At 41.8% G+C, this 144,179-nt stretch overlaps 2 protein-coding genes across 2 annotated transcripts; one reads left to right on the top strand and one right to left on the bottom strand.

Annotated features, from left to right (window-relative positions):
- Positions 1–53,286: 53,286 nt before the first annotated feature.
- Positions 53,287–107,487, top strand: slc24a5 (solute carrier family 24 member 5). The gene is made up of 10 exons (XM_072278172.1): positions 53,287–53,396; positions 60,598–60,810; positions 60,976–61,155; positions 80,319–80,402; positions 81,742–81,845; positions 83,743–83,843; positions 87,757–88,040; positions 95,340–95,546; positions 103,514–103,615; positions 105,576–107,487. Exons 2-10 carry the CDS (start codon positions 60,645–60,647, stop codon positions 105,890–105,892), a joined length of 1,545 nt encoding a protein of 514 aa, XP_072134273.1. The 5' UTR covers positions 53,287–53,396; positions 60,598–60,644; the 3' UTR covers positions 105,893–107,487.
- myef2 (myelin expression factor 2) lies at positions 107,465–137,799 on the bottom strand. The gene is made up of 18 exons (XM_072278173.1): positions 137,633–137,799; positions 133,727–133,932; positions 123,167–123,219; positions 122,718–122,725; positions 120,996–121,089; positions 118,319–118,513; positions 118,081–118,234; positions 116,894–116,943; positions 116,743–116,803; positions 116,503–116,604; positions 116,362–116,412; positions 116,179–116,277; positions 115,975–116,106; positions 113,440–113,553; positions 111,070–111,153; positions 109,671–109,891; positions 109,528–109,579; positions 107,465–109,436 (listed from the first exon to the last, which is right to left on the bottom strand). The coding sequence occupies exons 1-18, from the start codon at positions 137,716–137,718 to the stop codon at positions 109,273–109,275; spliced, it is 1,926 nt and encodes a 641-aa protein (XP_072134274.1). The 5' UTR covers positions 137,719–137,799; the 3' UTR covers positions 107,465–109,272.
- Positions 137,800–144,179: the final 6,380 nt, after the last annotated feature.

The raw sequence follows: 144,179 nt of genomic DNA, 5'->3' as shown, positions 1-144,179 counted from the left end.
ATCCCGTACAGCACAAAAATAATATTAATGCAATAATATGAACAGATATAAGTAGTATTCTGTAGAAGCGCACATGCAAATACAGCATATAGTTAAACATACATCATTATTAAATGTTACTGGCCCTGTCATAATATGTACTGGGTGGTAGCATGGAGCTCAGAAGCCTCACAGCCTGTGGGAAGGAGCTGCTACCCAGCTTAACAGCTGGGAGGGGTCTGATAATGCTGAGTACTCTGCAAATGCAATGCTTCTGGCAAACGTCTCAGAGACCCAGATGGTTCTCTCAACAGTCCTCACAATTCGTGGCAGGGTTTTGCGGCCAGATGCCTTGCAATTCCCACGGTGGACGGTGATACAGCTGGTCAGGACTCTCTCAGCGGTGCTCTGACACAATGAGGTTAGAATGGGGGTGGCAGGGAGCCTCGCTCACTTCAATTTCCTCGGAGAGCAGAGGTGCTGCTGTGCTCTTTTGGCTAAAGAGGTGGCGTTGAGGGATGAGGTGAGATCATCAGTGATGTGCAGTCCGAGGAACATGTTGCTCCTGGCTCTCAGCAAAGGAACTGTTGATCAGCATTAGGGAGCGGTCACCCTGAAATCCACAGTCAACTCTTCAGTTTTATCCACGTTGAGACCCACGTTGTTATGTTTTCGCCAGAACTCAAGCCGCTGTATCTCCTCTCTGTATGCCGTTTCATCGTTGTTGCTGATGAGACCAGCCGTTGCTGTGTCACCAGCACAAACCTGGTGCGGCTAAGAGCTGGATCTAGCACTAGCATTGTAGAGCAGGAGTGAAAGCAGCAGCAGGCTGAGTATGCGTCCCTAGGGGGCGCTGGTGCTCAGCGTGATGGAGCTGGAGAGGGCTGTCAGAGGCCTCCCCATCAGGAAGTCCAAGAACCAGTTAGAGAGGGAAGTGTTGAGACCCGACTCAAGTTTTGAACCACCACCCAAGTGTTGTTCGTCTAAGCAGAGAAACTAACCGAGGTAACGTTCACAGTGCTGAGGAGATTCACGGGATGGGACATGTCTGGAGATGACGTTGGCAGTTCTCCAAGTTGTTATCCTGCCCAATTCAGGGTGGGATATCCAAGGAAAATGCTGACATGTGCTTGAAGCAAATCTATCACACTGTAAATAAAACTAAACAAAATAATGTTGCCAATTAAAGCAACTATTTCTCTTGCCTTCCTTTAATCTTCAAGGGACTTCACACAGCATTGACTTTCACCTCCCAAGACGCGCCTTCCCCGGTTTGGGAAATGAAATCTCACCATAAATTGTCTGAGTGGACATTCAGCCTATAAAGTTCTACTAAGTCAATCTATGACTTAGCATTCCACATCAAAGCAACCAAAGTTGCTTGGGAAAAAATAATACATACCTATTTTATGATCTGGTTAGATATTTCAATCATTGGTTTAGCAATTTATTTTAAGTATTGCCCCTGAACATTTGTGTATTAGAGACTTTATTATACTTACATTCAGAAGCATTGTGATGAGAGTGAACCTTGGTTGAAAAGCAATGTATACTCAGTGGTTACTTTATTAGGTCCATTGTCTTCTGCTACTGTAGTCCATCCACTTGAACGTTTGATGCATTGCACATTCAGTGATGCTCTTCTGCACACCACTGTTGTAATGCATATTAGGTTACTGTCCCCTTCCTGTCAGCTTGAACCAGTCCGGCCTTTCTCCTCTAACTTCACTCAATAACAAGCTATTTTTGCCCACAGAACTGCTGCTCACTGGATTTTTTTTTTTTGGTTTTGTTTTTCCCACTATTCTCTGTAAACTCCAGAGGCTGTTGTGTGTGAAAATCCCAGATCAGCAGTTTCTGAGGTACTCAAACCAGTGGTCCCCAACCTCCATGCAGGGGTGCAGCGGTAGCCGGGGCGCACCCAGCACATCTTTAAGAGAAAAGCCAAAGTAAACAAGCTAATTAATTAGGTGCTGCCCGGCACGTAAATGTCGGCCCAGATCAGAGGCGATTGCCGATTTCACGTGCTCTATGCGATGTTCACTCCTCTTTCCAGGGCACTGGAGCCTTTAGCTGTTCCATTGTTTGGTCAATTTAAATGCCAGCCCAGACAGGCTGAAAAGATGAAAAGACAGGGCGGTCAGGATCGAGGTGACATGTTGAATCTACACAAACTTCTAATAAAGTATAGGCACTGCTGTGCTTCCTTTGTAATGACAGATATGTGCTGGTCCCAGGACAGAAACTCTGACACTTTTCAGAGAGAGAAATATCGATCCTTAATGCCAAAGAATTTAAAGTTATTGACCCTCTCCACCTCAGTTCCTCTAATGAAGACTGGCTTCTGGGCGGCACCTAATTAATTAGCTTGTATATTTTGGCTTTTTTCTTAAAGATGTGCTGGGTGCGCTCCAGCTACTGCTGCACCCCTGCATGCTTCGCGGCCCGGTATCGGTCCGCGGCCCAGAGTTTCGGGACCACTGATTCAAACCATCCCGCCCGGCATCAACAATCATTCCACGGTCAAAGTCACTTAGATCACATTTCTTCCCCATTCTGATTTTCAGTCTGAACAACAACAGAACCTCTTGACTGTGCCTGCATGCTTTTGTGCAGTGAGTTCCTGCCACATGGTTGGCTGATTAGGGATCTGCATTAGCGAGGTGTGCAGGTGTACCTAATAAAGTGGCCACTGAGTATTATTCATCTTCTCATTTGAAACATGTCAGACTTTGACATGCAAGATAATTATCATTATGGCAGACACCCAAATGCCATGAATGAAGTTAAGATTCTACAAGTAAATAAAACACTAGAGATCAAAACGCAAGCATTAACACCATACATGAAAAGGTCACATACCCATTAGCAATGATTACACTTATGATATTCTGATGTGATTCAGATGTTTATCTGAAGCTCATCAGAATAGCAACACTGCTTGTTTTCAATTCTACATTCCTCACTAACCCCTCCTTACAAAGCAGAGGCCCATCATTGAAATAGTTCTGGAAGATGGCATTCATTCTTGCACTTTCATCATTAGAAGTGTTAACTAGTTGTTGGACAGCAAACCATATCATAGATCAAAGTACATTTATTATCAAAGTATGTATACATTATGCAACTTTGAGATTCATCTCATAAACAGGCAGCCACAAAATAAAGAAACCAAAAGAACCCATAAAAAAGACTGTTGAACACCCAATATGCAGAGAGAGAGAGAGAGCGAGAGAGAAAAACAAATCATGTAAACAATAAATGCAAGCAAACAGCAGTCTGAACTGAAGTCCACAGACCCTTCGTTTTGCGCGGAGATCAGTAAACCTTGCGGACCAGTGAGCTGAACTGACCTGTCCACTGCCATGGGCCCCAACACCCCAACCTCCCAACCTTTTCAATCTGGCCTGGCGCCCTAAATCGACAGCCAATCATTGGGTTCCATCACTTCGAAACACTCTGGGGCCTGGACCCAGCCACCTCGATTCAGCCTGTACCCGGCATTTACAATTCAGCCTGGCGCTTAAAGTGTCATCCAAACATCAGGTTCTATCACTTCGATACTCTCTGAAGCCTGGAGACTGCCGCCCTGATTTGGCCTGTATCCAACCTTTCCAATTTGGCCTGGCACCTAAATCATTGTCCAAACATTGGGTTCTGTGGCTTCAATATGCTCTGGGGCCTGGACCCCACCACCTCGAGTCATTCCAATCTTCATTAACACACCTGTCCTTACCAAATGGGGAGCAGTAGATAAAACCTCAGGCAATTTTAACAAACCGTATTTAACCCAAGGGAGACACAAGAGACAGCAGATCTACTGTAGTCTGGAGCAAAGCAGAAGAACATCTGTGGAGGCAAAGGAATGTTTGACGTTTTGGGTCAAGAATCTGCAGGCTGAATCTCAGCCCAAATTATCAGCTATCGTATTCAACCCAAGGTCAGATAACACAATACAGAATTTTCACTATCCAAGTTTGTAGCTGCAGTTCTCAAGTAGATGGATTTACAGCAATAGGGAGGGGGCTAACTTTGCACACAAATGGTGGCATCGCAAAGCAGTAGCAGGAGCCACAAGAAACTCCTGCAACTTCACTGTTTTAATTGTAATAGAATTAATGAGATGTTGGTAGGTATCACAAGTGATGGCATATCCATTTCAGCCGCAGCTGGAAGAATGACATGAATTCTTTTCACAGATGAGCTGCTGCCAGACTCAGATGAGGATCCCAATCTCTCCAGATGTCATGTTGAACAAAGAGTAACATGTCTGAGAAACACTGCAGCTCCGAACAATTCAAGGCTTTTCATGGTGGTATTCACTTAAAAAATATATATATCCATCAATTTTTTCCCAGTCATATCTGTACCTTAGGGAGCAGGTACATGCCAAATTTAAAACGGACTCAATTCTTGGAGGCTGTACAGAGGAGGATTTGAAAGTACATTTTGTTGCTCTGTCCACTCACTGACTCGAGCCCCAGTGCGATTAGAACAATATTCTCCTTCTGGCATGATTACCAGTCAAAGGACAAACTAGAGGATAGATTTGTTGCCCAGAGGGGAAACAACGGCATATTGAAGAATCCCCTGTTGTTAAATGCAGAATGATGTGAGGCAGCGCAGTTCTCACCGTGCATCTCCGCAACCAGAACGATGGCCACTTAGGAACTAGCTGTGACTATCCTCCTGAAAATCAGTAGTGACAGTCCGGTTTGATTCTAATAGTGTGCAGCCCACCGGGAACTGGGAAACAGTAACTGTATTGACATCCCACAGTAGGCGCTGGAAATCAATAGCCAATCTGTGTGTGTCTGCGGTGTTCCAGCCAATAGTGATTTTCCAGGCACTATTCATCAACCAAACTCATTGACAGAGATTGGAAAGGTCTCTGAAAGCCTCCCACTAAGCTTGGGACGACACTGCACCAAACTTTTGAGGGAAGTCCACCAGCGTTTCGCTGTGGAAACCAAAGTGAGTGATACAAGATCGTCAGATGTGTGTATCACTCCTGTAGGGCCTTGTCAGATTGTCCCTCAGTGTAACGCACATTGAAGGGGATTGTCTTCTGTTCAAGAGCAAATGAACATCATACCACACAAAGTGAAACTCGGCTGCAGCTTTCAAGAATCAATGAAGATTTTCTGTTTCATACACTAATCTGACCAACAAAGTATATAACATTACCTTACCAGTAACTGAAGCCCCATGAAACCGGAGTGTCTCTCATCATTTTATCATTAATTTGCTCAACAATCTGTCATCAGATCTACCTGCCAGGTCCAGTTTGGACGTGTTGTTTTCATTGGTCGTTAAACATACAGCTGTCAAGCTCTCTGAAAACTCAATAATGCAAATATTTCAAAGGAGGCTTCACAGTGAGTGACACTTTATTAAAAAAGGTGAGACTATACCATTTCGTGCATCTTCAAAGAACCTGCAGGATATCTAATTTGATAATTAAGTTTTGCACTGTCAAAGAGACAAGGCTTGCCTATTCACATAACACAGCCTGATACTATGAGTACTTGTTATTTTATCACAGCACTGACTTCAATAAATACATTCATACAGGTAAAGTGTTCAGTGCAACTGTTTAATTTTTGATCATGTGAAACATAAAGTCCATTCTTTTTAAAATTCAGGTTTCACACAAGCACCTACAGAGAACACCAGAGATGCAGGAGATTCTGCATTTGCCGGGTATCTCAAATCACACTCACAAAATGCTGGTGGAACTCAGCAGATCAGGCAGCATCTGTGGAGGGAAATGGATAGCCGATGTTTTTGGCCAAGACCTTTCATCGGCATTACGAGTCCTGATGAAGGGTCTTGTCCCCAAACAGCGACTGTTTATTTCCCTTCATTGGAGCCATGTGTCTGTTTTCTATCCACATGGTAGTCTGTCTTGTGTGTTTGTTATGACTGTTTTGGTAGTTAGTCACAGGGGTGGGAAGTGGTAAAAGCAAAGAGTTTGGTTACATATTCATGCTTTGATTAGAGTCCGTTAGAGCTATAGGCAGCTGGGTATGATAGCTTTCTGTCGATCACTTAATTCCGCAAGTTTTCATGTCATTTCTTTTATTGCTTCAAGATTTCTTGCTGGTTGCTTAATAAAGGATCGAATACTTTTCTTCGATTTCTGAGCATTATTAGATTAGATTAGATTCAACTTCATTGTCATTGTGGCGAGTACAGATACAAGGCCAATGAAGTGCAGTGACCGTCTGACCAGAAATGCGAAAAATAGTGTTATTTACAAAATAACTGTGAAAAAAAGTAAGTGCTACAGCACACAAATATAAAAGTACTGAGACAGTACAATATGGGTGCAATACTGCTTAGCGCTGTGATGTAAGGTTCGGCAGGGTCACAGCCTCAGGGAAGAAGCTCTTCCTGTGCCTGCTGGTGCGGGAGCGGAGCCTCCTGTAGCGCCAACCGGATGGGAGGAGAGTAAAAAGTCCATTGTTAGGGTGAGACGCATCCTTGATAATGCTTTTCACCGTGCCCAGGCAGCGTTTATGGTAGATGTTCTCAATGGTGGGCAATTGGATGCCGATAATCCGCTGGGCAGTTTTCACCACACACTGGAGTGCTAATGGATTGGATGAAAAGGCGTGTCATACTTGGTCTCTAGCAGCAGTGTTGGTTTGTTGGAGTGGCTGCTACACCCTCCACAGATGCTGCCTGATCTGCTGAGCTCCTCAGGCATCTCGTGCGAGCTCCTGCAAAGAAATGCCCTCCTGTTGTGCAGTATGGTGACGCGCCCGTGCCGAGCGAGTTTTATGAAAGTTAGCTTCCTTGTCGTCAAACGGTAAGAATTTCAGATCAGATTCAGATTTATTTACCACCTGTACACAGAAACACAACTGAAATGTGCCTTTTGTGTTAACCGCCAGCACAGCTAAGGATTTGCTGGGGGCAGCCTGCAAGCATCTCCACACATTGCAGCAACTACTTGGCCTGCCCACAACTTTTCACAGAACAACACAAGCAGCAACAACAACAAAAACAAAATGTCCCCTTTTTCATCTCTCACACACCCAGGCAGGCCGCCTCTGGGCCTCCAGGCCTCGGCCCTGGATTCTCAGACTTCGGGCCTCCACTTTCACACATCATCGCAGGTCAGCAATCACAGGGTTGACCTATGACCTCGAACTCTAGTCTCGGGATTCAGGAATGAGATTTGATAAATTGCCATATCACCAAATCCACAACCTGCAGCATTACTGCTGCAATCCTCATAATCTTCCGCTCTATATCTGTTGTGAAGAGTTCAGTACCTTTACATCTGGGAATACATTATGGCTCCAAATCTGCTATTATACACCCAAAATAAATTGGCATGGGTAAATTGTAGCCCATTTCTAGGTATGATGTTGTTATTCCTCTCTGCACCTTGCGGTGAATCGGGCGGCAACCTTTCCCTTTCTTTAGCATTTTGTCTGATATTATCAGCTTGATTTGCTAGCTCAATGCTCAGCCCAACACAGATGGAAAGTGTGCAAGGAGCCGGCTTGATTTGAACCCAGGACCACTCACCTTGAAGTCTGGTGCTGATCCCACTACACCACCGGCTGGCTCATTCCTTGGTATAGGGTGGTCTTATCTAAATTGCAGCTTACAATGATGCATTTGGCATTTGTTTGTAACCACCAGTTCCATCTATGAAGACTAAATATGTCCTTACTAACTTTATCAATGGGGCATCAAGGTTAGATGCTTCAACCCTGACATGGATGAACGCTTTCCAACTTTAGCCACCACCCAACCAAATAACAATTGAGCACCAACTGAACAGAATATGGCTATAACTGGCCCTAAAGCACTATAACTCTATTCATCAAGGCTGATGCAACAATATCACGCTTTGCATGCTGTAATCCATTCTCCCTACAAGAGACCTTCATGCCTTTAAGGAAAGTCACAGCCAAGCTATTAGTCGCTACCCTTTGGAATTCAATTGGAGACTCAGTGGGAGGTAATGCAAGGATGACTGTCTTTGGAAGATCATAATCACAAAGTCAAAAAATTGAGAAATAATATACGCAGTGACAATTAGTTTCTACTTTCCACTTCAAGATAAGAGCTCTCTTTATTTGAATAAACTATTGGTTCTCCTTGTTGCCCTTGCAATTTTGAACAATGATCTCCAGCACCTTTCGGCTCCACTGAGCCAGGTTCAGTCTCAATGCCTGGTGCTGTCTGGGAACTCTGGGCACCTCCTATCTGCAACCGCAGGGCTTGTTCCTCATTTTCCTCCCAAATCCCAAAGACGTGCAGGCCAAGGGGTTAATTGGCTGCTATGGATGACTCCCAGTGTGTGGTAGAATCTGGGATGGGAATTCAGAGAGATTAAGATCGGAATTGGTACAGAATTCGTGTAAATGGATGAATGATGGTCTTGGTGGGCTGAAGGGCCTGTGTTGCTACTATGACTATGAGATCAGCAAATCCATTTCCTGCCTTTACATTGGTGTAACTCTAGAGGGAAAATCAATATTATTCTTTCAGTTGTATTAATAACATCTTTAATCTTTCATTATATCAGTCAAGATTAACATTGCTGTCCTTCCTCACAATAGTCATCTGATCTTTTGAGTGTATCCCCCAATCTGACTTCATGAACTGAGCTTTTCCAAAGTTCTGGTACAGGAATAGGAAAGGTCTGGAGGAATATGGTCAAACACATACAAATGGGATCAGTTTGGTGGGCATCTTGGTCAGCTCTATGTCTCTATAACTCAACTTCTTCTTTACCAGTTTAGAAGCCATTTCACAATCTGGATGGCAAGACCTATGCATCTTGGATATTTAGTAACACGACTTTCCCTGACTATCTCCTCCGGTTTTCTTGGGTCACTTCCCCATCAGGTTGGATGGGATCATGTGTATCACGGACTGATGACGCTTTGAGCTCTTGTCACTATTTTTCCCTCAGTTTCTTCCCATCCAGCCATGCCGTACTCTCTGGAAAGGTTAAGCAAAGGAAACTCAGTGTTCCACACCATCATCCTGTCAGTATTAATCAACAAGCTTTAAAACCTGGGGCCTCCACCTCCCTCTACAACTGGATTATTATCAGGAGACCCCAACCAGTGTGGATTAGTAATAACATCTCCTCCTCACTGGCGATCAACACAGTGCACTTCAAAGGTGCATGTTTATCTCACCGCACTACGACTGTTTCGCTAGGCACAGCTCAAACACCACCTATGAACTCACCAACAACACCACTGCTACTGGCCAGATCTCAGGTGGTGATGAGGAGGCTTACAGGAGTGAAGCTGATCAGCTGGCTGAGAAGTGTTGCAAAACAACTGTGAACTCAGCACCAGCAAGAGCAAGGAATTGACAGTGGACTTCAGGAAGGGAAGTCAGGAGAACAAACACCAGTCCTCGTCAAGGGGTTAATGGTAGAAAGAGTGAGCATCGTCAAGCTCCTGTGTGTCAGCATCTTAAAGGATTTATCTTAGGCCAACACATTGATGCGATCGCAGTGAAGGCATGCCAGCAACTCAATTTCATTAGAGGTTTGAGGAGATTTGTAATGTCGTCAAAGACTCAAACAAATTTCCATGGATGAGGCGTGGGGAGCATTCTGACTGGCTGCATCACAACCTGCTAAACAGGTGCCAATGTGCAGGATCAAAAGAGAACACAGGTGTTGTGAAGAACGAGTGAACCCAAATGCAGGACACTGACCCGGAGGTAGCGTAATCTAAAAAGTGATTATTAACATTTGCAGGGAAGGCCAGGGAGGGAGCGAGGCTTGACTGGGGATTGAACCCTGGTCGCTGCGGTGAGGGCGTGGCGTTTACTCACTGAGCCAACAGAGAGTGTAGGTGGCCAGCAGAACGAGGCAGAGCAGGGATGCAGACCAGGGTGCGAGCGTGGCTTGCGGAGAACAGCAGGCAGGAGGATGAACGGAAAAGCAGGCGGCATGCAACACTCCTGCTGACGCGGAGAGACAGAGTTAACAGAGGAAAACAATGGTGTGGAAACAAAACTTAGAATACACAATTCTAAGTGGTCTTGAACATGAACAAACACACTGGCTGAAGCAACGATCTGGTGATGAGTGGATGCAAGGCCGGGGTATTTATGCTGCAGGTTTAGATGGGAATCAGGTGTTGCAATCAAGGAGCCCGGGAGAACATGGGGAGAAAGGAATTAGGAGAATATGAGGAATTAACGGTCGGGACCGTGACAACAGAGGGTTGCAGATTGGCTGAGCGCCATCACAGCATATTTCACAGCCCCTGAGGACCCTGTAATCTTAGTCGCTGACGCTAATGTGAGACCACCCTTCAGGAGGGTAAATCCATGGTAATCCCCTGGCACAAGTGGCATACCTGGCTGAGTAATGAAGACCTGTGCTTCTCAACTGGATGCAGTGTTTCAGACATCTCTAACCTCTCACTTCGGCTGGTTGAAGGACCCACCCCTTTCAAGCAGACATCAATCATACTGGTGCCCAAGAAGAACGTGATAATCGATCTCAATGACTACCATTCAGGAGCACTTACAACCACCGAGACAAAGTGCTCCCAGAGGCAGGTCATAAAGCATGTCAGCTTCTGACTGAGAAGTGGCCTGGATCTGCTCCAATTTGCCTACTGTCACAAGAGGTCAACAGCAGATGCCGTTTCATTGGCCTATCACTCAGCTCTGGACACCTGGACAACAAAGATGCATAGGTACATCAAGGCGCTCTTCATTGACTACAGCTCCGCAGTCAACACTATCATCCCCCTAAAAATAATCAATAAGCTCCAATATCTGGGCCCTGGAACCTCACTGTGCAACTGGATCCTCTACTTCCTCACTGGCAGACCCCAGTCAGTCCAGATTAGCAACAACATCTTGTCCACTCTCACCATTAACATAGGGGTAATGCTGTGAGCTTAGCCCCCTGCTCTACTCACTTTATACTTATTCATGTGTATTTAAGTACAGTGCCGGTGCCATACTGAGATTCGCTGACGCCACCACTGTTGTTCAAACTTGGCCAAGCCAAAGGTGGTGGCATATATGAGACAGACTGGAAGTCTGGTCGAATGATACCTCCACAACAACCTCTCATTCAACATCATCAAAACCAAAGAGTTGATTATCGACTACAGGAGGAAGAAGCCTAAGGTCCACGAGCCAGTCCCCATTGGGGGAACTGAGATGGAGAGGGTCAATATATTTAAATTTCTTGGGTATTAACAAATTAGAAGACCCGTTCCAGGACAAGCTCAAAGGAGGCTCTACAGGGCCTCTACTTTCGTAGAGGTTTGTGTATATTCAGCATGTTACCAAAAACTTTGTCAAGAATCTCGTTGTATCATGGCCTGGTATGGAAACACTGATGCCAATCAGCAGAAAAGCCTACAAAAGGTGATGGATATGGTCCAGCCCATCACAGATAAAGCCTTCCCCACCAAAGAGTACATTTCCAGGGACACCTCCACAAGAAAGCATCAGCCATCAATGACCAGATATTCCAGGCCTTGCTCTCTTCCTGCTGATACCATTGGGCAGGAGGTTCAGAAGCCAGAGATCCCACACCACCAGGTTCAGGAACAGTTATCACCCTACAACTATCTGGGCGTGGATAACTATTCTGAACTCATTCTATGACCTTTAGACTCACTTTACATCTCATGTTCTCAGTATTAATTTTATTTGCACTGTTTGTCATCTTTAGCACATTGGTTTAATCTTTCTCTTGTTTAAGTTTTCACAAGATTCAATTGTATTTCTTTTGTTCTGTAAATGCCTGCAAGGTACGCACTCTGACAATAAAGTTACTTTGGACCCTCCCCATCAGGGGCATCTTCAAGAAGCGGTGTCTCAGGAAAGTGGCATGCATCATTAAAGACCCTCACACTTCATATCTTATGAATGGCCTTTTCCCTTCCGCCATAAGATTTCTGAAAGGCCCACGGATCCATTAACCCTGCCTCATTATTCAGCTTTGGCACTGTACAAGAAAGTAACACACAAAATGCTGTAGGAACTCAGCAGGTCAGGCAGCATCTGTAGAAATGAATAAACTGTCAACGTTTTGGGCCAAGACCCTTCTTCAGGATTGAAAAGGAAGGGGGAAGATCCGGAATAAAAAGATGGGAGGAGGGAAAGGAGGCTAGCTGGAAAGTGATAGGTGAAGACAGGTGGTAGGGAAGGGTCAAGGGCTGGAGAAAAAGAAGTCTAGACCATGGGAGAAAGGGAAGGAGGAGGGGAACCAGGAGAAAGATATAGGCAGGTAAGGAGAGGTAAAAGGTTAGAGTGGGGAATAGAGGAAGGGGGGAGAGAAAGTTTTTTACCAAAAGGAGACATCAATATTCATGTCATCAGGTTGGAGGCTACCCAGATGGAATACAAAGTGTTGCTCCTCCACCCTGAGGGTGGCCTCATCTTGGCACAAGGCCGACATGTCAAAATGCGAATAGGGATTGGAATTAAAATGTTTGGTTACCCGGAAGTCCCACTTGTGGCAGGATGGTGCTGAGGTGCTCGACGAAGCAGTCCCCAAATTTACGACAGGTCTCACCAGTGGAGAGGAGGCTGCATCGGGAGCACTGGGCACAATAGGCGATCCCAGCAGGTTTGCAGATAAAGTGTTGCCTCACCTGGAAGGAGTGCCTGGGGCCCCGAATGGAGGTGCGGGAGGAGGCAAATCAACAAGTGTAGCACTTTGGCCTCTTGCAGGGATAAATGCGGGGACGGACCAAAGGACAAGGGAATCTCGGAGGGAGTGATCCCTGCGGAAAGCGAAGGTGGTGAAGATTCATTTAGTGGTAGAATCCTTTTGAAGATGCCAGAAGTTGTGGTGGATAATGTGTTACTTCTATTTATTTATTTGTGTAACTTACGGTCATTTGAATGTACTGCTGCTGCAGAACATATTCTTCTGCTGCTGTACCCATCCACTTCAAGGTTCAACTTGTCGTGCGCTCGGAGATGCCCTTCCTCACACCATTGATATAATGTGTGGTTATTTCAGTTACTGTCACCTTCCTGTCAGCTTGAACCAGTCTAACCACATGAATGACTGATTAGATATTTGCATTAATGAGGCATACAAGTGTATCTAATAAAGTGTCCACTGAGTATATATTAGTGATAATAAACCTAATTCTGAACCTTTTTTTTAGTTTTTTAAAACTGTCTGTTTGCTCACATTCTGCTTTCACTGTAGCCTCCTATCCATTGCTGAGGCACCTGAAAAGATCTTTTACCATTCTCTTCCAAGAGCCTGCAAGTTCCACATAATACAACAAAATTTCCCTTGAACTGAAAATCCCACAAAAAGTAATGGATATGGCCCATCCATCACGGGTAAAGCTCTCCCCACCACTGAGCACATCCACGCAGCGCATTGTCACAGGAAAGCTACATCCATCAATAGGGATCCCCACCACCCAGGTCGTGCTCCCTTCTCACTGCTGTCATCAGGAAGGTACAGGAGTCTCAGGACTCACACCACCAGGTTCTGGAGCCTCAGGACTCACACCAGCAGGTACAGGAGTCTCAGGACTCACACCACCAGGTACCGGAGCCTCACACCACCAGGTACCGGAGCCTCAGGACTCACATCACCAGGTACGGGAACAGTTATTACCCCTCAGCCATCAGGCTCTTGAACCAGTGGGGCTAAACTTCACTTGCCCCATCACTGAAATGTTCCCAAAACCTATGGACTCACTTTCAAGGACTCTTCATCTCATGTTCTCAATATTTATTGTTTATTTATTTATTTTTATTTTTCTACCTGATTGTATTTGAACAGATTGATATCCTTTGCATACTGGTTGAACAATCACGTTGATGTGGTCTTTCATAGATTCTATTACAGTTACTATTCTTTCATGGATTTATTGAGAATACCTGCAAGAAAATGAATCTCAGGGCTGTATATGGTGACTTACATGTACTTGGATAATAAATTTACTTTGAACTTATAAAATTTAGATAAGACAATTACGCTTGAGAAGTCGATGGAAGAGGAAGGCAACAAATTAGGCTTCTAGATGTTGGGAAAGGAACCACTTTAGAAGCTTTTTGTATGACGCTTGGCTCCGGGGTTGAAAACCTAATGGGGCTTTTCCCCCACTTTTTCTGCTTAGTAGGGTTTTTCTATTACCACAAAATTTTTCAATCTTTAAGATAATGTTTTCTTCCTTGAGGCATTGTAAGTGTTGTTACTTCGATGTACTCATGTTATTTTTTTTAACAATATAATAATAAAAAGATTTGAAAAGAAAGAAAGGAACCACGTTGTTGTTGTTTTTGGGTCCAGTTGATGGATGGCTCTCTCCAAAACTGATTAGAAGTTGACAGAAACAGCCTTACTGGCCAACAACAAAGGCTTAACGTGGGACATAGAGAAAAAGGTTTTAAATGATTGGAAAACAATGATTTAATTCAGATTTCAACATGCATGCTCCTTAAACAATCACTTCAGTCAGTTCATTAATCTCAGTTCCTGAAAGTTGGATAGACTGAAGTTTCAATTTTGATCAGCTCAATTACTCCAACATAGAAATCCTTTCATCTGTGAGGAATGAACAGGAAAACACAGGAGTACATTCAGCCAGAGACTCATTCCACCGAGATCAGCACAGAGCGTCATAGGAAGTCATTCTTGCCTGTGGCCATCAAACTTTACAACTCCTCCCTTGGAGGGTCAGACACCCTGAGCCAATAGGCTGGTCCTGGCATAATTTACATATTACTATTTAACTATTTATGGTTTTATTACTATTTATTATTTATGGTGCAACTGTAACGAAAACCAATTTCCCCCCGGGATCAATAACATATGACTATGACTATGAAAATGTCTAATTTTAACTGTTTGAAACTCATGAGCCCCATTATTGAGGTGCGTTGCCTCTATTATGAGCTGGGTTTTTTTCCAAATTTGGTCAGAACAGTGTGAGGTCTTTCCTAATCATGAAGGGGTTAATCTGCAATTAACTCATGCAGGAAAGTGGCACTAACCCTGGGAAGCAACCAGGAAATTTGCGTAGGGAAATTTAGAACAAAGCTCTGATTGTTGGGCAGCTACATACCGCCATCTGCAGGTTCACATTCCAACTGCAACAGATTTTAAATTGATTAAACCTGGTTTTAAAACTTAATACAACTTGCTTCTATTTCCTTATTAACGCAATTAGCCTTTCAAGATTTGTGGTCAATATTCACATCCAGTAGAAAAGGCAACGTTTACCTTTCACACATTGTAGGCTTCAGGTGTGCAGTGCAGGGAGATATCAGGTTTACCTTCGGGAGTACGGCCCACAGTGATCGCAAGGTACAAGGTGTACAAATCTCCCCATTCATGTATCATAATTCATACCCCAAGAGGTACAGAGAGGAAGAAGCAATTGGATACTAGCTTCAAAGGCAATGAGAACACAATGCAACAAAATAATTTTTAGGGGCCCAACATTCACCATTTTGGTAGAAGACAACAAATTAAGGCAGATAGATTTTATGCCAGAGGGAACGTAAGAATTTGGAAACATTTGCAAGGCTGGAGCTTTGAAATTCTTCAAAAATACATTATTATTATAAAGGCTCTACCAGACAGCCAAGTTATTCATAATAATTAAACCATAATTCTAAGCCGTAGCTACAGAAGCAATCACAAAACATTTTCAAAGTCTAACTCTGCCAGACATTTTTTTTATTGCTTGGAACTTTTATATTCTCACCCTCAGGCCTTCATCCTATCTTCTCCTATTTTTCCATCTTTAGGAAACTGCTTTATTTATTCAGGAAATTTGATCCAGGATCATCACTGACTCCTTTGGTGGCAACCAATTGTTCACTTGAATATGGTAAAGGCTGATCCCCACGTTAATCCCACTTTCCCCAATGTATCCCCGAATTCCCTTATTTACAAAAAAAAATAATTAAACGGTCTCAGAACTGAATACACCCCAGCTACTGAACCTTTGCATCCCTCTGGAGCAGAGAAACACCAAGATTCACAACCCCGTGATTTTAATCTTGTGTGGCCAGTCCTTCGTCGTGAGATTGATGCCTAGTTCGAGGCCACACTGCAAGAGAAAACCATCTCTCTGCTTCCATGCTTTCAAGCTCTCTAAGCATTTAATATACTTCAATGACCCTTTCAAACCTGGAGAATATCAGCCTATTCTATTCAATCTCTCCGCATAAGCCCCCTCTCCCTCTGGTGTATTCATATCAAACTCACTTTCTGGGTGCAGATCCTTCCTAAAATAATCAGTGTCAGAATGAGGTTTAATACCATCGCTGTGTGTCATGAAACTTGTTGTCTTTGTGGCAGCAGTACAATACAAGAGAGCAGTACAATACAAGATGTCGAGAGGGTGAGTCTGGACCTGTGCAACCCCCTACTCACCTGAAATCCATTCACGCACAAGCTGTTCCTTTCTGAGGAGTGGGGTCAACCCCACTAACTGACTGAAAGGAACCATCATCATCCTATGGGATGGATAGCCACAGAGAGCGAGAGACCGAGAGAGAGAGATATAAAATTGTTAAATTAAATAAGTGGTGCAAAGTAATGCTTTGGGGTTCCAATGTTTTCCTGTCAATCATTCTTTGGGGTTTCCTTCTATTTCATGGATAATGTCTGTGAAGAGTAAGAATTTCAAGTTGTATACTGTATACATTCTCCGATATTAAATGGAACCATTGAAAATAGAAATAAAAAAGTAGTGAGGTAGTGTTCATGGGATAAAAGAAACTATAGACAGCAGCCCATCTATGGTCTCACTAAGTCCCGTTTAATTAAGAGGCATAATTTTAAGCTGATTGGAGAGAAGTATAGGGATGTCAGAGATAAGTTTTGTTTTATGCAGGGAGTGGTGCGTACATGGAACACACTACCAAGGGTGGTGGTAAAGGTCTAGCTTTGGTCTAATTTTGTAATCTTGGCAGACATAAACAAACCTTTGCAAACCTCAGTTCTCAATAAAAGCAAAAGGCAAGGAATCTGTTCCTCTAAGAGACGAATCACATATAGTGAAGATTCCATAACATAGAGCAGAGGAGTTATCCCTGGTGCCCTTACCATTATTTATACTTCATCCGACACTAAAACAGATTTTTATCATTGTGGGGTCTTGCCACGCAAAATCCCTGCATTAAAACTGCGTCTACATTTCAGATCGGCATAAAGTGGACTGGGGCATCCCCGAAAGCAGTGCGAAGTGCACCGTAATGAAGGTCTTTGTTTCTGTCTCACGGCTGACGGAGTGATCAATTTGCAGGCTGCTTTGTTTATTGACGTGAACAGCCAACTTCCTAACATACATGATTCCTGCATCAGGTGCAGACTATTAGTCAAAACTCAATTTCAAGCCATTTCCAGAGGTTAAAGGGCTGAGTTGCAGACACTCACTTCCATTAGTCTGGATTGACCCCACTATTTAAATTTAATTATTCAAACACACGTTGTAATTTTCTCCCCTTGGTGCAGCTTCCACAAGCTTTTAGCTGAGCTGTGTTAATGCAGGACATCCACTTGTATACCGGCTTCACTCTTGGCTATATTTCTACTTGAACTGATCATTCTGGGCAAACTAACCACACTGTAAAAATTTTATATATATTAGGATTATAGAAACATTCAACAATTTATACTCAGCTTGCTTATCTACAAAATTGTATTCCTTTAAACCACAGAGTGAAGTTTCTTTTTTTCCTTTTTAATTATAAGCAGATGGTGCTTTGATTTAAGACAGCTACACTAAGATCTGCAAAGATATTTGCATTAACGATCATGGTGCATCCAGGAACAGAGGCCCAGAGCTATAGACACCGGTCAGAGCGTATCTGTAATCTGCAAAAATATTGCCACAATTGTTAAAACTCTTTTATAAGTGGTGAAATCCCTTGATAAAAAAAACCTGAAATTACCTGCTACACTCTTTAACTAATGGCCCAAGTCACAAATCATAGATACAGGCAGCTTTGAAATCGATCATTTCTGTTGGTATAATTTCAATCACAGGTCATTAAACACAGAGCAGTCTCCTGTTTACGGTTAAAAGAGGAATTTCACTCCAAGTAATCATCTTTGATCATTGGCAGATGCTTTGTTTGTTCATTTGGCTGATGACTTTATTTAATTTCCCTGCTTGCTGCTGAAGAACTTCAGAAAATAAAAATTTTAAATGGTAAATCTACAGAGGGAACAATTAAGTCTCAAAATCTGATCTAAACCTCATCAGCATTCCTTGTAAATTAGCTGTTTATACAGTACGTGGATATATTTTAAATTCATTTTAGTTTTTGAGTGTCCAAAATAATTATATCTCTTAGCGTATCAGAAAAGGAAGACAGATCAGAAAGCTGTAAATCGATATCTGTGCGGGATTATATTCTTTAATTACATTACTCCTGGATGAATCATAAAATTGTGATTAGCTTAAAAGCCCACTGTATATTGAATTAGAATATTGCCTAGAAATTTAATTCTAGGTTTATTTGTTCTGTGCTTTAAAAAAGACATCATCTTGGCAAAGTTTGAGGCATTTTGGCTTTCAAACCTGAAAATTTATGGGCTCAAACCCCATTTCAGGACCTGAACAGTTAGCCTAAGCAATCATTTCTGTGCATCAGTGGGGGAATTCTGCGCTATTCAAAACTGAGAACGTCGATGAAGTGGCCTGTATAATAACAATGAGGTATTTTACTATAAAATAACATGGAAAACAAAACAACTGCACAGAAATTGCTGCGCAATTTAGCCCTGCTCCTATCGTGAGTTTTTTCCTTGACGCCCAACCATGACCTTCAACAGCAGAACACAGAAAGGACATGAACTGCAGATCTTCCCCAATGGTTACCAACTAAGTATACTAGAAACACGGAACATTCATGCCAAAGTGAATTTTAAAAGCACTTAAGTCCAAATTCAGATAATAAGGTGTCACAAAAACACAAATAAATGGCTGCAGGAGTCGATCACTTGGCCTGTCAAGTCTGCCCCATCATTCAACATAATCACGGCTGGTGAATCTGTGGAATTCATTTCCACAGATGGTTGTGGAAGCCACATTATTGGACATATCTAATGCAGCGGCTGATGGGTTCTTGATTAATAAGGTTACAGGGAGAAAGCAAGAGAATGGGGTTGAGACGGGTAATAAATCAGCCATGATGGAATGGTGGAACATATTCGACGGGCAAATAGCCTAATTCAACTCCCGTGTCTTATAGTCTCATGGCAGATCTATGCTGGCCTCAGCTCTTCAGTGGCAGTTACCCATAATCTTCAATTTCTCAATCTTTGAAATATTTATTCATCTCTACCTTGAATATATCTATTGATCTAGCCTCCATCCCCTTTAGAATTAGAGAATTCCAGAGATTCACTCCACTCAAAGCACCAGAGTTTCAAATGTCCTTCCTCTTTATTTTGTACCATGTCCACAAGTGAGGGCATTCGGGCATCGATTCTGTCAGTCACCTTTAGCTCTTAGATGCTTGTATAAGGGTCACCTATAATTCTTCTAAAGTCCAAGGAATATAAACATAAAGTTGCGAGCCTCTTTTGGTAGGACAATCCTCTCCTTCCAAGAATTAGCCTGGTGAATCTCCTTTAGACTGCCTCATATACTTTTTTTTCAGGCAAGCAGGCCTAAACTGTGCACGGTTTTCCAGGTGTGACCTCACCAACACGCTATAAAACTGTAACAATGCCTTCCCTTTTAAAATCAAAAATTAATTGCATTGTCATGTGAACAAAGATGCCCAGGCGCAATGAAAGACATACTTGCAACATCAAGCAACACACACAAAATGCTGGTGGAACGCAGCAGGCCAGGCAGCATCTACAGGAAGAAGCACAGTCGACGTTTCAGCGGAGACCCTTCGTCGGGACTGTCCTGACGAAGGGTCTCGGACTGAAATGTCGACTGTGCTTCTTCCTATGGATGCTGCCTGGCCTGCTGCGTTCCACCAGCATTTTGCGTGTGTCGCTTGAATTTCCAGCACCTGCAGATTTCCTCGTGCTTGCAACATCACATGGACATAGCATCAACTTCACAGTCACAAGGAAAGATAAATAATACGCAATTTTTTTTACAAGAAAGAACATAATTAGAACAAAAAAAGTCCATTGTAGTCAAAGTGGTTACAGTGTTGCTATACTTAGATAGTGATTGAATTCCAGCCCTTTGGCAATAAAGACCAAATGCAGTTTGCTTTCTTTATTGGTGAACTTGGAAACCCTACATTTCACTCCCTCATTCCAATCACTAATGGAAGTAATGAACGATTATGGGCCGAGAATGAATCTCCAAGGAACTCCACAAGTTACACCCCTCCAGCCTGCAAAGCACCTATTTACTCATGCTCTGTTTTCTATGTGACAATCAGTTTTCAAGCTAGGCTAGCACACTTCCCCCTGTACCTTGGTGTCCTAGCTTAAGCAGCAGATTCCTGTGTGGCATCTTATCAAAACAATCTTTTGGAAATCTAAATACATCCACAGATTCCATTCTATCAACTCTTCATCACATCCTTAAGGAATTCAAGGAAATTTGTCGAGCAGGACTTGCTTTCAAAAAAATGTTGACTCGGTTTATGTCCAGCTTTCCAATATGACTAGTTGTTTCCTCCTTGATTATTGCTTCTAGCACGTTGCCAACATTGGATGTTAAATGGCTTATCATTTCCTGCCTTCTGTCTTCTTTCCCTTTGAGCAAGGAAGTGAGATTGGCTGATTTCCCAATCATCTGGTCCCCGGCCAGAATCTAACAAGTTTTTTAAAAAAAAATCTTCAACCAATTGATGTGATATCTCTGCAGCCACTTCCTTTTGGGAAAAAAACCTTGGGTGCGGGCCACTGGGTCCAGCGATTTGTCCAGTGTTGAAACGCTCTTGCCCCTGAGAGTCTTTCTAATACTTTGTCCCCTCGTGTTTGGAATTTCTACAATTTCCTCCCTGTTATTTGAAATTAGCCCGTCTGTTATTCCAGCGTTGTTTTGTTTTCTGTTATTAACCCACTGGCTTCAGAGGTCCAACACCTAACTCCTTTCTATGCCTACCAGTTTGGTTCGACAATCAATATGCTCTTCAGATTAAAGACTCCTGAGACAATTTCAATTCCCTTGAAACACACCTTAGATATTACCCCTTTCAAGGTCACATTTTGGGGGCATATACTCTAACCCATGTCATCTCTCCCCAGTCATGTGTGGTGTCAACCCGGACTGATTCTGCGTTCCTATCCACTGCCCCTGTAATCAGCACTCAACATTTTTCTAATACCTTCCTTGACTAATATAAGGTTACCACTCACTCATCCCATTTCCGACCTCTCTATTGGCATGTTCTCGGAATATCAAGAAACCTAGAAGACTAAGCATCCAATCCTTGTCACTCTGCAACCATATTGGTATAATTATTATTAGATCACCCTCAACAATTTGCATCTATGCTGACAGCACATCACAGTATTGCAAGTATTATGAACATTCAAATAAAGACTATCCAAGCTTAGATTTTTTTAACAACTTTGAGTAACTTTGATTTTCTCCGTAGTTTTGTTTATATTTTCTGTTAAGCAATCTTTTCATTTTTTTATCACACACTTACAATGTTATTCCCTGCTCTTTCGACTTGTGCACACAATTCTCCATTGAATCTTCAACTTGTTTCCAGGTATTTATGCTCAATGATTGCTTGAATAGGCCAACTCCTATTTTGCCTGCTCAAGCCCCAGACTGTCTAAAAGATTAAATGGATGTCTAATTACCAAAGGCATGAAAAGCATTGTTCCTTTCCTGCTGACTGCAAAGTCTGGGTCAATACTTTGAAACACCAGCTGGCTGTCCCAAAAGACATTAAAAATTCTATGTCAATACTGCACAGGTCTGAGGATTCCCATTTTAAAGTTCAAAGTAAATTTATTATCAAAGTACCATGCACTACCTTGAGATTCGTTTTCTTAACAGGCATTCACAGTTGAAGGAGAAGTACAATAGAATCGACAAAACACTACACACGAAGACTTACAAACAACCGATGTGCAAAAGAAGACAAAACAGTGCAAACAAAAATAAATAAATAATGCAGAGAAAACAAGCTGTAGAATCCTTGAAAGTGACCCCATCGCTTGTGGAGTCAGTTGAGTGTTGTGGTGAGTGAAGTTATCCATGCTGGTTCAGGAGCCGGAAGGTTGGAGGGTAATAACTGTTCCTGTATCTCCTTCCCAATGGCAGCAGTGAGAAGAGAGCGTGGCCTGGATGATGGATGCTGTTTTCTTGTGGTAATGTTCTTTGTAGATGTGCTCAGTGATGGGAAGAGCTTTTCCTGTCACAAACAAGAGGAAATCTGCAGAGACTGGAAACCTGTGATGGACTGGGCTGTGTCCACTACATTTGATAGGCTTTCCTATTCACGGGCATTGGTGCCTCCATACTAACTCAAGTCAAGTTTATTGTCATGTAACTATATACACTACATGTATACCACCAAAAGTGTTTCTCCGGACCAGGGTGCAAAGCACAGTAGTGCACATAACACACATTAACTTAGGAATGTAAGAATCAAATCTGGTGGTGGCATCCGTTATGTCTCGCGAGACCATAGATCTGCGCCTGGAAGGTCTTGCTTCAGTCTGTGTTGGAGCAGCGGCTATTGTTGCTGTAGAGGCCCACACGGGAGTGACAGTCTCGCTGCAGCAACTGCACTTGAAGGCACTGTCCTCCAGTGTTGTCTTGGTGTTGTTTTTCCAACGAGTGCGCTTTTCTTCAGCAGCAAGCTTCAGCTTCTCTTCTCCTCTTTTTAGACCTCTGCATAGTTCCAGCCTCCAAATCTACAAATGAATTATACATAAAGTGGATAAATTAAATATTGTAGGGTACAGTACAATATTGAAGGGTTGTACAGGCACCTGCATACAATGCTCCCTCAGCTGATATAGAAACATAGAAACATAGAAAACAGGTGCAGGAGTAGGCCATTCGGCCCTTCGAGCCTGCACCGCCATTCAGTATGATCATGGCTGATCATCCAACTCAGAACCCTGTACCAGCCTCCCCCCATACCCCCTATCCCTTTAGCCACAAGGGCCATATCTAACTCCCTCTTCCAATCTTCCAGATTGACCACAAAACTGATTATTTCATTTCTTTTTCCATTGCACCTTCTTTGGCAATGGAATGATGGTTGACACCTCGAAAACCAAGGGGACAATGGATTGTCCCAGAGAGATGTTGAATATATCCATCAGCAGCTCCATTAGCTGGGCAGCGTAGTCTTTCAGAACCTGAGCTGGTATATGATTGGGTCCCACAGCTTTGCATGGGTTGTCTCTGGCCAGGGTCTTCCCCACCTCAGCTTCAGCCAGATGGAGTGTCTGCTCCCCTGGGGTGGGGTGTGTACCTTCTTTGCCAGCACTTTGTTCTGCGCATCAAACTGGCGTAAAAGACACTCAGCCTGTTGGGGAGTGAAGCGTCCTGATCGCTGATGTGCAGGACAGACTTGTAGTCTGTAGGCCGTGATGCAACTGGTCAGGATACCCTCCACCATGCATCTACAGACGCATATCAAAGTTTTAAACAACATTGCCAAATTATTTGGGTTTTAAGCAATATTTTCCCCTCAATCAATTCCACCAAAAACATTTGCATTTAGGTTGCACGTTATAAGGAAGGATTGAATAGGTTAGGTCTTTATTCCTTGCAACACAGAAGATCATTAGGAGATTTTATAGAGCTATACAAAACTATGAGGCGTATAGATAGGGAAATGCAAACCGGCTTTTTCCACTGAGGTTGAGCAGGACTATAAAGTAGAGGTCATAGGTTAGAGGTAAATGGTAAAAATTTACGGAGAACATGAGGGGAATCTTCTTCACTCAGAGGGTCATGAGAGTGTGGAACGAGCGGCCAGCACAAGCTCGATTTCAATGTTTAAGAGAAGTTTGGATAGGTACATGGATGATCGGGGTATGGAGGGCTATGGTCCTGGTGTAGGTTGATGGAAGGAGGCAGTTTAAATGGTTTGGCACAGGTTAGATGGACGGAAGGGCCTTTTTCTGATCTGTGCTTTGCTATGAGTCTATGACCCTATTCCCCTTCTGAAAAAGTAATTCACTGGCTGTCCAGTGCATCCAAAAGGCACCCCACGCACGCTTGAGCAGATCGGCGTAGCCCTCTCAACCCCGACAATAGCTTGCTAAATCTGTTCTGAGCGGACTTCGCTTCCACCCACGTTCCTTGAACTTGAGGCTTGGAGGCAACAACAGTCCCTGTAGTGATGAACAGAATGGGAGGGGATGTAGGTTGTTCCAGGAACCAGGACTTTAACTGTGGAATGGCTCTGTCAATCAATAGCAGAATGTGTATTGCAGTGAATGGAGGCCCAAAAGTTTGTCATATTGAAAAGCCATCTGTAAATGATTTGAGGGGGAAGTGTTCTTATTTCTCCCCGAGGAAGACTACACAACATAAATTATATTTATACATTCCATGGAGGTAGCATTATTAATATGGAGACAGTTGAAGCATTACTGAGCACTTAGCACACACTGATTACAAATAACTTTATCATGATAAAGGATTTTTCATTTCAGAAAATGAATTATTAAATACTCCTCTGCTCAACAAAGTAGATTAATATATCTTATGATGAACAGTTTAAGAAAGAACATACAACACCTACTCAGAGCTGCTTCTTTCAATAGAATGCATCATTATTTTCCCCGAGTTATTTCCAGTCTGTCACATACACTCTGTGGCCACTTTATTAGGTACACCTTCGCACCAGCTTGGCAATGCAAATACCTAATCTGCCAGTCATGTGGCAGCCATTCAATTCATGAAAACGTGCAGGAATTGTCAAGGGGTTCAGTTACCGTTCAGGCCAAACATCAGAATGGGGAAGAAATGTGATCTAAGTGACTTTGACTGTAGAATGGTTATTGGTGCCAGACAGGGTGGTTTGAGTATCTCAGAAACTGCCGATCCCCTTAGATTTTCACACACAACAGTCTCTAGAGCTTACAGAGAATGGTGCAAAAAAACATCAAGTTCTGTGGGCAAAAACACCTTATTAATGAGGGATGTCGGAGGAGAATAGCCAGACTAGTTCAAGCTGACAGGAATTGGAATAGTAACTCAAATAACCACATTTTACAACAGTGGTGTGCAGAAGAGCATTTCTGAATGCACTACACGTCAAACCTCGAAGTAAATGAGCTACAGCAGAAGAAGACCATGAACGTACACCTAGTGGCCACCATATTAGATACAGGAGGACCCTAATAAAAAGGCCAGTGAGTGTTCAATTGACCTGTTAAGTACAATCATTCCAGTTGAATCAAATATGATAGGCAATTGGTGTCAGCAACAGTGGGTGTCTCTGGGTGGAACACTCAGAATTTTATTATTTCAAAGCAGAGCATAATGTGCATAAGTCAAAGCAGCAGAATTAAGCCATTTGGCCCATCGAGTATGTTCAAGTCATCACCTTAACCAATCGATGCCACCTCCAATATGCTGGAATTTCTCATGATATCCTACTGGCCTCCCAGCCTAGTTTATGCATTTAAGTTTAATTAAAGCTGGCATATCCCAAAGGGCTGCTGGAATAAGATATGGAAAGTCATGGTCCGAAGGTATTCAAATGTCGAACAAAATAAATCAACAGACAGAGAAAAAATTTATAGAAAGCAGATTATGAAAAGAAACTTGAAACCACCGGGTGGCACAGAAGCATAGTGGTTAGCACAACGGTGCCAGCAATCACCTATCACCTTTTTCAATTCCTATCGCTGTCCATAAGGAGTTTGTATGTTTGCACTGTGACCATGTGGGTTTCCTCTGGGTGATCCAGTTTCCTCCCACCTTTCAAAGACCTACAAGCTTGGGTGACTAAGTTGTGAGGATGCTATGTGGTGTGGTGACATCTGCCTCCAGCACAATCCTTGAACTGCATTGGGAATTGACACAAATGACCCATTTCTCTGAGATGTTTCAATGTATGTGTGACAGGTAAAGCTCACCTATAATCTATGAGTTAATTTAGAATTGTTCAGAAATAATACTTGATTTTAATATGACCCGTAAAGAAAGTTACGGTTACTACAGTACTATGTAAAAGTCTTACGCACAGATATATAGCTAGGGTGCTTAAGACTTTTGCACAGTAGTGTACTTATCAATATGGAGTGGAGAGTGAATTTATAAATCTGGTGGGAATAAAGGATGTTAGGAATGCCATGGGAGGGATGTGAGAAGGGTGGCAGAGGAGGAGTTTTAGGGTCAGGGAGACTCACCCAGACCTGAGACTCCAGACAAGGTCACTTGATTCCAAATAATTGGTTTATTGATCATTACGGAATGTCTCTCCGGTGCTTCCCACTCCCTCCCACTTTTACAAACATGATTCCCCTCTCCCTGCCCCCTTCCCACTCTCAGTCCACAACAGAGACCCATATCAGAATAAGTCATGAAATTGTTATTTTTTATGGTAGGAGTATAGAGCAGTACATAAAATTACTACAGTACTGAGCAAAAATCTAGTTACCCAAGCTAAATATAGTGCCTATAAAAAGTATTCACCCCCTAGAAAGCTTTCATGTTTTATTGTTTTACAACATTGAATCACAGTGAATTTAATTTGGCTGTTTAGACACTGATCAACAAAAAAAAGACTATTTTACACAGAAACATAGAAACATAGAAAATAGGCCATTCAGCCCTTCGAGCCTGCACCGCCATTTATTATGATCATGGCTGATCATCCAACTCAGAACCCTGCACCAGCCTTCCCTCCATACCCCCTGATCCCCGTAGCCACAAGGGCCATATCTAACTCCCTCTTAAATATAGCCAATGAACTGGCCTCAACTGTTTCCTGTGGCAGAGAATTCCACAGATCCACCACTCTCTGTGTGAAGAAGTTTTTCCTAATCTCGGTCCTAAAAGGCTTCCCCTTTATCCTCAAACTGTGACCCCTCGTTCTGGACTTCCCCAACATCGGGAACAATCTTCCTGCATCTAGCCTGTCCAATCCCTTTAGGATTTTATACATTTCAATCAGATCCCCCCTCAATCTTCTAAATTCCAACGAGTACAAGCCCAGTTCATCCAGTCTTTCTTCATATGAAAGTCCTGCCATCCCAGGAATCAATCAGGTGAACCTTCTTTGTATTCCCTCTATGGCAAGGATGTCTTTCCTCAGATTAGGGGACCAAAACTGCACACAATACTCCAGGTGTGGTCTCACCAAGGCCTTGTACAACTGCAGTAGTACCTCCCTGCTCCTGTACTCGAATCCTCTAGCTATAAATGCCAGCATACCATTCGCCTTTTTCACCACCTGCTGTACCTGCATGCCCACTTTCAATGACTGGTGTATAATGACACCCAGGTCTCGTTTCACCTCCCCTTTCACTAATTGGCCACTATTCAGATAATAATCTGTTTTCCTATTTTTGCCACCAAAGTGGATAACTTCACATTTATCCACATTAAATTGCATCTGCCATGAATTTGCCCACTCACCCAACCTATCCAAGTCACCCTGCATCCTCTTAGCATCCTCCTCACAGCTAACACTGCCGCCCAGCTTCGTGTCATCCGCGAACTTGGAGATGCTGCATTTAATTCCCTCATCCAAGTCATTAATATATATCGTAAACAACTGGGGTCCCAGCACTGAGCCTTACGGTACCCCACTAGTCACTGCCTGCCATTCTGAAAAGGTCCTGTTTACTCCCACTCTTTGCTTCCTGTCTGCTAACCAATTCTCTATCCACATCAATACCTTACCCCCAATACCGTGTGCTTTAAGTTTGCACGCTAATCTCCTGTGTGGGACCTTGTCAAAAGCCTTTTGAAAATCCAAATATACCACATCCACTGGTTCTCCCCTATCCACTCTACTAGTTATATCCTCAAAAAATTCTATGAGATTCGTCAGACATGATTTTCCTTTCACAAATCCATGCTGACTTTGTCCGATCATTTCACCGCTTTCCAAATGTGCTGTTATCACATCTTTGATAACTGACTCCAGCAGTTTCCCCACCACCGACGTTAGGCTAACCGGTCTATAATTCCCCGGTTTCTCTCTCCCTCCTTTTTTAAAAAGTGGGGTTACATTAGCCACCCTCCAATCCTCAGGAACTAGTCCAGAATCTAACGAGTTTTGAAAAATTATCCCTAATGCATCCACTATTTCTTGAGCTACTTCCTTAAGCACTCTGGGATGCAGACCATCTGGCCCTGGGGATTTATCTGCCTTTAATCCCTTCAATTTACCTAACACCACTTCCCTACTAACATGTATTTCGCTCAGTTCCTCCATCTCACTGGACCCTCTGTCCCCTACTATTTCTGGAAGATTATTTATGTCCTCCTTAGTGAAGACAGAACAAAAGTAATTATTCAATTGGTCTGCCATGTCCTTGCTCCCCATAATCAATTCACCTGTTTCTGTCTGTAGGGGACCTACATTTGTCTTTACCAGTCTTTTCCTTTTTACATATCTATAAAAGCTTTTACAGTCAGTTTTTATGTTCCCTGCCAGTTTTCTCTCATAATCTTTTTTCCCCTTCCTAATTAAGCCCTTTGTCCTCCTCTGCTGAACTCTGAATTTCTCCCAGTCCTCAGGTGAGCCACTTTTTCTGGCTAATTTGTATGCTTCTTCTTTGGAATTGATACTATCCCTCATTTCTCTTGTCAGCCATGGGTGCACTACCTTCCTTGATTTATTCCTTGATTTTGTGTCAAAGTGAAAACAGATCTCTACAAAGTGAACTAAATTTATTACAAATATAAAACAAAAAATAATTGATTGCATAAATATTCACCTCCTTTAATATGACACATCAAATTATGACTGGTGCAGCCAATTGGTTTTAGAAGTCACATAATTAGTTAAATAGAGATCTGTTTTTAGAGACCTGTGTGCAGTCAAGGTGTTTCAATTGATTGTAGTGAAAATACACCTGTATCTGGAAGGTCCAACTGCTGGTGAGTCAGTATCCTGGCAAAAACTACATCATGAAGACAAAAGAACACTCCAAGCAACTCTGCGAAAAGATTATTGAAAGGCCCGAGTCAGGAGATGGATACAAGAAAGTTTCCAAGTCACTGAATATCCCTTGGAGTACAGTTAAATCAGTCATCAAGAAATGGAAAGAATATGCTACTACTACTACTAAGTCGACTCAGGCCTAGGGGCAAGGAAAGAATACAACATAGCTGTAAATCTGCCTACAGCAGGCCGTCCTCAAAAACTGAGCGACCGTGCAAGAAGGGGACTAGTGACAGTGGCCAGCAGGAAACCTATGACAACTCTGGAGGAGTTACGCACTTCAGTGGCTGAGATGGCAGAGACTGTGCAAACAACAACTGTTGCCAGGGTGCTTCACCAGTCACAGCTTTATGGGAGAGTGGCAAAGAGAAAGCCACTGTTGAAAATAAACTCACATGAAATCTCAGCTAGCGTTTGTCAGAAAGTATGTGGGAGAATCTGAGGTCAGATGAAAGAAGGTTCTATGGTTTTATGAACACAAAATTGAGGTCTTAGGCTATGTTTGGTATAAGCCGAATACCACACAGCATCAAAAACATACTATCCTTAATATGAAGCATGGTGATGGCTGTGGGGATTCACTGCAGCAGGCCCTGGAAGGTGTGTGAAGGCAGAGGGTAAAATAAATGCAGCAAAATACAGGGAAATCCTGGAGGAATATCTGATGCAGTCTGCAAGACAACTGTGACAATGAAGTTGATGTCCTGGAGTGGCCAAGTCAGAGTCCAGGCCTCAAATCCATTGAAAATTTGTGGTTGGACTTGAAAAGAACTGTTCACTCACGATCCCTGAGCAATTTGGCAGAGTTTGAGCCGTTTTGTAAAGAAGAATGGGGAAAAAGTTGCAGTATCCAGGTGTGCAAGGCTGAGAGAGATATACCCACACAGACTCACACTGCCAAAGGTGCATCCACTAAATACTGACGAATGGGGGGGCGGGGAATGCTTAGGCAATGAATTATTTTGTGTTTTATATTTGTAATTAATCTAGGTCACTTTGTAGAGATCTGTTTTCACTTTGACACAAAGAAATCTTTTTCCATTGATCAGCATCAAAAAATCCAAATTAAATCCACTGTTATTCAATGTTGTAAAACAATAGAACATAAAAGCTTCCAAGGGGGGGTGAATACTTTTTATAGGCACTGTAGATGTGCCTAAGATTTTTGCACAGTACCGTACAAGACTTATTGGAGACATTGATACTTTTTTATGTAAATCTGTCAACCCATTGCTGCGACAGAATATCCAATTCCAAGTAAAATGGAAGTGATCCTGATCGAAGAGTGGAGATAAAGTTAGCTAGTCATCCTATACACACTGACCATCTCGTGACCCATGTTAGAAGTCACTTTGTATGACACTTTGTATACCCCTCAACAATGGTGTGGAAAGGTGAAACAACAGAGTGCCACGTGGGTGGCTAGAAGTGTGGAAATGTAAAGACCGTAATGGAAACATCTGTAAAGCATTGACAGACATTGAATAGTTTATTGTACATAATTTTATTTTTGAATAAAGTATATTTTGGTTTTTTAAAAAAAACTTGGTATGACACTATTCCAGTGAGTTGAATTTATATTTGTAGTGCTCAATTAACATTAGCAGGCAATTAAGCCAGACATGACTAATAATGTGAGAATTTCAGCCACATTATTTCATCTTGTTTCTACCTGATATTAACCCCTCCAACATGATACACTTGATAGATAAAAGAACTAACCAAAGAATGAAAACAAAATCAAAAGATAGCCAGTGGGTCAGGTACCTTCCTCCTTCCTTTCCAGTCCTGAAGAAGAGTCTCGGCCCGAAATGTTGACTGTTTGTTCATTTCCATAGATGCTGCCTGACCTGCTGAGTTCCTCCAGCATTTTGTGTGTGTTCCTTTGAATTTCCAGCATCTGCAGACTTTCTCATGTTAGTTGAAAGGTATAGAATTTAATTTTCTGTACAGTTTTCTTATTTCCCAATAGATTAATTTCTAAACAGAAAACTCATAAAACTCCCTCTTTAAAAGTAAGTTAATTAATGGGGCAAAGATATTTAACCTGTACGTCGACCCATCCAATTACCCAACAGGAAATAATATGCGTAGGCCCGTAAATCAACGAGATTATAATGCCAGTCACATCTGAAAAGGGTTGTCTAAACAGGAAAGCCCGTACACGAGCCCAATGACTCTAACGTCCCACAATAATTCAGGAAGCATGGCTCAAAGGTCCAATTTGCTCACCATTCTGAGATGGATAAGCTGATTAGCAGCAGTACCCCAGGGTTAAGAAAACCTGGCCATTACCACAGGGTTAAGAAAACTTGGCCATTACCCTAGGGTTAAGAAATCCTGGCCATTACCCCAGGGTTAAGAAAACCTAGGCATTCTGCATTATTTTCCATGCTTCTGATTAAGTGTGCATGCACGAACATCAGGTTCATTACCGACCAGTTTTTAAAGCTCCCCTCACATTTTCTCCTTGTTCAGTTCTGATGCACGTTTGGTCAGGACCAGTCATCTGAGGAAGCAAAAGCAACTGATGCGCAAGGAGTCAAAGACTAGGATGAGACAGGCAAGATAAAGCAGATGCTCAGAATCTTGGAACGACAAGCACAAAATGCTGGGGGAGCTGCAAAAGTCATGCACCGTTGACAGAGGGGAATAAACAACTGGCATTGCAGGCTGAGGCCCTTCATCAAGAGTGGTAAGGAGGGGGGTAGAAGGTGGGGGGAGGGGAAGGAGTATAAACTGGCAGGTGATTGGTGAAACCATGTGAAGGGGAAGGTGGGTGGAGAGGAGAGGTAGTGGTCATGAGGTAGAGAGAAGAGGAAACAATTAAGGTCACCATTGATTTTCTTTATTGCTTGAACAATGGAATACATATCTATCAATATGTCCAATTTTAGCTTTACATAATGAGCACCACATTTCTGACTTTCTGCTGCAGGTCTACACTGAAAATATTGGGAATGAACATCCCACACCCAGCCAACAACAGAAACATATTGAACACTTGTCAATAAGGGCGCCGCGGTAACCTGGCGGTTAGCACGATGCTATTACAGCTCAGGGTGTCGGAGTTCAGGGTTCAAACCAGCGCCATCTGTAAGGTGCCTCTGTACATCCTCCCTGTAGAATGCATGGCTTTTCACTAGGTGGTCCGGTTTCCCCCACTGTCCAAAGGCATGCCAGGTAGGTTGTAAATGATAGGTTAGCATTAAATGAGGTTGACAGAGTCTGCTGGGACCATACACGCTCTTTTGCTAAATCAGTACATGCATGCATACGCGGCCATTTTTAATCTCCAGACTGCAATGTTCGAGGGTCATCATAGAGAGACAGGCTCAGCCAGATCCATCATGAGTGCAACACTTTCCACCACTGAGGGAGTCTTCAACAGGCATTACCTCACGAAGGTGGCATCCTTCATTAAGGACCCTCACCATCCAGGACATCCCCTGTTCTCATTGCTACCACCAGCAATGCAACCTGGATTCAATCTGTAGATCAACTAACCCGTGAGCTCAAAGCCCTGGCTTTGTTGGCCTTTGTTGTGTTTGTTTGTTCATGGACTCTATTGTTTCTTTGTTTTGTGGGTGTCTGCAAGAAGATTAGTCTCAAAGTTGTATATAGTACTTTGATAATAAATTTGAACATTGATCTTTGAACTCCATACTCAATGCTTTAAAAACAGCTTTTTCTCCTCCACCATCAGATTTCTGGATGATCCTTGAACACTTTTATACCTTTATACTTCATTGTCGCCAAGCAATTGATACTAGAACGTACAATCATTACAGCAATATTTGATTCTGTGCTTCCCGCTCCCTGGATTACAAATCGATAGTAAATATTAAAGATTTAAATTATAAATCATAAATAGAAAATATAAAAATGGAAAGTAAGGTAGTGCAAAAAAACCAAGAGGCAGGTCCAGATATTTGGAGGGTACGGCCCAGATCTGGGTCAGGATCCATTCAGCAGTCTTATCACAGTTGGAAAGAAGCTGTTCCCAAATCTGGCTGTACGAGTCTTCAAGCTCCTGAGCCTTCTCCCAGAGGGAAGAGGGACAAAAAATGTGTTGGCTGGGTGGGTCATGTCCTTGATTATCCTGGCAGCACTGCTCCGACAGCATGCGGTGTAAAGTGAGTCTAAGGACGGAAGATTGGTTTGTGTGACGTGCTGCGCCGTGTTCACGATCTTCTGCAACTTCTTCCAGTCTTGGACAGGACAACTTCCATACCAGGTTGTGATGCACCCTAGAAGAATGCTTTCTACGGTGCACTAACTTGTTATTATCCTTTTACACTATTTTTGTTGTAACTTATATTTTTTTATGTCTTACACTGCGCAGCTGTCAAAAGAGAACAATATCATGACATATGCCGGTGATAATAAAGCTGATTCTGATAATCCATCCAACATCACCTCATGAATACAATGGGTTCTGGTTAATTGGGACCACGTCAGGACCAGTACATTTTGGCTCAATTAAGCAGCTGCCCCAATTAGCCAGTTTTGTGGAAACAGTTAAAAAATGACGATTGAGTGAAAAATTAGAACACACTCAATACTACTACAGTGCTATAAAACTGTACATTCATTCTGAACAGTTATGAATGGAGGAATAATGCCACCATATTCTTTTGATTGACTGTAAATGAACAAAATTGGCACAGACACCTAGTGCAGATAACGGACTGCCTTCATGCAATGCTACTGATGATTGTATCTTCTAAAACTTTGTTTTCATTGTAACATTCAAGATGATTGTCGATACCTTCAAATTCTTCGTAGTGCCTAACTTGCTGAAATAATGAAATTGTTTCATTTTCATTTCTGGCCATTTGAGGCGCCTCCGAGCCTGAATGCTTGTAAATGCTGTGAGAAAAAAAGTTCTGAATTGTCTTACTGTTTATTTCTTGCCAATTATCAGCGACAAAAATTGCTGATTTCTTTTAACGATACATCTCGAAATATATCCTTCCAGCCCTTTGGGCCATACTGCCCCAACAACCCCACAACCTCGAATAACCCGAACCTAATGACGGGACAATTTAAAATGGCCGACCTACCCAGTGCGTATTTGGACTGTGGGAGGAAACCTGGGCACCTGGGGAAAAACCACACATTCCACGGGGAGGACATACACAGAGTCCTTACAGAACAGCGCCGGAAATGAATTCTGAACTCCAGAACACCCAGGCTGTAACAGTGCCGCACTAACCACTACGCCACCATGGGATTTTTGATCACAAGCACACACAACTGATGGTATTTAAAAACTGCTCACTGTAAGCACAATGGTGGCTAACGGCCGCACAAGTACACAACAACCGCTAGGTAGGAACTGTTCGACAATAGTCTCCTATCCCAATTGAGCGACATAGTCCCAAACAAAATGAAAGGAATCCTGGCTATTTTCTTGATTAGTTTTTGTTCTCAAAGAGTTGTCCCAAATAAGTGGCTGCTCCGATTAACCAGTGGCCCAATTAACCAGAATCTGCTGTATTAGATTAGATTAGATTAGATTCAACTTTATTGTCATTATGCCGAGTACAGATACAAAGCCAATGAAATGCAGTTAGCACCTGACCAGAAATGCAAAGATAGATAGATAGATAGAAAGACATAATTTATTGATCCCAAGGGAAATTGGGTTTCGTTACATTTGCACCAACCAAGAATAGAGTATAAATATAGCAATATAAAACCATAAATAATTAAATAATAATGTGTAAGTTATGTGTATTCCTACCTTCTTGCCTGAGCTTATGCAGATCATAATCCCAGCAACGTAGACCATTCCTGGCACAGTTCTGTAAGAAAAAAAACCCTTCTCGCGGGTACAAGAGAGATTGAACAAGGCAAAGCAACATACAACTTTAGAGAAAGCCCTGACAATTATGATAATTCTCCTGCACTCCACCTACAACGGGGGGAATCAACAATAGCTGACAATCCTACCCACCGGCACGCCTTTGGGTTGTGGAAGGAAACTCGTGTCAAAGGGAGAACTTGCAAACTCCACATAGACATCAACAGAAGTCAGTGCTGAACCTAGATCGCTGGAGCGGTGAGAAAGCAACTGTCATTGTTCTACCTTTGCAATAGCTATCTATTCACTATCACCATAGACAAAGATGGATTAGAGGAGCTACAATAGTGGAACAGAAGAGGGTTCTGCTAATAGCTGTTATAAGACTATACACACAATGTGCTGGAGGAGCTCAGCAGGTCAGGCTGTACCTGTGGAGGGGAATAAACAGTCAACATTTCAAACCAAGACCATTCATCAGCCCTGGCCTGCTATACTCCTCCAGCACGTTGTGTGTACTGCTCTAGATTTCCAGCATCCACAGCACCTCTTGTGTGTATGTCATAAGACTATGCCTTTCCAATGGAACATTGCAAGCATTGTTGTCCTAAAGTATTACAAATTCCACTTTATGTTCTCTTCTTCTTTCCTCTCTCTGAATCTGTTCTTGTTTTCTGATGGAACTGTGAAAGATACACTCAGTGGCCATTTTATAAAGTACAGAAATTACCTAATAAAGTGGCCCGAGTGTATTTCTGTATGTTTGCGGTCTTCCACTGATGTAGGTCGTCCACTACAAGGTCTGACATGTTATGTGTTCAGAGATGCTCTTGTGCACACCACTTTGTAATGTGTAATTATTTGAATTTCTGTCGCCTTCCTGGCCATTCTCCTCTGACCTCTCTCATTAACAAGGCATTTTCACCCATAGAACAGCCACTCACTGGATTTTTTTTGTTGTTTTTCACACCATTCTCTATAAACTCTGGAGACTGTTGTGCATGAAAACTCCAGGAGATCAGCAGTTTCTGAGATACTCAAACCACCCCATCTGGCACCAACAATCATTCCACAGTCAAAGTCACTTAGATCACATTCCTTCCCCATTCTGATGTTTGGTCTGAACAACAACTGAACCCCTTGACCATGTCTGTATACGTTTATGCATTGAGTTGCTGCCACATGATTGGCTGATCGGATATTTTCATTATTGAGTAGGTGTACAGGTGTACCTAATAAAGCGGCCACTGAGCATATTTATCTATCCCAACAATAATTTTAACAATAATTTTTAATTATTCACAGAGGTATAGTTCTGCTTATGTACAATGTTCCCAATATCTGGTACCAAAGATAAAACATTTAACATGTAAAATGGTTATTCCAGCTGAACCAGATTTTTAACAACCTTATGGACATAAAGTGAATTTGTACTGATAAAGACCAATTCCAAGCACAGGGGTCAATTATACAGAAGACAACACGTGTTCCCTAAAAAGTGAAGTCACTCCAACAAATTGCATAGAAAGTCCTTAAACAATGCACTGAAATGCAAAAGCAAAATAACTATTCTTAAATCATGACATCATATTCACTGATTTTTTTTCTAACACTTATAACCGAATCTAATTTAAAATGATGACATTATGCAGTTTCTGATATTTAGCCACCAAGGACAAATACGCTTTAAACAGAAGGCTGATGTGTTCTAGCTTTGTACTGAAATTTACTCTACCACTCTTCTTGGCATGTAGAATGGTAACTGACAAACTTTTTCCGTGAAGCAATGACATGACACACAGCTCCCAGATGTAAACACTCACACAACATGACAAGGTAAAATGGAGAATCAAGAGAGACTGCAGATGCTGGAAATCTGGAGCAACTCACACACACACACATGCACACACACACACACACGCACACACACACACACACACACACACACACACACGCACGCGCACAACACTGGAAGAACTACTCAGCAGGTCAAACAACATCTATGGAACAAAAAAAAACAAACAATCACGATGGAGGGTCTTGGCTGAAACGTCAGCTGTAAGCTTCCCTCCAAAATCGCTGCCTGACCTGCAAAGTTCACAAAGCATCTTGCATGCATTGATGACAAGACAAAATACTTAATGAAGGAAAAGAGCAAACAATGATAGAATCATACCCAGTTCAACCTAATACAGTCTCAGTGGCACTTTCCCGTCCATAGAAGAATGGCTGTGAAGATTCTGGTGCACTTTACACCGCACACTGTCAGAGCAGTGCTGCCAGGATAATCAAGGACACGACCCACCCAGCCAACACATTTTTCATCCCTCTTCCCTCCGGAAGAAAGTTCAGGAGCTTGAAGACTCGTACGGCCAGATTTGGGAACAGCTTCTTTCCAACTGTGATAAGACTGCTGAACGGATCCTGACCCGGATCTGGGCCGTACCCTCCAAATATTTGGACCTGCCTCTTGGTTTTTTTGCACTACCTTACTTTCCCTTTTCTATTTTCTATTTATGATTTATAATTTAAAATTTTAATATTTACTAATTTTAACTATTTTTAATATTTAATATTTGTAATCCAGGGAGTATGAAGCACAGAATCAAATATCACTGTGATGATTGTACATTCTAGTACCAATTGTTTGGCGACAATAAAGTATAAAGTATAATTAACAATTTTATATTTAACCAAGGTATAAATTGCACGGATGTCTAAAAATCTACAGGTATTATTTAATATCTTCAGTGTCTCAGCACCCTGTGTCCTTTGGAATGAATCATTTTAACAAATCAATCCTCTGATGAAGAAATTTCTCCTCATTCGATTCAAATTCTCACCTTTTTCCTGTGATGATTGTTACTGAGTGTATTTAAAGCAGAGGATGACAGCCTCGGAATAGAAGGACGTTTCTTTAGAACAGAGATGAGGAGGGTGTTGAATCTGTGGAACTCACTGCCACAGATGACTGTAGAGGCCAAGTCATTGGGTGTATTTAAATCAGAGGTTGATAGCTTCTATATTATTAAGGACATCATAGGTTATGAGGGGAAGGCAGGAGAATGGGGATGAAAGGGAAAATAAACCAGCCATGATAGAATGACGGAGTAGACATGACAGGACAAATGACCTAATTCTGTTCCTACGTCTTATGGTGACCCTCAGTTATGAACGCTTCACTAGCACAAAAGCCTTCAGCACTTTCCTTAACAAGCCAAAAAAACAGAACGCGCCATTAGCTAATTCAAGTTAGCGCATCCCGTTGCTGAAATACCGTGTCCCTACATGTACAATTCAGACCAGGTACATTAGGTTGATGCCTGGGAGAAGGGGTTGAGTTAGTCATAGTCATACTTTATTAATCCTGGGGGAAATTGGTTAACGAAGAATAGTTGATCTTGTTGGGTCTACAATCATTGGAGCTTAGAAGAATGAGATCCATTCTTAGCACAGAACAAAAGGTTGAGGGGAATTGAGGAGTTGGATGTTGAGAGAGTCTTAATGGAACTGAGAAGGCTGGAACTTAGACTCAAGGAGTACTGTTTCAAAATAAGTGACTTAAGATAGAAGACAGGAGAATGTTTTCACCCTCTCAAAATCTGGTGAATATTTGAAGTTCTGTCCCCCCACCCCCACCCCCGAGAAGTTGTGGATGTTGAGTCGCTGAAAACATTGAGATTTGAGACGGATGGGTTTTGGATTGTAGGAGGTTCAAAGCTTCTGGGGATCGGGTAGAAGAATGGAAATGAGGCCCAGGACAGACCAGCCGTGATCCCATTGCATGACAGAGCAGACCTGGGGGAAACACATGGCCTACCCCTGCTCCTGTTTCTTAAGATCAATGTGAATCTACAACTTCCAAAAATAGAAGACAACTGAATGACCAGATGATAGAGTAAAAGACTGGCTGCATCAGAATTTTCCAGGTGCAAACAGAACCTTCAAAAACGTGTCACGTATTTCATCCTGAAGCCAGATTCTTACAAGTAAATCACTAACTGACTGGAGAAATTAGGAACACCTTTTATTTAATATAATCACACAAAGCTTTAAATTCAATGGGTTAGCAACTGAGCATTGAAAAACCACTCAGACTCCAGACTATCAACAGGTATCATAAGTTACCTTATATAGTGAAAATAAATACAAAATACTACAAACGAGAGTCGTCACCATCATGACGTGGGCGACTGTGGTCTTTCCATGACCGTGACTGTTCTTGCCAAATTTTTCTACAGAGATGGCTTGCCACTGCCCTCTCCTGGACAGTGTCTTTACAAGATGGATGACTGCAGCCATTATCTCTTCGGAGATTGTCTGCCTGGTGTCAGTGGTTGCATAAACAGGACCTGTGATATGCACCAGCTGCCCATACGACCGTCCACCACCTGCTCCCATGGCTTTACATGACCCTGATTTGGGGGTGGGTGGTGCTAAGCAGGTGCTTCACCTTGCCCCAGGATGACCCGCAGGCTAGTAGAGCAAAAGAGCACCTTACACCTCCTTTAGTAGAGATGTATCTCCATCTCACCTACCAAAGGCAAGAGTAGTGACACAAAATAATACAATACAATCCAGGTCCAAACTAAATACATTTACTGATAAGATATGCAACATTCTTTCCTATGGTTTCGTCCCGCATTCCAAAGTCGCATGGTTAGGATGAGTGAGTTGTGGGCATGCTCTGCTGCCCCTGGAAACTAAGCGACTCTTGCGGGCTGCCCAGTACAACATTCCCTCCGCTTTGTTTTGACGCAAAAACGACACATTTTGCTGCATGCTTCAAAGTACAAGTGACAAATATAGGTGGTGCTCACGAGCACCGTGACCAAGGACAACATCCTCCGGACGGTTCATGAAATACGTCCTTGAATCTTTGACAAATAAGGCTAATCTTTATCTTTTGCAGCCAGCTTATGTCACCATATTGGGTCTAACAGTTGAACTATAAACTGCTGAAGCACAGTGGTTGCAGCCAAGAATTCTAAAATATTTGCAGCAAATCGATTCTTCATTCATTGCTCCTTTGAACTGACTCTATGATCTAAAGACTCAATTTCAAGGACTTTTTACAACTCACGTTCTCAGTATTAATTTTATCTGCACATTTTTTTCTTCTTTTGCACGTTAGTGTTTGTAAGTCTTTGTCCAGAGTTTTTCATAAAATTCTTTTATATTTCTATTTTCCTGTAAATGCCTGCAAGATAACCAAATCTCAAGGTAGTATATGGTCACATATATGTGCTTTAATGATAAATTTACTTTGAACATTTAAACTGACACAAAGTCGATCTGTATCTAGTATTTCAGAATAACTCAGCAATTTTACATACACACTGGGATATTAAATGCTGAAGTTTCAATCGAGTGTAGTTGTGAACCACCAACATGTTTGCTACTGTGATGCAAGTGGCAGTAAGTGGGATGTGGATATCATGGCACAGTCTGAGGATTTGACATGAGAGAAGACAGAGGAATAAAAGCCTCTTTAGTTCTGGATAGCATCCACATACAGTACTGTGAAAGGCCTCAGGCACATATATATAGCCGGGGTGCCTAAGGCTTTTGCACAGTACTGCATTCATCAATGTGGAGTGGAGAACGAGTTTGTAAATCTGGCGGGAGCAAAGGTTGTTGAGAATGCGAGGGTGGAGTGCCACAGTAGGGTTGTGAGGCAGCTGGCACAGAAGGAGAGCCAGGGGCGGGGTGTGTGTGGGGGGGGGGAGGTTGCAGATGCACCCAGCCCTGAGACACCAGGCAAGGTCACGTGACTCCAGACAATTGGTTTATTGATCATTACAGAATGCCTCTCTGATGCTTCTCGCTCCCTCATCTCTTCCTTCTCCTTTCCCCAACTGTGATTCCCTCTCCCTGCCCGCTTCCCACTCTCAGTCCACAACAGAGATCCACATCAGAATCAGGTTTATCATCACTCACATATGTCAAACTTGTTTTAATTTTGCAGCAGCAGTACAGTGCAATATATAAAGTTACTACAGCATTGTGCAAACGTCTTAGGCACCATATATATATAAAACTTTTGCACAGTACTGCAATGTATTTACAGTATTTGTGTTTGTTTATTAAGATACTGTAAGGAGTGAGCCTTCTGGCCCTTCGAGTTGCGCTGCCACCAATCCTCCGATTTATTCCTAGCCTAATCTCAGGACAATTTACAATGACCAATTAACCTGCCAACCAGTACGTCTTTGAACTGTGGGAGGAAACCAGAGCACCTGGAGGAAACCCACGTGGTCACGGAGAGAACGTACAAACTCCTTACAGAAAGTGGCGGGAATTGAACCTGGGTCGCTTGTACCATGAAGCGTTGTGCTAACCACTACGCTACCGTGCCACCTGATCAGATGTGCCAGTAGAAAACTATAAAACAGTGGCAGCATAGCGATTTGGGTAACGCTATTACAGCACTCGCTGTGAGATCGGGATTCAGTTCACACCGCTGTCTGTAAGGGGTTTGCTCCCTACGGCCCTGTGGGTTTCCTCCAAGTGCTCCAGTTTCCTCTGGCAGTCCAAAGACGTATGGTTAGGGTTAGTGAGTTGTGGGCATACTACAGCAACACTTGCAGGCTGCACCCGGCAAAATCCTCACTGATTTGATGCAAATGGCATGTTTCACTCTTCATGTCATAGTATGCGTGACAAATATAACTAATCTTTATCTTTTATCTTGGTCAGGAGCCCCGAATTAGGCAAACATGAGAAAATCTGCCGATGCTGGAAATCCAAAGCAACACGCTCAAGTTCTCTTTAACTTCTGCCGTGTCCAATGGGATCCCACCACCAAGCACATCTTTCCCTCTCCCCCACTTTCTGCAGGGATCGCTCCCTATGTGGCTCTCTTGTCCACCTGTCCCTCCCCACTGAGCTCCCCCGGCACTCATCCTTGCCAGCCTGCTCCCACACCTTCTCCCTCACTACCATTAAGGTCCCCAAACAATCCTTCCACGTGAGGCAACACTTCACCTGTGAGTCCGTTGGGGGTCATCTGTTGTATCTGGTGCTCTTGGGGTGGCTTGGGATGAGACCCGACATAGATTGGGAGACCCCGTCACCAAGCAACTTCGTTCCATCCGCCTCAAAAAGTGGGGTCTCCCAGTGGCCAGCCATTTCAATTCTACTTCCCATTCCCATTTTAATATGTCAGCCCATGGCCTCTCCTACTGTCACGATGAGGCCATACTCAGGTTGGAGGAGCAACAACTTATATTCCGTCTGGGTAGCCTCCAAACTGATGGCATGAACATCAATATCTCGAACTTCCTGTAATGGCTATCCCCCCCCCTTCACCATTGTCCATTCCTGTTTCCCTCCCTCACCGTATCTCCTTACCTGCCCATCACCTCCTTCTGGTGCTCCCCCACCCCCATCCCTTTCTTCCATGGTCTTCCACGGAACGGCAGCAGAATTTGCTGATGACACTAAACTGAGTGGAAAAGCAAATTGTACAGAGGAGGTGGAGAGTCTGCAGAGGGAAATAGATAGGTTAAGTAATTGGGTCAAGGTCTGGCAGATGGAATACAATGTTGGTAAATGCAAGATCATCCACCTTGGAAGGAATAATAGAAGAGTAGATTATTATTTAAATGGTGAAAGATTGCTGCATACTGTTGTTCAGAGGGACTTGGGAGTGCTTGTGCATGAATCGCAAAAAGTTGGCTTGCAGGTACAGCAGGTTATTAAGAAAACAAATGGAATGTTGGCCTTCATTGCTAGAGGGATTGAATTCAAGAGCAGGGAGGTCATGCTGCAACTATACAGGGTACTGGTGAGGCTGCCCCTGGAGTACTGTGAGCAGTTCTGGTCTCCATACTTGAGGAAGGATATACTGGCTTTGGAGGCAAAGCAGAGGAGGTTCACCAGGTTGATTACAGAGATGAAGGGGTTAACCTATGAGGAGAAATTGAGTTGCCTGGGACTATACTGTCTGGAATTCAGAAGAATGAGAGGGGATCTTATAGAAACACACAAAATTTTGAAGGGGATAGATAAGATTGAAATAGGAAAGTTGTTTCCATTGGTAGGTGAGACTAGAACCAGGGGACATTGCCTCAAGGTTCAGGGGAGAAAATTTAGGACGGAGATGAGGAGAAACTGTTTTTCCCAGAGAGTGGTGAATCTGTGGAATTCTCTGCCCAGGGAAGCAGTTGAGGCTTCTTCACTAAATATATTTAAGATACTGTTAGATAGATTTTTACATAGTAGGGGAATTAAGGGTTATGGGGAAAAGGCAGGTAGATGGAGCCGAGTTTACAGACAAATCAGCCATGATCTTATTGAATGGCAGGGCAGGCTGGATGGGCCGGATGGCCTACTCCTGCTCCTATTTCTTATGTTCTTATGTTCTTATCAGACTCCCCTTCTCCAGCCCTTTATCTCTTTCACCAGTGAATTTCCCAGCTCTTTGCTTCAGCCCCTCCCCCTCCCTCACCTAAAACCTGCCACCTTGGAGTTCTTCCTCCCCTCCCCCACCTTCTTAATCTGATTTCTCCCTTTTCCTTCCAGTCCTGATGAAGGGACTCGGCCTGAAACGTCAACTGTTTATTCATTTCCATAGGTGCTGCCTGGCCTGCTGAGTTCTTCCAGCATTTAGTATGTGTTGCTCCAAATTAGGCAAGATTGATAAGTACATCTCACTCAATTTCATCTGCTTCTTTTTATTTGGCCCATTGAATCTGTGCCAGATCTCAAAGCAATCCCAGCAGTCCTATTCCCCATGTATTTCCTGGTCATCTCCAGCCGAGTTTATTCTATCTAATTGCACGTCTTGCATACGTGGGCACAAATCAAAATACCCAGAGGCCTGTATGGCCTCAGAGAGAAGGTACAACCCCCCACATGGAGAGTAGTGAATGTCTAATTAAAATTCAGGCCTTTGGAGACATGAAGCGATTATTGCACCACCATGTTGCAAAAGTAAGAGCAAAAGCTGCAAAAATGCTGAGATTCTGTGTAAAGGTTGCAACTGGTAGGGCAGCAATAACATCTCATAAGATACTGGTGGAACTCAACAGGTCAGGCAGCATCTTGGGAGAGAAATGTTTTGGGTCGTCTAGAGTACTGTATAAAACCTGGGCATATATAAAAAATCCTGTAAAGTGAAGATGCTTTCAAAAATACTGAAATGAAAAGTTTCTAAATATCAAAAAAAAACCGAAGAGCAATAAACAGTAAAAAACTAAATAAAAATTTGTATGACCACCCTTTGCCTTTAAATCTGTATCAATTCTCCTCGGTACACTGTTGTTCAGCTTTATAAGAAAGTCAGCTGATAGCTTGTTCCAAGCATTTTGGGGAACTTGCCACCGTTTTTCTGCAGACTTTGTCTGTCTCACTTGCTTCTGTCTTTCTAAGTAATCCCAGACAGCCTTAATGATGGTGAGATCTGTGGAGGCCAAACAATCTGAAACCATGTAAAACATCTAGCGTGCCTGAAACTTTGGCACAGTACTGCAGATCAATTGTCCAGATGAAGGATTTTGACTCAAAATGTTGACTGTCCATTTGCCTGCTGGTTTTCCCTGACATCTTGTGTGTTGCTCCAGATTCCAGAGGGATCATGTGATTCCTCAAAAACAGAAGAGATTCGGAAGAAGCTGAAAATCTGGAGAAACACACACAAAATGCTGTCTGACCTGCTGAGTTCCTCAGGCACCTATGGACAGGGATAAAGAGTTGACATTTTGGACCAAAACCTGCAGTCTCCTGTGTCAGCAATAGCATTCCAGATCTTTTACTTCTTCACTAGAACTCCAGATAACTGAACACCGGAAAAATAAGAAATGTCCAGGAGGTGTATGACATCTTGCCCAACCTGCATAGCTGGGGGAAGGTTGACGCCCCTGACTGTCTGTTGAGTTCCAGGAGAGGAACCTTGGAGTACATCCTGAACTGCTGCCCGAAAGTGCTTGGGGAGAGACGATACCAGTGGAGACATGAACAGAGGGATTCTGGCACCCGCTCACAACTGGCAGATCAGGACTGAACCTGGAGAAGCAACTGAAGTTCTCACAGCACATCGAGAAGACCACCTCAAGAACAGACATCCTCCTGGTCTCGGAGGCAGCAAAATACATCATCCTGCTGGAGCTGACAGTGCCATGGGAGTGTCTGGAGGAGGCCCATGAGAGGAGACTTGACAGATACAAGGAACTGGTCTGTGACTGTCGGAGGCAGGTATGGAAGGCAAAGTACATGCCCGCTGAAGTGGGCTGCCGGGACTTGTTGAACAATCTCCTCACGGAGCCCTCAACGCATTGGTTACCGCTGGTACAAGGAGGGAGAGCGCCATTGGTAGCCTCGCCGAGGCAGCAGAGAAAGCCAAAAAGGTGGCCGTAGAGGACGAGAGGAAGTTCAAGCACATGCTACTGGAACACAGGTCATAGCTTGATCAACCACGGCCTGAGTGAGGGTGTCTGATGTTGAAAGACCTGAAACACCCGATGACCCCAGGTTACGTCACTGATGGTGTGTTCAGAGAATTCTGAGATGTCTTCTTCAAAAAAAAGCCTTTGCAAAGACGTTAGCATTGAACCTGCCAAGAAATGACTAAACTTAACATATAAATGGGAACAAAAAAAACCTACATTTGAAAGCTTATGGGAGAGGAAAACAAATACTACGAAAGACACACTTTACAAAGCCATTAACTTTTCCATTTAACTCTGACGAGGAATGGAAGTAGCAATTATTCAAATCATAGCTCACAGCCACAACAAACCTCACCGGTTGGCTTCTAATTTACAAAAAGAAAACAATACTGAATCACTTCAGCTATTTTTATAAGCAACGGTACAAGCAATAACCCATGAGAAGAAGTTCTATCGCTATTCCGGAAAGAAATGATTACTCATCCAACTCAGCAAACTTGAATCAGTGCATTCAACAATGGATGGCCTTTCAGTAAGGTAGCAACCAAGTGACTGATTACAAATCATTAGTTCATTCAGAGATTGCACCTCTATAAATTAAATGACCCAGTTACATCATTGCAAATTCTGTATAACTGTACAGGGCTTTTTCCCCTAACGCACACGAGCTGGTCGAAAGGAGGAGGAAGTACAAGTGTTGACTCAAAACTCTTGCCCTACGTACTAAAGATGTGCTGTAGTCACGTAAAAGAAGTACCTGACTAGTGCTCCCGCTGGACACCTCATGATTAATTAGATCATCCACACGGATGCAAAGGGCAAGCTGTAGGAACGAGGGTGGTTCTTGTCAGGGACACGACTATGATGCATAATGACAGCTGTCATTCACAGATCATCAGGACAAATATAAAATTAGATCATGGTCGGTCATCACATGCCAATATTTATCCCTCAAGGCCCACATCCTTTGAAAATGCATGCTGAGCACCGATATTTAATTCTGCAAAGGCATTCTAAATAAATCAGTCGCTAACAAGTTCAAAAGCTTTTCTTCAAGCGTGACAGTCAAAGAGGCTGACTACATTCACTGCCCCAGAGCTGGTGAATTACGTTTGGCACCCAAGCAATGGTAGTTGATTTAAAATCCAGTCCATGTTATTAGAATCTCAGAAAATCACAACTCTGTGGTTAATAGCGAACTGCATAAAATTACTGCTCCAATGTTCCCTGTTGAGTTGCACAATAAACGTGAACTCACCTTTTCAGGATCCACTTTCAATTTTCTGCAGAGTCCCAGCCCGACCGTCAACGGCGATGTCCTGAACATTAAACAGAAATGATTTTTTAAGTGTTAAAAGAACCAAGAGGTAAACCATGGAAAATCTGCAGATGCTTGAAACCCAAAGCAACATGTACCAAATGCTGGAAGAACTCAGCAGGTCAGGCAGTATCTATGGAGAAGAGTAAACAGTCGACATTTCAGTGCTGATGAAGAGTCCCAGCTCGAAACGTCGACTGTTTTGTCTTCTCCATAGATGCTGCCTGGCCTGACCATTTTTCTCCAGCTTTTTGTGCATGTTGCAAGAGGTAAACCCTTTAAATATTGGTCAATATAGTAGAAGAACTACCCTGCACATTTTCAGAGATCGTCAGGGGATCACTTACATTTCATTTCAGTATCTCATCTAAAAATCAGCACAATCTGCAGAAGAATACTCCTCAATGCTACATGGATGTTTTAACCATGGCTATGTCCTCATATTCTGGAGATGGGCTCAAATCCCATAAACATTAGACTTAGAGACAGTTTTCTCTACCACTGTTACCACTGCCAGCACTTTTCCTAATGTACATCATGATGCACTCTTAATCTAATTAATTGCAGGAGTACTTCCATTAATTATGATTTGACTGGGTAAATAAATTACGGAGAATATGATTTCAAACATTATTCAAGCATAGTGGATTAGCTGCTGTCTCAAGGTTCACTAATCAATGAGGCAGCCATTTCAGCACACCCTTATCCATACCATTAAATCTTTTAACCATCAATGAGGGCTGAACCTCGAGTGAGAAATGTAAGTCAGATGTTTTCTGGATTTCATCCAAGACCCTGTCCCAGTGTTAACAGCTTAAACCTTTCACTGCAGGCACAGTAATACGTGTATATTTTAATGGACTCTTTCGTCTAGCTAATTTGTCTTTGTGCATGTTAGCACTGTTATAAACCAAACCATCAAATGATCCAAAGTACATTTATTATCAAATTACATATGCAGTATACAACCTGAGACTTGTCTTCCCCACAGACAGCCACAAAACCAAGAAAACTATGGAATGCGCTCACAAAAAAAAATCGATCCTCGCCACACAAGAAAAACAAAACGCGCACATGGCAACGAGAAAGAATGAGCAAAAGCACAAAGTCTAAACAGTCCATGTTCCGTTCAGCTCACCATTTGTTTTCTGCAGGCCGCCCCGATCCAAAGTTGCCCAAAACAACAAACTGTCAACAGAAAAAGGAGCGAACAGGAACTACAGTCCAATCCACAAACTGCAGACTCAGATTTCTGGTACCAACCTCTGACAGCATCAAGGGAGAGGGGGAGAGACCATTCGAATGCCGGGACCTTCCCTCGGGGGCAGCGAGCGAGAGGGAGAGAGAGCCCATCACACGCAGACACCCTCCTTAGCAGGTCGCAAGAAAGTAAACATCATCGGGAACCTGGCTAGGATCTGATAACGCTCAAAGTTCAAAGTACATTTATTGTCAAAGTATGTATATTACATTGAGATTCATCTCGTCACAGGCAGCAACAAAACCACGAACCCATTAAAACAAAAGAAAATCATCAGACCTCACGTTTGAGCATGTTTATGCTACTGAATGCCTTCTTCAAAACCATTTTAGCTTTGCTTCATATTTTCCCTTATCTTTCCAACTTCTGGATGCTGATTTTTCAAAAGTCTATTTATTCTTCATCTTGATCTTGCACTCATCTGTTATCCGCTTTTATTAATATGCTCAGTATTGCTACGTGGCACCACGCAGATTTTAAGGCAGATTTAAAATCTGTGGCATCGAATAGAAATATTGATGTGCAGATTTTAAGGGAAATGTAATTTTCAGCTTATATACTGATGCGGATCATTCTAATTAAACTCTGCAAGACAGAGCGAGCACTTGGATCACCCTTGTTGAAAGCAGACCTGTCATTTTTCCACACCACATATTGTTTTATGTAGTGCTAATAGCTATTTTAAAAGATAAGAACAACTTCCTAAAAAAAAGAACCTGGTTCTCGCTGCTCTATACACATGACATGAGGTAAAGGAACCTCTGAGAAGCTCTTAATACAAAAGCCCCCAGCTACATCAAATTTTGCTGCAGTATTTCTTTTAATGGAAAGATGATATTAGTAACATGTCACCATTGAATAGACAAGCATTGCTACAGGTGAGGGTTTAAAGATTAGGTTTATTCATACGTCAAAGCAAGCGGGGAAATGCGTCATTTCCATCAACAACCAACACGGTCAGAGTATGTGCTGCGGGCAGCCCGAAAGTGCTGGTGCACTTCCAGCACCCAAAAAAAACATGCCCACAGCTCACAAATCCTAACCCGTATATCTTTGGAATGTGGCTGATCATTCAAATTCTATAGCCTTTACTTTCTCCCCATGTCCCTCTAATTAAACATCCAACATCATTTTAAATATTCTTAATGATTTGGCTTCAACTGTTTGGTGTGATGGAGAAGTCCACAGATTCACCAACTAGAGAAGCTAACAGCTCAGCATGGACTATATGGACCAAAGGGCCTGTTTCTGTGCTGTGAAGCTCTCCGGCTCTACTCTGGGAGAAGGATATTTCTCCGCATTTCGGTTGTAAATAGCTCATCTCTTATTCTTAGAGTGCAACCTTTGGTCTGGGTGCCCCAAGAAATGAGAACATCCTCTCAACATTTACTCTTCTGTGACTCCCCAGGCCACTCATCTCTCCCCAATTTTTCCTCCCTGGACCCTACACCTCTTGCATCACAGTGGCCTAAACAGCCCTTTGGGTGAGGTAGAGGTTCCCGTGCACATCCTCCAACCTGGCCTACTGCCCACGCGGCGTCCTCTACATCGGCAAAGCCAAGCACAAGGTTAGCTATTTCAGAGGACCTATGCTCAGTCCGCAATGGCCATCTCAAGCTCCCAGCTTCATTCCATCTCAACTCCCCTTCCAATTCCCACACTGACCTGCCCATCTTGCTGATGAAGAGTCAACCATTTATTCCTCTCCAGAGATGCTGCCTTACCTGCTGAGTTCCTCCAGCATTCTGTGTGTGATGCTCTGGATTTCCAGCATCTACAGAATCTTTTGTGTTTACCTCATATTCCACTTGGGCAGTCTACTAGCCAATAGCATGAACATTGAGTTCTCCACTTTTAGATAACCCTCTCCTCCACTGGGTTGTTAACTCCCCCATCCTCCTCTCTCCTTCTTCCATTTTTGTCCCAAATCCCCGCAAATGGACTCTACACCCCCTCAACCCCTATTACCAATCTTCATCCACCACTTCCTTCTCAATCCATCAACCCATTGCACGAATATAGTTCACGAATCCAGTTCCAACTGCCAATCACCTCTCCTTCCCATTCTCTCCTCCTTTACTTAAGAGTCCAGTGCTTCCTGCCTGTCTCCTTCCAGTAGTACTCTCCCTCTCTCCCCCTTCCTTCCCCCTCCCCAATCTATCAGTCACCTGCCTGTCGCCCAACCCCATCACACTCCCCTCCCCTACCTGGCATGCCTGTCTGACAGCCCCCCTCAGTCTCACCTTTCTCCTCCTCCTCCTCACACAGGCCACCTCATCTCTCCACACTCAATCCTGATGCACAGTTTCAACCCGAAACATCAAACATTCCTTCTCTCTTCCCCACTCCCTCCAACCCTCACAAGTGCTGCACGACCTGCCGAGTTCTTCCTGCAGATTGTAAGCCAGCATTATTGCTCTGGTGTGCAGACATCATTAATTTAAGTGAAAATATTTTTGAAAATACTTACCTGACACTTAACTTACTGAGAGTCGAATGTTTCTGATGGCACAAGCAAACCATGGAATTAAAACTTTGTGTTTTTGTTGCAGTTCATTATCAGGCGATGACAGAAAGAATAAAGAGAACATATATTCTCTGATTAATTACCTTATTACCTGAATTCAGAGAGAGAACAGCCCTTTTAAGTGGCCCCATTGTGGTTTAAAATTTTCCAGTTGTTAAATAATCCAGGGGCCAAGCTATCTCACACAGGAAAGTTCCCATCTAAGGAAGGGGATGCCCTTTCAGCATAAGAAGTGCTTCCACACAGTCTGAATAGGCTGCAAGGAGGAAATTATACAACAGAATTATGTCACATTATCTTCACAAAGGGCAATTTCACAGAATTAAATCGCAATGCTGAAGCAGATAAAAGAGGTCTGAAGCTTGAAATGGATTACTGCAGGCTGTTCTGAAGTTTTTAAATATATTTTTATTGTACAATTTTGTATTTCGTAGCATTGCACTGTGTGAATTGCTGGAGCATTAATAAATTAACTAGTGATTTGTTACATCTTTCAATAGACAATAAATTATCAGGGTTTTTTTATATCTAGGTTGCAAAGCCATTCATTGTCCTGATAAGGTAGGGCTTCATTCTTAATTTTTGTTTTTACAGTGCCAAGGGTCAATCACTTAGCGTGGAACCGTGTCATGGATCAGTTAAGGGAAGACAGATTTCCTTCTCCAAGAAAAAGTGAGCCTGTTGGGAGTTTACAATGATCCACACTCTAAGAAAAATGCACAAGCAAATAAATCTAAAAGATTCTGATTTCAAAAGTCACAACAGCTAAATATACATATTTATTTTATTTTATTTAAAGACGTAGGACAGAACAGACTCTTCAGGCCCAATGAACAGCATCACCCACCAACTCATATATCTAATGCCAGTCTAATCACAGCACAATTGACAATGACCAATTAACCTACTAACAGGGATGCCTTTGGACTGTGGGAGGAAATCAATGTGGTTATGGAGAGAAGGTACAAACTCCTTACAGATGGTGCAGGAATTGAACTCTGAACTCTGACGCCCCAAATTATAATGGTGTCACACTTGGAATGACTTCAGTTTGCTGACCCGTTGCCTTAATCATTACACTACCACAGACCCTCATTGAAGGCACAATACTCACCAGGGTACACGAACAATAAACCCAGCCAAAGCACAGGTTATCAAAACACAACAGATTGGGTTATTTGGGAGATACCTGACATTCACTGTTGAAAGAAGAATGGTACCATGGAAGGATGAAGTCTACAATTAGTCAAACATTTTAGGTGACGCGCCTTCTAGTGTGTGAGTTAGCATGATTCTTTAGTCAAGGTAAAATTTATTATCAATTTTGCTGGCTCAAAATTCAATTTATTGCAGACATTTACAGGAAAATAAAGTAATCCAATAGAATTTATGAAAAACTATACATAAAGACTGACAATCAGCATGCAGAAGACAAATAGCACAATTTTTAAGAATAATACAGGCTGTGTATTCCTTATCCAAAGTGCTTGGGGCTGGAAGTGTCTTGGTGTCCTGTGAGGGCGTACCTTATTCTGACTGTCCAATGTCGCTTCCATTGTGATTGGTTAGTTTAGAAGCTGCAGCTGCTTTTCCTGTTGGATAGGTGCCTGGTGTCCAGCTCAATCCAGTTCAAATATCCTAGTAAAGTAAAGACATCCGTTAGTCTTGCGAGACAATGGATCTGTGTCTGGAAAGTCTTCACTCTCCAGGACACCAATGTTGTCCAAAGGAAGGGCTTTAGGACCCATACAGCTTGGCATCAGTGTCGTCGCAGAGCAATGTGCGATTAAGTGCTCAAGGACACAACATGTTGCCTTGGCTGGGGCTTGAACTCACGACCTTCAGGTTGCTAGTCCAATGCCTTAACCACTTGGCTATGTGCCCACACATTCTAGGCATATAAAAATAGCAGGTGGAAGGGGCTTGCCGTCTTCTTCACAATACAGTTGGGAAAGATGCACATGATGATTGAGAAGGTATACTCTACGTGCACTTTTAACCGAGCATGTTTGTTGAATATTCAGATTTGTAATGTCCGTGACTTGGGGAACATAAATGCTAGGTCGGAATTTTTACTGTTTGTAAATAAATTATTAATATACCTACTCAAAGTCAGTGCATTTCCTATCTAACTTGCCAGACCCCCAGACATGACAGAACATTACACCTGGATTTTTTTTCAGATTTTTGAATATACAATGAGAAATCTTGGGATTATCGTCATTTCTGACTCTGAGCTTTTGTGCTACAGGGTTTTTATCTTACACTTGTTCATCACACGTATGTACTTAACGGTAAAAATTATTGCATACCATTAATACAATGAGAATATAATGTGTGCAGGGTAACAAAAGCAGCTTCGGGAGAATACCTGAATCAGCTGTTGAACAACAACAAGCAACCGCAGGTCTTCAGTCTCCACCTACGATGACATGTTTCGATCAAAACCGTTACATTAAATGGTATTTGTATTTTACTTTCTTTTCGGTTTAGGTAAAGTAAGAACACAATCAGCATTGTAGACATGTTCTGGTGCTAGAGTTTCTTCAGTGGTGCCTTGAAAATGTAATGCCATTATGTAGGGTATATTAAAAAAAGACAATCAGCATTGTGGACTTGTTCTGGAGTTAGATTTTCGTGATCAGTAGACACTTTAAGAAATTAATGCTGTTCCTTTTCTTAAATTTCGGCAACCAGCCTGCTGAATATTCACAATTACCTTCAATTTTCAGTTTGTCATGATAGATCTTTGCTTCATGATCAGCATGCCATTAAGCGGCAAATTGACGCTACATGATCAAAATCTTTATTTTTCCCTTTATGCAGTATTTTTTTTTCTATTTTTCATTAACTTCTGCTCATTACATATGTGAGGTCACTTCTCAGAATTGTCTGTGCTGCGCAGAGACCTGCTCGTTGTCTGGGAACCTTCCCAGCGCCTTGTGGAATTTTCCATTTGCGACGTCATGTCGGTGCTCAGAAAAAAGAAAATTCGGATTTTGGAAATTCAGATAAGGGGTGTCCAACCTGTACTGCAAACAGGAGAAGCAGTATCACCGAAGGTGAGAAAGTAATCGCAGAAAAACATCTGAAATGATTAAGAAAGCTGTTTCCAGTTACAAAAGCTGTTTCCAGTGATCAAAATTCACATTCTTGTAATGATTGATTTTTCCTCTACCCAATCCCAGTACATATTTATTCAATAATGATCAATAGGACAGGACAAGACAAATTATTTCATTGCTCTGTTATTATTTTGAATTCACTCTGGGTAAAAAGAAAATTGGAAGGTACTTGGATTTGGACAAGGACTGAGATGGGATCATTGTCAGGAAGAAGAGCCAGAAACGCCTGACGCCAGCCACACCTCGAGAGTTTCCATTCACACCCAGTGCTGCAGCTGTGCATAAGCCTGGCTTGGCTTTACGTGCACATGTGTTACCTACAGGACCTGAGTGGAAGCCAGAATGGTAGAAAGCGAGAGAAGCTGAAATTGGGAAAATTACGAGATGCGGGGACTCGGCAGGGAAAGAGACGAGGAAAACAGAAGCTAGGCTGGGCAGGTAGAAAGAGGCAACCAAAGCAGGTTAGGAGGTGTGAGTTGAGTGGATTACAAGGGATAAAGAGATTTTTAAGAGATTAAATTTATTTGTCACATGTATATCAAAACATATAGTGAAATACAGAATTTTGCATCAATGTTCAACACAGTCCAAGATGTGCAAGTGTTGCTATGCACCCAACTACATAGCATGCCTACAACTTATTAAAGCCGAACCACACCGCATCCAATTTCTCATCCAGGCAGTGTACAATGTGCTTACAAACCCATCAAACCCGCACACATGGGGCAAGGCAGAGTCATCTGCGTGCCCACTGTGCTCCAAGAGAGGAACCCTGGAGCACATCCTCAGCGGCTGCGCAAGGGCACTTGGTGAGGAGCGGTACAGGTGGAGGCATGATCAGGTCCTGAAGACCATCGCTGAAGCCGTCAGCGCAGAGTTGAGTGGGCGAAGCAGCCCATTGCCTTTGTCAGAGCTGGGGAGCAGCCAATAGCCGCCAAGAGAACATCTGCAGGCATCCTGACCTCTGCAAGGGACTGGCAGCTGTTGGTGGACCTCGAACGGCAGCTGAAGTTCCCCAACCATATCGCAGCCACCACCCTGCGACCAGACATTGTCCTGGTGTCTGAGTCTACTAAGCAAGTGGTGCTGCTGGAGCTGACAGTCCCATGGGAAGATAGCTTGGAAGAGGCCTTTGAAAGGAAGCTCTCCAAGTACGCAGGACTGGTCAGCAACTGTCAGCAGGCTGGATGGAGAGCGAGGTGTCTCCCAGTGGAGGTTGGTTGTAGGGGATTCGCAGCCCGTTCCTTAGTTAGAGCCTTCAGCATTTTGGGCATCGAGGGAGAGAGGAAGAGGAGAGCCATCCACAGTACCACCGATGCGGCAGAGAGGGCCTCAAGATGGCTGTGGCTCAAAAGAGGGGAGCCATGGAGTCATAAGTAGCTAGCCATCTGGACACAAGCTGGGGTCTGATCAGCCCCGGCTGGGTCACCTGGAGGAGGTTGTATGATGTTGAAAGACCCGAAACACCCGATGATTCCAGGAACATCACTGAAGATGTGTCCAGAAGCATCAGTAGATGTATGTACACAGCATCCTAGGTCGTATGTCTTTGGAAAGTAGGAGGAAACCCACAGGTTCTCAGGAAGTACTTACAACCTCCTTACAGACAAGAGCAGGAATCGAATCTTGATCTTACCGCAGATGCTGTAAAGCAATACACCAACTGCTACACTACTGTTCAGAACTGCTGATGGCAAAACCTGGGAGCCATGAATGGGAGGGGGACTTGGAAACAGATCAGCAGAAATGTAAGATGAGATAAGGAAGAGGGAAAGGAACTCAGAATGGGTGAGGGTGTGTGAGGAAAATCAAGGAGAGATGTTCTGCAATCTTCTAGACATTGGCAGTGCTGAGGCCTGTTCTGTAGGAAGTTCACATCCCAAAGGCACATAAGAGGGGGCGGTTCACTGTCTGGTATATGGCTGAATCGCCCAACACCTTCATTGTCAATCAATGGCCATGGATAGACATGTCAGAATGGGAATGGGATGTGGAATTAAAATGTGTGGCCACTGGGAGATCCTGCTTTCTCTGGCGGACAGAGCGTAGGTGTTCAGCAAAGTGGTCTCCCAGTCTGCGTCAGGTCTCGCCAATATATAGAAGGCCACATCAGGAGCACCGGACACAGTATAGCACCCCAGCCGACTCACAGGTGAAGTGTTGCCTCACCTGGAAGGACTGTCTGGGGCCTCCTCTACTGTAAAGATGAAGCCACACTCAGGTTGGAGGAACAACACCCTATATTCCGTCTGGATAGCCTCCAACCTGATGGCATGAACATTGACTTCTCTAACTTCCGCTAATGCTCCACCTCCCCCTCGTACCCCATCCGTTATTTATTTCTATACACACATTCTTTCTCTCTCACTCTCCTTTTTCTCCCTCTGTCCCTCTGACTATACCCCTTGCCCATCCTCTGGGTTTCCCCCCCGCCTTTTCCTTCTCCCTGGGCCTCCTGTCCCATGATCCTCTCATATCCCTTTTGCCAATCACCTGTCCAGCTCTTGGCTCCATCCCTCCCCCTCCTGTCTTCTCCTATCATTTTGGATCTTCCTCTCCCCCTCCCACTTTCAAATCTCTTACTAACTCTTCCTTCATTTAGTCCTGATGAAGGATCTCGGCATGAAACATCGACTGTACCTCCTCCTAGAGATGCTGCCTGGCCTGCTGCGTTCACCAGCAACTTTGATGTGTGTTGCATAAAAAGTGACTTGACTTGACTTGATTGATAAAAGACAATGTCAAAAGCCAGGCCCACTCTTAATCCCTGCCTGTTTAATTAGCAACTGGAAGAGGTAGTGTTATATATCTCTCACATTTTAGTTTTCAAAAACACAAGAGATTCTCTAGATGCTGGAAATCCAGAGCAACACATACAAAATTCTGGAAGAACTCAGGCAGGTAAGGTAGCATCTATGGAGATGAATTCACAGTCTATGTATCGGGCTGAGACCCTTCCTAATGAATGGTCTCAACGTAAATGTTTCAAATACATTGCCAGAATTGAGAGAAAACAGCGCTTTTCTTCAGTGGGATGAATGTTACAGCAACATTCCTTGTTTTTATGAGTTCTGGAAAATACAGGTGTCCCCCGCTTTTTGAACGTTCACTTTACGAAACCTCACTGTTACGAAAGACCTACATTGGTTCCCTATTTTCGCTAACAGAAGGTGTTTTCACTGTTACGATGAAAGGCAGCGCACGGGGAAAAGCAGCACGCGAAAAAAGTCAGCGGCGATAAAAAAATCAGCGCGCGCCCCGAGCAGCTGCTCTCCCTCAGATTCGGAACAGCATTGTGGCCAGCATTGCTTAAACACGTGCCTGTGAGCAGCTGTTTGCAAGATGTTGGAAAAGCCTAAAAGAGCTCGTAAGGGTGTTACACCTAGCATAAAACTAGACATAATTAAGCGTTTTGATCGTGGTGAACGAAGTAAGGACAAAGTGAGTTTGGCTTGTGGAAGTTGACAAAGATGATGTTGAAGAGGTTTTGGCATCCCATGACCAAGAACTGATAGATGAAGAGCTGATGCAATTGGAAGAGGAAAGAATAACAATCAAAACCCAATTCAGTAGCCAAAGTGAAGTCGTCCAGGAACTGAACGTGAGGCGACTGAGTGAAATTTTCGCTGCAATGATAAAGTACGACTTTAATTTTGAAAAGGTACGTCGGTTTAGGGGATATTTGCAAGATGGTTTGAGTGCTTACAAAGAACTGTATGATGGAAAAATGCGCGAGGCTCAGCAGTCAAGCAAGCCTTCCACATCAGCCACAGCAGACGATGAACCTCGACTTTCGACATCAAGGCAGGCAGACATAGGAGAAGATGAGCTGCCTGCTCTAATGGAAACAGACGATGAGATGACACCCCAGTGTCCCACCACCCCAACCCCCAGGCCGTGGACAGATACCAATTCACAGAGAATGCAGCGGTAGCCGGGAAGCACACAGCACGTCTTTAAGAAAAAAGCCAAAATAAACGTGCTAATTAATTAGGTGCCGCCTGGCACGTAAATGTCGGCCCAGATCAGAGGTGATTGCCAATTGCGTCACCTCTGATCTGGGCTGACATTTACTCGCCGGGCGGCACCTAATTAATTAGCATGTTTATTTCAGCTTTTTTCTTAAAGATGTGTCAGGTGCCTCCGGGCTACCGCTGTACCCCTGCATGCTTCGCGGATCGGTATCAGTCGGCGTCCCGAACGGTGGGGGCCACTGCACCACCCAAACTCCGACAACTCAGCCTAACACAGCATCATCAGTGTGCTTGGCAAGCTGTCTTCCTGATTCCGGTAAGTGATACTACACTTTACATAGATTATTTCGACTTTATATAGGTTGTGTATTTTTATATGTTATTTGGTATGATTTGGCAGCTTCATAGCTTAAAGGTTCCTGGAGAGAGTATTTTTTGCCAACAGTGCTTGCATGAGATTTTCCCTATGGAGAACAGTGCCGGCGATGATTGTGGAAAAGAATTTCTACTTTATATAGGCTGTGTACTTATCATATAATTCCTGCTTTTACTATACGTTACTGTTATTTTAGGTTTTAGGTGTTATTTGGCATGATTTGGTAGGTTATTTTTGGGTCTGCGAATGCTCACAAAATTTTCCCATATAAATAAATGGTAATTGCTTCTTCGCTTTACGATATTCTGGCTTACGAACCGTTTCATAGGAACGCTCTACCTTCGGATGGGGGGGGAACCTGTACTGTTAATTACATATAATTTATATTAAAATATTGCATTGTTTTATTAATGTAAATACCGTATATCACATTGCAAGTTCTAGTTTGCAATTTACATACCAGTAAACATTAATGATGGTCCACTTACTCTTTCAATAGTAATGTTAAAGAATTGTTACAGAATATTAGGGGGAAATTATTTAAAAACCCAATTGTAGAAATTAGATTCCTCCCCTAATCAAATATACGACGTGGAAACACACAGAAAATGCTGGAGCAACTCAGCAGGTCAGGCAGCAACTAAGGAAATAAAGAAGCAGTCCACATTTTGGGCTGAGATCCTTCTTTGGGACAATAAAGCAAGGGGGAAGATGACAAAAACGTGGAGTGAGGGGGAGGAGGCGAGCTGGAAGATGATAGGTCAAGTCAAGTGGGTCGGAAGAGTAAAGGGCTGGAGAAGAAGGAATCTGATAGGAGAGAAGAGTGAACCAAAAGAGAAAGAGAAGAGGAAGGGAACCCAGGGAGGTGATAAGCAATTTAGAAGAGGTAAGGGGCCAGAATGGGGAATAGAAGAAGAGAGGAGGAGTGTTTTTTTTTGTTACAGGAAGGAGAAATCGATATTCATACCATCAGGTTGGAGGCCACCCAGATAGAATGCAAGGTGTTGCTCCTCCACCCCAAGGGTGGCCTCATTGTGGCACAAGAGGAGGCCATGGACCAACGTGTCAGAACAGGAATGGGAATCAGAATCCAAATCTTTGGCCTCTGGGAAATTCCGCTTTTCGCAGGTTGAGTGGAAAGTGCTCAATGACCTGGTTGCCCAGTTTACGACGGGTCTCACTAAGGTAAAGGCGGCTGCATCGGGAGCACTGGATTCAATAGATGGCCCCAGCTGATTCTCAGGTGAAGTGCTACCTCACCTGGAAGGGCTGTGTGGGGCCTAGAATGGAGGTGAGGGAGGAGGTGAATGGGCAGGGGTAGCACCTTGGCCACTTGCAAGAATAAAAAGTTGCAGATAATGACGTGTTGGATGCAGAGGCTGCTGGAGTAGTAGTTAAGGACAAGAGAAACTATCACCGTTAAGGTAGCGGGAAGATGGAGGTGAACGCCCATGTTTGGGAAATGGAGGAGATGGGGGTGAGGGCAGCTTCAACAGTGGAGGAAGGGAAACCCTGTTCTCTAAAGAAGGAGGGCATCTCTGACGTCCTGGAAAGGAAAGAGGCATCCTGGGACAGATGCAGTGAAGACAAAGGAACTGAGAAAAAGAAATAGTATTGTTACAGGAGGTAGGGTGGCAAGAGGTACAGTCAAGATAAACATGGATATTGGTTGGTTTCTATAATATGTCAGTGGACAGTTTGAATTCAGAGATGGAGACAGATAGGTGGAGATAGTGGTAGAAGGTGTCAGAAATGGACCAAGTGAATTTAAGGGCAGGGTGGAAGTTGGAGGCAGAGTTGACAGGCTCATCGTGGGTACATGAAGCAGCACCAATGTAGTGGAGGAAGGGGTTGGGAAGGCTTGGAACTTGGACTGCTCTGTGTCGCCAACAAAAAGGCGGGCCAGTGACCATGGCTACTCCCGGAGCCTTGAGAAAATGGGAGGAGCCGAAGGAAAACCTGTTGAGGGTGAGGACCGGTTTTGCGAGACGGAGGAGGGTGATGGTGGAGGGGAACTACTGTTTGGTTCTTTTATTGAGAAAGAAGCAGTGAGCTCGAAGGCTTTCTTGATGGGGGACAGAAGTGTATAGGGACTGGACATCCATGGTGAAAATGAGGTGGTCAGGGCCAGGGAATTGAAAGTTACTGAGGAGGTTGAGAGCAGGGGAAGTATCGCGGATGTAGGTGGGAAAGGACTAAGCCAAGGTTCGGTATTGAGGCTCTAGTGTATAGTATAGCACACAAGGCCGTTTTTTTAAACTTGCGCATAGTTTCAGTGAAAGCCCCGTTATCTTCACAGTCACGAGAAATAGTTGTGATGCATTTTTTTAAAGTGGCTATAGGAAAAGCTTTTTATCGAATTCAATCACACAAAACCGACTTTCTTCAAAGCATACGTATGTTGGCCTCCCTTCTGTGCAAAACTTTTTTTTCTCTCAGGGCCTTTCTTTAATCTATTAAATTCAATAAAGGCTTTGATTTTACTCTACTTTAGACATTTCTTTTTCATGTAATTAAAACATCCAACATTCCATGCTATCTAAGGAAATATAACGTTCCTCCTTCCCCAGGGAACCACTCCCCTTTTCCACCTCAAAACCTTCTCTCTGGGCAAGGACTTAATTGGCTTTTTAGCTACTTCACTCAGATGATTAGTTAATGCAGCTCGTGACCATGTCATCTGAGCTCCAATGCCTTCCACTTAAAAGTCAGTTGTGATAAATGTTTGAACCCATGTCAGTGCCTGGAACTCATTAGTTACCATTAAACTATGAAAATATTGTGATAGTTTTAGGTTTGCTGGTCAAGTCGTTGGAAGTCCAGTCAGGATTAATAATGAATACAGTAGGAATTCTGATGCCTAGGAAAAGACGAAGCGAAGTGATCTTCTTTGCAGTAGGAATCTTCCTGGTTGTCTACGGAATAACTCATCTCAGTCACAAAGCAGCGTCCTCGTTATCCAGTCGGGGAAACAGTCAACGAATTCGCCGGGCCATCGCGGGTCAGTTCCTTCTGATTATCTTCACAAGGCAGCTGATTGTTTATGCAGTTTTAATAAGTTTTTGTGCGTGCTGATCTCTCCGCTGTGTGGGATGCATTGTTCGAATCACATTGCAATTGACTTAAACAAATACCAATGTTCTGATTCTTTTCTGACTTTATGCAGGTAACTCAACCAAGTGTGTAATATCTCCATCATCGGATTTCCCCAAAGGATTTTTTACGCTGGAAGAGAGAAGAGAGGGAGGCATAATTATTCACTTTATCATCATTCTTTACATGCTGCTGGCTATAGACATAGTTTGTGAAGACTATTTCCTACCTTCCTTGGAGAGTATCAGTGAACGTAAGTGCAAACGTTAACTCCGCCACCTAATCTCTTACACCTGCACCTCCTTCCGGGCTACGAAGTTCAACTTCCCGTTGACACACGTTTGATGCCACTGGGGTTCAAGTGTGAAGCGCCAGTAGCTTTGTCCTGTTTATTTCTGACCTGCGTCGCAAAAGTACCTGATTATTTGCTAATATATTTGCGGTAATATTACTTTGTGTGTCAGTTATATGTATCGTGTTTGCACCTTGGTCTGGAGGAATGTTAGTTTGCTTGGCGGTATACATATCAAAGTATAAATATTCGAAGTAAATTTATTATCAAAGTGAATATATGTCACCATATACAAAGCTGAGATTTATTTTCTTGTGAGCATACTCATAGAATAATAACTATAATAGAATCAATGAAAGACTGCACCAACTTGAGTATTCAACCAGTAAGCAAAAAAACAACAAACTATGCAAGCGCAAATAGAAAAAGATAATAAAAAATAAGCAATAAATATTGAGAACGTGAGGTGAATAGTCCTTGAAAGTAAGTCCATAGGTTGTGGGAACATTTGAATGATGGGGCAAGTGAAGTTATCCCCATTTGAACAATGAGGCAAATCAGTTTACAAAAATCTAGAGAGGCGTTAGACAAGGGTGTGTTTTCTCCCCTGATTTATTTAATGCGTACGGTGAAACTATTACAAAAAATAAGAGACATCTTGGGAATCAAAGTTGGTGGTGAAAACATCAATAATTTCAGATATGCGGATGACATTGTTAATTGCAAGTACGGAGGAAGAACTACAAAACTTAATTGATATAGTTGTTGAAGAAAGCGGGTCTATCTATCAATTGCAAAAAGACAGAATGTATGGTGATATCAAAAAAGAAGGAGAATCCTATCTGCAGGCTGAGAATAAATGGGGAAGACATAAAACAAGTAAAGAACTTTTGCTACTTAGGAAGCTGGGTGACATCAGATGGCAGGTGCGACTTGGACATCAAAAGAAGAATAGGGATGGCAAAAGACACCTTTACGAGAATGAAGAGTATACTGACCAACACTAAACTAGGCATGACAACCCACTTCAGAGTACTGAAATGTTACGTTTATCCGGTTATGTTATATGGCTCAGAAGGTTGGACAATATCTAGTAACATGAGGAAATGAATTGAAGCAGCAGAGACGAGGAAATCTGCAGATGCTGCAATTTCAAGCAACACACATAGAAGGTGAACACAGCAGGCCAGGCAGCATCTCTAGAAAGAGGCAGTTAGTCCTGATGAAGGGTCTCGGCTTGAAACGTCGACTGTCTAGTTAGTCCTGACAAGGGGTCTCGGCCTGAAACATTGACTGTACCTCTTCCTAGAGATGCTGCCTGGCCTGCTGCATTCACCAGCAACTTTTATATGTATTGCTTGAAGCAGCAGAGATGTGAGTTTTGAGGAGGATGCAAAGAATATCATGGACGAAACGAATATCTAACGAGGATGTCATGAAGAAAGCAAACACAAAAAGAGAAATAATGTATGAGATCATGAAAAGGCAACGTAACTTCATTGGACATGTGATTAGGAAAGAGGAGTTAGAATGCACAGTAATTATGGGAAAGATTGAAGGAAAGAAAGCAAGAGGAAGACAAAGACAAATGATGATGGAGACAGCAGCCAGAGAACTGGAAATGAATACCAATGCATTGACCCACTTGACCCGAAACAGGAGTGTGTGGGCCATGGCAGTCAAAGCTCAAACCAGGCATGGCACCTAATGATGATGATGATATGGTTGAATGACAATGAACTTGAATTAATGAGGCTGGAAAACTAATCTGGATGTGTGGACTAAAGATCTGGATATGCTGGATCAAATCCCACCAGCAGTCCAACCATGGAGTTTATAAACTTGAAATAATAGAATTGGTAGAAAAATTACTTGGATTCTTGCTTAAAAAGCTAATTCACTTTCAAATGCTCTGTAGGGCAGGAAGTCTGTTGTCTTCATGTGGGCCTTTGGTAAGCTGCTTGGGAGACAAGGTGCTGGCCACACCCATCATTACGGGTGGAGAATCTTGACTACCCACTAGTCAAGGCCTGTGGAGTTTGTGCAAAATGTGACACTAAAATAATTGCATTGATTTTAACAAATAGTTGTATGGCCATACCTTGGAGGTCATTTAACAAACGATAAAGAAGTTCAAAGTAAAATTATTATCAAAGTGTACATGTCACCATATCTCTCTGCTGCCCATTACGCCACTGGCGTTTAGGGCAGCAATGAAGTTCCTCCATCCCTGGTGGTGATCAGTAGCTCAGTTTTCACTGCTGTCAGTCATGCAAGTTCGGGAGTACCGTCGCACTCAGATGTAGAAGGATTCTTCATTGCTGTTTCTGTAAAAGTTTTGTTTTAGCCCTGAGCTGAATCCCTGAACCTGGAGGACCGATGGACCACTCTTAGTCTGGCCTTTACCCTTTGACCTGTTTGGCATGGGTGACCCTACCAACAGCCAAAGCATGAAGCCCTGACTCCAGTCAACATGGCTCTCCAGGTTATTGAGGTTTGCCTCCAAACCCTATGACAAGTTTGTGGTCCTCTTGGAAGATGTCACCATATACTGCCTTGAGATTACAGGTTGGGGATTTGGGGTCTGATGTTCTTGTTGGTTTTTCTGCGTGGATGCTCTGTTGAGGGAGGAGGTTCGGGGTTTGATGCTATTGTCGCTGCTCCTTTCTGTGAAGGAGTAGGTTGGAGGTTTGATGTTATTGTTGCTGGTTTTTTTTGCGAGGGAGGGGGTCGTGGGTTTGATGTCCCTCTCTCAAAAATTAACATTTCGCCCACCCGGAACCCCGGTCGGCAGCAAGAAAGAGAACACAGAGAGCTGAAGGAGAGCAATATACACCACAGTCCAATAATCACATAAATCTTAGAAATTCAAAAGCATCCCACCACCAGAACCAAACTTATTCCTTCCGTGAACGACGACCACCACGCCACCAACCTGCGGCCTTCTGAGTTCTGCCCACCCGGCTGTCGACCCGTAACCTCCATGGAAAGCCACCACTGATTTCCTCTGCATTCTCCTCGATGCTTCGAAATGGATTCCACCATCGCCTCATGCCCCATCTCGGGTCTTCTCCTTGAAGCAGCTCTTAGTCCTCTCAGGGACAGCAGAGCACGAGAGCATTCAATCAGCCTCCCAACTGCATGTCCCAGGCTCCAACAGTTTCCGAAACACAATCGAGATGAAGAACAAACAGAAGGTGTAGGAAAAAGTGAAGAGATTAGCTATCTGAAAGATGTCGCCAGAGGAATCGTTGTTCGCTGGTGCCACTGAGACTGGAAATCAAGGAATGGTTATTAACCCTGCACCATCAGACTCCTGAACCAGCATGGATATCTTCACTCACCTCAATACTGAACTGATTCCACAATCCACGGACTCGCTTTCAAGAATTCTGCAACTCATGGTCTCAGTTTTATTTATTATGTGCACAGTTTGTCTTTTGCACAATGGTTGTTCGTCTTTATGGGTAGTTTTCCATTTTTTTTTTTAGTTGCCTTAATGTGAATGCCTGCAAGAAAATGAATCTTAAGGTAGTATATGATGACAGATGCTGGTGACCATGCACCATAGAGAGCATCTTAACATACTGCATCTCTGTGTGGTATCTCAGCTGTACAGCAGCTGATAGGAAAGCACTTCAGCGGGTCGTCTCTAGCGCACAGAAGATCATTGGGACACAGCTCCCAGCCTGAAGGACACCTACAGCTCTCGCTGCCTAAGGAAAGTGACAAGCATCTGTAAGGACAATACACACCCATGCAATCATCTGTTTGAACTTCTTCCATCTGGCAGACGTTATAAGATTTTCTATGCCTACACTTCCAGACTGAAAAATAGCTTTTTCCCCAGAGCTATAACTGCTCTGAACCAATCGATCAAGCGTCATCCATAAATTTGTTATATTGCTACTTTAATACTGTTTTTATGGCTGTCATGCATCTGAGTGGCGCTTTTGTACTGCTGGACATTCCTTGTACTGGCTGGTTACTTGATTTTATTTATTGTTTATTTTGTTTGTTTTATAGCATTGAGTACGAGAGTTGCAAACTCATTTTCACTGTATTGGTGCATGACAAATTGTACTATGCAATGACAATAAAGATATTTCATTTCATGTACATATTTTCATAATTTCCTTAGAACTTTGAAACATACAGTGCCTTTATTGTGTCAGTGACTAACATAGCGAAGATTGTGCTGGGGGCAGCCAACAAGCAGGCCCACAACTCACTGACCCTAACCATATGTCTTTGACATAAATGGCAGAAGCTCCAGGCTTGGATGCTTCTGAAGATCGCTGACACTCAAACTGCCAGGAAAAATCAAATATCACGAACAGTTAAAACATTAATTATTGGAAATTTTGAAAATCACTTAAACAATTAAAACCATGAAAGGAGATTTGACTACAGAGTAAGGTTATATTGTTTGAGCTACCTGTTCCCCCTTCAGTCGTGTCTCTGTATAAATTAATGAAATTGGTTTTTGCTGCATACGTCCAGCAATTCTCCAGCAGAATTTTGAGTTTCACTGCTGGACTACAGAGCTAGAAATCATGTGGGAAAACAGAACACAGCAGCAAATTTTCCATTTCCACACTGGAGCTGTAAACATCTAGGGTCTTGGGACTGAAAGCAATATTGTGAGTATATTGAGTTTTGAGCAAGTGACCATAATCCAAAGCATTGGCCTGCCAATTATTTCAGCAGATGCTGAGCAATCTTGGGTATTCCAACTAATTTCAAAGTTTGTTTTTTTTTGTAATTTATTTTTTATTGAAGTTGATCATCAAACAAACATTTCCATAAGATGTATTTCAGATATTGTACATATTATATATCATATAATCGTATTTGCCACAAATCTCCACGTAATATTTATCTGAGGTATACACCTATAGAAAAGAGAGGAAAGAAAGAACAAGCAAAAAAAAAACTATGTACAAGTAGGGGGTGATCTTTTTTTTTACAACATATTCATTGATTTGTGAGAATAAAATCAGGCCTATGAGGTGTTATGTAGTTGAACCATTTTTCCCAGTGTGAATCAAATTGTTCCAACTTATGATTAACAGATGCTGTTATTTTGTAAATTTCAAAGTTCTAAGTTCATTTGTTATCAAAGTGTGTATAAATTGTACAACCTTGAGATTTTTCTGTTTGCAAGCAGCCACAAGAGACCTGAAATAACTTTTTTTTAAAAAAAGACCAACCCACAGAGAACCAGTGAATATGTGTCACCATATATAGCCCAGAGACAGAACCAACAAAGGGTGGGGGGGGGGTCTCACTGTGCAAACAAAAGCAAGCAACAGCATTCAGAACAAAAGTGCATCTATAGATACAAAGCCCGGAGCCGCCAAAGCAGGCCACAGCCACAGCCTCGGCCTCAGTTCATCACACAGTGGGGCAAATTGGTGCTGAGCTCGCAGGTACGGAGGCTGGAGGAGCAGTCTCACAGCCTCGGCTTTGGCCCAGCAAAGAGTGGAACAAATGTCGTGGAGCAGCCAGCAAACTTCCCTGCGTTCAAATCGTCCAAACACTGGGTCGTTACTCGCCGTAGGATGAATGCCCTGTCACTTTGGTACAGTCTGGGCCTGGGCCCCACTGCTCCATTCTGGCCCATACCCAATCATTCCAAATCAGCCCAGACCTTGCTTTCAGTTTACATAGGCGGACTCCAAAACGTCTCCGCTTCGACTTTACTCCACTTCGCACACCCTGACTCCATCTTGGCCTCACTCCGACTTTGCATTGCACCCATCAACCCTCGAGTCAGCCTCTCCTTCACTCACCACTTTGTTTGCTGTGATTTGTTTACCACATTTTCCACAGTAAGTGTCGTTAATGAAATAGTCCTTGCTTTATGAGCTGGTAGCAAGCTGCTGCCCATCTTCAGTAGCGCTGTCTTAAACCAGAAGGTTTCACCACAAGGTTAGCGAGTCTGTGGAATTCATTGCCTCAGAGCGTTGTGGAGGCCGAGTCACTGTATGTTTAAAGAGGAATTTAATAGGCTCTTTACTAGCAAGAACATCATGGGAGAAAGCAGGGGCATGTGGTCAAGAGGGAAAATGTCAGCCAAGATCGAATGGCAGAACAGACTTGATGGGCTGAATGGCCTAATTCTGCTCCAATAACTTGTGGACTGATTTTTTTTTTGTTCATATCACCCATGGGAATTCAATTTAAAACTATTAATAACTTTTTTAAGAAATTAGATTATTAGATTAGATTATGAAGTAGATTAGATTAGATTAATTGCGGTAAACTATCACTGCAAGAAGTGAAGAAGCAAGCAAAGGCAAAGTGAATTCGCAGGATGGGCTCCACTGGTGCGCTGCAAAAGCGACATACTTGGGGTTGGAGCCATGTTGGTTGGAGTGAATGATTTGGAGGGGAGAAGACAGGACAGAGGAATTCCAATAACCGTCTAACCAACCCAGGTACGAGCGTGGATCACTCTAAACGCCGAGCCAAAGTGGAGACATTGAGAATGGCTTCCTCAGCAGTGAAATCCAGGTCCGAAACAAATTGATAAGTGGCATGCTCAAGTCCTGGAGCGACTCACCACAGCGAGGCACAATCTAAATGCGGGCCCATATAGACTGGAAAGGCAGGGTGTCAAGAGTCCAATGAAGTTGGGTCACTTCGGGTACCAAGCTGATTTGGAGAGGTCAAGATCGGCTCCTTTGGCAGCAAAATCTAGGCCCAGGGTGATTTTCCAGCAGTGGGGCCTGGGTCCTGCTGTGAGGTGTGGACAATTTAAATGCCGGCCCAGATTGTCTGGGGGCTTCCCTCTCCATGACACTAGGGCTGTGAGACTGCACCCGGCTGCTGTGCTTCGTGTCTGTGATCTTTGTGGCGATTTGCCCTGCTTTGGGCCTACTCCAGGTTGCTGTGGAGATTTGGATCCAAGGACTCAATATGGCTCAGAATGCTGTTGCTTGCTTCTATTGTTTGCACGATTTGTGTTTTTCTTTCTCTGTGGGCATTGGGGTGGTTGGTCTTTTTAATTGGGTTCCTTGCTTTGTGACTGGCTGTAAGCAAACAAATCTCATGGTTGCTTTTTTTATACATTCTTTGATAATAAATGCACTTTCAAACTATTGAATCTCCTACAGGCGTTGGTTTAGAGTCTTAACCTCCTCCAATTAAAGCAACAGTTACCCAAGCTCAAAGCTCTAGAATGTGTCCGTTTAACCATTTTTCACCCTCTTTTCAAAAGAAAGTATTTTGCAAACCGCTTGGGCACATGCTATTTTTTTAAAAAAACAATCTGCAAAGAGAAGATGCTTTCAAAAATAATGAAAAATTTCTAAATATCAAAATTACTATAAAGAGCAGTAAAGGATTTTTTAAAAATACTAAATCAAATCAATATTTGGTGTGACCACTTTTTACCTTTAAAATTGCATGAATCATCTCAGTTACACTGTCATGCAGTTTTAAAAGAAAATCGGCTGGTAGGTTGTTCCAAGCATCTTGGAGAATTTGCCACAGTTCTTCTGCAGTATTTGGTTGTCAAGCTTGCTTCTGTCTCCAGATAATCCCAGACAGCCTCCAGGTTGTTGAGATCGGGGCTCTGTGGAGGTCGTACCACCTGTAGCATAACTCCTCGTTCTTTTCACTGAAGACAGTTCTTCATGAATTTGCCTGTGTGTCTGAGGTCATCAGCCTGCTGCAGAGTGAAGTTGAGATCGATTAGACGCCTCATCCATCACACAATTCCATCAGGAAAAATCTGCTTGTACTTCTCAGCATTGAGAATTCCATACGTTCTGACCAGATCACCAACTCCATTTGCAGAAATGCAGACCCAAACCTGCAGGGAACCTCCGCTGTTAGCTGCTGACACTCGTCCGTGTAGCGCTCTCCAGCCCCTCCAAAGGACAAACTACCTCCTGCTTGAGGCAAAAATTTCAAATTTTGACTCGTCAGTCCAGACCACTTCTGCCTTTGTTCAGTATCCCAGTCCACTTTTTGTGCATAGGTGAGTCTATTGGCTTTGTTTCCTCTTTTTGGAGTGTGACGAAAAACCAAGTTATCAGAAGATTGATGCTAATGAAATAAGTGAGACAATGGAGAAACATTCAAAATGTTAATGAGAGAGGAGAGAGAGATAACGGAACGAGACACCAGTCCAAGTATTGACAGACCGATTGCTTTGAACCTGAACTGTTTGAAGTTTGATGGACAGGCGATACCCCAGCAGGGGGATAAAAAGAACAGGTTCACTAAGGCACGACAGGCACCACGAGATCACGAGATAACGAGACCCTGGAAAAGCGGTGTGCCCCCACAAGTTGGTGTGAGTTTGGAGGTCTGGTCATGGAAACCGACCATAGATGCACAGGGTGAAAAGGTACGATCGGCGGGAACCTGGTGTGTGTGTCCGCCCTTGCCTGGGTGCCGGCTTCACCGCGGAAGAACGGTCGTATCCAGAACGGAGGGGTCACAGTCGGTGACCACAGAAGACATAAAAGGGTTCGCCCAAAAGCTAACTGCAAAGAACAAAGGTCTGTTTGAATCAGAATTTGCATATCTCCCTCTCTCTCTCTCCAACAGCACAACAGCGATTACTGCGAACTGTCCTAAGCTGAACTGAACTCTGCGTCACTTGAGACTGATCATTTTACCCCTAGACTGCGATAAAGCTTGTTTGATTCCTATTACCCTAGTTCTGTGTACGTGTGTGTTTTATCATTGCTAATCTGTTGCATTCATATCCTTACGATTAGAGTACTGTGTTACTTATTTCTTTAATAAAACTTTCTTAGTTCCAGTAATCCAGACTCCAACTAAGTGGTCCATTTCTGCTGGTTTGGCAACCCAGTTACGGGGTACATAACAGGAGGAATGGCTTTTTGGCAGCAACTCTTCCATGAGGACAACTTCTGACAAGACCTCTCTGGACTGCAGAGGGGTGTACTAAGGTACCAGTGGTTTCTGAGTTCAGAGCTGATAGCAGTGCTGGACTTGGTCCAATTTAGGAGGGACATCAGTTTGATGTATCCCTCATCTGCTGCACTTGGCTTCCATGGCCAGCCGTTACGTTTCTGGTCCTCAACCTTCCCGTTTCTTTGTGCTTCTTCAGAAGAGATTGGACAACACACCTTAACTCCAGTTTGCCAAGAAGTTTCTGCTTGGGGAAAACATGTTGTTGATGCAGGATGACCACCTTGTTGCTTTGCTCACTCTTGCCACGGTGTAAAGCCTGATTTATACTTCTGTGTTAACTCGACGCCGTAACCTACGCAAGTGATTTACGCGCGTTATGAGCATTTATACTTGTGCGTTGGTGTGTCTGCGTCGCTCTGCAATTCGCGCACGTCACGCATGCGCACACACCTGCCTGTGCAAGGCTTCATAGTCATGGGGTCATGGTAGTCGTTCTCAGGGTAAACAAGAAGCGAGCGTCTTTTTTCGTAAAAGCAAAATGTGTCCTCTATAATTTCGGAGGTCTGTAAAGCTTTACAGAAAGCATTGCAGCCAGAGTTCCTTCCCTGCCCTTCAGTCGCCCAATGGGAGGTTCCTGCAGCGTAGGATGAAATGCGATGCTACCAAGCGGACCAATCACATTCCTTACGGTCTGCGTTGCTGCGACTCACGGTTACATTTTGGGAGAGGTGCGCGTCGCAGCAACGCAGGCTCTGGTGTAGGGATCCATGTCGGCTTTGCGTAGGGTTTGTGGCGACGCAGTACTTACGGCGTCGTGTTGACGCAGACGTATAAATCAGGTTTAAGAATTGATGATTTGATGATTAAGCTGACGCATCTGCCACACCCTCGCCTTTTGGGTTGGTTGTTCTTCACCTAGTTTGATCCTTTCTACAACTGTTGATCAGTTTAGTTCATTCAACTCATTATGTCATTGATCATTAGCACCTGCTTGTTATCTTTGGCTATATACCTACAAAGTAATCGTGTCCCTATACACCTCCATCCCCCATCAGGAAGACCTTAAAGCTCTTCGCTTTCTGGACACCAGACCCATCTGGTTCCCCTCCACCACCACTCTCCTCTGTTTGTTGGAAACTGATGCTCGCTCAATAATTTCTCCTTCGGCTCTTCCCATTTCCTTCAAACAAAAGGTGTAGTTGTAGGCACTTGTGTGGATCCCACCTATGCTTAACGTTTTGTCGGCTACGTGACTCAGTCTATGTTCCAAGCAAACTCTAGTATCACTCCCCAACTTTTCCTACGCTACATCAATGACAGTATTGGTGCTGCTTCCTGCATCCACATGAAGCTCATCAATTTTGCATCCAACTTCCACCCTTCCTGCAAATTTACCTGGTCCATTTCCAACGCCACCTTCTCCTCTCTCAATCTTTGTGTGTGTGTGTGTGTGTGTGTGTGTGTGTCTCTCTCTCTGGAGATAGTTTATCTACTGATATCTTTTATAAACCCATGGACTCTCACAGCTACCTGGACTAAACCTCTTCCCAACCTGCAACTTGTAAAAAGTGCCATCTCCTTCTCTCAGTTCCTCTGTCTCCACCGCATCTGCTCTCAGGATGAGGCTTTTCATTCCAGACCTAAGGAGATGTCCTCCTTCAAAGAAAGAGGCTTTCCTTCCTCCACCATCAACACAGATCTTACCCGCATCTCTTCCGTTTCACATGCATCTGCCCTCACCCCATTCACCCCACAAGGGATAAAATTTCTCTTGTACTCGCCCACCAGCCTCTGCGTCCAGCAAATAATTCTCCATTATTTCCGCCATCTCGAACGGTATCCCATCACGAAACACATCTTTCCCTCCCTCCCCCACCCCACTTTCTGTTTTCCACATCCATTCTTTGTCCATTCATCCCTCCCCACTGATCTCCCTCCTGGCACTTATCCTTCCAATCAGAACAAGTGCTACAAGTGCTACACCTGCCCCTACACCTCCTCTCTCACTACCATTCAGAGCTCCAAACAATCCTTCCAGGTGAGGTGACATTTCACCTGTGGGTCTGTTGGGGTCATATGCAGTGTCCAGTGCTCCCAGTGTGGCCTCCTGTATCTTGGGGATATCTGACGTAGATTAGAGACCACTTCATCAAGCACCTACGCTCTGCAAAAAAAAAGAAGCAGGATTTCCCAATGCCACCCACTTCAATTCTACTTCCCATTCCGACAAGTCAGTCCATGGCCTCCTCTGCTGCTGTGATGAGGCCATGCTCAGGTTGGAGGAGCAACACCTTGTATTCCGTCTGGGTGGCCTCCAATCTGAAAGCACGTACATCTATTTCTTGAACTTCCAGTAATGCCCTCCCCCGGCCATTCACCATTCCCCATTCCCATTTCCGCCTCTCACCTTATCTGCTTATTACTCCCTCTGGTGCTCCTCCCTCTTCCATGGCCTTCTGTCCTCTCCTATCAGATTCCCCCTTCTCCTGCCCTTTATCTCTTTCACCAATCAACCACTCAGCTCTTCACCCCCTCCCCCTCCCCCAGTTTTACCACCTTGTCCTGACGAAAGGGTCTCTGTCCGAAACGTTGACTATACTACTTCCTATGGATGCTGCCTGGCCTGCTGCGTTCCACCAGCATTTTGTGTGTGTTGCTTGAATTTCCAACATCTGCAGATTTCCTCATGCTTGCATTTAGAAATCTAAATTAGCTTTTCCTTTCTACTGACACACTAGTGCAGAAGACAAAAAAAACATCAAAAACAAAATTTATATTTAAAAAAAATTAGGGTGCCCAAGATGTTAGAACAGTACTGTGCTTTAAATCGATTTGATGTTTTAAAGAATCTTTTAAATAGCTTGAACAACAGGAATTAGTCCTGACGAAGGGTCTCGGCCTGAAACATCGACTGCACCTCTTCCTACAGATGCTGCCTGGCCTGCTGCGTTCACCAGCAACTTTGATGTGTGTTGTTTTAAATAGCTTGGTTGTTTTGCCATTAATTCCAGTGATGCTCCTTGCAATATCCGAAATCAAATTGGCATTTTACCACAGAAATATTGGGATGTTCTAGACTCCTCCATGAATGTGGAAGTCTTGGAGTGTGCTCTGTTGTCTACATTCCAGCTGCACTCAGTTCAATGACAAAGCAGGGATTTGCTGAAATGCCTAGTGGTCATACAGGAAATAGTTTGTGCTGATTGAGGCCAAGTTAGAATGTTTTGCAGAAATGGCATGCTGACCAACTTGAACAGAAAGGAACAGCTAAAAGGGAAACAGATAAAATTAATTACAAAATAGTATAATTCCTTGGTTTAACGTTAATAGCTTTCTTTTTGTGTGCTTTTTAATAATTAAATTTTAATTGTGCCATTGACTTTTTATAAATGTTTGAATTAAAGAATATTTGTTTGCATTCAACCCAACATTGACAGGCAGCAAAACTTGTGACTTTGCTAGTTGTAAATTTTCTGCTGTTTTGCAGAAGGGGCTTGCTAACCTGGCCTGCTTTATAACATTATACCGTGTCACCTGAAGTGCCTTTGCTATTTACAGTAAGGATGGCATTGAAGAGTGAATCAACAATACAAGGGTCTCTGCAGAGGGAACTCCAGGGTGGCGTGCACAAAATGCTGGAGGAACTCAGCAGGTCAGGCAGCGTCCATGGGGGGGAATAAGGAGTTGATGTTTTGGGCCGAGACCCTTCACCAGGACAGGAAAGGAAATGGGAGGAAGCCAGGATAAGAAGGTGGGAGGGAGAGGAAGGAGTACGAGCTAGAAGATGATCGGTGAAACCAGGCGAGGGGAAAGGTAGGTGGATGGAGATCACTGACTTTTTTTTTCTGAGCTTCCAGTAATTACTTCCCCTCCCCCTCCTCTAGTTTTCCATTCATCTCCCCTCTACCCCTTCTCTTCTCCTCACCTGTCTATTGCCTTCCTCAGGTGCCCTTCCTTCCACTTCTCCCATGGTCTACTCTTCTCTCCTTTCAGATTCCTATTTATTCACATATCACCTCCCAGCTTTTCACTTCATGCCTCCCTCCCCCACCTTCCCTCTCACCTAGTTTCACCTATCACCTTTTAGCTTGTACCTCTTCCCCCTCTCCCCACCACCTTATTCTGGCATCTTTCCCCCTTCCTTTCCAGTCCTGAAGAAAGGTCTCGGCTTTAAACTATGGAATTTGTTGCCACAGGCAGCAGTGGAGGCCAAGTCATTGGGTGTATTTAAGGCAGAGATTGATAGGTATCTGAGTAGCCAGGGCGTCAAAGGTTATGGTGAGAAGGCAGGAGAGTGGGACTAAATGGGAGAATGGATCAGCTCATGATAAAATGGTGGAACAGACTCGATGGGCCGAATGGCTGACTTCTGCTCCTTTGTCTTATGGTCTTATGGTCTTATGGTCTAAACATCTGCTTTTTATTCTTCTCCATAGATGTTGCCTGAGCAGCACTGGGATTGCCACAAGTGACACAGCTTATCTACACCAGTGTGTATATTGGTAACTTTAAACTGGCAATATCTTTTATCCAGATGTCTGGTTAAAGCAAACTGGATCAAGAGAATGAAACTCACTTTTGAATTGAAGCTTTTGTAGCTTAGAATGTTTAGGATTTCATTTCTGAATTGTGTATAATTATGAAGTTGTTTTTTCAAAAATTATGTATCACAATTGAATTTTATGCATGGTCTCTCTCAAATAGCTTGCACCAATTTAAGATTTACAGATCACTGGAGTTGAATGCCCAACAATTTAACTTTTAGATCTTACATACTTTTTTGCCTTCAGGGAATGTGAGGCTTTACATCTCATGAAGAAAGATTTCAATGCGGTTTTTGTTCCCGTTCGTATGTCAGACTATGTGCAGCATTCTCAGCCAGCTAAAATTTTCTTCTTTGGAGTACTTATAATTGGTGTTTGAACTCTCCAAGAAACCAAATAGGTTCCAATAAAAATGTGTTTTCCAAAAGTTTTGATGTTGTTCAGCATGTAGACTGCTGACTACTGGGGCTGAGTTGAAAATGAAATGTCAATTTTGCTTTGAATTAAAATGTGGCTGCAGAATTTCATAATCCTTATTTTGGAATGCATTTGTACTTAACTAGGACCTTTGGGATGATCATGATGTCTGTTCTGTGGTTCATAGAACTCTCATTGTAATGCAGTGTAAAGCTTAGTTTAAGGATTGAAGGCTTGCTGTATCCGTTATTTCTACCCACCACCCCGCAACTGAGGCATAGGCTGCCAGCAGCAACTCACCAGTCCTCTGTCCTTGGCCTGTCTTTTGAGTTGTCCCCAGATGTAGCCTATCTGCAGTAAAGTTGCAGTGCAATCAAAGCAAATACTGGTCTTAAGGTGTTATACTTAAATGCACGCAACATAAGGAATAAGGTGGATAATCTTGTTGTACAGCTACAGATTGGCAGGTATGATATTGTGGCCATCACTGAGACGTGGCTAAAGGATGCATGTCTCTGGGAGCTGAACGTCCAAGGATACACGGTGCATCAGAAGGATAGACAGCTAGGCACAGGGGGAGGCGTGGCTTTATTGATAAGAAATGATATCAAATCATTAGAAAGAGGTGACATAGGATCGGAAGGTGCAGAGTCTTTATGGGTTGAGCTAAGAAATCGCAGGGGTAAAAGGACCCTGATGGCAGTTATATGGTTGGTTGGTTGTTCGTCCATCGTTGGAGTCGATGAGGACCTCAACACCATTATGATGGTGTCGAGAATAGCGCGTGATTTGGATTTAAGTGAGGGAGAGTTGCGCAGCGTCAGCCTCACTCTCTCTTCCCAATTCCCATCTGGATCCAGTGGCAAGATAGAGTCGAGACGGCTGGAGATGGGACTAGGTGCAGTGGATGACCAGGACGTCTTCTGTGTCTTGTCCTGCTCTACACGTTCCACGACGCTTGCAGAGACCGCCTTCTTGACCGTTGGACCTTCCATTGGTCTCGTCCGCTCAATCTGCCGGAGTCTGTCTTCACATGCTGGGATAGACAACTCCCTATCACACCGAGGGTTTGAGACCCGTCAGCTACCCTCACCTGGTTTAGCCGGCTTGTCGTAGCCGTTGCCTGGGGTGTGGCCGCTGTCGCATGCAAACAGCTACGGGGAGCCACAGGTGAGAGCTGAGTGCCAGGTGGGGACCAAAAGTGGACTAACCGCCCTGAAAAGGACGCGACATGTTCCCCCACCAGAGGTGCTACCCCTCCCTGACACCCCATACACCCCAGTTATATACAGGCCTCCAAACAGCTGCAGTGATGTGGACTACAAATTACAACAGGAAATAGAAAAGACTTGTCAGAAGGGAAGTGTTATGATAATTGTGGGGGATTTTAACATGCGAGTGGATTGGGAAAATCAGGTCGGCACTGTATCTCAAGAGAGAGAATTTGTAGAATGTCTGCGAGATGGCTTTTTAGAACAGCTTGTTGTTGATCCCACTAGGGGATCGGCTGTACTGGATTGGGTATTGTGTAATGAACCGGAGGTGATTAGAGAGATTGAGGTGAAGGAACACTTAGGAGGCAGTGATCATAACATGATTGAGTTCACTGTGAAATTTGAAAAAGAGAAGCCGAAATCTGATGTGTCAGTATTTCAGTGGAGTAAAGAAAATCACAGTGGCATGAGGGAGGAACTGGCCAGAGTTGACTGGAAAGAGATACTAGTGGGAAGGACAGCAGAGCAGCAGTGGCTGGAGTTTATGCAAGAAGTGAAGAAGGTGCAAGACAGATATATTCCAAAAAAGAAGAAATTTTCGAATGGAAAAAGGATGCAACTGTGGTTGACAAGAGAAATCAAAGCCAAAGTTAAAGCAAAGGAGAGGGCATACAAGAAAGCAAAAGTTAGTGGGAAGACAGAGGATTGGGAAGTTTTTAAAAGCTTACAAAAGGAAACTAAGAAGGTCATTAAGAGGGAAAAGATGAACTATGAAAGGAAGCTAGCAAATAATCTCAAAGAGGATACTAAAAGCTTTTTCAAGTATATAAAGAGTAAAAGACAGGTGAGAGTAGATATAGGACCGATAGAAAATGATGCTGGAGAAATTGTGATGGGAGATAAAGAGATGGCGGGGGAACCGAACAAGTATTTTGCATCAGTCTTCACTGAGGAAGATATCAGCAGTATACCAGACACTCAAGGGTGGCAGGGAAGAGAAGTGTGCGCAGTCACAATTACAACAGAGAAGGTACTCAGGAAGCTGAATAGTCTAAGGGTAGATAAATCTCTTGGACCAGATGGAATGCACCCTCGTGTTCTGAAGGAAGTAGCTGTGGAGATTGCGGAAGCATTAGCAATGATCTTTCAAAAGTCAATAGATTCTGGCATGGTTCTGGAGGACTGGAAGATTGCAAATGTAACTCCGCTATTTAAGAAGGGGGCAAGGAAGCAAAAAGAAAATTATAGAAGCAACACACATCAAAGTTGCCGGTGAACGCAGCAGGCCAGGCAGCATCTGTAGGAAGTGGTGCAGTCGATGTTTCAGGCCGAGACCCTTCGTCAGGACTAACTGAAGGAAGAGTGAGTAAGGGATTTGAAAGTTGGAGGGGGAGGGGGAGATCCAAAATGATAGGAGAAGACAGGAGGGGGAGGGATAGAGCCAAGAGCTGGACAGGTGATAGGCAAAAGGGGATACGAGAGGATCATGGGACAGGAGGTCTGGGAAGAAAGACAAGGGGGGGGAGACCCAGAGGATGGGCAAGAGGTATATTCAGAGGGACAGAGGGAGAAAAAGGAGAGTGAGAGAAAGAATGTGTGCATAAAAATAAGTAACAGATGGGGTACGAGGGGGAGGTGGGACCTTAGCGGAAGTTAGAGAAGTCGATGTTCATGCCATCAGGTTGGAGGCTACCCAGACAGAATATAAGGTGTTGTTCCTCCAACCTGAGTGTGGCTTAATCTTTGTTCCTCCAACCTGGGTGTGGCTTCATCTTTGTTCCTCCCACCTGAGTGTGTGAAATCATAGACCTGTTAGCTTGACATTGGTGGTTGGGAAGTTGTTGGAGTCGATTGTCAAGGATGGGGTTACGGAGTACCTGGAGGCATATGACAAGATAGGCAGAACTGAGCATGGTTTTCTTAAAGGAAAATCCTGCCTGACAAACTTACTACAATTTTTTTGAGGAAATTACAAGTAGGCTAGACAAGGGAGATGCAGTGGATGTTGTATATTTGGATTTTCAGGAGGCCTTTGACAAGGTTCCATACATGAGGCTACTTAACAAGATAAGAGCCCATGGAATTACGGGAAAGTTACATACGTGGATAGAGCGTTGGCTGATTGGCAGGAAACAGAGAGTGGGAATAAAGGGATCTTATTCTGGTTGGCTGCTGGTTACCAGCAGTGTTCCACAGTGGTCCGTGTTGGGGCTGCTTCTTTCTACATTGTACATCAACGATTTGGATTATGGAATAGATGGCTTTGTGGCTAAGTTTGCTGAAGACACAAAGATAGGTGGAGGGGACAGTAGTGCTGAGGAAACAGAGTCTGCAGAGAGACTTGGATAGATTGGAAGAATGGGCAAAGGAGTGGCAAATGAAATACAACGTTGGAAAGTGTATGGTTATGCACTTTGGCAGAAGAAATAAATGGCAGACTATTATTTAAATGGGGAGAGAATTCAAAGTTCTGAGATGCAACGGGACTTGGGAGTCCTTGTGCAGGATACCCTTAAAGATAACCTCCAGGTTGAGTCAGTGGTGAAGAAGGTGAATGCAATGTTGGCATTCATTTCTGGAGGAGTAGAGTATAGGAGCAGGGATGTGATGTTGAGTCTCTACAAGGTGCTGGTAAGACCTCACTTGGAGTATTGTGGGCAGTTTTGGGCTCCTTATTTAAGAAAGGATGTGCTGACATTGGAAAGGGTGCAGAGAAGATTCACTAGAATGATTCCGGGAATGAGAGGGTTAACATATGAGGAACATTTGTCCAGTCTTGGACTGTATTCCTTGGAGTTTAGAAGAATGAGGGGGGACCTCATAGAAACATTTCGAATGTTGAAAGGCATGGACAGAGTGGATGTGGCAAAGTTGTTTCCCGTGATGGGGGAGTCTAGTACAAGAAGGCATGACTTAAGGATTGAAGGGCGCCCATTCAGAACAGAGATGCAAAGAAATTTTTTTAGCCAGAGGGTGGTGAATCTATGGAATTTGTTGCCACGGGTGGCAGTGGAGGCCAAGTCATTGGGTGTATTTAAGGCAGAGATTGATAGGTATCTGAGTAGCCAGGGCATCAAAGGTTATGGTGAGAAGGCGGGGGAGTGGGACTAAATGGGAGAATGGATCAGCTCATGATAAAATGGTGGAGCAGACTCGATGGGCCGAATGGCCTACTTCTGTTCCTTTGTCTTGTCTTATCTTCATGTATCCTTCCTATCTTGGAGGTGAGCTCTTCGGATCTTCTGTTAGTGTTCCTGTTGCTCTGAGTTTTTAAAGGATTGGGTTGCTAGCCCCGCTTGGGATTGTCCATGACAGGGTTCTGGTGTATCACAGTTCAAAGTAAAGTTTATTATCGGAGTACCCACTGTACAGGTCACCACATATCCTAATGTCACCCCAATCCTGAGAACTTTCCACAGGGGCACAACTGAGAGCACCCTGACTGGCTGTGTCACTGCCTGATATGGGAACTGTACCTCCCTTAACCACAGGACTCTGCAGAGAGTGGTGCGGACAGCCCAGCGCATCTGTAGATGTGATCTTCCCACTACTCAGGACATTTACAAAGACTGGTGTGTGTTTTTTTAAAAAAAATGGCCCGAAGGATCATTGGGGACCTGTGTCACCCCAACCACAAACTGTTCCAGCTGCTGCCATTCGGGAAATGATACCACAGCATAAAAGCCAGGACCAACAGGCTCCAGGACAGCTTCTTCCACCAGGCCATCCGACTGATTAATTCATGTTGACACAACTGTATTTCTATGTTATGTTGACTGTCCTGTTGTACATACTATTTATTATAAATTACTATAAATTGCAGATTTAGACAGATGTAACATAAAGATTTTTACTCGTGCATATGAAGGATGTAAGTAATAAAGTCAATTCAATTCAATACAACCCTGAGATTATTTTTCTGTGGGCACACTTAGCAGATCTCTATCTCCTGGTACTTGATTATTGTATACAATCTTTTTGTAATGATTCAGCAAGCTTCATTTAAATAATCCTTGAATTCTGATAATATAACAGTATTTGTAATTGTCAGGACTTGGTCTTTCTCAGGATGTTGCTGGAGCAACATTTATGGCAGCCGGAAGCTCTGCACCTGAACTAGTCACGTCTTTTCTTGGTAAGATCTATTATCCTTTTTTAAAAAAAAAATAGTCATTAATATTATTTGGAACACAATGAGCACAATTGGAACACACAAAAAATGTGTTCCTATTATACTCTCTGGTCACTTCCATCAGTCTGAGTGTGACTTCAGTGTTAACTGAATACCTTGAATCATCTATATTTAATGTTAGCATTATCAATTTTATCTTCAAAGGATTGTGAAGATATTTTTAAACACTTTTACCATTATTTGAAGTTACTTGCACTCAAAGCATCAGTTGCATCCTCAAGGTAGCTGATAAACATTAGCCCATTGTGTTGAGTGGAACTTCAATTACAACAAACTAAGTGTTGCCTTTTTTTTATTTCGCTGACTGGCGACTGGGGTTACAAGGCATTTAAGGCCTAGGTTGGTGTGTTGGGCCCCTTGGCTGTTTAGGAGATGTTGGGGTGGGGTTGGAAATAAGAAAGTGATTGGGAGTCCAGTATTGGCATTTAGATGTTATTGGGATGGTGTGACTGTGACAGGAGGAGGAGCAGAAATTGTAGGCCAGAGTTTTGGCTTAATTCAATGTTGATGTAAGTGCAGCCTTAAAGACGTAGTAAAAATATTTTGTTTCTCTTGAGGCCTCCCAAACTAGCAGTGCAGAAGTCTAACCATTAACCTTCACCGGGGTCAGTCCAGTGTTGGCAAGAAGTCAGTGTGTCCAAATGAAAATTTTTCACTTGCTTAGAAATGCAGTGTGCAATAGGCCCTTCCAGCCCTTTGAGCCACACTGCCCAGCAACCCACCAATTTAACCCCAGCCTGATCACAGGACAATTGTAAATGATCAATTAACCTACTAACAGGCACATCTTTGGACTGTCAAAGGAAACTGAAGGACCCGAAGAAAACCCAAGTATTTCACGTGGAAGATGTATAGACTCCTTACAGACAATGTCAGAATTGAACTCCAACATCCCGAGATGTAATAACATCCTGCTATCTGCTATACTATTGTAAAAAATCACTTAGAAACAGATGCTCTCATGGCTCACTCATTTTGGGGGGCGGGGGGGAGACAATTACGTAGAAGTTGAATAAAACCAGTATTGCAGGTTTGAGTTTCCAGGCAACTTTGTGTAAAATGCTTGCACTCTTGTGAAGGTGCCAACAATCATTGTTGGATAATGAGTACAAGTCTCCTTGATGTCACCTTTCAATTTAGGAATACTTTTTTAAAACTATCTTGACCAGCAAACTTTTGGATTGTCCCAAATTAAACCTTGCAGTTCTGTCTACGCTCTGCATGTTAATAGAATACTAAATTGGGAAATCTTGCCGTTTGATCTCTCACTCTTTGTACCTAGGTGCCTTTGTGACAAAGGGAGATATTGGAATTAGTACGATAGTTGGATCTGCAGTTTACAATTTGCTTGGGATCTGTGCTGCATGTGGGCTGTTGTCCACCATGGTATGTAAATACAATAATGTCACTGACAATTATGAGGTGAGGTTAAACCATTATCTTGTCAAAATTCAAAGACCCTTATGTTAATTCTATTGATAATCACTTATTTAATATTTGTAATGTGGAAAAATATTGCAGGGAATTTCAAAGGGCTATTTTTTTTAAATGACAAAATGAAATATAGTGATGTACCAGGCAAAGATCTAACGCTTAGTCAGAGAGGTGGGTTTTAAAATGGATTCCAAAAGAGTAATGAGAAAGCAAGATCTAGGGGAAACTCTGAGCCTGAGCCATCAACATATTGAGGCATAGCCACTAATAGTAGAACAAATAGATCTGGGGATGATTGACAGGACAGAATTGTTCTGCAGGGCTGGAGATTAGATATGAAGAGGGCTGAGGTCACGAAGGGATTTGAAATCAAAGGTGAGGATTTTAAAATAGAAATGTTGATTGGTCAGAACCCATTGCCGGTCTGTATCCATGGTGATGGCAGAACAAGAGAGGAAATTATTAGAACAGTAGGTTCTGGAAAAAAAGGGTGTGATGAGGTTTTCCGTAAGAGGAGCTGAGGTCCTGGTCACATGAGAGGAAGAAAATTGTAGTGATGTTGTCATTATGTGGGGGAGAGGGTCAAATATACCACCAAGTTATTGAATTGAACTGCTTCTGGAATGTGGGTCAGATTTCAATGTTCAGTAAATGTTGTCAGTTTTTGCTTGCCAGAAGTCTCTGCTCACTTGCCAGGTTGGAGGTGTGAAGAGAGAGCCTGAAGAGAAAGTGGTGAGGTAGAGCTGGTTGTCATCAGATAACATGTAAACTGTTTGCTGATATCACTGGAGTGGTGTAGAAGGTGACTAGGAGAAGCATTAGGAAAGACCCTCGCAGCCCACCAGAGCCGAATGTGCAGGCATGGATGAACTGGAGAAGTAGATGCACTGGCTACACTTGGATCACTGAGCATGGCCCCACTCAGCTGGACAATAGTGCTGAGGTTTATCAGGCAGATGGCATGGCCAACCAGATCAGTGACTGTGGAGGCAATAAGGAGGGAGAAATTGTCTTTAATTGCTTTCTAAACGATCAGAACAGTGACTTTGTAAAGTCTTGACGCGAGAAGGCCTGTAAACCTGTTCAAACATCTGAAAAGAACAGCATGAATTTTGTGTCTTCAACATAAGGAGGAACAATGGGGTTTGCAGATGGGTGGTGGTCTAAGGATAGTAGAGTTAATTTTTTAAAAGAGGAGATGTAAACTTGGAGAGGGAGCAGAAGCTGAGAAAAATAATGCAAGCTAGACAGTCAAAGGCTATATGGGAAGGAGTGGTGGATACGGGTTTGATTTCAACATTTAAGAGAAATGTTAATAGAAATGTAGAAGGATGGGAGGGAAATGGCTATGGTCTGGGTGCAAGTTGGTAGGATGAGACAGGATAATAGCCTTGCTCAGATTAGACTGGCCAAACGGCCTGTTTTTGTGCTGTCGTGTCCTCCCTCTAAGGAAGGGTTAGATTGAACTTGCAATAGGTTAAAAGATCAGTAGGACACCATGGGCCAAAAGCCCTGCATTGTGCTGTAGTGTTCTGTGTGCCGCCTAACAGGGGGTGTGTGGGAATAGAGTTAAAGGAGCAATAAATGAGCTTGGTATACATCTTTCACAATCAGTGTGGTGTTTTTTTAAATTATGCCAAATGTCATAACTTCCCAAAGAAACTTGCTCTTAAGCTCTTGGACTTGATTAAAAGCCCAATCATGGAAATGAATTGAAGAAAGATTAAAGTGATCATTAACATTAATAATGAATTTGTTAACTATCGTGCAGTCTTGAGGGAAAAGGCCCTTTCATCAGTGTTGTGTAGGCATATGAAATATTCTACATTAATTTTGTAAACTTTTCCAGGTTTGCAAGTTGACTTGCTGGCCACTGCTGAGGGATTGCTTAGCTTATGCCATCAGCGTTGTAGCATTAATTGCTATTATCTTCGATAATGTGATACACTGGTAAGACTTTTCAATCTATTAAACATAATTTTAATATAATTTCTCTATTTAATCACTAAATATGTAGCCGTAATGCTGATTGTTGTTGGGCATGTGGCCAAGTGGTTAAGGCGTCGGTCTAGTGATCTGAAGGTCGCTAGTTTGAGCCTCAGCTGAGGCAGTGTGTTGTGTCCTTGAGCAAGGCACTTAACCACACATTGCTCTGTGACGACACCGGTGCCAAGCTGTATCGGCCCTAGTGCCCTTCCCTTGGACAACATCGGTTGTGTGGAGAGGGGAGACATGCAACATGGGCAACTGTCGGTCTTCCATAAAACCTTGCCCAGGCCTATGCCCTGGAAACCTTCCAAGGCACAAATCCATGGTCTCACGAGACTAACGGATGCCTATATATAAATGCTGATCTACATGCAAATTAGATAGTCAGAGAAATACCTCATGGATACAGGCCGTTCAGTGCAACTAAGCAATGCTGCCCAAAGTGCCCACTCAGCTAGATCCAGTTTCCTGCATTCGGCCCATATTCCTCGAAGTCAGGGCTTCTCAACTTTTTTTTTTGCCATGGACCATTACCTTTAAGCAAGGGGCCTGTAGACCTCGGGTTAGGAGCTCCTGCTCTAAGTGCTGTCTCGCGTTTACCTGTCCACTTGCCTCTTAGGTGATAGCATTGTACCATTTCTTCTGGCATCTTGTCCCATGTACTCACCTCTGCATGGGGGAGAAAGTTGCCCCTCGGGTCGCTTTTAAATCTTAACCTCTCTCCCTAAATCTATGCCCCTGTATTTTAGTCTCTCTTAACCTTATCTATGACTCACATAATCTTAATTTTAAACAATTTCTATCAGATTGCCTCTCATTCTCCTACATTCCAAGGAATAAGGATCTAGCCTGGCTATCCTCTCCCTATAACTCAATATCTCACAAGTCAAGGTTCTCCAAACTTGCCCGGTTCATCCTTCACCCTAAGAGGAACATGCTGTTATTGGCTACTTGCTATCTCACTTTTTTCTTGCCATTGATTCCTTTCCTTTCAAATGGGCTCACCCAATCAACCTCTGCTAGTTCCAACCTAATTTGCCCTGAAACTAGCCTTGCTCCAGTGTAAGATCCTAACCTGTGGACCTGTCTGATCCCAAAATAAATTGGATGTGTTTTTTTTAAATCTTTGTCTTACCAACCACCTTCAACCCAGGATCTTTCTGGTGAATCGGCCAAGATGAAACCCTCAGTGTCTAAAGGCACTGGCTGAGGGTAGCCTGTCGCATTCAAAGCCGTGGCCTCTCTAGAAAACTTCAGGCATTTCACGCACAAATCAACCTTGTGTATTGTGTTGGTGCTGTACAACATACCAGTCTATTTTGCTTCATGTAAACCTCCAAGTAACACCAATATTTTTTTTTACCAAGATAAAACTTTACACCACTTGATCCGGTCTTAATAAGGTGCCACCTTCTTAAGACCCAATTTCAAATTTGGTTGGGATGAGTCTTATTCAAAGACTGTGAATAAGATGAGAACAGTTTTGATTTTTGGAACAAAAGCTATTAAATTCACAAAGGGATAAGATGAATGATGTGGAAATGTACAAGTTTCAGCAATGTAGCTTTAGAAATTTCTCCAAGCCTAGGGGTATGGGGGAGCTTTAATCTATATCCAGCTGGGCTCTCTGGATCATATTTTCTCATGTCAACAAAAGCATGTTCTAATTAGAATGAACATTCCTCCCCTTTCATCTTTAAAAGAACTGCATCTAAAATTCAGTAGTTGCTTGTAAATGTCTAAGCCTGTGATACTAAATAATTGCAACAAAGAGATGGATTTTTAATTTAATAAATTAAATCATCTTTTACTCCCTTCCTGTTTGACATCCCACATTTTATTCAGCTGGTTAGATTTTTAACAATGTGCAGGATCAAACCTACGGGATTCTCCCACCTTTCCCCACAATCTGGCCAGGAATAACTTCCTTCCCCCTCCAAAAAAAAATGTCAGTTCATTTGCTTAGAGAGACAGTTCAGAACAGGCCTTTCTGGCCCATTGAGATAGGCACCCAGCAACTACCTATTTAACTTTAGCCTAATCATAGACAATTTACAATGACCAATTAATCTACTAACGCACGCGCACACGCACACACAGGATGCTGGAGGAACTCAGCAGGCCAGGCAGCATCTGTGGAAAAGGGAGTTGTCAACGTTTCGGGCCAAAATCCTTTGGCAGGACGGAACGGTTTTGGCCTCAAATGTCGACAATACTTTTTTTTTAATAGATGCTGCCTGGCCTGCTGAGTTCCTCCAGCATTTTGTGTGTGTTGCTTGGATTTACAGCATCTGCAGATTTTTCTCTTGTTTGTACCCTGCTAACTAGTACATCCTTGGGAGGAAACCGGGCCACCCAGAGGAAACTCACGCACTCGTGGGAAGGACGTACAAACTTCCTACAGAGGACACTGGAACTTGAACTTCAAACTCTGATGCCCTGAACTGTAAAAGTGTCGCACTAACTGACAAAGCAGATAAAATCTTCTATGAACGCAAACAACAGGAATTCTGCAGATGCTGGAAATTCAAACAACACACATCAAAGTTGCTGGTGAACGCAGCAGGCGAGGCAGCATCTCTAGGAAGAGGTACAGTCGCTGTTTCAGGCCGAGACCCTTCGTCAGGACATGAAAGGTCTCGGCCTGAAACGTCGACTGTACCTTTTCCTAGAGATGCTGCCTGGCCTGCTGCGTTCACCAGCAACTTTGATGTGTGTTGCTAAAATCTTCTATGAGTTTGAATTTGGTTGAAAGTGGAATGAGAATCTGGCTTATCTATTTTTGTTTCGTACTGTTAGAAACTCTTTAAGCTTGAGAATGAACACAAACATGATTGCACTTTTGGTCACTATAATAAATATTGAATATCACCTGTACCGGTCAAAGGGGCGGAACAGAGTAGCAGTTCGCATAACGCTATTTGCAACACCAGTGACCCGGGTTCAATTCCCGCTTCTGTCTGTAAGAAGTTTGTACGTTCTCCCCATGATCATGCAGGTTTCCTCTGGGTGCTCTCGTAAACACAAAATACTGTGCAGATGCTGGGGTCAAAGCAACACTCACAACACGCTGGAGGAACTCAGCAGGTCGGGCAGCATCCGTGGAAACGATCAGTCGACGTTTCGGGCCGGAACCCTTCGTCAGGACTGTAGGGGGAAGGGGCAGAGGCCCTATAAAGAAGGTGGGGGGAGGGTGGGAAGGAGAAGGCTGGTAGGTTCCAGGTGAAAAACCAGTAAGGGGAAAGATAAAGGGGTGGGGGAGGGGAAGCAAGGAGGTGATAGGCAGGAAAGGTGAAGGAATAATTCCATCCCCCTCCCCTCCCCTATCCCTATTTCACTCTGCCCTACTCCCCCAGCTGCCTATCACCTCCCTCATGGTTTCACCTCCTTCTACTACCCATTGTGTTTTCCCCTATTCTTTCTTCACCTTTCCTGCCTATCCCCTCCCTGCTTCCCCTCCCCCACCCCTTTATCTTTCCCCTTACTGGTTTTTCACCTGGAACCTACCAGCCTTCTCCTTCCCACCCACCCCCCACCTTCTTTATAGGGCCTCTGCCCCTTCCCTCTACAGTCCTGATGAAGGGTTCCGGCTCGAAACGTTGACTGATCGTTTCCACGGATGCTGTCTGACCTGCTGAGTTCCTCCAGCATGTTGTGAGTGTTGCTTTGGGTGCTCTCGTTTCCTCCCACATCCCAAAATTGTACAAGTCTGTAAGTTAATTGGTCACGTGGGTGTAGTTGGGCCACAAAGGCCTTTTACTGTCCTGGATATCTAAACTTAATAAATAAAAATAAAATTAATTAACCGTCGTATCGTTGGCAATGAAAACAGTGCTTGAGCTAATGTGCTGATTTGAATGTTGTTTTTTTTAAGGTATGAAAGTGCTTCTCTGTTACTGATCTATGCAGCATATGTTGCTTTCATGTGCTTTGACATGAAACTTAATCGGTACATAACAAGAACGTTTAGCCCGTGCTGTGCTTGCCTGGCACAAGTGATGGAAGAAAGCAATGAGCAAGAGGCGCTAATGGGCTGGCAGGGAAAAAATGGGCCACTCATATATCGCCGTTCTCGATCGGATAGTGGGATCTTTCAGGACGATTCTGGCTATTCCCAACACTCTCTCAGTTTACACGGGCTCTCGGAGATTACTGAAGGTAAAATCAGGATGTGCATTTGGATGGATTCGTAGTTAACATCTCTATGTCTGCTTGAATAAGGAACTTATTATCAATGAGAAAGAAGTGTTTCACTTTTTTGTGGATGGTGTCTGTTTCAATCAAAGGAATTTGCATATAAATGTGCATTGATATCTATGCAATGTTAAACACCTACCTTTCTCATCATTTGACACACCCCTGCACTCCTCTCCCCTGAAGAGTTTGTGTAAGACTTCACAAGTATTGGATTTTGTGGACTCTGTTAGGCATAGCTGAGATTTTGGAAAACACTTAACATGCTTTCCATAGAATAGCGAATATCCTTGCTATTCTAGGTGATGATTCCATTGTTTTCAAACAACTGGCCAATTGCACAAGAATTTAACTCTTACTTTCAGTGACCCAGACTCCTGTTTTTTTAGTGTAATTTTTATTGTTACACAAATCATGCTTTACCTAGAACAGGTACAATGGGATAGACAATTTCTTCATGATCTGTATTTTGCAGGACACATTAGTTCAACTGGTTATTCTTGCTCTTTTCAAGGAACGATTTTTAAAAGGAGGCCCTTTGCCCCATCTAGTCCATGATGAACTGTTAATCTGCCTGATCCCATTGACCTGCACCCAGACCACAGCCCTTCATACACCTCTCATCCATGTACCGATCTAAATTTCTCTTAGCTGTTGAAATCAAACCCACATCCACCACTTCTGTTGGCAGCTCGTTCTACGTTCTAATCTCCCTCTGAGTGAAGAAATTCCCCCTCATGTTTCCCTGAATCATTTCACCTTTCACCCTTAATCCATGACCTCTAGTTCTAGTCTCACCCAAGGTCAGTGGGGAAAAGCCTACTGGCATTTACCCCGTCTATGCCCCTCATAGTTTTGTATACCTCTCTCAAATTTCTCCTCAGTCTTCTATGTTTTAGGGAATAAACTCCTAACCTATTCAAACTTGTCCTGACAACATCTTTGTAAATTTTCTCTACACTCTCTCAATCATATTGACTTCCTTCCTTGGGAAGTGACGAAAACCACACACAATACTCCAAATTAGGCCTCACAAATGTCTTGTACAATTTCAACATAACATTCCATATTTCCAGCTATCTTTAGAGGACAGTCAATATTCAGTTCCAATTTAATCATCTCTATTTACTAAACTTTGCAGAATATTCAATCCCCTTATAATGCATTAAAATTCAATCTAATGTTTTTTTTTTGAAAGTTAGGTTTCCAATTAAGATGGTGCTACCAAACGTGTGCAACAGCTCACTGGTAGTTAAGAAATCTGACTAAAATCATCACTAAAAATGCCTTTTTCTAATGTAAACTGTGTTTAAATTGCCGCAAACAGTGGAGGGGCGAGCAATGGTGAGGTAAGCTCGGGCGAGGATGAGCCGAGTTGGAGTTCAGGTGCCCGTACAACTGACCCAGGCATGAGGTTGGGCTGCTCTGGGCGCCAAGCTGATTTGAAGAGCTTGAGAGTGGCTTCAGGCTGGGCAGTGAAATCTGGGCTCGGAGTGAGTCGCTGGGCGTCGAAGTCTAGGCCCTGAGTCTTTCACGGTGGCCAGGTCCTACCTCGAGGCACGATCCGCAGTTTAGGCAATTTAACCGCTGGCCCAGATCACAGGCAAGAGCTGATTTTTTTTTTTTTCCCACTCTCCGCGATGTTCACTCCTCTCTCCAGGGTGCTGGAGACTTTTGCTGTTCCGTTGTTTGGTCAATTTCAACGTCGACCCAGATAGACTGAAAAGACAGGGTGTTGGAATTTGAGATGAGCCAATTTTGCTCATTCTCTGTAATGGTCACTCCTCTCTCTGAGGCTATGAAGTCTTCCCTGGCTGCCGTGCTTTGTGCCCGCTAATATGATGAACTGATAAGCAAGGCTTCGTGCCTGCTCTGTGGTTCAGATCTGAGGACTCAACCTGGTTCCGAATGTTGTTCGCTTCAATTGCTTGCATGATTAGTGGGGATTTTTTCCTTCTTTCTCTTGCGCATCAGGTGTTGGTCTTTTATTTTTATTCTTTAATTGGGGTTCTTTCGGGTTTCTTGCTTTGTGGCTACCTGTGAGTAAACAAATCTCAAGATTGTATGATTTTATACATTTCTTTGATTAATAAATGTACTTTGAACTTTTGAGTCTTTGAATCTTTTGTGAAACATTTGAGCAACTTGGTAGGAAACAAGGTCGGGCCTCGGTATGCAAGTTTGTAGGTTGGCAAACAGAAACACATGCCAGGCTATGCATAAGGTAGAGTAAAATCCTCAATCCCAAGGGTCTACCAAAGAAGAAAAGTAAAAGGTTTATCTTGTATATTTTCAGAATTGTTGCAGAGAATAATTTTGAACAACTGAGTGGATAATGAGCACTACATAAATGCTGGAGGAATTTGATTTTGTGAAGAGTATAGATATGAAAACTGGTGTAAACCACTCACACTGATAGGAATGAGTGTGGGGGAAAAGTGCTGGGGGAACAGTCAATGTTTCATGCTGAGAACCTTTTGTAAGGACTGGAAAGAAAGGTGGAAGAAGCCAGAGTAAGAAAATACGTTCCCAAACCAAAAGCCGTGGATGAACCAGGAGGTACAACGTCTGCTGAAGGCTAGAACTCTAGTATTCAAGTCTGGCAACCCAGGCCTGTACCAGAAAACCAGCTATGATTTGTGGAGGGCTACTTCAAGGGCGAAGAAAAAATTTCGAATGAGGTTGGAGGTGACATTGGAAGCACGACAACTCTAGCAGGGTCTGCAAGACATTACTTCCTACAAAGTGTAACCCAATAGCATGAATGGCAGCGATGCTTCAGTACCAGATGAACTCAATGCCTTCTATGCACGCTTTGAAAGGGAGAACACAACTACAGCTGTGAAGGTCCCTGCTGCACCTGATGACCCTGTGATCTCTGTCTCAGAGGCCGATGTTAAAGGAGTGAACTCTCACAAGGCAGAAGGTCCTGATGGAGTACCTGGTAAGACTCTGAAGACCAGTGCCAACCAACTGGCGGGAGTTTTCAAGGACATTTTCAACCTCTCACTGCTACAGGCAGAAGTTCCCACTTGCTTCAAAAAGGCAACAATTATACCAGTGTCTAAGAAGAACAATGTGAGCTGCCTTAATGACTATCGCCCAATAGCACTCACATCTACAGTGATGAAATGCTTTGAGAGGTTGGTTATGACTAGACTGAACCCCTGCCTCAGCAAAGGCCTGGACCCATTGTAATTTGCCTATCACTACAATAGGTCAACAGCAGACGCAATCTCAATGGCTCTCCACACAGCTTTAGACCATCTTGACAACACAAGCACCTACATCAGGATGCTGTTCATCGACTATAGCTCAGCATTTAATACCATCACTCCCACAATCCTGATTGAGAAGTTACAGAACCTGGACCTCTGTACCTCCCTCTGCAGTAAGATCCTCGACTTCCTAACGGGAAGTCCACAGTCTGTGCGGATTGGTGATAACATATCCTCCTCGCTGACGATCAACACTGGCGCACCTCAGGGGTGTATGCTTAGCCCACTGCTCTACTCTCTGTATACACATGACTGTGTGGCTAGGCATAGCTCAAATACCATCTATAAATTTGCTGATGATACAACCATTGTTGGTAGAATCTCAGGTGGTGCCGAGAGGGCATACAGGAGTGAGACATGCCAACTAGTAGAATGGTGCCACAGTAACAACCTGCCACTCAACGTCAGTAAGACAAAAAAGCTGATTGTGGACTTCAGGAAGGGTAAGACGAAGGAGAACATACCAATCCTCATAAAGGGATCAGAAGTGGAAAGAGTGAGCAGCTTCAAGTTCCTCGGTGACAAGATCTCTGAGGATCTAACTAGGTCCCAACATATCGATGTAGTTATAAAGAAGGCAAGACAGCAGCTAAACATTATTAGGAGTTTGAAGAGATTTGGCATGTCAACAAATACACTCAAAAACTTCTATAGTTGTACTATGGAGAGCATTCTGACAGGCTGCATCACTGTCTGGTATGGAGGGGCTACTGCACAGGACTGAAAGAAGCTGCAGAAGGTCGTAAATCTAGTTGGGTCCATCTTGGGCACTAGCCTACAAAGTACCTAGGACATCTTTAGGGAGCAGTATCTCAGAAAGGCAGTGTCCATTATTAAGGACCTCCAGCACCCAGGGCATACCCTTTTCTCACTGTTACCATCAGGTAGGAGGTACAGAAGCCTGAAGGCACACACTCAGCGATTCAGGAACAGCTTCTTCCCCTCTGCCATCTGATTCCTGAATGGACATTGAAGCTTTGGACACTACCTCACTTTTTTTAATATACACTATTTCTGTTTTTGCACATTTTAAAAAATCTATTCAATATACGGGAGGAGAAGATGGCAGTGTGACGCAGCGCGCGCAGCTCTCCAGTGAAATAATATTGTATCTGTTAAATAGGGGCCGTGGACAATTCTGATTGGATGGAGACAGACGTGAAAGCACAGAGGAATATCTGGAGAAATTTCTGAAATGCTGGTTCATTGCCGGTGCTACTGTGCGATCGAGAATCTCCGGAGGGAAGGCCCCAAAATCCCCGGCTTTGCCTGCTGCTGGCGACCGAGGCTGAGGTCGAAGCGTTTGGACAGAGATGGTGCTCAGTGTCGGAGGGCTGATCAGAGCTTGAAGTTTTTGGATGACTCAGAGTCGGACTGTGGTCGGGCATGGCAGGGAGAGTTTTCTTCCGTCCCCCGTCTGCATGAGATGTGGGACTTTCGAGAGACTTTGAACTTTTTTACTGCGCCCATGGCCTGTTCTTCATCAAGTTATGGTATTGTTGCATTGTTGTAACTATATGTTATAATTATGTGGTTTTTGTTAGTTTTTCAGTCTTGGTCTGTCCTGTGTTTCTGTGATATCACACCAGAGGAATATTTTATCATTTCTTAATGCATGCATTACTAAATGACAATAAAAGAGGACTGCTTGTCCTCATAATCTAATAATCTAATCTAATATATGTAATTGATTTACTTGTTTATTTATTATTATTATTTTTTCTCTCACTGCTAGATTATGTATTGCATTGAACTGCGGTGCTAAGTTAACAAATTTCACGTCACAAGCCGGTGATGATAAACCTGATTCTGATCTGCGGTGTGGGGGTGGCGGGGGGGTGGAGAGGAGATGGGAAGAAGTACAATAAGGATGGACCGGACAGGTACTGAACAATGTCATCAAGCTGGCTGCCTCACCGTCGGGTATGTGTGTGTGTGGCGGGGGGGGGGGGGGCGGGGGTGGTACTGCACAGGATCAAAATCAAAATAAGCTGCAGAGTTGTGAACTCAGTCAGGTCCATCATGGGCACTAGCCTCCCTAGTATCCAGGACATCATCTAGGAGCAATGCCTCAAAAAGGTGGCATCCATCATTCAGGGATTCTCATCGCCCAGGACATGGCCTCTTCTCGTTGGAAGGAAGTACAGGAGCCTGAAGGCACACACTCAACGATTCAGGAGCAGCTTCTTCCCCTCTGCCATCCGATTTCTGAATGGACATTGAACCCACGAACACTACCTCGCTACTTTTCTATTTCTATTTTTGCACTACTTATTTAATTTAAATTTTAATGTTTGCTATAATTCATGTTTTCTATTATGTATTGCATTGCAGCTGCAAAGATGACAAATTTTGTGACATATGCCAGTGATATTAAATCTTATTTTCCAGTTTACAATTATTTATCCAGCCACAGTGAAATTAAATCATTGTAGTATTTGTAGTGAATGTTTTTAAATTATGACTGTTGTAATTAAGTGTGGAGTGTTATCACTGACCTTCAGAACTCAAGTGGTGATTAAGCAAGGTTACTGATAGACTCAGAAAGAGGGAGAGTGAAAGGTATGGTAATTTCACTGAAACGTCTGCCCAGTTCGGTTACATAAACTCATCCAAAAGGATTCCAGATCAGAGATCTTGTCACCTGGGTAACAGAATGAAGACATTAAGATGTGGAAAGTTAAGGCAGCTGATCAAAGAATCTTGTTGAGAACTGGAAAGTGGAAGTGATGGGAACTGCTGCAAATGTTTAAGCAGCTCAGATCGCATCTGCTGAGAGAACTGAAGTTGAAACTTTGGTTCTGTCAAAGCTTGCCAGAAACCGTGTATTGAAACTTCAATTCAGATTGCCAGGTTATCTCTCTTTCCCATTTCTCTCCTTTCCCTTGAACCTGCCGCTGAGCTATACGTATCTTATTAATTCTGAGCACTGTCTCTTCTCAATGCTTCTGAGATTAAAAACTACATCTTTGATTTAGCTGTACCATCTACTGAAATTTATATTTTCTGTTTCCCTTTTGTATAAAATGAAAGCTCCAGCTTGAATATAATGATTTATGCAGGTTGACCTGGTGTTCCTGGCTGCCTGGGTGTGTTCTCTGAGAAATCTTAAATGTACTCTTGGGTGGGAACAACTCATTTGCAATTCAACTTGATATGCACATAAAGTTCTCATCTGAAATGATGGGCTTCAAAAAATAGAAATCTTTAAAACATGCCAGAAGCAGATAGGTGCTGGAACTCCAGAGTGCGCACAAAATGCTAGAGGAACGCAGCAGGCCAAGTAGCATCTATGGAGGAGAATAAACAGTTAATGTTTCAGGCTGAGACCCTTCATTGCTATGCCAGATTTTTTACTGACTTTTATAAGACTGTAAGACCATGATATATAGGAGCAGGATTAGGTCATTTAGCCTATCGAATCTGCTCTACCATTTCAACATGGTTGAACCACTTCCATTCTCCTGCCCTCTCACCATAACCCTTCATATGAATGGAAAAAGCTGCAGTCTCAGCCAGCTCCGTCCCGGGCACTAGACTCCTCAATGTCCAGGACACCTTCAAAAAATGATGCCTCAAAAAGGTGGCATCCACATTTAAGGACCCTCATCACCCAGGATGCATCCACTTCTCATTGGTCCCATCAAGGAAGAGGCACAGGAGCCCAAAGACACACACTCAACATTTTGGAAGTGGTTTCATCCCCTCCCCCATCAGATTTCTGAATGGACGATGAGCCGATCAGCACTACCTCACAATTTTCCTTTACTCTCTTTTTGCGTTATTCATTTAATTGTTTTCGTATATTTCTTATTGTAATTTAGTTATTACGTTTTGCAATGTACTGCTGCCACAAGACAACTAATTTCATGACATATGCCAGTGACATTAAGTCTGATTCGGATGTATTTTATTAACTTTACATACAATTTGATTTTTAAAAATAATTTTAAATAACCAAAACGTGTTTTTATTTTTGACATAGATCCATCAAGTGTGTTTGCAATGCCTGAATCGGATGTGAAGAGGATTATCTGGGTACTGTCTCTTCCCATCACCACCCTACTATTCATAACCACCCCAGATTGTCGCAGGCATCAATGGAGAAAATGGTTCCTGCTAACTTTCTTCATGTGTGCTGTGTGGATTTCTGGATTTACATATATATTAGTTTGGATGGTAACCATCGTGGGTAAGAAGAATCGCGTTTTTTAGAATCTCCTTTTGTTTTTGAATAAATGGAGTAGTCCATGGAATGCAAATTTGTGTTTTCTATACAAATTTGTTCCTATTGACTTTGTGTTTCGCATTAATCTAATCCACATCAGTTTTACTAGACCCAATTATGCAAACCAATATAAACTGTTATAGGTTCACTGAGAAAGCCACTGACTTTGCAATACATAACAATGATTAATTAGGGTTTTGCAATGTGTTATAAAAATAACTTCATAATATTAGGTCGTGAGTGCACCAATGAGGGATGATGTCACCTTCAACCTATCCATGTTAGCATCAGTAGGAGTGACTACCACACTGTACTTGTGGAGGTAAAGTCTTGCCTTTGTAGCGAGGTCATCCTGCATCCTGTTGCATGGCATAACAGATGTGCTAAATGAGACGGAACCAGGTCAGACGTATCAGAATCAGGTTTAATGTCATTGGCATATGTTGTGAAATTTGTCAGCAGTACATTGCAAATAATAATCATTTTTAAAAGTGTAAACTACCAGTATACAAAAAATTTTGGAAGTAGTGCAAAAGGAGAGAAAATAATTGTGAGGTAGTGTTGATGGGCTCATTGTCCATTCAGAAATCTGATGGCAGAATGGAAGAAGCTGTTCCTGAAACATTGCGTCTTCATGCTCCTCCTTCATTCCTCCCTGATGGCAGCAATGAGAGGGGGGCATGTCCTGGGTGATGGGGTTCTCAATGTTTTTGAGGCATCGCCTTTTCAAAGTGTTCCCGATGCTGGGGAGGCTAGTGCCCATGATGGAGCTGACTGGGTTTACAACTTTCTGCATCGCTTTCTGATCCTGTGCATTGGCCCCTTCATACCAGATGGTGATGCAGTCAATTAAAATGGCATCTATAAAGTTGCTAAGGACACATTGTTGGTAGAATTTCAGATGGAGGTGAGGAGGTGTGCAGGAGCAAGTTAGATCAGTCGGTTGAGCATTTGTGAGTGCTATAGACAATCACTAGAGGCAGAAAGATGCATTATCAGAATTTGTAGCCTCTGGAGCCACTATATTCCACACTCTACCATCACCACGAAGCCATGGTACCACACTTGGTTCCAATAAAGAGTGCAAAGTAACCACAGTGTACTTAAAAATAAGTCTGTGGAACTTACATAGATTGCAGGACTAACCTATGTTTAATAGCTAAATGAGTATCAGCAGTTAACATTAAATGATTGCACATAGAACATAACAGCACAGTACATGCCCTTTGGCCCATGATGTGCCAAACTTTTAATCTACTCCAAGGTCAATCTGACCCTTCCCTCATACATAGCTCTCCATTTTTCTATCATCTATGAGTCTAAGAATCTACTAAATGCCCCTCATGTGTCTGCTTTACAACCACCCTTTGCACCGCATTACAGACCCCCACCACTCTGTGTTTAAAAAGAATCTTCTCTGACGTCCCCAATCACCTTAAGATGACACCCACTCATATTAACTATTTCCACCCTGGGGAAGTGTCTGGCTCTCCTCTCAATCTATGCCTTTCTAGCATCTTGTACATGTCTATCACATCACCCGCTGCTCCAAAGGGAGAGGCCCTAGCTCATTCAACCTGTCCTCATAAGATATGCTCTCTAATCTAGGCAGCATCCTGGTAAATCTCCTCTGAACCCACTCTAAGGCTTCCATATCTGTCCTATAATAAAGCGAGCAGAACTGAACATCAAGTGTGATCTACCAGGGTTTCAGAGACCTGCAACATTGCCTTGTGACTCAAACGCTGATCCCTAACTAATGACAGCCAACAAACCAAACATCTTCTTAACAATCGTGTCAACGTTTGTGGCGACTTTGAGGGATCTCTGGACATGGGCCTCAAGATCCCTCTGTTCCTTAACAGTGCTAAGAATCCTGTCATTAAACCTGTATCCGGCCTTCAAATTTGCACAAATAATGGAACAGATTAAAGTCCAAAAACTACAATATTTTTTCAGACACTTGGCAAGCTCAAATGAGGTGATTCTTGGAACATTCTTCATTCTCAGGTTCACCAATGCGAGTCGTGTGCACAGGCTGAAGCACTTGCACCAGTGGACAAGAGCAGTGCAGTGTTTCTCAGTGCCCAGTCTCTATATATTTGTTTAAATCTCTCTTGGGATTTTAACTCACATCCTCGGACATAGTGTTGAGTGGCATGAGCTAAGCAATCACTGCTGTGAGAATTTATCTAAAATTATAACCACCTAGTTTAAGAACATAGAATAGTACAGCACAGTACAGTCCCTTCGGCCCACAATGTTGTACCGACCCTCAAACCCTGCCTCCCATATAAGCCCCCACCTTAAATTCCTCCATATACCTGTCTAGTAGTCCCTTAAACTTCACTAGTGTACCTGCCTCCACCACTGACTCAGGCAGTGCATTCCACGCACCAACCACACTCTGAGTAAAAAACCTTCCTCTAATATCCCCCTTGAACTTCCCACCCCTTACCTTAAAGCCATGTCCTCTTGTATTGAGCAGTGGTGCCCTGGGGAAGAGGCGCTGGTTATCCACTCTATCTATTCCTCTTATTATCTTGTACACCTCTATCATGTCTCCTCTCATCCTCCTTCTCTCCAAAGAGTAAAGCCCTAGCTCCCTTAATCTCTGATCATAATCCATACTCTTTAAACCAGGCAGCATCCCGGTAAATCTCCTCTGTACCCTTTCCAATGCTTCCACATCCTTCCTATAGTGAGGTGACCAGAAATGGCCTAACCAGAGTTTTATAGAGCTGCATCATTACATCGCGACTCTTAAACTCTATCCCTCAGCTTATGAAAGCTAACACCCCATAAGCTTCCTTAACTACCCTATCCACCTGTGAGGCAACTTTTAGGGATCTGTGGACATGTACCCCGAGATCCCTCTGCTCCTCCACACTATCAAGTATCCTGCCATTTACTTTGTACTCTGCCTTGGAGTTTGTTCTTCCAAAGTGTACCACCTCACACTTCTCCAGGTTGAACTCTATCTGCCACTTCTCAGCCCACTTCTGCATCCTATCAATGTCTCTCTGCAATTTTTGACAATCCTCTACACTACCTACAACACCACCAACCTTTGTGTCGTCTGCAAACTTGCCAACCCACCCTTCTACCCCCACATCCAGGTTGTTAATAAAAATCATGAAAAGTAGAGGTCCCAGAACAGATCCCTGTGGGACACCACTAGTTACAATCCTCCAATCTGAATGTACTCCTTCCACCACCACACTCTGCCTTCTGCAGGCAAGCCAATTCTGAATCCGCCTGGCCAAACTTCCCTGGATCCCATGCCTTCTAACTTTCTGAATAAGCCTACCATGTGAAACCTTGTCAAATGCCTTACTAAAATCCATATAGATCACATCCACTGCACTACCCTCATCTATATGCCTGGTCACCTCCTCAAAGAACTCTATCAGGCTTGTTAGACACGATCTGCCCTTCACAAAGCCATGCTGACTGTCCCTGATCAGACCATGATTCTCTAAATGCCTATAGATCCTATCTCTAAGAATCTTTTCCAACAGCATTCCCACCACACACGTAAGGCTCACTTACCCGGACTATCCTTACTACCTTTTTTGAACAAGGGGACAACATTCACCTCCCTCCAATCTTCCAGTACCATTCCTATGGACAACGAGGACATAAAGACCCTAGCCAGAGGCTCAGCAATCTCTTCTCTCGCCTCATGGAGCAGCCTGGGGAATATTCCATCAGGCCCCGGGGACTTATCTGTCCTAATGTATTTTAACAACTCCAACACCTCCTCTCCCTTAATGTCAACATGCTCCAGAACATCAACCTCACTCATATTGTCCTCACCATCATCAAGTTCCCTCTCATTGGTGAATACCGAAGAGAAGTATTCATTGAGAACCTCGCTCACTTCCACAGCTTCCAGGCACATCTTCCCACCTTTATCTCTAATCGGTCCTACCTTTACTCCTGTCATCCTTTTTTTCTTCACATAATTGAAGAATGCCTTGGGGTTTTCCTTTACCCTACTCGCCAAGGCCTTCTCATGCCCCTTTCTTACTCTTCTCAGCCCTTTCTTAAGCTCCTTTCTTGCTTCCCTATATTCCTCAATAGACCCATCTGATCCTTGCTTCCTAAACCTCATGTATGCTGCCTTCTTCCACCTGACTAGATTTTCCACCTCACTTGTCACCCATGGTTCCTTCACCCTACCATTCTTTATCTTCCTCACTGGGACAAATTTATCCCTAACATCCCACAAGAGATCTCTAAACATCGACCACATGTCCATAGTACATTTCCCTGCAAAAACATCATCCCAATTCACACCCGCAAGTTCTAGCCTTATAAGCCTCATAATTTGCCTTTCCCCAATTAAAAATTTTCCTGTCCTCTCTGATTCTATCCTTTTCCATGATAATGCTAAGGGCCAGGGAGTGGTGGTCACTGTCCCCCAGATGCTCACCCACTGAGAGATCTGTGACCTGACCCGGTTCATTACCTAGTACTAGATCTAGTATGGCATTCCCCCTGGTCGGCCTGTCCACATACTGTGACAGGAATCCATCCTGGACAAACTTAACAAACTCTGCCCCATCTAAACCCTTGGAACTGATATTATTTAGAGATGTGAGCACAAATATTGAAGTATTAGAAATAAAAGAACCCAAGACACTTGTTTCTAGGTGGAACAGGGGAGTGATCCTTAGTAACTAACTGAACGGTACAGTGAAGGAAGTGCAGATGTTTTGTATTTCCAGTGACCCAGGTTTATTGATGCCCTTTTGTGCTGTCATATAAAATGTTTCCCCCTGTGGCTCTAAGTTTCATCTCAGTATCTATTTCTTCCTACATCCCAAAGTTATGCTGGGTTGTTAGCTGGCTATTATAATTTACTCCTATTTCAGGTGGTTAACAGAATTGGGTGGGGTTGAGTGTCCATCAATTCCTTTATTAATTTTGTAATTTATCATTGCCACTGATGTTTCCTCCTTAAGCAATGTACCCATGAGTACTTGTTACACAGGACATAGCTCCTCAGGGTCCCCTTGTGCCTATTACTGATTTGTAATCATCACCTTAACTGAAGCAACTTGGATCAAGGGTTTGTGTAAATATTTTTTCCATACGTGTACAAGGAGGAATGGGATTGCTCTGAGAGGGAGGGAGGAAGGAATTTGATTAATTGCCACAGTAGCATAGCAGATAGCACGACACTATTACAGCTCTGAGCATCAGAGTTTGGAGTTCAATTCCAATGTCCTCTGTAAGGAGTTTCAATATGTCCTTCCCATGAAACGTGTAGGTTTTCTCCCACAGCCCAAAGGTGTACTGGGTAGGTTAATTGGGCATTGGAAAGTGTCCCATGTTTAGGTTAGGGTTAAGTTGGGTTGTCCGGGGGGGGGCACTGGTGGGGGGTTGCTGTGGCAGCATGGCTCAAAGGGCTGGAAGAGCCAACTCAGTACTGTATAACCAACTGAATAAAACTCATCGGCCAAATGGTTTCCATCTATGTTCAAGAAGTTGAATTGGTAGATTATACAGTCATTAACATATTGCTCTTTGTAGGAGCTGCTTGTATATAAATCAACCACTGTTACAACAGTGATCATACCTCAAAAGCAATGTGTTGGCTATAAAGCACTTCAGTTGTCCTCAATGGGACTTAAAACTTTTCTTTGCTACAAATCATGCCAAACCAGATTGGACCTCATTTTTATATATAAACAACTAACTATGCCCTATTTTGTAAAATTAATGACCATGTTTCTGCAACAAAATTAATGCAGAATACATTTATCATTATTTCCCTCCTAATTACTTTAAGTATATTTTTAAAAAGCAGCATCTCCCTGTGGCCACATATTTCAGTTTTACTTCCCCATTCCCATCCTGCCATGACGAGGCCAAAATCAGGTTGGAGGAGCATCACTTCATATTCCATCTGTGTAGCCTCCAACTTGATGGTATGACCACTGATTTCTGCAGCTTCCAATAATTTCTCCCCCACCCATTTTTGTTATACTCTCTCCCCCTCTCTCTCTTGTTCTCTCCTCCACTTTTTTCCATGGTCCACTGTTTTGTCCTAAGAGATTCCTTTTTTTTTTAAGTCTTTACCACCTATCCTCTCTCAGCTTCTGCCTTCGTTTGCTCACCCAGCCACCTTCCTCATCACCTGGTCTCATCAATCACCTTCCAGCTCATACTCTTTCCTCGCCACTTTGTTCTAGCCTTTGCCTCCCTCCTTCCAGTCCTCATGAAGGGTCTTGGCACAAAATGTCAACTCTTTACTACCTTCCATAGATGTTGCCTGGCTTGATGAGTTCCTCCAGTCTTTTGTGTATACTATTTAAATTGACTTGTTTACAAGAATATTAGAATTGACAAAAAGGTCAGCATTTCTTGGGATAAAATACCATCTGAGCAATATTATGTAAGTAATGCAAAGATTTAAACATTAGAGAAACAAGTAAGATGTTATTACATATTACACAAGATTTCCTTCATGCCAGCATTCAAATCATCCCAGTTATAAATTGTTTTCCTGTTTGTTCTTAGATGATCCACATTTCACATTCTTCTGGAAAAAAAAGGTTGGATTGCCCCCTCATTTGCAAAGCTGACACTTGTGCCCTTGTTGAATCATTTCTTTAGATTGTTAAAAGGCTTGCATGAAAACAAATATTGTTTAAAAAAATTATCCAATTATTGTATATGCACTTCATTGTGGCATCTGTTAGTCTCGCGAGACCATGGATCTCGCCTAGAAAGTCTTGCTTCAATCTGTGTTGGTAGAGCAGCATCTGGTGTGGCTGTAGAGGCCCACACAGGAGTGAGTTATAAATGTAATACATCTTGTAGATTACAATTTATTTTACAATTGAACAACCAAAGCTTGATGTAAATATACATTTTATTACAGGGCTAAACTATTAAATACATTAATTTCTCATCCAGGCTTTGCTAACTTTATTGGTTCCAGCTGGGGTGAATAAACAGGGCAAAGTAAGGCTAGGAATTCCTCCACTCTTAGTTTGTTCATTTCTTGAATAGCAAAGGCATTCAGAGGACTTAAAAGATTGTATACACTGCAAGGAATTGATGTTTAGCATGGTGGCAATTGAGGAGTTCCTTCTGAGATCTGAATTGGTGTGAAGCATTTTGAGTATGGCCTGAGATTGCCAAAGACTATTATATAAATTGTCAAGATTATTTTATTTTGAGATAGTGCAAAACAGGACCACCTGGCCCAACGAGCCGTACTTCCCAGCAACTCACCTATTTAACTTTAGCCAAATCTCAGGACAACTTACAATGACCAATTAATCTACTAACAGGCATGCCTTTGGAATGTGGGAAGAAACTGGAATACCTGAAGGAAACCCACCCATTCCCATCGGAATTGAACTTTAAACTGCGCTCCAGGCAGTTATAGTGTCACACCAACTGCTACCCTATCATAGCGCCCTGCTGTTGTAACTAGAACTTCTCCAAATCTTTAGAGATTCAGATTCAAGACTGTTTAATGTCATTTCCAGAATACAAGTGTAAAGGAGAACAAAATAATTGTTACTCCAGATCCTATGCAGCACAAAAATGCCAATAAGATAAAGAACAATAAAAAAATAAATATAAGTACATCAGATGGCTTACATACATTGATCTTATGTCCATAAAGTGACACTAGGCACTGGGTTGTTTGTACATAAGGTAATTCTGACAGGAAATGATAAAGTTGCAGTGCTGGGGGTTGTAGAGGGGTGGATTATTGGGTGGAGGTGTTTATCAGCCTTACTGCTCTGATGGTCCTAGAATGTATACTATGAAGCCTGCTCCCTGTTGGAAATGGGGCAAATAGTACTTCATTGTAAAACTTGACACTGTTGTGCAATTTAACAAAATATTTTATAAGTGGCTTTAACTCTGACAATCTAACATTGTTCAAACAATTAATTCAGGAGAAACTCTGGGCATTCCTGAAACAGTGATGGGTCTAACACTGCTGGCAGCAGGCACCAGTATTCCAGACACTGTGGCTAGTGTTCTTGTTACCAGAGAAGGTATGAATCAATTTTAAATATAAAACTGCATTTAGTATTTTAATGTACTAACTTCATACACTCACTGATAGCCTTGTTCTTGCACTCTTTAAACTTGCTGTTTATGGAAATGTGGAATCATTTTTTTAAAAAAAAGTGAGAAGTGTATAATAAGATCCAATAGTCTGGAAAATCTAGCATCAAAGTTATACCCTTTAGTGAGGCAAATGTGTTGTTCTGAATCCATGTTATGTGACTTCAGCCCCAGGGCTATGCAGCTGATTTTTTTCACTGACCTCTAATTGCATCCCCCCCCCCCAAAAAAAAGCCATCAACTTTACAGTCTATGAATAAGTACACTTTGCCAGTTAATTCAGATTCTCATGAATGAATAAAGAATGGTTGCCAGATTTTTGATGGAGTGTTGCTCTTCAACGAGTGCTTTCTGTATTATTTAATGGCCCTGTATTGTTCAACTACATCAGCTATTTTTGACTGTTTTCAGTTATCCACAATCCTCGCTGTAGACAACATGCTTAAAGATGGGATAATTGTAGTTATTCTCATGCCTTACACGCTGTTATCTACAGAGATCAAAGCCAAAACATTAAAACTGAACTGTGTGTGTATAAATGTATATTATATACAAAAGCTTCTTGGGGGCAAAGGTGCAATTTTATTTAATGGTTTAAGTTATTTAAGTAAATAATGTACTTGAGCAAGCTTATTTCTCTCCAATTAAAAGTTTGTTGAATAGCAACACATGTACATACAAAATGAACTCATTCACTCACACACGGGGGGGGGGGGGGAAGGGGGAGGTTCCCTAATAAACTACCAACAAAAAAAAAACAAATAAATACCAACATAGTTTTCCTAAAATGAAACCTTTGTTTTTCGTCTTGACTGTTACTGTTGAAAGGCTAATTATTTCATTTAAAACTTTTTTTTTTTGTGTGTGACATGTTTGCAGCACAAAGGCTGAAGAAACCTTGAAGAAAAATAAAAACATTAATCATAAATTCACTTTTCATCTTTGAAGGTTTCCTTATGACCTAGTACCAAAAGACTACATGGATTATTTTTGTTAACCGGACATAGGAATAATAGATCAATGTATTTACTAACTGTTCTGCTGGAAATACAAAGTTTCAGCAAAGCTCTGCCTAATGCAACTACATAGGTTCTAGAATATTAAATGTAAAGTGCTTCATACTCGTACTTCTGCACCTAAGATACAGAACTCCCTCACTGACTCTATGTCATTCACTTCCAATTTAAGCCACACCATAATTACTTGGATAGCTTTTAAATTCTTATCTGAATTATTATGAATTACTCCCATTTTCTTGGTATTTGAACTTTAAAAAAAAAACCAGATGTGTCACTTTTCAGTCTGGCAATCATTAGCAAGTTCTACACTATGATACAAGTGGTACACAAATCCTTTCAACGCAGCTATATTCATGTCATAGAACTAATCTAGCCCCATCTGGTTCAATGTTATGAAAACAGGTCAAGAAACTTTATTGATTTTTAAACTTGAGAAAACTATAGTTAATATCCAGACTTCTGCAATTTCATTTTTCTTAAATAGGTTTTAATATATTCAGTAATTACAGTATGAAATTCACAATCAGTATACTGAAAGACAGCGTGGCAGCTGTTATCACCTTTTCCACCGAGCAGCCAGCTATTGTTTGCTACCTTGTTCCATATCCAATCCGACCAAGTCAAGAATCCAAGCCGTATCTGCTCCATAACTACCAACTTGACCCCCTGCTCAGTTACTGTTATTCTACTTGTCCATCCTTTTCAAATTATCTTCTACAGAATCATAAGTTTATTAAAAAGCTTCTTCATTTTAGCAATTTATCTGATTACACTAAGATTTTTGAAATTACATGTGCTGCACATAAGAAAATTTTAAATCTTATTGCATTCACTATAATGAATAAAGTTTTCTCCTCCTTACCCCCAGGTAAAGGAGATATGGCTATGTCGAACATTGTGGGCTCCAATGTATTTGATCTTCTCTGTTTAGGTGTACCTTGGTTTGTTAAAACTGTATTTGTTGATTTATCGCCTGTAGAAGTCAATAGCAGTGGCATGATCTACACAACAGCTTCTCTTCTCCTCTCTATCATGTTCATATTTGCAGCAACTCATATTAATGGATGGAAACTGGATAAGAAACTTGGAGCAAGCTGTCTTTTTGCTTATTTCATTTTTCTCATTATCTCAGTTCTAAATGGGCTAGGAATACTAGGCAATGTTCTTGCCAGGACATGCAATTAATTGAGCTACAATCAAGGTACAATTGACATTACATGCTTTCTATCAAAAACTTCCCACCACCAAAACTTCACCCCACACATTTGGACCTTTTAATTGGGTATCGATTTCCAGAGTCCAAAACTGCTGCAATAGCATGGTGTAGCAGGAAAGTACCAGCTTCAAGAATTATTTTCCATGCCATGTTTATTGCAAGTATGAACAAAAATGGCACTTAATCACCAGGAAAGAGGACCAAAGTCTTTGGTTAAAGGGAGGCTTTAGAAGTAAGTGTTTAGAGGTGGAGAATGCCTTCTTAGAGTTACGGACACTCTTGCCAATGCTGAGGTGAATTTAAAATGGAGAATTAGTTAATTTCAATATTCTTTCAAATATGCACTTATTCCATTGAACTCAACTGCAATGTCTTTGAACTACCACCCCTATCTTCCACTAACCATTCTTCCAAATCCCAGTCCTAAAATACTTCTCAAACGTTTGCATCCAATTATGACTCTAAAGTTATAACTTCTAACCACAGTGTACCATTGCTCATCTATTTTCTTCTGTTGAAGTTGCATCCTTGCTAAACCAGACCTCCCACCTCGTTTGTCCAGCTCAATTGCATCTGCTTTCACTTTGATATAGTCTTACTCTTCCAGATAATATTGTAATCACTTCTTCCACCCATTTTTGCTACATGCTACCCTTATTCTCAAACATCAATTCTCAATGCCAAAACAGCATTGATTTCGCTCACTATTGCTCTTGCCTTGGATGAGCTAAATCTACCACCAGGGGACTCTGAAAAGTTGGTTACTATTACTGCTACAAACGAATTTCAACCCTCTGGCTTGCTACTTAGCCTGAGCTGCACGTTTGTAATATTGAGCTTCAAACTGCACTGGACCCCACCATAAATTTTTATTCCAATGTGTAATACTGCGGATCTAAACTCGTGCCTCACCCAACTGACCTCTCCAATAGTCCTGCCATCCCCCTACATTCCATAAACAACCTTTTATTCTAACACTGACAGGCACTGTGTAATAATCTATAATGCCTCTTTGCTGACAAACTCATTTAATCCTCATTCTCCTAAATCATTCTCACACCTAAAATAATCTGTTCCTCCTTCCAATTTCTTGAGCAATCTTCCTTTACCAGAAACCGGCACAATGCCAAATTTCTGGATTTCTTTTGCAGCATCTCCAATGGCAATCCGACATTGTTCGTGTAACTGTGGGTCAGTTTGTTTCATGTCATTTCTGTGAAGGACCTGAGAAAAGTTTTAGAAGTTAAATGAAAGTTGTTTAAACCTTGCACAGGCTGGCTCTAGCCCAAATGGATGTACTGTAAATTAAATAAATTTGAGGTACACTAGGAATTTTCAGATATGGTGCATAACTTTTAGAAAACTGCCCAACCATGTGCAATTTTAAAATCACTGTCAGTGATGGTAGTAGTTTCTATTATGTATTATGTGTCAACCAATTTCACTGTTAAATGTTTTTAAGTCTTTTAAAGATTTTAACATTCCCAACAAAGTAAAAGCCAATTATATACAAGGAGATGATCAGGTTATTTATTTCATATTTGTTATTTTACAGCCTAAATAACTTGGGTTACATAACACACTTGAAACTTTTTTAAAAAAAATTAAAGAACTTACCCAACTTTATGATTTGCACTCTCCAGATTTAAGCACCATTCATGGCATCAGCAGAATATTGTTCCTTAAATTTTATTATTGGGACAATTGGTTTAATATACTTGGCACAAGAGATTAGAAGACAGCCTACAACAAAATCACATCAGGTGCTGAGCGCTAGAAGTTAACCTGAATTTGAAAGGCTAATTCGTCAAATAGGCAAGTTCGTCAAAGTAGGATAACAAAAATACAAGATCTTTAATTATGGGAACCGTTCCATTGGTTCCATTTTCCATGAAACGATAAACTCAGTACTGTACTCTAGAGATAAGCTGATAAAGTTCAAAGTGAGCAGTCTTTCCTAGAAGCAAACAAGCAATAGAGCAAAAATACTTTAAGTACCTATATTAACTCCCAAGTACCCACTGAAAGTTTCCAAGTATTTTTAGGCATACTTAAGCTCTAAACTCTTATACTGTACTTACCATTGACATATACAAGCTATTATTAAAAATGTGTTACTCCCCTCAAATTCGATCAGATGCTGTGTTACAAGATCCCTTTGTTCATCCAGCACAGGTTACAGTCAAATATGCATTTCAAGTTTGTGAGATTGAATAGGAAAAGATCTTTTTGAATTAAAATATTCTTAGTGGACTTAAGTAAAAAGAAAACTATATTCCTACTAAATAATACTTCAAAGACATTGCAAGGTTTTCACTAAATTACAGCAATGTTGTTACAATAACAAAAAATTTGATGCTGCAATGAAATACACAGTATTCAGTTTGTAGAGCACCAAACTGTAATTTCATGGTTTTACGGGAATAAAGGTAATAAATGTGGTGTACAGACCAGACCAACAGCACAAAATTAGTTACATTATTGAAGATTAAGAAATGGTGCTTCAACAAAAATAGAAGGAATTGTACAGATCTGTGCAAAGGTTTTATGCACATATATGTAACGAGGATGCCTAAGAAATTGCACAGTACTGTGGTAATTTTATGTATTGCACTGTACTGCTGCCGCCAAAAAAAACAACAAATTTCATGACCTATGTGAGTGACCTACCTGATTTTACTATGGGTCTCAATTGTGGACTGAGAGTGGGAAAGGGGCAGGGAGAGAGGATGCACCAGAGAGACATTCTGTAATGATCAATAAACCAAATGTTGGAATTATATAACCTTGCTTGGTGTCACCCGTGCCACCCCCATTTCTGACCCAGCACTCCTTCTCTGCTACCTGTCTCACCCCTCCTGCAGTGATCCGCCCTTGCCATTCCCAGATTTACAAATTTGCTCATGCCCTATGTTGACAAATATGGCACTGTGGAAAAGTCTTAGCCACACTAGCTACACATATGTGGCTAAGAATTTTGCACAGGATAGTATAAAGGCTTTCACTCCGTTTTTCAAGTGGTGGTTTTACAAAAGCTCACTTCTTTTCATGACATTGTAAACAAAATCCATTGGACAACATTTTATTAAAAAGTTTATCCATTCAAACAGAAGTGAACAATATGTTACCTAAATTACTATATACATAAAAAACTCAGTCTGATAACAAAAATTACATAAACGTACAAGTCGATATCCAGTTTAAGTTGGCAATCTTTCAATATTGCATGATAACTCACATAACATGTAAGCTTCCACTAAAGCTGTTGGAAATCACTTCAGTACAAAACGCAGCAAAACAATAAGGCTAATCAAACATGCTGTATCTTTCTGTACACATCAGTCTTCATTCACGCATTACGATCCATGCGCACATCTATCTCTCTCCCATTAATTTTTGTGCCGTTCATCATTCTGCACGCTTTCTCTGCCACTTCTGGAGAATCAAAGCGTACAATCCCACAACCCTTGGACTTGCCATTTTCCATTTTTATTTCAGCAAACATTACGTGACCTAAAAGGCAATACATGAAGAAAAATTACTTTTCCATGCTGCCAGCTGCAACATTAGGTCAGAATAACAAGACTTGTGTTTAAACACTCACCACATTGACTAAACTTCTCCTTTAGCTTCTGCCATGTCAGGTCATATGGAAGCTGAAAAATAACAAGTTTTTTTTTAATGATTATTATTTGTGGACCATTTTCAAGATGCAAAAGTTTTAATGAAAGAAAAAAAGCAACTTACATTTCTTGCAAAAATCTGACAGCCTCGAAAACTACTTCCACCGTCTCTTAAACCGCTTCCTGCTGTTCCAGTATTCATACTTCCAAATCCACGATCATTATCCATGCTCCTGTCGATCCCACCTACCATTCCTGTTCCCATTCGATCGAGACTGGAACCCATACGATCCATAGCCATTGCCATGCCTCCAGCCATGCTATTCATAGCAGCCATGCCAGCACCTATGATATTCAGATTAAGAAGAAAATGCTAATCAGTAGCAGGTTTTACAATTTCAAATACAAGATATCAAGTTCCTACTTTCAGTTGTAGGACAGAGATAAAATTAGAACATGGAATGGTAGAGCAAAAGAGCAGACCTTTTGGTACACAATGTCTATGTTGACCATGGTACCAAATAGAACGAATCCCATTTGACTGCACAGGATCCATTTCCCTCTATTTTCATTTAAAGATCAATATTATGTCTGTCTCTACCATCATCTCTGGCATCACATTCCAGGCACATACCACTGTGTAAAGCCCTGGACATCATCCTTAAAGGGTGGGGGCTCTAGTATTTGACGTTTTTACTCAATGAAAGAGACTCTGACCATCCACCCACCCTTCCATTTCCCCTCATGAATTTATAGACTATAAACTTCTATCAGGTCTAAAATGTGTGCTTCTGAGTGAGAAGCCCAAGGGTTTGGCCCTCACTTCTAACTTAAACATACACCTTCATTGCAGTACAATCAGGAGCAGGGATTTGTTGTGAGTGCCAATTTTCAGAAAATAAAGTTAAACTTATCTCCTGTCTGCCATTCCCTTGGGGGGGGGGGGGGGGATAGACTAATAAACCTGAAATACTGAAAAGAGTTCAACTATGCCTTTAAAAAACACCTTCCTGCTGACTGAGTGGGGTTTATCCTAAAGAAAGAACTAGTTTTTTAAAAAAATCTATAAATACTTTGGGATACAACAGCAACAAGAGAGTTTCATTTTCTCCAACAGGCTCCAGCATTTCCAATGTGACAATATCAGTCACTTTTGTTGCCCAGCACTGAAGTCCATTATGGCCCACATCTAGATTAATTCACAAAAGCAAGATTACTATGCAGGATATTCTGAACAGTGAAAACAAAGGCTTTATAAAAAATTGCCACTGTGCAATGAATTCTCGGAACTGTCCCCAACGTTTTTGTCTCCATTCGCATGAAAGCGCACCTCTGCACCTCTTACCAACAGATTCTAAATTGCAACCTTCAGTATCATGTGTTCAGCAATACACTGACATGACTGACATCAAAACAGGCAAGTTCTCATAAGAAATAAAGCGAAAAATTTCTTGATTATCCATCTTTGAATTTCAGGTTTGAAGGATTAAGGCTTAAGCATTTGAACCAATACATTAACCTACCTAATGCAGAAGCAATTACGCCCATACCAGTGGCCCCCATTCCACCTCCCATGCTTCCTCCGATACCTCCACCTATTCCACCTCCTAAACAAAAAGGGAATGAAAAGAAATGTTTGCCAATTATGAACAACACATTCAAACAGCAAAATTTTCCAATTTAATTCTGAACAATGAACAGATTTATCATCAGGCCAACCAATTAGGCAAATATTCACAATTATCTCCACTCAAAAAAATTAAAGTGATAAGTGTTATTACAATTAAATCAGAAAAGCAAGGATGATTGCTTTACATGAGGTACTTCAGTTATAAGCCTTTGAGCAAAAGCAAACCTCTCTAAATATGCTACAGATGAATTCTACCAAATTGTGCAGAGTATCTCCCCCATGGGACACTTGCTTGAAACCTTTCATCGGCATAAGCAAACAACAGGAATTCTGCAGATGCTGGAAATTCAAGCAACACACATCGAAGTTGCTGGTGAACGCAGCAGGCCAGGCAGCATCTCTAGGAAGAGGTGCAGTCGACGTTTCAGGCCGAGACCCTTCGTCAGAACTAACTGAAGGAAGAGTGAGTAAGGGATTTGAAAGTTGGAGGGGGAGGGGGAGATCCAAAATGATAGGAGAAGACAGGAGGGGAAGGGATGGAGCCAAGAGCTGGACAGGTGATTGGCAAAAGGGGATACGAGAGGATCATGGGACAGGAGGTCACTATCAACTCTGCTCTTAAACGCATCTCCCCCATTTCACGTACATCTGCTCTCACTCCATCCTCCCGCCACCCCACGAGGAATAGGGTTCCCCTGGTCCTCACCTACCACCCCACCAGCCTCCGGGTCCAACATATTATTCTCCATAACTTCCGCCACCTCCAACGGGATCCCACCACTAAGCACATCTTTCCCTCCCCCGCTCTCTCTGCATTCTGCAGGGATCGCTCCCTACACAACTCCCTTGTCCATTCATCCCCCCCATCCCTCCCCACTGATCTCCCTCCTGGCACTTATCCGTGTAAGCGGAACAAGTGCTACACATGCCCTTACACTTCCTCCCTTACCACCATTCAGGGCCCCAAACAGTCCTTCCAGGTGAGGCAACACTTCACCTGTGAGTCGACTGGGGTGATATACTGCGTCCGGTGCTCCCGATGTGGCCTTTTATATATTGGCGAGACCCGACGCAGACTGGGAGACCGCTTTGCTGAACATCTATGCTCTGTCCGCCAGAGAAAGCAGGATCTCCCAGTGGCCACACATTTTAATTCCACATCCCATTCCCATTCTGACATGTCTATCCACGGCCTCCTCTACTGTAAAGATGAAGCCACACTCAGGTTGGAGGAACAACACCTTATATCCCGTCCGGGTAGCCTCCAACCTGATGGCATGAACATCGACTTCTCTAACTTCCGCTAGGTCCCATCTCCCCCTCGTACCCCATCTGTTACTTATTTTTATGCACACATTCTTTCTCTCACTCTCCTTTTTCTCCCTCTGTCCCTCTGAATATACCTCTTGCCCATCCTCTGGGTTCCCCCCGCCCCCTTGTCTTTCTTCCCGGACCTCCTGTCCCATGATCCTCTCGTATCCCCTTTTGCCAATCACCTGTCCAGCTCTTGGCTCCATCCCTCCCCCTCCTGTCTTCTCCTATCATTTTGGATCTCCCCCTCCCCCTTTCAAATTCCTTACTCACTCTTCCTTCAGTTAGTCCTGACGAAGGGTCTCGGCCTGAAACGTCGACTGCACCTCTTCCTAGAGATGCTGCCTGGCCTGCTGCGTTCACCAGCAACTTTGATGTGTGTTGCATCGGCATAAGCAGATGGCATGGGTGAAAAAAAAATCCACTCCAAAGGTGATTAGCAGAATGAGGGAAGTATACAGCTTCACCAATTAGTGCACCAAGAGGAGGAAAGCAGGGAGAATTGAATATATAAACAAAATTTTTAGTTTTATTTTTACAGGGTTTTGCAATTAAATGCATTTTAACCTATCAGTGATAGTCATTTTTATTCTAAAGACTGATGAATTCAGCAACATGAGTATTGTTAATACTAGGACGCAGAACACACCACACTGGTTATTCATAATACAAGAGATTCTGCAGATGTTGTAAATCTTCAGCAACACACACACAAAATGCTGGAGGAACTCAAAGTCAGGCAGCATCTACGGCGGGCAAAAAAAAAAGTCGGTTTCAAGTCGAGACCCCTCATCAGGATCCATGAATGAAGTCATGAATGTCACAAATTTGAAGAAGGGTCTTGGCCCAAAACATCAACTGTTTATTCCCCTCCAGAGGTGCTGTCTGTCTTGCTGAGTTGCTCATCTTTCAAGATCCACATCATGTATCAAGTTGTTTTTTCCTTTCTTACCCATTCCACTAAATGAATCGCCAAAACCACGTTTCATAGGCATTTCACTTCTTCCAAATTCTTGATCAAAACTACCTCCCATACCAGAAGATGCCATTCCTGCGCGATACACATCTGCAACAAAAATAAAACCACATCCGTTGTCGGCCCCCAACCAACACATATTCCACTCTCCCCTCCTACCCATCCTCATAGTCCCCCACCCTGCTCTCATTCTATACCCCTTCCCCACACGAAACCACCATGGTGGGTTTCACAGCTGAACAGGTGAGAAGACAGCTGAAACGTCTCAACCCAAGCAAGGCTGCAGGTCCGGATGGTGTCAGTACCAGAGTGCTCAAAGCCCGTGCCCCTCAGCTATGTGGAGTACTTCGCCATGTCTTCAACCTGAGCCTGAGGCTCTGGAGGGTTCCTGTGCTGTGGAAGACGTCCTGCCTCGTCCCTGTGCCGGAGACGCCGCGCCCCAGCGGCCTCAATGACTACAGACTGGTGGCATTGACCTCCCACATCATGAAGACCCTGGAGAGACTTGTTCTGGAACTGCTCCGGCCTATGGTCAGGCCACACTTAGATCCCCTCCAGTTCGCCTACCAGCCCCGACTAGGAGTTGAGGATGCCATCGTCTACCTGCTGAACCGTGTCTACGCCCACCTGGACAAGCCAGCGAGCACTGTGAGGGTCATGTTTTTTGACTTCTCCAGTGTGTTCAACACCATCCACCCTGCTCTGCTGGGGGAGAAGCTGACAGCGATGCAGGTGGATGCTTTCCTGGTGTCATGGATTCTTGATTACCTGACTGGCAGACCACAGTACGTGTGCTTGCAACACTGCGTGTCCGACAGAGTGATCAGCAGCACTGGGGCTCCACAGGGGACTGTCTTGTCTCCTTTTCTTTTCACCATTTACACCTTGGACTTCAACTACTGCACAGAGTCTTGTCATCTTCAGAAGTTTTCTGATGACTCTGCCATAGTTGGATGCATCAGCAAGGGAGATGAGGCTGAGTACAGGGCCACGGTAGGAAACTTTGTCACATGGTGTGAGCAGAATTATCTGCAGCTTAATGTGAAAAAGACTAAGGAGCTGGTGGTAGACATGAGGAGAACTAAGGTACTGGTGACCCGTTTCCATCCGGGGGTCAGCGTGGACACGGTGGAGGATTACAAATACCTGGGGATATGAATTGACAATAAACTGGACTGGTCAAAGAACACTGAGGCTGTCTACAAGAAGGGTCAGGGCCATCTCTATTTCCTGAGGAGACTGAGGTCCTTTAACATCTGCTGGACGATGCTGAGGATGTTCTACGAGTCTGTGGTGGCCAATGCTATCATGTTTGCTGTTCTGTGCTGGGGCAGCAGGCTGAGGGTAGCAGACACCAACAGGATCAACAAACTCATCCATAAGGCCAGTGATGTTGTGGGGATGGAACTGGACTCTCTGATGGTGGTGTCTGAAAAGAGGATGCTGTCCAAGTTGCATGCCATCTTGGACAATGTCTCCCATCCACTACATAATGTACTGGTTGGGCACAGGAGCACATTCAGCAACAGACTCATTCCACAGAGATGCAACACAGAGCGTCATTGGAAGTCATTCCTGCCTGTGGCCACTCCTCCCTTGGAGGGTCAGACACCCTGAGCCAATAGGCTGGTCCTGGACTTATTTCCTGGCATAATTTATATATTACTATTTAACTATTTTATGGTTCTATTAATATTTAATTATTTATGGTGCAACTGTAAGGAAAACCAATTTCCCCCGGGATCAATAAAGTATGACTACTATGACTATAAAAAGGCAATATTCAAGCTTGGCAAAGCAAAAACCTGATTCAAAATAAATTCTAATGTTTTCAAAGTTATAGATTTGCACGTTTAATTTCTCCATCAAAATTCAATCAATGACACCAAAACCGATCAGTTCACTTCCTTCAGTTAAAGTCACAAAAATAATTTGATGGAATCTGGGAGATCTTTCACATTTCAACCATGAGGAACAACTCGCTAAGGAGATGAATAATCAAGCATCAACATTATTCACCATAAAGGTACATTTACATCTGTTAGGAATATGCTGTGGTGTGTTGGTCAGGGCACGACATGCAACAAAATCAACAATTATAAATAATACAGAATTTTATAAAAAATATAAAAAAGTTAAATTACAGATATGGAAGAAATGTGCATAAAAACAAATACCAGCATGAATTTAAAATATTAACAGTACTATAAAAACTGATTTAAAGTGTTTACAGTGCAGTGATGGGGGTAGTAGATGGGGGGGGGGGGTGAGGGGAGGAGAGGGAGGTCCATTAGAAAAATTGACCAGATTAACTGTTTGGGCAAGGAACATTTAAGATGGCATGAAGTTTTTGTTTTAATAGCCCTACAGCACTTTCCAGAAGGGAGCTTTTGCAAAAGGCAATTTTCAGAGTAGGTAGTGTGATCATATTTGAAATATGTTAAATCCAGAAGATGGACTATAACTACAGCGTTATGGAACGTATTATGACAGAAAGATAAAGCTGTTTACCTCCAATAGTACTTCCCATTGCAGCTACACTGCTGCTTATTCCGCCAATGGCACTCATACCGCCTCCCACTCCTCCCATGTTTCCCAGTCCTGGGGCCAGATTTCCTCTGAAGTCTTCCATTGTGCTCATACCTGCAATATGAATTCAAAGTCACCAAACCAATCACACATGATAAAGCCTCAAAGCAGTAAGTAAAATATTACCTGCCATTCGACCCAGATTACCCATGCCTCCATCACCAAAGCTTCCCAAGTTGTTCATTACGTCCATTCCACTGCTAAAACCAATGGGACCACTCATTCCTTTAGGCATGGAAAGAAAACGGTTTATAATTAAAAAGAAAAAAAGAACAGTGAAAGCTTTGCTTATAAGCAAGCAAAACTTACCTCCACTCATTCTGTTCATTCCCCTATAGGCTGGTCCATCTATTCCAATTCCTAAGACAAATGCAAGGGGTGTAGTGGTTAAATTTATCATATGCAATTTTCCTCTCTCATTTAAAATTATGTAAGAAACAAGTCTCATACCTCCAGCTGTCATGCTGCCCACTGCATTACTCATAGTCATTTGATTTGCAGCAATTGGTCGACCTCCAGGTCCAAGTCCCATTCCAATACCACCAAGCCCACCTGAATCCAACCAAAACAACAGGCGTGAAACCACTAACTAGTATATCATCACGCAAAGCACAAGTTCGATCATAATTATACTGTTGTGGCAAGCATCTAAACAGATGAGACTTTTTTGGTTTCATGTGTTGTACTTACGAGGCAATTGAGGCTTCTTGTCAACAGAACGCAAGTCATCATGTGGAACAGACCTATCATCCTTTATGAAAAGGAAGGAATTTGGTTAGGAAATGCAAACCTAAGATTCTCAGGTATGTATGCTGTTGTAATAACAAGACAAAAATCTTACCATTTTCACATGCATTGGTCTATCAAACAAAAGCTGTCCATTAAACATAGCTATAAACAAGTTAAGAAAACTAATAGGAAGAGAGTTCCGAATCTGAATAAAGGATTTCTTAGCTCTTTCTGGCATACTTAATTTCGAAGGATTATGCCAACTACAACCAGTAAGTGTGCAAACTGGAATGTAAACGTCAATTAACTTGTTTAAATTTAATACTGTGGAAGAACCAAAGTCTCTATATCTTGTCTATTAAAGCTATTATTTTCAGATTTTCTATTTAGTAGCTTTAAGTATGTAGTTCCATGTGCCTTATACCCATCATGCACAAGATCTTGGATCCACAACTCAGAAGCAAATGCAAAGGGAATTTTAAAAAAAACTGAAAATACCTTGGGACTCTCAGGATTAAAAACTGAAGTTCATTTTCATACAACAAAGTAATCGACAGTAACTAACAAAACAGCCAGCAGCAAAATAGAAATTGTCCAAATACTCCTGTGAGGGAATGCAATGATTCTGTAATCATGCAGTATACATCATAAGTGTAAAAAAATTGCTGCCTAGTTTGCACTGCGCTGCCATTAGCTTCACAAATAGCATCTTACTTCAAACTGTCATGTGATTTCCATGAAGTTGATGCATTCACACAGTAATTGTCCATTAAATTCAATGAAAGCCTTAGTAATTAATAGTACAGGTATTTTAATGCTATGACTTATGCTCCTAATATAATCATTAACCACAAAGTGAATAATTATAAAAACAGTAAGAGTTCATATCTTAATCTACTTGTGTGAAATGGTTTTTAAATGATCTCCTTCTCTATAAATCTAATTTATTTCCATACACCCAAGTGGACAAACTCATACACGGATTTGCTCCTTGTTTAATTCCCAAATTGTATTGTTGAAGATGACAAAAATTTGTCCTGGTGGATAACAGAGATAATGCTGTGTGCACTATGCAGTTAACTGCAGCATTGGCAGTAACCTTGTGAATAAATCAGAGCTCAATCATGTAGGAAAGTAAGTGAGACCCTGCTGCAGCATATCCTAAGTCTATTTTCACTCTATATGTTTGAATATCAAAATGACAACTGAAAACATTCCTTAAATTCCAGAGGTTTAAAGTCTTTAAAAAAAATACTGGTAAACCAAATTCCAAAGCTACAACTGTAAGTAAAAGGATACAAATAGCTTGAACGGCCTCAAGTGGCTGTTCGAATATCACAGTCCCGATTCCGCGGCTCTTGCCATCTTTGTCTTCTTTGATATCAGCACGTTTTACAGTCCCAGCCATGGAAAATACTTCTTTCAATTTCTTCCAACCCACTTTGAAGTCAAGCTACACAGAAACAGAATGGGAGTTCAAAACAGCATACTAATTTTTACTATTTCTTCTTAGTCTTCCAAGAAATGAAACACTTACATTAGCAACAAACACAGTTGGTAAAAGTCTTCCAGCCTGTAGCGCAGTGAGGACTTCAGGAGGTATATTTGGATTGTTGACAAGATTAGGCGGCAAATTAACAATTGGTGAACTAATATCCGGCCTGGATCCACCAGGGTACGAACCACCCCCAGCACGCTGCATAGCCCTGCGAGCATGCTCTCCATCAGCATCCTACACAAAATAAAAGCATCTGTCAAAACATTTTTTTGGAAGTTTAAATGCATATTCCAAGAAAAATTAGGCCAGCTCTGATGTTTCATCTGTGGTGCTAATGAACACTGACTTAGGGGTTACACAGACATAATCACTTTGTGGTGCCAAAATTCATTTCCACTATTCAATTGAAAAGACGGATGTTTGAAAGGTGGTCAGAATAATGAACCTATGAACAAAGGAAGCATAGAAATGACAAAATGGTAAGTTGGTGAAAATTTTGAAAGAAAATGGGTCAATGTTAGGCTCCACATTCCCCCCCCCCGCTTCAACACAGGTTGAATGGTATTAGCTATCGTTCTCCTCACAAAAAGGATAAATTCAATGGAATGCAGCAGTTGGGATCAAACAGTCTTAACCCACAAATCCAAATGCAATTCTATAATGGGTACAATGCAACAAAACAAATCAGCATGCTAATTTTCACTAATGCAGACTGAGTTTTTGCTATAAAAATTATATTTGGATATATTTTTCATGCTGTGCATAATCATATTGCACCATCTCTGAAATATTTGAATCCCTGATACATGTCCGCTATTTTTTTAAGATTTTAAAGATTACTTCTTCAGATAACTGCAAAGGTGATGTCAAATTTGTTTTCTTAACCAAATTCTAAGTCAAAGTAGGTGAGAATTTATTAAAATTTCAATAAAGCCTTGTGACTCTCTGTACATCTCACTCACAAATTATGCAATCTGTTGCCATGTCTAACTGCTTCTCAAGCACAAGGCCTCAAACCTGGCTGTGAACTATCTCAATTGAGGTCGAAAGTGATTAAGTACTGTATGTTCTTGACATTACTGTATAAAGAAAACAAATTTTAAGTTCTTTCCCCCATTTTCCCCAATGCTATTTAAATTGTTGCCATGTTTTATGATAGAGTCAAATCTGAATTTTCTTTAAGAACTGTCAAAGTAAATATATTATCAAAGTATATATGTGTTATAATATACTACCCTGAGATTCATTTTCTTGCAGGCATTTACAGTAAAATAAATACTATAGAATTTATGAAAAACTATACATAAATGAAGGTTGACAAATGACCAATGTGCAAAAGGAGACAAATTGTGCTGATAAAAAATAATACTACAAACAAGTTGTAGAGATTGAAAATCTCTGAAAAGATTTTACAGCTGATAAAGGCCCTAGAAAAGTCTCAAAATTATACGTCACGTAATATTTCTATCCATAGTTCATGTAAGTCGATGAAATGAGCATGGCAACCAAGTTTTGAAGTAGCAACCTAAATTCACAAAATGCTAGCAGAATTTCATTCTTTCCCCCACTCTCGAACATGAATGCAGTTCTCTCATTAAGGATTTCTTTTCTAATTTGTAAAGAATTTAAATGTTGGTACAAAATTTAGTTCACATAGAATGAGTGTTGTTCTTTTCACTCTCAGACTTTGTATTTAAATTGATAGCTTTAACACTCAAAATGATCTAGAAATATAACCTTCAAATTAACAATTGCTTAACCTTTTTTTGATTAAATCAAAGAATTTACCATGGTATTCAGAGTTCTATAAATTTAAATTATATATGTAATTACTGCAAATGAACAGATTAAAACTGATTTCTCTTGACATCCAAAAAGGCCAAAAGTATTTATTTTCATTGCTTGTTGCTCACTTCTATCATGTTATTCATCACAAATAAACAAGTTCCATACTGTAAAAATTCATTTGTGTTTTGGCTAAAGTGATTATTGGATTTTATTGACTATTTACCTACTCCAAAATAAAACATTTCTATATTTACCCTAGCAAGTGCATTAATAATTTTAACACCCAATAAGTCATCCTTCAATCTTTTGTACAAAAAAAGCCAATTGCTTATTAGATGTTCCTAGAGTCAAAACCTCTCTGATCTGGCAAAAACAAAGTAGTTACACAAACAATTTTTAAATTTGCCATGATGTTTGGAACTGCTCTTTAAAGCATAGCAACTTGGTCAGCATGCACCTTTCTAGTCTCAGAAAATCTGATGTTGTCCAAACCACCATTTCCCATGCCCTGTTCATCCATCATCACCTTTGTGCTCATTCTTCACTGGAAGTCAATTTGGACTATTTTATAACTTGCACCCTCAATTTCAAATCCTTCCAAGGATTTGGCCTTTAAGATCTCTAATCTTCGGCACTAAAGCCCACAAGGATCTCCAATACTCCAAAGCCAGCCTTAAGTTTCCCTAAATCTAAGTGCTGTACTACCGATGACCATATGTTCAGATGTTAAAGCTCCAAGTTTTTGAAATGGTACCTAACACCTTCCTATCTTTCTTTCCTCTTTCAAGTAATCCCTAAAACTCAATTCTTTGCTCAACTGCCCAAAATTTCTTAGTATCAAAATTTGATAAACAGTGAAGTATCTTTGCTGAGCACTGATTAAAAATGCTGTTTAAATACAAATGATTTGGCAAGAAATATTACTCACCTCTTTTATGGTGAGCGGTCTTCCACCAAGATCATATTTGTTCATAACATCCAAAGCCTTTGAAACTAAATCCTCTGATTTGAATTCCACAACACTGTAGATTTTAATCAGAAAATAGATTAAAAAGGGAGCATCGAAGAGATCACCAAATTAAACTTCTAATGGGATTCAATTCAAGTAATTTGCTTGCCTGATATACCATAGCACAACTTCTAGTTAGTCTGCAGCCTCCCCATTTTCAATTAAGCCACCGTTTACAATTCCAATTTACAAGTAAAAGATTTGACAGCAGTTACATAAATATATTAAGCCAGATTTCTTAAGATTATACAAGTAATATTCTGATCAACGGGCAAGAACAGTCAATATATTTTAATTGACAATACAGATTGAGCACCCCTTAACCAAAATTCCAAAATCTGAAAACCTCTGATATAAGAATTTTTTTTAAGCACCGACATGATGTCACAAACGAATTGATTCCACAAGGCGCTGACAAGATTCCCAGAGAAGTGACCTCACATATGTAATGGGCAGAAGTTAATGAAAAATAGAAAAACACTGTATAAAGCAAAAAATAAGAGATCTCGATTGTGTATTGAAAGAGTGGAATGCTCAGCATCAGAGTGAACAGATGCCACTTAATGGGGTATGCTGATTATGAAACAAGCAAAGATCTATCACGACAAACTGAAAATTGAAGCTAATTGTTTCGTGCATACAATTAAAAATACTATATAAAACTACTTCCTCCCCCAACGTAGTCGTTGCGGAATGGGCAGCAGCTTGAAATCGATGGCAGATATGAAGCCAGTACTGGTACCCGGTAATACAGATGGTCGGGGGAGGCAGTCATTCAACTCCAACAGTCTGTGTGGAGGACACAGTTCCACCATGCCAGACTGTGCTCAAACTGCGGACTGTTCATTCTGAGAGCTTTACATCAACTGTACACAAACTGTTCATGTGATGTAAATCAATTATGTCTTTAGACTTGGGCCCCGTCTCCAACATATTTCATTATATAGATGCAAATATTCGAAAATCCAAAGAAATATGAAATCTGAAACACTTCTGCCACCACCCCACCCCCCAACCACCCAAACATTTTGGATCAGTGTTGCTCAACCTGCACTATGTAAATGTATCAAACAGGTTTTCCAAATGTTAATGGATTTCATGTTTTTATGAATAGGATAAACATGAGTTTATATTATCAACAAAATAACAGTTGTATTCTTCACAGGATGCCTGGATGTTTACTACATTGTAACCTGTTGTAAAAATATAAATACTTGGCATCCAGAAGGCCAAATTCCCAGAATGTGTGACATTCACACTTGTCATGTTTAGACACTCAAGACCTTCATATTCAACAGCAGTCTCAGTGTAAATTATTGACTCACCGAGACCACTCGCTGGCCATTGGGATCATTTTAACTAGTTTTAATGAGTCAGATCCCACTCATATTGAACACCATAAATAGGTGTGAAGCTACACAATCAGAATTGATAGTGCATCCACCACTTTGAAAGCCAAGATAAAAGTGATCACCAAAACAATGAAATAGAATACCTAGAATTTAGCGAAAAGCTAAAGTGGTCAAATGCACAGTTCTACACTGTTGGTTTGGGAGAATACTTAGCACACCAGGAAACAAAAGTTAAATTTTAACTACACAACATCATGACAGCCAAACAATTGAACAGCAAGCTACTTACCCACAGCCCTGATTCAGATGACAAGTAATGAAAAATATGGGGGGAGGGGGAAAGAAAGAAAATATTTTAGCATATATGATTACTAGATGTTGCTTTTATTTTGTATCTAACTACATGTAGGAAAAAGGATTTTAAAAAATGATATTTTCCATAATACAGACTCTTGCTGCAACTACCTCCTATATTTTATGGTTACAGTTCTGTAAAAGCAATACATTACAACTTGTTTATAGTAACACCAGTCCAATCAATTAAGTGTAAATATCCACTGCAGGCCTCCAGATTAAACCACTCAACACAACCAAACTCCAGCATAAAGCTGAGTTGGCAATAAATACAAGGGCATCCTTGCTAACACCTTAAAATTTGAGCTACCTGTGCTAATCAGTAAGTAAAAATTAAAACTGCTGAGGACCTTATGAACCCCCAAGCAGATTTTTCCCACTTACCCTTGACTTTCCTTCAGCATCCTTAAAGAGTTCCACGTATACAACATCACCAACTACATGAGATATACAGAGGGGAAATACCAAAAACAATGCATTTAAAAGACCACACACTTACTTCACTGTTGCCACTTAAACAACACTACAGAGGAGCAACCCATTATTCACCAACAATCAACACCAGACCAGCACACCTCCTAATCATTACAATGCATAACAATTTAAAAAAAATGAAATCAACTTTTGCCCCAAAGATTTGTCACCTGCATCATCCGAATCAAATTCGAACAACATTTTCCATCATATAGCAGCAAATTAAACAGATTTGGCCTGTATGATATGGTTGGTGAACAAATAACAGACATTGTTACAACCATTTAATAAACAATCTGACATTGCTAAAGCAAGTTACATTTCCTGTCAATGCCAACATTGTGGCAGTCAAAATACACTGTTTTAAGGTGACAAAGCTTACAACCCTCGATGTGTTAAGTCACAAATACAGAAACACAATACTGCAATTAAAATGCTTATTGCACAACACACAAAAGCAATAATTCAGCCATATCATGGCATAAAATCCAAATCCAAATCCAAGACATTGAGCTTCACAATTGAACTGTGTGTCACCTTACAACAGATGCAGAAATCAAAGTTACAGACATTATTCTCAGCACAAATGCATTTTAAGCTCAGTTATTGGCTCAGTAATAAAGGCGTTCAAGAGAGAAACTTGGAACCAAAGTCCAACATAATTAAAAAGTCGAGAAAGGATGCAAAACAACTTCCTTTTTTCCCCTATGACATAAAGGCAAGCATCAGTCATTTTCCATATTTTCTCTTCCAGTTCCAATTTCCTTACACCAGAAAAAGCCCAGAAAGCCATTTGCACAATAAGGAAATTTCACTTCACTGTATTTATAAATTACAATGCTCAACTATCCCTTATAGGACTTCAATAATCATCGAGGCCTGAACTGAAACCAAAATGATACAATTGAATGCTGAACAAAACAAATCCTTATTTGGAAGGCCTTTATGCTGATGGTTTGTCTCTGTCATGCTTACACAGCTCTACTAATCAGTCTCAAGTTGCTCTTGGTCATTCAACCACTCTCAATAGGTTTCACAAAATATGCACTGATTTGAAATATTATAGTACTTATCCATAATAAAATGATTTAATTATTTACCACCCTACAGAGAAGTTCTTCTGTGCAGCAAGCTGTAACTAAGTCTTTTTATAACATTAGATCACCTACCTTGGATACAGAGTACAATATTTACAAATACCGCTCAACTTACAAAATAAGTTTTGAAACCATTATCATTCTGTAAGGGAAAATATCTTATGAGCTTTATGCCATGCTTTCTTTGATTAGGTGTTCAGTCAACAGCTGTATGCATTTAATTAACATGTGGTATATGCTTACAGTGCAAAGATGCAATTCAAAAATAAGGGCACAAATAGCTTTAAACAGTTGAAGGAAGAAATAAAAGGAAGCTTTCCTGAGTAGCTTAAATTTGCAAATTACTATTCACTTAAGCATCTGATTTCCAGAAATATCCATAACACAAATCTGAAAGATTGTTGTAAAATTAGCCATCGAATGAAGAAAATTATTGTATTCTTCTAAATGGAAACAAAGAAGCTGGTGGGGTTAGTGATCACAAGGAAGTTTAGACCAGGCTGTAGCAGACTATAAACTAGATAGAAAGCTGGGTAGAGCATGGGTAAATGGAATTAATACTGACAAGTGCAAGGTGATGCATACGGGATGTTGTAAGGAAAGAGTTAATTGTGATTTCTCCTTGGTACATACCATAAAAAAATGGTGTCACTGTTGAATAGTCCAGTGCACATCACCAAGATTAGATAATAAATAATGTTTTCCTCCTCACAGACTGGTTGTCTCTGTTTTCTTAAATTATGGGTCTGGACTGAAACTCATTCAGTGCTAAGGAGGTGCAACTGGTACCACCAAGGGATGGAAAAGTACTGGGGTGATAATTATGTTACACTTTGAAGGAGTCTTAAAGGGTATAAAAAAAAAGGGACAATTTTTGGACGGGGGGAAGTGTTTTGGTCTTAAACTAGGTCATGACCAGTGCAAGTGCTAACGTAGGGCGAAGTACGTTGAGAGGGTTAGTGGATGCCAAGTCAGTTACAGAGAGAAAACAGGCTGTGTGCAAGATTGTGAGATTTGTGGCTCAGACTGGACGTTGCAGAGATCGGCTTGTTTAGTGGATGATAAGTACTATTTTGATTTCTGTACTGCTACTACTGTAGGCTTGTGTTTTTCATTCTGTATTGCATTTCTGCTAGTTCTAATAAAGTGTTTTCTTGTGGCCTTAAGTACATATCCAGTATCCCGTTTGTTTGTGATTGTACATGCAAATACCCTGAGCTGAATGAGAAAAGAACACAATGAATTTTAAAATAATTTTTGTTACAGAAGTGAAATGCGGTGCTAAGGAACATTGATGAACAGATGAGTCTTGGGTTCTGGTCCACAGCTCCCTGAAAGATAGGGTGGTGAAGACACTTGGCACATTTGCCTTCATAGACCAGAGAATATAGAAGTACTGTTGTTATTTATTTTTTTTTATTTAGAAATACAACAATGTAATAGGCCCTTCAACCAAATGAGCCCACACTACCCAAATTATATCCATGTGAACGATTAATCTCCTAATCTGTTTACCTTCGGCACATGAGAGGAAACCACCATACCCTGAGGAAATCCTTGACGTCACAGGGAGAATGCATAAACTCCTAACAGTTGAACCTGGGTCGCTGGCACTGTACTAGTGTTACACTAACATGCCACCCCCAAAACGCTGGTGAGATGGCACTTGTCACAGTGCAGAATTTAGGGCACCATACTATAGGAAGTATGTGGTTGTACCAGAGTGATTGGATTGGCTGGATTTGTTCTTCCCTGAGAGGGGAAAGCTGATGGGTGAATGTAAAATTTTAAGAAGCTTAGGGTAGACAGAATCTTTTTCTCGTGATAGGGAAAACATGAGGGCAGAGTTTAAAGGTGAGAGGAGGTTTAAAGGGGGTTTGAGAGGAAAATATTCTTCTTTACATAAAGATGGATATCTGGAAGGCACAACTAAACACAGTAGTGGAACTAGACACACATGCTATATTTGAGGCATTTAGACAAGCACAAAGCGTAGGATACAGTCCTAATATAGGCAGATGCAGATTGCCATAGACATGATGGGCCAAAGCCCTCATGTTTGTGCCATATAAATGCAGCACTCAAGAACTTGAAATTTGATACAGATATCAGCAACATGGGTAGAAAGACCAAGTAGCTTTTGCTGGCAAGAACTACTATAAGGGTGCATGAAGTATAGAAGGGATACTGGAATCAGTATAAATGCTTACCATGAAATTATGAAAAAAGCCATCATAGAACATTGAGTAATACACCCTTTGTGCTTCCATGATGCCAGTTTAAACTGTACATCTACCTGCACGTAGCCTACAGTGCCTTAAAAAAGCATTCAGCCCCCAATCCTTTGTTCACGTAAATGAGAATTACAACCAGGGATTTTAATCAATTTTAACTGAGAATTTTTATCTGTGAATCACAGGTTCTTTTTCACAGTACATCCCCAAAACAGGGAAAAGTACAAAATATGAAAAATTTAAAATTAAAAAACTGAAATGTCAGCAGTTCAAATGTACTCATCCCCTTTTGCTCAGTACTTAGTTGAACCATCTTTCGCAGCTATTTCAGCTAGTAGTCTTTTTTGAATACGCCCCTATTAGCTTTACACAACGTGATAGGGCAAGATTTGCCCATTAATCCTTGCAAAATTGCTCAAGGTGTGCCAGGTTAGTGTTAGGGTGCGGCAGTGGACAGGAATCTTGAGGTCTTGCCAGAGATGATCAATTGCATTAATGTCAGGACTCTGGATGGGCCACTCAAGGAGAAAATTTTTCTTCATATGAAGCCACACTATGATTGCTCTAGCAGTGTGCTTTGGGTCATTGTCCTGCTGAAAGACAAACTTCCTCTCTAGTTTAAGCTTTCTGGTGGAGGCTAGCAAGTTTTTATCTAGGATCTCTTTCATATGTCCATCAATCCTGACCAGATTTCCAGTCCTTGCTGCTGAAAAGCATCCTCAAAGCATGATGCTACCTCCACCATTCTTTACAGTAAGGCTGATGCGCAGCATTAGATTTACACCACATGTACTGCTTAGTGTTGAGGCCAAAAGTTCCATTTACTCTCACCCAACCACAAGCCCTTCTTCCACATCTTTACAGTATCTTCTTAAATTACTGGACATGGATATACTTTTTATTTAGCTTTATCCTCCTCCATGAATACTCCTTTTTTGTGCAAGGCCTTAGAGATTATGAAGCCATAAACTTCATTTCCAGTTGCAGACACTGACTTCTGCAGCCCATTCAGAATGACTGCTCGTGTCAAAGTGCCTCTCTTTCAAGTGCCATTCTTCTCTGATGACTAAGTTTAGATGGGCAGCCCGATCCAGGCAGTGTGTCTGTGGTTTCATACTTTATCCACTTTTTCAGTGGACTGCACTGAGCTCTGAGGTACATTCCGTGCTTTGAGATGGTTTTGTATCCTTCCCCAGATCTGTGCCTCTCTATTATAATTTCCCTGACTTGTCGTGAATGTTTTGTCTTCATTTTGATTTGATCAGTTGAAAATCTACCACACTGCTGGACCTTACAGAGAGAGGGAATATTTATCCTTATGACTTCATTGAAAACAAGTGATCCTCCAATTTGTTAATCAACAAATTGGGTGAGTTGGTAGATAATATATAGTATTACATCTGTGGAAAGTTAAGAGTCATCATCATCATCATCAGGTGCCATGCCCAGTTTGAGCTTTGACTGCCATGGCCCACACACACCTGTTTTGGGTCAAGTGCATCAATTCATTGGTATTCATTTCCAGTTCTCTGGCTGCTATCTCCATCATCATTTGTCTGTCTTCCTCTTGCTTTCTTCCTTTCAATCTTTCCCATAATTACTGTGCATTCTAACTCCTCTTTCCTAATCACATGTCCAATGAAGTTATGTTGCCTTTTCATGATCTCATATATTTCTCTTTTAGTGTTTGCTCTGTCATGACATCGTCATTAGATATTCGTTTCGTCCATACTATTCTTTGCATCCTCCTCAAAAACCACTGCTGCTACAATTCGTTTCCTCATGCTACTAGATATTGTCCAACATTCTGAGCCACATAACTGGATAAACGTAACATTTCAGTACTCTGAGGCGGGATGTCATGCCTAGTTTAGTGTTGGTCAGCATACACTTCATTCTCATAAAGGTGTCTTTTGCCATCCCTATTCTTCTTTTGATGTCCATGTCACACCTGCCATCTGATGTCACCCAGCTTCCTAAGTAGCAAAAGTTCTGTACTTGTTTTATATCTTCCCCATTTATTCTCAGCCTGCAGATAGGATTCTCCTTCTTTCTGGATATCACCATACATTCTGTCTTTTTGCAATTGATAGACCGACCCATTTTTGCATTTTCTTCAACAACTATATCAATTAAGTTTTGTAGTTCTTCCTCAGTACTTGCAATTAACAGTATCATCTACATATCTGAAACTATTGATGTTTTCACTGCCAACTTTGATTCCCAAGATGTCTCTTTATTTTTTGTAATAGTTTCACTGTACACATTAAATAAATCAGGGGAGAAAACACAACTTCATCTAATGCCACACTTGATTTTCGTAAACTGACTCACATCTCCATCTATCCTTACAGCGCCAGTTTGCTCCCAGTACAGATTTCTGATTAGGCGGAGGCCTCTTGAATCTGGATCTAAAGTTTTCTGTAATATTTCTAATAACCTATTGTGCTTCACTTTATCAAATGCTTTTGTGTAGTCGATAAAACAAACAAATCTTTTTGCACTTGAATAGCTCGTTCTGATAGTATCTTTAACATCAATATTGCATTTCTTGTACCTTTGTCTTTCACAAAACCTCATTGTTCTTTACCTATTTCAGCTTGTATCTTACTTTTAGCTCTTGTCATCAAAATTCCTAGAAGTATCTTGGTGATATAACTCATTAAACTTATGGTCCTATGTAATTCACATTCTATTGCTCCAGGTTTCTTAGGAAGAGTGATAAATACTGATTTTTTTCATCCCTTCTGGTATTATTCCAGTCTCATAAATGTCATTGATTAAATCAGTAAGTTTTTCAATTCCATAATCTTCAAGGGCGATAATTTGTTCTATTACTAATTCATCAGGATCTGCTGCCTTTCCGTTCCTCGTCTTATTTACAGTAGTAGTTACAAAAGGGATTAACACTTTTTCAGCCTCACAATTTTAGTTTTTAATTTTTAGTAAAGCATTGACAGATTTTGGAATTTTTCTTTTGATTAGGCATGATGAACAATGTTTTGTAGATTAGTTCAAAAACCCTAATTTAATATATTTTAAATTTAGAAAATGAGACAGTAAAATGTGAAAATGGTTGTGGGGGCTGAATACTTTTTCAGGACACTGTATATCCCTCAATTCCCTGCCCATTTATGTATCTGACTAAATGCCTCTTAAACATGGCTATCATATCTGAAGCAAAGTGGATTCCAAAGGAGGTATTGGAAAATGAAAATAAAGAAATGTGTGAAGAGTTTTTCAGAAATATTTACAGTAGACAAGCATACCACAACTTGAACACTTAATAACTACAACTTGAACACTCAATAGTGAAGTGGGAACAGAAGCTTGAAGGAAACTATGAGCAAATTACAGCACCAAAATTTGGAAAAACCGAGACAAATTCCATTGTGGAATTTTACAAGAAATAACTTAAACAGAGATCGGCAATTTGCCTATTGCCACAATAGACCTACAGCAGATGCAATCTCACTGACTCTCCACTTGGCCCTGAATCACCAGGACAATAGCAGCACCCATGTCAGGCTACTGTTTACCAATTATAGTTCAGCATTCAACACCATCATACCCTCACTACTAATCAACAAGCTCCAAAACTTGGGCCTCTGTATCTCTATCTGCAACTAGATCCTTGACTTTCTCTTTGAGAAACCAGTTAGTGCAGACTAAATATGACATCTCCTCGCTGACAATTAACACCAGTGCAACTCAAGGACGTCTGCTTAGCCCACTGCTCTGCTCTCTCTACACCCATAACTTTGTGGATTGGTACAGCTCAAATGCTATCCACAAATTTGCCAATGACACATTCATAGTTGGCAGAATTTCAGATGGTGTCAAAGAGCCTTACAGGAGTGAGATAACTCAATTGGTTGAGTCATGTCAAAATAATGACTTTGCACTCAACAGCAGTAAGACCAAGACATTAATTGTGGACTTCAAGAGGGGAGTCAAGGGAAACACATTGGTCCTCATCGACAGATCAACATTGGAATGGGTGAGTAGTTTCAAGTTCCTGGGTGTCAACATCTCTGAAGATCCATTCTGTGCCCAACATATTGAAGCAATTACGAAGTCAGCACGATAGAGGCTATATTTCATTAGGAGTTGGAGGAAACTTGGGATGTCTCCAAGGACTCTCATAATAAATTTCTACAGGTGTACTGTGGAGAACATTCCAATTTGTTGCATCATTATTATAGTGGCCGCTCTACAGAATCGGAAAAGGATGTGGTGAGTTGCAAACTCACCCAGTTATATCACAGGCACTAACCTCCCCAGCAGCGAGGACATCATCAAAAGGCAATGCCTCAAAATGGCAGTATTGTCACTAAGGACCCCCATCACCCAGAACATGCCCTCTTCTCATCGCTACCATCAAGTTGGACAAACAAGACCCTGAAAACAAACACTCCAAATTTTAGGAACAACAACTTCCCCACTACCATCGAATTTACAAATGGACAATAAACCCATATACACTACCTCACTTTTTCTCCTTTGTTTTGCTCTTTTTGCATTATCTATTTAATATATATTTCTTGTAATTTTTAGATTTTTTAATTCTGTAATGCAATGTACTGCTGTCACAAACAACATATTTCACTATATATGCGATATTAAATCTGATTCGGATGGTAGCTAGCAGCACCATCCATACCCCTCCACCCAAAAATCATTTTGCTAACCTCTTTCATGAGAGACAGTCTGCTAAAGTTGATGAAATCATAAACAATCAAATTGGCAAAGCTTCACTGAAGGTTAGAATGATGTGTGGAACTTATTACCCTAGCTGATGAAAGCTCTAAAAATTAAATCTTACTATGTCAAAAATCTCACATATTGCAGATAATGAAGGTGGAATTAAGAAAATGACTAGGATTTTTCTGTAAATCTTCTGTTCCCAAGATGGCCAGAGTCAGCCACTTACCCCCAAAAACCATTCTATTTCACTGGAAGCCATCACCATGAAGAACCAGTTATAGGCACACCAAACAGCACTGTAGAGGTTGTTTCAGTGCAATATCAAGACTCAGCATACAGATTTCTCAGTCTGTGAGCTGGGAAGCCTGTAGAAGTTTGTGCAGTTGTGCTTAGGTCTGTGAGACGTCACCTGGGACATTAAAAGCTACACCAACGGTCAACTCTGCCTAACCTGACTATAAGAAGAACCAGAATAGGTCACCCAAGTTTCCCCCTCCACTTTTCAATAGGATCATAACTGTCATAGTCAGTTTATAGTGATGGGATGAGAAGACTTTGTCTCTAATAAAACACTGACCATTAAACATAAATTCAAAGGGACAGAAATAATGCTAAAGCTATACTGGTGCTATGCACCACAACTTAAATGCTGGAGAAACTCAGCAGTCCAGGCAGCATCTATGGAAAACAATAAACAGTCGAAGGATCAGGCCGAGACCCTTCATCAGGACTGATTTGTATGTGTTGCTTTGGATCTCCAGCATCTGCAGATTTTCTCATGTTTATGAATATAACAGCCTTGGAGGAAGTGCAAGTGGTTGACCAAAATTGTACCCAAATTCCAAATTGCACAAATTAGCATTAAATTCCATAGAACTGAAAAATAATTGAAAACAAAATTCATGTGGTAGAATGAGAGGGGGATATAATTACTGCTTTTACCCTAAACCAAGCTGCTGGAACAACTGTATGCTACCCATATTTTCCATTTCCATTACTGCTAATTTTTTGCATGTTTATTATTCCAATGATAACTGCACTTCAAAACTTAGCTAGATAGAATTTTGGAAAATATGTGGTGTAGCAGACATACATGTCTAATTTCATTCTCATGAGCGAAGTTACATTTTGGGGCTTCTGTGACTATCAAATCTGTAATGTTCTGCTACCTTATATATAGTTCACTTTAAAGAGGTCATACTTAACAGTGTCAATGACTAAGAACTGATCTCATCCAATCCATCAGATCCATTATACAAGTAATCAGGAAGGATTTTAATAATTTCACTTGAATCTAATTTTCATTTCATTAAGAATATTTAAATCCAAATTACACACAGTTGCTTGTTGAAAAATATGAGAAAGAGCCTAAATTTGAGAAACTAATGGTCTGAAAAATAGAAATAAGAGTTAAAATATCCTAGGTCTCAGCATTCTGACTACCTGCAAAATGCTAACTTCTCTGAGAGAGGGCAAAAGCAACTGAGAAATATTATAGCCTCTATTAGCAAACTTCTCTACCATAACGTATCAAGCCTATCCAAAATTTAATCAACAGTAATGTGTCAATTTTGATTACTACTCCAGAAAAAGATGTTAGGACTTCTTTTGCTACTATTTTTCTTTGAACTTCTAATGTAATCTATACGCCAATGTCCCCTGCCACATTCCCACTCAAAAAAAAGCTGTCTTTTAGAAACTTCACAGCATAAACTGAGGTTGAAGCTACAACTTCAATCCCTTGGATATAATTACAATGATCTTAGCTTCAATTTCCAAATTAGCTGACATTTCAATAATTATCTCAAAAATCAACTTGAATTACAAAAGCTCAAGGAGCTTACTTTTCAATTCCACCAGACACACAAATGTCTTATGCTGCAGCCTTTGTTGATATCAGGCAAGAATAGCTGTTTACTGAAGTCTAGGTTTCTGAGTCTAAGTATCAAAGAATCAGTGACAAACTTTAGGTTGGACTATATTAAGAATACAGCTCATAAAGAGTCAATGTATTCCTGCTTGTGCAGTACAGGATATCCGAACAATCAATGCACATAAAGCAAGCATATGGAGCTCTTAAAACAGCTTTTCTCATTTCTCCCCACTATAGGACAACAATTTCTATTTTATGTACATTAGATCTTACTGCTACAACTAACTACAAAAAAATCACCTGTTTCAGAGGAAAAGATCAGTTTTCTGATGTTTTGTGAAGTTGCCTTTGAAACTGCTATGTTACATGGCCTAATTCTATGGTTTCACTACCACTGTTTATTAACATCTATATAGTGTATATTACTTTAATTTTAGCTTTTCAAGTAGTTTGCAGTTATTAGTAATCAGTAAACTAAAACAAGCAGAACCCCAATGTCTTTAAGATATTAATAACTGAAATACATAGTTATTCATATGAAAATTTATCCATAAGTTACCTTTATCTCGCATGAGGTCTTTAATCACTTGCCACTTTTTATCATAAGGAATGTTGCTAATAAAAACTCGGTTACGGTTATAAGCTTTCTTGTCACCATTTGTCGTCTTATCTTTTGAGTATGGATGAAATCTGTTGGACTTCTTATTTATTACAGGCTTGTCCTTCAAACTTGATGTTTCCTCTTTTGAAGACTCATCTTCTTCACTACATGTTAAAGAAAAATGCATCAGCACACAAGATACTCAAATGTTGTCAAAAGTCACCTTTCTTCAAATTATCAACCCAATAATGAACAAGTTTTAATGGGAATTAAGTGAGGTAACAAGAGAGTTTTATGTTAAACTTTGCTTCAAAAATGTCTATACACGAGTATCCATTTTCCAGAAGCCAAATGGCTGTGCATTTATAACTACCTGTAATCAATGATTCTTTTACTCCTATTCTTAATTCTGTCAAAGGGTCCTGGACCAGCAAAGGTAACAGGTTCCCCTTTCACAGATGCTGCCTAACCTTCTGAATTTTCAAGCACATCTTGTTTTCATTTAATTACCCCCTGCTTGCACCCAGATTTTCAATACCAAGCAAATTGGGAAACAATACCAAGCAAGTTGCAGAACTTTGGGCTGACAGGTCTCCAGAGTCCTTGTGGTCTTAAAATACTAGACTAGACTATCTCAGATAAAGGAAATAGCAAGCCTAATTCCACACTGTTCATTCTGCCATTGACGAGGCACAGGATAAGAACACAGCCAATAGGAGAAAAAAACAGAACTAAACTAAAGAAAGCATCACACACAAAATGCTGGAGGAACTCAACAGGCCAGACAACATTAATGGAAAAGAGTAACAGTCGACATTTTGGGCCAAGACCCTTCATCGGGACTGGGGGGAAAAAAGATGAGAACTCAAAAGGTGGGAGAAGGGAAGGAAGAAGTACAAGGTGATAGGTGTTAGGTAAAACCAGGATAGGGGGAGGGGTGAAGTAAAGAGTTGGGAAGTTGATTGGTTAAAGAGATAAAGGAATGTAGAAGGGGGAGCCTGATAGGAGAGGAGAGAAGACCATGGAAAGGGGGAAGAGATGGGAGATAAGGTGAGAGAGGGAAACAGGAATAGGGGAATGATGAAGGAGGGGAGGAATTATCAAAGGTTCGAGAAATCAATGTTCATGCCATCAGGTTGGAGGCTACCCAGACGGAATACAAGGTGGTGCTCCTCCAACCTGGGTGTAGCCTCTAAATTAAACTTCTTGTTACACATGGCGTAAGCAGTTTTATTACATCACTGACCAACAATTAGCAAAATGACTGGTCCACAAGCATTTTGCCTTTTATTAGACCAAAAAAATGTGAATATTTTATAAGCATGTGATATACTTGGTTATAAAGGATTACTGGACTTGGAAGTTCAGGAGAAAATCAGCTGTCACTTAATCTGAGCCAAACATCTGTCACTGAGAAAATATTATAAACTCTTACATTGCACTTTCAAAAATTCCAGTAAATCAAGCAAGGTCAGCATAGTTTTGTGCAAGTAAAATCATGATTGAACAACTCATTGCAGATCTTTTGCAAAAACAACATACTGCCGATAACAAAGAACTGGTGGATTCATCACATTTCCAAAAACCGTTTGACAAGGTGCTCATCTAAAATTTCTTAGGGATAATAAACAGTCATCGGGCAGAGAGTAACAAAATGGCCGAGTTATAAGGTTGATTGATAACATATTTTTTTGTTTCCCATTAGCAAGTTGGAATGAATATTATTCCCCAGGGACCACTGCTGGGGCCTCAACTTTTCATAATGAAAAAACCAAGCTAAGTTAAAGATACACAAAAAAGTAAGTTGTCAAGAGAATGTAAGAAGGGTTTAGTGAGTGAGCAAAGATTTGACAAATGGAAGACACTATTAGAAAATATTCTTTTTTGGCAGGAGGAATATATATTTTTAAAACTATTTAAAGGCTGGTAATCAGAATATCGCAACCAAACAACGCAGCAGGCCAGACAGGATCCATAGGAAGAAGTACAGTTGACGTTTCAGGCCAAGACCCTTCGTCTCGGCCCGAAATGTCGACTGTACTTATTCCTATGGATGCTGTCTGGCCTCCACCAGCATTTTGTGTGTGTTGCTTGAATTTCCAGCATCTAAAGATTTCCTCGTGTTTGCATTAAAAAAAATCAACATTGTTATAGCTGGGAGATTTTAAGTCGTATGCTTAACTTAGAAAGAGCATTTATGTAATATCTAAATTAGTATACAGTATTAGTCTCACTTAAGAAAGATGTTAACATGTTTGAAACAACTCGAGAGAACTTCAACAATACCCGCTATGGATGAAAGATCACTAAGAAAAATGTTGGATAAGCAATGCTTATATCAACTGAAAGAGCAAAAGATTCCTACATAAAATCCTGAGAAGTCTTCACAGGGTGGATGTGATGAGGACATTTTCTCTTTGAGGAGAATCTACAAATAGGGGTTGCTGTTTAAAAATAAATGGTTGCCCATTTAAAACAGACGAGAACTCATTGTCCTTCCAAAGGGCCCAAGTCTCTGAAATTCATCCTCAAAACAGTGAATATTTTTAAGACAGAGACAGGTAGATTCTTGATTAGCGGGTCGGCAGAATATTAACAACGTTAGGCTGGAATATCAACTCGAGATTACAATCAAATCAACCGTGGTCTATTAAGGCGCTGAAATTCAAATTCTGCAGATGAAAAGCAGAATATTTCTTGAATAATACAGAAATTTGCTGGGTGTTACTTCATTAAAATTGTATTTTCAAGTTCTCAGGATTGCATTTGCTAATTGAAAAATACCTAAAAGTCACATTCATCACTGGAGAGTAAATAAATGCAGACACAGCATTTAGCTTTCTGGTGTTTTGCAAACTGCCCTTACACTTTGGTAATAAATTGTATCTCTTCCATACACTACAACTAAGCATATTCCCTTTACTGTTGTGATGTACTCAAGCAAACACAGATTGAATACTGTTTTTCCAATTGTAAACAGCTTACACAATTATAAGTGGGCAACTTTGTCAGCCATTTAGTGGCATAATTACTGCGATATTCCTCAGTAACAAACGTGAGATTAAAATAATTGACCAAAAATCAAAAAAAACAAAAAGTGGGATCATGGGTGTGTATTGTTCGATACACGATGAGTATTCCCATAATTAACCAGCCTTTAACATTGCCAAAATCCAAGTCTTGGGAGTCTTTTTTAAACGTTGAATCTCTCAATAAATAACACTGCAAAAACAAGGGCACCCTGAACAATCAGGAGCAAGGTGTCCAGCATTTTCTATTTCATTCACGTTTAAATACGCTATCTGGAGGCAAAACAATAACAGAAGAAAAACGCCAATGCAACACACACAAAATGCTGGAGTTAATCAGACGTTTCTTCTTCAAAGAGAAGTCTCGGCCCGAAGCATCAACAGCTTTATTCCACTCCATAGATGCTGACTGACCTGCTGAGTTCCTCCAGCATTTCGTGTGCGTGTATGTTACTTTGAATTTCCAGCATTTACAGAATTTTTCGTGTTTAGAAAAATGCAAATACGGTTTGGCTGTAACGGGGCTCATGAAAGAAAAATCGTGGAGTCAAGATCTAAGGGTTTTTTGACAGCATATTGCAACAGAATTTGTATCAAGAACATACGACAGAGTGAATTATCAAATCGCAAAGAGCAAAAGGTGAAAACGTCGGCTGTTAAGCCAGCAGTGAACTTTGGGCCTCCAACAAAACAGTTCCGATGGGGAGGGATGAGCGAAGGCGTGCCCCATTTCAGCACAAAAGGATGGACACCTTCGGTCAGAGGTTGGGGGGAGTGGGGGCTCGTCTGCAGGCCGCGCGTCGCCATTGAAACACCTCAGCTGGGACTTCATTACGTTTTATCTGGCGTCTCGCTCTCTTCATGCTGGGTATCTTCGACGTGCTGGATCTCCTGCGGGTCTTCTTTGATCTCCTCCATCATGTTTTCCTCCGGACGGAGCCGAAAACTCTCCGAAACGACACGCCGTCCAGTCCAGCCCCGAGCACTCCGCGAAGCGATGCGCAAATCCCGCCCTCCACCGGTGCACGCAATATCGCGAGACTTGCCCCGCTCGCAACGTGTCTGCTTTTTCAGCTCAGTCAGTGCTCTGGTTCACCGTGGGCTTCTGTGCATGTTCTTCACACACGGCACTTCCATTTTTTACTTTACTAAAGTAAACTAAAATCATGTCAGTATACTAAAATCTTGATATAATCATACGCAAAAGTACTGGGTTCTGAGCTGTGGTGGCATTTACGCATGGTAAATCACAAACAATGACTTGGAAACAGGTGTCTGTGCATCTCCCTTCCAAGACTGCTTTACAGATAATAATTTATTTTTGAACTACAGGAATGACAACAATCAATCAGTGCAAGATTCAGAAAACTTAACAGGCCACCTCTTGCACTACCATGGATTCAATTGTTCAACTTAATGTATACACCTTGAAATTCTTACTCTTTGCAGACATCCACAAAACAAGACCCCATAGAATCAATGATAGAAGCATCAGAGTCCTGAAGCTCCCTCCTCTCCCCCATTGCACAAGCAGCAGCAGAAGTTTGCAAGCAGAAACTAGTTGTACATTCCCAAACCAGCAATAAAAAAGCACAATATTCTGACTTTGGGTATTTAATGAGATCCTTGTGACTGATGCAAACTAGCGGATTTTTGAATATCTGGTTGTAACTTGGTTAAAAATAATTGAAAATCGTCTCTTCACAACATCAAGATGGTTACAAGCTTCTGATAGCAGGTGAAGAGCTTGACTAAAATCACATTCAACTTGCTAAGAGGCTGGAAATCCAATTAAAACAACTCTGCTTTCTCCCAGAGCTATGGAAACCTATATTGAATAGCACTAATTGTCCAGAAATTTTGCTTACTGCATTTGAATTTTGTTTGAGCTGTTACATCACTCTGCAGCTAAATAAGGCATTCTTGTAATGTGGTGTCAACATCATTCACGTTCACCCCAAATGGATCTACTACCCAAACCGGAATATGCATCTCCAGCAGGTCTCTGAACTGAAATTCCATATCAGTGTGCAGTTGTTTCAAAATAATCAAGATATACAATCAGATCTTATCCTGCAATTCTATTTTAAGAGTCACCAGTGAAGGAAATTGCCCAATATTTCTGCTGAAAACTGAGTTTTCCAAGGAAAGCAGTAGTGGCCTCTGCAAGGTATGAGATCAGCATTCCCCTTGTAACTGTTTGTTTAATAAATTCTGTTTTTCAAACATATCTGCCTGGTGAAATATTTCAGACTTAGCAGTGACAATTTGTTTTCCAAGGTGCTTATCATTTGGTGATGCGACAACACTATCCCAAGTGCAACAAAGCAATGAAAACAATTACCTTTTGATAACCATCAGACCTCTGTATGCTTTGGTCGTTGTTCAAAATCTTCTTCATATTCCTCACAAAGTTGTCGAAAGAGACGATGTTGAAGTGCATTTGATTTGATGAAGTTGACAGCCATTATTACAGGAACAAGGGTATCATGCAAACTAAATGCATCTAAACGCTGACAGTGGATGACACGGTGCATACAAAAAACATCAGGCACAGCAATTTTTAAATGAGCAATGGATCCTTTGTATTATCTGCAACACCATCAGTTTCACAAGCGATTGTATTTTCCAGCTGAATATTGTTTTCCAGGAAACATCTCCTGACTTCTTCAAAAATAGTTTCGCCTTAGGTATCTGTCTTAAGATTTTGGGTGAAAAGCATGTCATCACTGGCCTGACCATATGTCATCAGAAGAGCTTCATGATCACATAATGTGTCCTTTTATCAACTTGCAGGGCAACCTTCTTAACTTGCACTTGTGCAACTAGTTGTTTTTCAACGTCATCTGACATTTCATCAATGTGCCTTGATGAGTTGTTCAGGGGATAGTTTGAATAGTTTCATATGCACTCTAATTCATTAGCAGCAGAAATTACGATATGAATGTTGGGAAATGGAGACGTGGCCAAGATTCAGAGTTAAGGTATGGACCAAAGATAGATTTAGTCATCCTAGTTTAATTGCAGAAAGGTTCTATATTTCCACTTATGGCAGTTCTACTTGAATGAGTGGAGTGAAGATTGATGAACCAAAGATGAAGTGTTGTCAGCAATATATAGGAACTGATATGGTATTTTCACTCATTGCTGAGGAGCAGCATGTAAATAAAAGCCAGAATGTTGCTGGTCAGAGATCCTTACAAAAATGGATAAACCTGTACAGATGATTTCCTTGATTACAAGGGGATCAGATTAGTGGAATCCTACCCAGGGATTGATAAAAGGTGATTTGTTAATTATGACAAAATTAAGGAGAGGTGGTCAAGACAAGATGGTATACCTTTGTATGTCATTTGTGGTTAGGTAGTACCACTTCAGTAATGTCTGAGGTGAAAACCTAACTTAATTGGTACGAAAGTGGGGCACAGGTACAGGCGTTTTGTGGAGAAATGAGAGATTGGCAGTATTTGAAATGACTGAAGGTACCTTCTTTTTGGAGGTGGGATGTTGACTACTACTGAATTTGGAGGAAAAGACTCATGACAGAAAATCTTGAAAATAAGGGTAAAAGATGGGTGGCAGTTGGGATCAAGAAAGCATTAAATAGGTCTCTTGGGTAAGGATTGCTCAGTGTGCAGGGGAAATGGAGGATCTAGAATAAGTTCAGCATAATGGAGTTTCAACAGATTTTGCCTGATGGGCTCTGGAAAGGGATGGAAATGATAGAGGCAGCTGATTGGTTGATCTATGCTTTAGTGACAAAGTTGTCAATACACTTGGAAGTTGAACAAGAAACGTGTAAGGTTTAAGGTTATATATTTCTGTAGAGAATGAAGGATACTTATGGCCACCGCAAACAGAATGAGTTTTTTTGGTCCAGCCAGATGGTGATTTTCTGAACCATTTTATTCAAGTCTGTATTTCTTAAATGGGGAGCAGCAATTTAAGGGGCAAACAGAATGTGCATTTGGAACATCAAAATTTGAAGTGAATGTGTGGTTGTATAATCCTGTGATTGCACAAATATTGTGCAGAATAAAGAGCCATTTATTTGAGTTTATAAAAAGTGCAATTATAATTAATTGAGATTAATTTCCTGGAATGAATACAGGATTTGAAAACTATTAGAAAAGGTTGATCATGAGGGAGTTAGATATGGCCCTTGTGGCTAAATGGATCAGGGGGTATGGAGGGAAGGCTGGTATAGGGTTCTGAGTTGGATGATCAGCCATGATCATACTGAATGGTGGTGCAGGCTCGAAGGGCCGAATGGCGTACTCCTGCACCTATTTTCTATGTTTCTATGTTTCTAAGATGCAGGCAAGATCAATGATTCACCTATCATATGTGGATTGCCAGCTTTTGCAATTAAGTTTGAAATCTCATAGGATGCAAGTAAACCTTTGTCTATCTCAGCTGCTTTTTCACTAAACATTTGCTTTACTTTTGGCCTTGATTGAATATTATTACATAGTTTTTTTTTGAAGTAATGTATTGTCTTGTCTTTCTTGTACTTATGTGCTGTCTCCAAGTGTTTCCTCAGCTGACATGGCTGCATACGTTCATTTGAAAATTTATACATGCAAATTAGACACAGTGGCATCCTTTTGTCCTGTGGGGCTGGAACAAAATCATGGGCAAGATACTTGATGGAATATTGTCAACATTCTTTCTTTGCCACAGTAGCCAGGAGTAATCATATGTATAGAAAAAAATAAAGAAAAATTAATATATATGTGTATGTGTGGGTGTGTCTATATACGTATATAACCAGTAACAACAATTGTATGAATAGGGTCATAGTGAGCATCAAAGAATTATAATAGGTATAATCTCACATGAAGAAGTATCAGTATTAAATATACATGTAAAGATAAAACCAGCTTTTTAGGCAGTACTTTTTTAATAATTTAATTTTTAGACATTTCAGAAAAATACCATTACTGTATATATGCAAATTTGATGTGTCAATAAAGTGCATGTAATCACCAAGAAAAGGAATTGAACCTTCTTTCAAACATGATGCGGTATCAGGGATTTACTGGAAGTTGTAGTGTTAGCTAGTGATGCTGTGGTAGATTTCACAAGGTCTCACCACTGTGGAGCTTAGTCGTCTCTGGTAGATGACACTACTGCGGTAACGACAGACTTCATGTCATGTTTTAAAGTATTATAACATGCACAGGTCAGTGGAGGCGAACAGAACCAGCCTCCTGCTGTATACTTGCTGATTGGCCTTGCTGCAGACAACTCTCCCCCCCCACCATCCAATCTGCAATTTCTGATTTGGGGGCAGATGTGGAGGGGGTCTCCGAGGGCTGCCCTACAGGGTGTGAATGGTGATTAGTGCATGGTCAAGCCGGAGCAGAGATAATGAGATAATGATTGGTATGCAGACATCCCACCCTGCAAAAACTCATTTCAGGGAGGTAGCACCATCAATTTGCAGGAGACTTACGGGAGAGGTGGGATGTCTGCAATAAAGTAGCTGGCCAGCTAGTTTAAATAACGTTAGCTAAGCTAATGAACGAATGACACCTGTTAAACTCACCTCAACAGGTCTTTTACAGTCTTAACCCATCATGGGCAATAGGAAAGTCACTGTTGCAAACAGTGCAGCCAGCAACACTGTCATTATTTTGACCCCTATTAGGCAGGGGTACACTTTAGTGTAGTTTGGGGTGACATACATTTTATATATTTTTTGGAACACTCTGCCATGGCGCGCTCTGGCTCGCACTCTCTCTCTCTCGTGGTCGCTGGCACGCTCTCACTTGCTTTCTCTCTTGCTCACGCGCTCTCGCTTGCTTTCATTCACGCTCACTTGCTCTCGCTCTTGCTCGCTGGCTTGCTCTCGCTCTCGTGCACTCTCTTGCTTGCTTGCTTGCTCTCGCTCTCTCTCGCGCGCGCGTTCTCTCTCATGGTCGCTCTCGCGCTCTCTCTTGCTTTCTCTCATTCGCTCTCAAAAAAATTGATTTCCGTGATATTGTATATAATTTGCGGGCATCAGGGAGCTACTATTAATATGCGGGAGACTCCCAGAGCTTCCGGGAGAGGTGGGATGTCTGGGTATGCTGCAACCCCAACACCACACACACACACACACACACACACACACACAACACACAAAGGCTAAACTGGCTGGCTGCCTCATTTACATCATCTAGCATATATTTTCCCATTCATTTCATTCAGGGTTCCTATTAAATTACCGTACATTTATTCATTTCCTTTTTATTTACATATTTTAGTAAAATATTTCATTAAAGCGTTGATATTTCATGGCTCTGTCAGAAACTCCTGTGGCCCCCAGTTTCTTGTGTTTTTATTTGTGGCCCCTACGAAATCGGGCTTGGCTCCTGGGAGACCATAAGGTGCACATCGAGAACCACTGATTTAAATGGTAGCAAGTCAAAAGGCACAACAAATATAGTCACTCTTTCACAGCTGCAGAATATTTCCATATTCTCTTGATAAACTTGTGGGTTTCTGTTGGGTGCTCTGTCTCCCCCCGCCCCCCCCCCCCACCACATCCCAAAGATGTGCTGGTAACTTAATTGGCTAAATTATCTTTCTTTTAGAAAAGAATTCAAGAGGAGCTGATTGACATGAATAAGAGAATCATCTGCAGGAGTACATGGAAGAAAGGAGAGGGGGAATAGAATGCAAGGATTTTTGATCTGCTGGGAGCTGGTGATAGGCCCGATGACCTGCTGTGTTGTAAAATCTAAGTAAATCCAGACCTACATTGCCAAATTAGTAAAATCTAAAGAATTTCCATTACTTTTAAAAATTATTTCAGTTTTAAAAATATTTAGAAATTGTTAAATGACATGAAGGTTTTAGCCAGGGATTGGGCTTTGCTAATTACCAGGCCTATAAGGGCATTTCATTATTTTTGGATTGAGCTGGCAGTTCAAGTCCCATATCTGCAGTTCAGGATGTTTTCGACCAAGGAGAGGTTAGGCAGTTAAGAACGCCCCCGGCAAAAATAGGCTCAAAATCTCCTTGTATTAAACATACATTACAGTATCATTTCCCATTATAAACTAATATTTGGTCAACAATTTCAGGATAATACTGCAAAAGATATTTGTCCATAAACAACTCTGGGCTTTTGTGCAGAAGGTTGCTGTAATTTCTAACCATTTCAACATGGCTCCCTCTGCAGAGATCCAGGACATGGGTCAACAGGGTAAACAACAAGACTGAAGAATGATTAACAAGACAAGCATAGTCCAAATTAGAATAATGCCAATACTAAATCATGTACGCCAAGCAAACAGGAGACAAGTGGCATTGTGAGATAAAAGTGACAGTGAGAAATTTAAGAACACATATATTTTTAAAATCTCCAGTGATTAAAACCTGAAGAATCCAAG

Source organism: Mobula birostris, chromosome 14, assembly GCF_030028105.1.
Source record: "Mobula birostris isolate sMobBir1 chromosome 14, sMobBir1.hap1, whole genome shotgun sequence".
Taxonomy (NCBI): domain Eukaryota; kingdom Metazoa; phylum Chordata; class Chondrichthyes; order Myliobatiformes; family Myliobatidae; genus Mobula; species Mobula birostris.
This window is presented reverse-complemented; position numbering and strand designations above follow the sequence as displayed.

Excerpts from the sequence above, each read along its gene's own strand:
- slc24a5 (XM_072278172.1), top strand. The coding sequence starts at position 60,645 with ATGAATACAGTAGGAATTCTGATGCCTAGGAAAAGACGAAGCGAAGTG. Across the intron at positions 80,403-81,741 it reads ACTAGTCACGTCTTTTCTTG|GTGCCTTTGTGACAAAGGGA; the intron begins GTAAGATCTATT and ends CTTTGTACCTAG. Across the intron at positions 95,547-103,513 it reads TTGGATGGTAACCATCGTGG|GAGAAACTCTGGGCATTCCT; the intron begins GTAAGAAGAATC and ends CAATTAATTCAG.
- myef2 (XM_072278173.1), bottom strand. The coding sequence starts at position 137,718 with ATGATGGAGGAGATCAAAGAAGACCCGCAGGAGATCCAGCACGTCGAA. Across the intron at positions 116,605-116,742 it reads CAAGAAGCCTCAATTGCCTC|GTGGGCTTGGTGGTATTGGA; the intron begins GTAAGTACAACA and ends GGTTGGATTCAG. Across the intron at positions 116,107-116,178 it reads TAATCTGGGTCGAATGGCAG|GTATGAGCACAATGGAAGAC; the intron begins GTAATATTTTAC and ends TTCATATTGCAG.